Source organism: Chlorocebus sabaeus, chromosome 16 (assembly GCF_047675955.1).
Source record: "Chlorocebus sabaeus isolate Y175 chromosome 16, mChlSab1.0.hap1, whole genome shotgun sequence".
Taxonomy (NCBI): domain Eukaryota; kingdom Metazoa; phylum Chordata; class Mammalia; order Primates; family Cercopithecidae; genus Chlorocebus; species Chlorocebus sabaeus.
The window spans coordinates 48,367,003-48,507,128 of record NC_132919.1 but is presented as its reverse complement, the minus strand read 5'-3'; the positions used below and the strand labels follow the sequence as shown (position 1 = coordinate 48,507,128).

General features: G+C 51.4%; 4 protein-coding genes, 1 non-coding gene and 1 pseudogene across 7 annotated transcripts; 3 read left to right on the top strand and 3 right to left on the bottom strand.

Moving 5' to 3' along the window:
- Positions 1–17,550: 17,550 nt before the first annotated feature.
- LOC119622281 (U6 spliceosomal RNA) lies at positions 17,551–17,654 on the bottom strand. Its single transcript, XR_005238940.1, has one exon. It is a non-coding gene; the product is annotated as a U6 spliceosomal RNA (small nuclear RNA).
- A 3,141-nt stretch (positions 17,655–20,795) lies between these two features.
- On the top strand, positions 20,796–26,581 carry DLX4 (distal-less homeobox 4). The gene is made up of 3 exons (XM_008011549.3): positions 20,796–21,256; positions 24,624–24,820; positions 25,251–26,581. The coding sequence occupies exons 1-3, from the start codon at positions 20,974–20,976 to the stop codon at positions 25,491–25,493; spliced, it is 723 nt and encodes a 240-aa protein (XP_008009740.2). The 5' UTR covers positions 20,796–20,973; the 3' UTR covers positions 25,494–26,581.
- Positions 22,966–24,639, top strand: LOC140708797 (uncharacterized; annotated as a pseudogene).
- A 15,264-nt stretch (positions 26,582–41,845) lies between the features above and the next one.
- On the bottom strand, positions 41,846–47,170 carry DLX3 (distal-less homeobox 3). Its single transcript, XM_008011547.3, has 3 exons — positions 46,545–47,170; positions 45,258–45,448; positions 41,846–43,697 (listed from the first exon to the last, which is right to left on the bottom strand). Exons 1-3 carry the CDS (start codon positions 46,867–46,869, stop codon positions 43,350–43,352), a joined length of 864 nt encoding a protein of 287 aa, XP_008009738.1. The 5' UTR covers positions 46,870–47,170; the 3' UTR covers positions 41,846–43,349.
- A 50,749-nt stretch (positions 47,171–97,919) lies between these two features.
- Positions 97,920–105,831, bottom strand: LOC140708722 (uncharacterized). The gene is made up of 3 exons (XM_073005423.1): positions 105,822–105,831; positions 105,023–105,769; positions 97,920–98,334 (listed from the first exon to the last, which is right to left on the bottom strand). Exons 1-3 carry the CDS (start codon positions 105,829–105,831, stop codon positions 98,093–98,095), a joined length of 999 nt encoding a protein of 332 aa, XP_072861524.1. The 3' UTR covers positions 97,920–98,092.
- ITGA3 (integrin subunit alpha 3) lies at positions 105,459–139,165 on the top strand. Of its 3 annotated transcripts, none has more exons than XM_073004961.1 (26): positions 105,466–106,029; positions 113,587–113,714; positions 114,034–114,113; positions 117,553–117,802; positions 120,065–120,151; positions 120,543–120,750; positions 121,223–121,419; positions 123,173–123,261; positions 123,401–123,537; positions 123,705–123,791; positions 124,718–124,785; positions 124,858–124,994; positions 125,584–125,733; positions 125,838–125,935; positions 126,229–126,454; positions 126,632–126,700; positions 127,296–127,375; positions 127,457–127,534; positions 128,085–128,187; positions 128,337–128,519; positions 128,707–128,829; positions 129,536–129,649; positions 130,568–130,666; positions 136,478–136,603; positions 136,961–137,102; positions 137,841–139,165. In XM_073004961.1, exons 1-25 carry the CDS (start codon positions 105,830–105,832, stop codon positions 137,069–137,071), a joined length of 3,228 nt encoding a protein of 1,075 aa, XP_072861062.1. In that variant the 5' UTR covers positions 105,466–105,829; the 3' UTR covers positions 137,072–137,102; positions 137,841–139,165. The 3 variants fall into 3 exon arrangements, with proteins under 3 accessions (XP_072861063.1, XP_072861062.1, XP_008009735.2); XM_008011544.3 differs by having other exon boundaries at positions 105,473–106,029; positions 126,229–126,376; XM_073004962.1 differs by lacking the exon at positions 123,401–123,537 and having other exon boundaries at positions 105,459–106,029; positions 123,595–123,791.
- The last annotated feature ends 961 nt before the right edge of the window (positions 139,166–140,126 follow it).

Genomic DNA, 140,126 nt, shown 5'->3' with positions numbered 1-140,126 from the left:
CCCTTCCGACTGGGGGCTCTGTGAGGCCAGGATCCTGCCTCTCCCCTCAGACTGGGGGCTCTGTGAGGCCAGGATCCTGCCTCTCCTCTCAGACTGGGGGCTCTGTGAGGCCAGGATCCTGCCTCTCCCCTCAGACTGGGGGTTCTGTGAGGCCAGGATCCTGCCTCTCCCCTCAGACTGGAGGCTCCCTGAGAGCAGGGTCATGTTTCCCCTCAGACGGGAACACAGGAAGGTTGGAGACTATAGCCCAGCCACACCCTGTCTCGGCTCTGAGCGTCTTTCATCCCAGGAGTGCTATGGGGAGGCCAGGAAGGCGCCTGGCACTTGCTGGAGGGCCTCTAGACAAACACCAGCTGGGGGTGGAGGACTCGGGTCAGCACCTCCAGCCACTAGACCGTGACCTCAGCCCGGCCGCCCCAGGCTGCCCTCCGGATCTGACTCAGAACCTTCCTGGGGCTGCTGCTGGGCGTCCATCCCCAGGGTCAGCCCTAGGAGGCCGCCAGATTCCACAGGCCCCACCCAGTTGGAGGCCACTACCCTCAAACCCCACTGGGGTCGCCCGGGCTCCATCAGGATTGAAGGGGAGAGCAGAGGGCAAAGGTCACCTGCCAGGCCCCGCACTCCACCACCCCCATCCCTGCCCACCCTCCTCACAGAGTCCCTGACATAGACACTAGGGACAAGGGGATCCCCAAAAGGCAAACAAGGCAGTTCTTCCATGATAGGAGACCCCCTCAAGGTAGTGGCTAAGTCACCCCCAGAACCTTTCTCATTAGGAGAAAATAAATGAAGGCGACTCCTGTGGAACGTTTCCCAGAGCCTGGGTCTAGGTTTGCAGCGGAGTCTGAGGGCTGGGGGGATGGAGGTCCTGGAGGCACAGGGCGAGAGCTGCCCCTGCCTGATCTCAGGCTGAGCCCACATGCCCTCAGCTAAAGGGAGCTTTAGAAACATAAATCAGGACGTGTCCTCTCCTGCTTCCAACCTGCCAACGGCCTCCTTTCTCGCTCAGGATAACAAGGCCCTAACCCGTCAGGACCCTGTCCACCTCAGCCTCATCTCTGACCTTTCCCCTCGTCCATTCCTTTCCAGGCTACTGATTCTCACACACTCCAGGCTCATCCAGCCTCGGGGCTTCCCCGCCCCGCCCCACCCCAAAGCTGTAGTTTTGCTCTGTCTCCCAGGCTGGAGTGCAGTGGCAAGATCTTGGCTCAGTGCAACCTCCGCCTCCCGGGTTCAAGCAATTCTCCTGCCTCAGCCTCCTGAGTAGCTGGGATTACAGGTGCCCACTACCATGCCTGGCTAATTTTTGTATTTTTAGTAGAGGCAGGATTTCACCATGTTGGCCAGGCTGGTCTCAAACTCCTGACCTCGTGATCCTCCTGCCTCAGCCTCCCAAAGTGCTGGGGTTACAGGAGTGAGCCACCACGCCCGGCCACCTCAGGGCTTTTGTACTGGCCATTTCTTCCACCTAGAATAGTTTTCCCTACACTTTTTCTTATTCTTGTTCTTCAAAACTCGAGAGACTTCTTCTAGAGGCCTTCCTAGATGACCCCATCTGAAACAGTGCCCTGTGTCTCTCCAGATGCCCCTGTCCCTTCCCTCTCTACAACCCTGGCCTCATTCTTCCTCCCAGCACTTGTCACTGATTGAAATGGGCTTGTTTGAATCACTTGGTTACTGTCTGTCTCCCCCACTGGGATGTAAGCTCCATGAGGGTGTGGCTGTATCCTCGTCCTCAGTGCCTGGCACAGGCTGGCGAAGTTGTTGCTCCAGAGACATCTGTTGAATGAACAAGTGCCCTTCGGAGGGACAGAAACACACACAGATACCCCAGGGACTGGTGGGGTGGGTACGAGCAAGGACGGGGAAGCAGTCTTTACAGGGTGCAGGGAAGGGGGCTTTCAGGCCTCAAAGGTACCATGGGCTGAGGGAGGAGGGGGAGGAAGGTGGGGGGGAGGGTGGGAAGGGAGGCTGCCAGGCAGTACCGTCCTTAAATGTCCCCACCCCAGTCTGAAAACACAACTCTGGGTGCTAGTGGGGCCGAGGAAGGAGGCACCACAGGCCCATTCTTGGGCGTCCCCAGTCTGGAAGGGACAGGAAGCAGTGCTTGGAAAGCCCTCGGGGTCAGACCTGTCTACTCAGCTTTAAGCCTGGGTTTCTGAAGCCGGGGGCAGTTCTGCTTGGCCCACTGCGTCAGGCTCGGCGCGTTCCAAACCCAATGCCTCATTCTTCCTGCAGCTTGCTCTGGCTTCTCTGGCTCCGTCAACAAACTCCTGTTCCTCCCAGGCAGGCAGGCCCCAAAGCCTAGAGTCACCTCTGCCTAACCCCCTCACTTACACACTACCCCACAGACCCTTCCCTGTGCAGTGACCGGGGACCAGGCTTCCTGGTCATCCTGGGCCTCTCCTTCGTATAAAGCAGCTGGAAAGGGCAAAGGTCACCTGCCAGGTCTGAGGCAGTTTTACCTCCATCAGTCCAAGACTCCTCCAGTCTCTGAAACAAATTCTACCAAGGGATCAGTGGGGGCGGAGCAGGGAAGAAGGGTCCTGCCAAATTCTGACCCACATCCTCTGTAAGGGAATCTGGGTTGTGTCGGAAGTGGACTCTGGAGTTAGACAGGCTTCAGTTGTCTCACTTTCTACTTACTCTGTGACCTTGGGGAAGTTACTTAACTTCTCTGTTTGTTTCTCTATCTCTAAAACGGAGATAAACAGATATATTTTACCAGGTTGCTTGGAGATTATATGGCAAAACATATAATAAGCACCTAGAAAAATTCTGAAATACAACTGATATTAATAAATGAGAAGCTCATCCCTTCCCTTTCAACCTGTACTCCTCCCCCCGCCCAAGAACCTGCTGTGGCTCCCTGTTTTGTACCATGTCTGATCTAAATTCCTCTGCCTGGCTCTCAAGGATCTCCAGTGTGTGGCCTGGCCTTTTCCATCCAGTCGTCACCCCGAAAACTTCCCACACTCTCTCTTTACTCCTGTGTCCCCATGACCATGGTCATGCCTCTGCCATGCCTTCTGTCCACACTGCCCTTCTTGTCACCTCTGCCTAACCTACTTGCAAACCGAGGCCCCCTTCTCGAGGAAGCCCTCCCCAAGCCACACCTCCCTTGCCCATTCTCTGGCTCCTCTGGGAGCCTGCTACTCACTTTAAGCCTGTGGCAGCTGTGCTGTCCGAGCGGTTGGATATTCCATCGTTACAGATGTTGCCTGCCCATCTAGGCTGGTAGCTGTTTCCAGGTGGGCAAAGAACTCCACCTTGGATCTCCCTAGAACTTGGCACAGTGTTAAATATATAGTGAGTACTCAATGAATACCTGTCTTTTGATTTATTATGAAGCAATAAATAAGGCAAATCAGTAAGTGGCAAGCAGGTGTTGGAAGGGATTCTAGAAGGGGTGAAGGGGTGTTGAGCCTCTCCCTGTGACAGGAACTGGACTCAGCACTTCATGTGTTATCTCCTCATTCTTACCACTGTAGGAGGTAGTATTAACTCCATTTTACAGTTGGGAAGACTGAGGTTCAAAGAGATGCGGTGACTTGCCCAGGGTCACGTGGCTAGAAATTGGCAGGGGCAGGATTTGATCTGAGGCAGGGGGCGGGGTGTGGTCTGGGGAAGGGCATTTCAGAGGGGGAGCAACCTGTTCAAAGGCTCCAAGGGGAAAACCAGGGTGAGTGTGTGGAGGGAGAGATTGGGCAGATGCACTGGAAGGGGTGAGGGGTATGTGCCAGAAGGCACTGGTTTGCCCACTTGAAGAAGAAGGCAGAGGGCTCTGGAACTGCCTCTCTGACAGGCTGAAGGAAAATGCAGCCAGATGCTCCTCCTGGTGAGCTGACTAGAACTTCCGAATTTGCCTATCAGAAAAAGCTGCAGCTAATTTCCTGAGTCCATACCAGGAGCTCAACCTCCTCTCCCCAGGGCCTAGGGACAGCCCTCTGTCCCTAGAAAAGAAAAGATGGCCTCTGCATCCCCTCCCTGCAGAGGCAAGGATGTCAGAGAGGCTGAGAGTGATGTCACCTGGTGGCCTCAGGTTTCTCACCACCCTTCTTCCAAAAAGCAGCTTTTTCGGAACCACTTGTCCAAGTGACTTGCCCCAAGCCTTCATGTCATAGACCCTGCCGCTGTCGCCTCCAGATGCAACCCCTGCAGGGCCTTATCTACACCCAGCTCTCAGTGGGGTGCCAGCCTCAAATTCTTCTGTTGCCCGCACTTGGCACAGAGATCCTCACAGTTCCCCTAGACCCCCGCTGACCAAGCCCTCCACGCAGACAGCCAGGCCCAGCTGGAATAACACGGCTCCCCTCCCTCCTCCCTCCCACGAGTACTGGACTATTTACAACTCACCAGGGCCTTCACGCCCATGAGCTCACTGGAGCCTTCCCCACCCACCCTAGAAACCCAGCAGGGCAAACACCATTAGCTCCATTTTGCAGATTGGGAAACTGAGGCTAGGTGCCCTGCCCAGTGAGTTCCCCAAGGCCCAACCTCCTAACTTCTTAGTTTGAAGCTCTTCTCAATTCCTCCAGGAAGGTGGCCCAAACACCCCAAATTCAAAGTCAGGGAGTTTCAGGCAGACGAAAGGGTAGGATCTGATGAGTAGGATCTGTCACAGGAGCTGGAAGGAGCCTCCCAGGCAGTGAGCCAGGATGGCGGGGGTGGAGGGAAGTTTTTATGGCTTCAGCCACTGGCTGGGTGAGAGCCTGGCAGGGGCTTCTTCAGGGTGGACATGGGGTGGGGGGCAGGAGGGCTGGCAGGCCAGGCAAGCTGGCTGGGAGCACAGTTGGGGTGTCTTGCTCCCCAGGGTACAGTAGGGGAAAGGGGGCAAAGCCCCAGCCTCACAGCTCCCTCCTGAGCAACCAGACATGGGAAACTATAGGCCGGCTGCAGCTGGAGGGACACTAGGTAGATACCAAAGGGGACTTCCATCCACAGACTCTTTGCTTAGGCAGAGTTCCTGCGCACTGTGAACCAGGTCCAGCCCAAGCCCTCCCTTGCCATCTCACACAAGGATTATGCCACTGTGGCCTTCCCATCTCTCCTCACCTCCTATATATCTCCCAAGAAATTGTTCCATCCTGGGTCCTCCCAGTCACCCACACTCCAGGATGTACTCTCCCTCCTAGCCTGCACCAAAGTCCCCGAAGCCCTGCCAGAAGCGCTCTTTAATTCTTCCTCAGGTTCGGACGTGACTCTTTTCAAAGCCTAGGAAAATATAGTTTGAATCCTCTGGATTCTTTGTGTCAGTCTGTGTATGGGGTAGCGGGGGTTAAGGCTAAGAGTCTCTCACGAAGCTAAGAGTCCCTGGGGATGAGGACTGCATCTCCCCTGCGTCAAACTGTGCAAGCCTCCTTCCTCTAGCTGTACCTCCTTCTGCCGGGGCAGGCTCTGCCCATAGGGGGCGCGCAAACAGTGTTGTTAAGCCCAGGCATACTTGCTACTTACTGAACCACCTGCAGGGATATGGATCTGGGACCTGTCAAATGCACCTCCAGAGCCCCAGCCTACATTTCAATTGGCCTTGGCTCAGCCTTACTTTTCAACTGGACTAATGGGAGGGGAGAGCTTTTAGATAAGGACAGAGGCCTGTCTTTTGGCATAGGAGGCTGGAGGCTAGACAGTGACCTCTAAAGAAGTCTCCTTGACCTTCCAAGCTTAGGGTGCATGAGCGGCTTGAGGTGCTCACACAACCCACAGTGGACCCACATATCTTCCTCGCCTCTGTTCTGAACATTCTGGGCTCCTGGGCAGAGGTCCCAACCAAGCAACCCCTATTTCCTTCCCCAAGTCTTTCGGAAAGACTGGTGAGTCAGCTGCGGCCATGAACTCATCCTCGGCAGTAAAAATAGGAAAACAAACAGGCTTCTCCTCCAGGCAGGGGGAGTGGGAAGAGGGAGGGGAACATGGGGTTTTTCCCCTGCTGGGGGAAAAGAGTTGCCATCTTTTGAAGTCCTCCAGAGTGAGGCAGGCGTCCTTATGGCCCCTAGAAACTCAACCACATCAAAGTCACCCAAGGAAGGTGGTTTGAGAGGGATGCTGGGTCACACACGCAGTCACAGTCACACACAGTGACACAACCGAGTCCCTCGGAGGAGCATACAGTGACACACACAGGAGGGTGCGACACCCAGCTACGTACACAACATGCAAAGCCAGTAACCCACCAGGCGGTTGCGTGGATACAGTCACACAGAAGAGAGCCCAGCCAGATTCTCCCAGGCCCACCTGGAGACAGCATTAGAGTCCCATACAGTCACATCCATCCGTGACCGCTGTCTCCACGCAGAACTGCACCCACATCATGCAGAGCAACACACAGCTACACAGACTGCCGCATCCACACTCCCAACTCCCAGCCACTCTCAGAACCAGTTTTTGAGAGTCACACGCACTGCAGAGGCAACGCCCATTTCTATGCACATAGTCACACACACAACCACACAGTCACATGCAGCCACAAGCACATAGCTCCCATACAATGCACAGGGCCACACCCAAGCCACAGAGTCACACACATGCAGTCTCAGTTACAACCCACCACATACACAGTTACACACGTGTCACATGGTCATGGTCACAAACGCGACATCCGCATGATTACTCAATCACCCAAACCCCTTCTGTTCATGGTACCTCTGGGGCTGAAACTCAATGGCAATTGACCCTGGGGTGGGGACAGGGGGATAATATGATTCCCAGCTCCCTGCCCAACTCCCTCTCTCCTCTTGGCTGCACCTCCCTGGACATCCTGCATTCTAGGCATCCACTATTTGGTGTTCTCCAGGCTCTGCTGGGATCCTGCACCCTTTGCCTTGGAGACGGCTGAGTCCAACCCCCATTTTGCATCGTCTGTGTACTCAGTGCACTGTCTGGCTCTGTGTGCCAGGTACTGTGCTAGGTGCTAGTGAATAAGAGATTATTCTAAATCAGACCAAAAATTTTCCACCAGTGTAATGGCTATTTCCAAACACATGCCTGGGTGACCCTCCACAGATCTAGCCCCAAATGCCTACTTGTTTTCACACCCCAGCCTTGGGGTGGTCCCCCACAGGACCAGTACCCCAATCTCATTTTGTTCAGAGGCCAGTTCCAGCAGGCTGAATTGTTCTCATGTGATCGATACAACCTCTAATGGGGGCATGGGGCATAGACTCAGGAAAACATCCCGGTGAACTTGGCCTCCCCTTCTCTGGTGGGTGAGTCTTAAGAGGCCGCTGGGTTGAAAACACTCTGTGCTAGGGTGCGGAGAGTGGGGCTTTCGTCCTGTTCCAGCGTGTCCTTATGGGCCAGTCTTACCCCTCTTCTTCATGTGTTAACACTAGGGGTGCTGGGCCAAATCAGCTTCTCACCATTAGTGCTCATTATTATGCAGGTCTCCAGGCCCACCCAGAGCTTCTTTCTTTCTTTTTGTTTTTTTGAGACGGAGCCTCGGAGCCTCGCTCTGTTACCCAGGCTGGAGTGCAATGGCACGATCTTGGCTCACTGCAACCTCCACCTCCTGGGTTCAAGTAATTCTCCGTCCTCAGCCTCCTAAGTAGCTGGGACTACAGACATGCGCCACCATGCCCAGCTAATTTTTGTATTTTTAGTAGAGACGGGGTTTCACCATGTAGACTGGTCTCGAACTCCTGATCTCGTGATCCGCCCGCCTCAGCCTCGCAAAGTGCTGGTATTGCAGGTGTGAGCCACTGCTCTCTGCTGAGCTTCTTTATTTTAAAAATAAATTTAATGAATATTTTATATATTTGTAAAATAATTTTAATTTTTTTGGTAGAGATGAGGTGTCACTGTGTTGCCCACTCTGGTCTGGAACTCCTGGCTTCAAGCGATCCTCCTGTCTCAGTCTCCCAAAGTGCTGGGATTACAAGTATAAGCTACCACACCCGGCTCACCCAGACCTTCTTGATTCTAGAATTTGACACCCACTAGCTCTGGGCCTCTGAGGTGCTTTCCATCTCTAAGAAGGGCCACGAAACTTTGAGGAGCAGCCCTGCTGGAGGCCCCTCCCAGCCCCGGGCACTTGGCACTCAGGAGCCACTGCCACCCTCCAGGAGGTGCCACGTCATCTTTCTGGTTTAGAGGCTTGGGCTAGTTAAGGGCTTGTGGTTAGAGCAGGTGATGGCCAAATCTGAACTTTTGAGTCCTGTTCTTGGCTGAGGCTAGGCTTCCAGGGCAGGGCGGGGTACTTGGGACTCCTGGTACCTTTTCCAGGGCTAATGATGCCCAGGAACCAGGAGAGTCCCTGATCCCAAGCCCAGGCCTGGAGGGCTTATGTAAGTGGGGTCAGGGTCAAAAATAGGAGAAGTCCATGGGAGAGTCTCAAGTACTGAGGGACTTGAACGACGGCTGTTTATTTTTCACTCAGTTTCCTATGTTGAGTCAATCGGCTTCCTGGTTTCTGTTTAGCTTCTTTCCTGGTACTTATGGAATAGGCTCATATGTCAGAACTGGAGGGTCATTAGTGGGTCCCTAGCCCATTTCTTTTTTTTTTTTTTTTTTTTTTTTTTTGAGACGGAGTTTCACTCTTGTTGCCCAGGCTGGAGTGCAACGGCGCAATCTCAGATCACCACAACCTCCGCCTCCCAGGTGAAGCGATTCTCCTGCCTCAGCCTCTCGAGTAGCTGAGATTACAGGCATGCACCACCACGCCCGGCTAATTTTGTATTTTTAGTAGAGATGGAGTTTCTCCATGTTGGTCAGACTGGTCTCGAACTCCCGACCTCAGGTGATCTGCCCACCACAGCCTCTCAAAGTGCTGGGATTACAGGCGTGAGCCACCGCGTCTAGTCCCCTAGCCCATTTCTTTAGTCTATGACACAGCCCCTCAGCTGCGTGTATCACCCGAAAAGCTGCTTTCTTGGCTGTCCTTGTGCTGGGCACCCTGCTAGTCACAGAGAGTGCCTCATGGTCCTCACAGCAATTTTATGGAGTGAGTGGTATTAACTCCACATTACAGATGAGAAAAACGAGACTCAGAAGTTGTGAGCCACCTATGCCAGGTCCCCCAGCCAGTAAGCAACAGAACTAAATTGAAACCTACTGGGTCCAGGCTCTCAGCCCCCATCTCACAGCGTTCCCTGAGATCCCACAGCAAGCCTCTGCTTGAATACCTTCAGTGACAGGGGCTCACGAACACTTACTGAGGACAGATGATATACACACACATATTGGAGGAAGCAAAGCTCAATGGGAGATGAACTTGCCCCCAGAATGTCTTATTCCAACAGAGGAAACAAGATGTGAAATCACCACTCCATTTAAGGTAGAAGGAATTGGTACCTAAGATAGAAGTGGAGAATGTGCTACTTTTGAAAACTCTAGTTATTAAAAATGTCTTCCTCATATTGAGCATAAATCAATATTGCAGCAGCTTCCATTTGGCCTCAAACATCACACGGAATTAGTCTGAAGCCCTTCACACTTTTGCAGACAAGTCTCATATCCCCACTACTGGCTTTCCATAGGGTCAATTGCCTCACTGCTCTTTCAGTCTTGACTCTTGTCATTGTACTACCCTGCTGCAGAGATTGGGGCTTCGCTCTGACCACTGCCAGCCCCAGCTCCGCACATAGCACAGAGATCCCCTCAGGTCCATGCAACGTCCAGTTTCTGTCCCCTCTCCTCCTTCACCCACCCATTCAGAGAGAGTTGGACTGCTCTGGAAAAACCCAGAGAATCCCAGAGTCAGGAGGCTGGGGTTCCAATCCCAGCTCTGTCACGTACTGGTTGTGCAATGTTGGGTAAGGCCCTGAGCTGCTCTGAGCATTGGTTTCTTCATCTGTGAAATGGGGACAGCAATACTTGCCCCACCTGACTGGGTGGTAAGGATTAGCTGAGATCCTGAGTGTGAAAGTATTCCATATGCCACCGGGAGGACTGATTCTCACAAGTGTCCCTGTGCTTAGAAGCTGAGTGTGTCTTCAGGATTAGCTGGAGAGTAAAGTCTGCCCTGAGCACCTCAGCATGCAAGGCACAGTGCCAGGTGCTCTGAGGATGAGGAGCTAAGGAACTCTGCCCTGCAGGAGTTTTGTGTCCTGGCAGTGACACCTCCCACTGTCACCAAATCCTTGGGGGCAAAAGCTTTTTAATCAAATTGGGTGTGGCACCTCACCCTACCCCCCCAAGTGGATTGAATGGTGGAGATACGCATATCCCTTGTGGGTGAGCCAAAGGAACCAACAAAAGGAAAGGGAGTTAATGTGTGTGAAATGTCTGCTATGCATGGTCACTTAAAGTTATTTACTGAATCTTCACAACCCTGTGAGGCTGGGCTTATTATGATGTCCATTTCACAGATGGGGAAACTGAGACACAGGGAAGTTTTATTTGCCCAAGTCAGTAGGTGATGTAGGTGGAATTAGAATTCAGATCTGGGCCAGATGTACTGGCTCATGTCTGTAGTCCCAGCACTTTTGGAGGCCAAGGCAGGAGGATCACTTGAGCTTAGGAGTTTGAGACCAGACTGGGCAACATTCTGAGACCCCATCTTTACAAAAATTTTTTTAAAAATTGCTGGGCCAGGTGCGGTAGTTCACACCTGTAATCCCAGCATTTTGGGAGGCCGAGGCAAGTGGATCACGAGGTCAGGAGTTCAAGACCAGCCTGGCCAAGATGGTGAAACTACTAAAAATATAAAAATTAGCCGGGAGTGGTGGCAGGAGCCTGTAATCCCAGCTACTCGGGAGGCTGAGGCAGAGACTTGCTTGAACCTGGGAGGCAGAGGTTGCAGTGAGCCAAGATTGCGCCACTGCACTCTAGCCTGGGTGACAAGAGCAAGACTCCATCTCAAAAAAAAAAAAAAATTGCTGGGCATGGTGGCATGCGCCGATAGTCCCAGCTACTTGGGAGGCTGAAGTGGGAGGATTGCTTGAGCTTGGGAGGTTGAGGCAGCAGTGAAGCAGTGAGCTATGACCACACCACTGCATTCCAGCCTGGACGCAGAGCAATACACTCATATCTATCATATCTTTTTTTTTTTTTTTTGAGACGGAATCTCAGTCACCCAGGCTGGAGAGTAGTGGTGCGATCTCAGCTCACTGCAACCTCTGCCTTCCAGATTCAAGTGATTCTCCTGCCTCAGCCTCCTAAGTGGACAAGATTACAGGCATGCACCAGCATGCCCAGCTAATTTTTGTGTTTTAGTAGAGACGAGGTTTCCCTATATTGATCAGGCTGGTCTCAAACTCCTGACCTTAGGTGGTCCACCCGCCTTGGCCTCCCAAAGTGCTGGGACTACAGGTGTGAGCCACTGTGCCTGGCCTGTTTTTTTTTTTTTCCTTAATTTTAATATATACAAATTGCTAAATTTGCTATTGGGTGGGACCAGTCTCCCATGGCACCCTACACAGACTCTGTATCTAGCTGATGTTTTAAAAAGAGAACACTGAAGAAGCCGGAAGTGGGGTGCATGGTCTGTCACCCCACTTGAGAGGTATGGCCTTAGGTCTAGAGAGAAGAGTTCACTTATTTGCTGAAGTCCTTAAGGACTGAGAAGACTAGAGATTTCTTTCTTGTAACTGGATACCTGAGAGTCAACAGTTTCTCCAAACTGAGCCCCAGACTCCAGAGTTAGCTGCCCATTCCCTCAGCCCAGCACCAAACCATAAAGCAGTGCAAAAGGCACTGAGTCAGAGGCCTGGATTGAAAATCCTGCTCTGTATACATGAGTGAGGTTTTCCCTAGCAAGGCACTTTAAGACATGGGCCTCAGTGTCTTCACCTGTAAAATGGGGCAAATAACCACCTACTTCACAAGTTATTATGAGGCCCCACTGTAGTTATAGATGTCCACGTGCTTTGGGGAAGGCCATATATGTTGTAGGGAAAATGTCATATTCCCTAGGCATTTGCCCTGCCTCCTCCTGTCCCCTGCCCCTTGCTGATTTGCCAGGAGGACTCAAAATACCTCACTACTTTGATTTAGAAAGTCCTCAACCCCAGCCCCAAGTCTTTCCTGCTTGCGATCTTCTGGGCTTGAGCTTCATGGTGATTCCAGGAGCGAGTTCCCCAAGTTGGAGGAAGGCAGCTGGGGAGGTGGCATTCCAGGCGGCATGTCAGCAAGTGAGTCAGGGCTGGGGCGGTCCTCCTCCTCCTCCCTGGAGGTGGGAGAGGGCCTGCCTCACTGGCTTCTGGCTCAGGGCCCAAATGAGGTTACTCTTATTTGCATGCATCTGCATACATGTAAATTTCACCTGTGCACACAGGCAGGACTGGGAAGGACATCTGTGCAGGGACAAACTAGTCAGTGTGGCTGGCTGCTTGCGGGAACATCTAACCCAGGATCTTGGTCCGTGGTTCATCCCCACCATCAAATGCCTGAATCTGTAAACCAGGCACCCAGCTCCTCTGGTTGCCCAGGCCAGGAACTTCACAGTCATTTTTGCTTCTACCCTCTCTGGTACAGTTACCTGGCCCAGTAGGGTTTTTCTTTGAGCCACTCTTCTCATGCTTCCCTTCCTTTCCATTACCTTTGCCGCCACCCCCTTGAACCTTCCCTTCTCACTTCATACTTGACCTATTGCAACAGCCTCCTAACTGGGCTCTCTCGACCACCTGACTCTTCCCTCCCCAACCCACCCTGCTACCCAAATGCTCCTGGGAAGCCTCTCCACTCCCATCTGGTCTTCTCCACTGCCTATGGGCCCCATTTGAAGCTCTTGGTTGGCATTTGAGACCCTCCACAGTGTGGATCCTTCTGACTCTCAGTCTCAGTTCTTTCCTCATTTTCTTGCTTTTCAGCCAAGTGGATGCAGGCCTTGCACACACCTTTTCTGTGCCTCAGTCTCCTCATTTGTAAAATGAGGATAAGAATAGGGTTCTCGTGGCCGGGCATGGTGGCTCACGCCTGTGATCCTAGCATTTTGGGAGGCTGAGGCAGGTGGATCACTTGAGATCAGGAGTTCGAGATCAGCCTGGCCAACATGGTGAAGCCCCGTCTCTACTAAAAATACAAAAATTAGCCAGAAATCACTTGAACCTGGGACAGAGGTTGCAGTGAGCCGAGATCGTGCCACTGCACTCCAGCCTGGGCAACAGAGTGACACTCTGCCTCAACAAACAAACAAACAAAACCACCACCAACAACAACAAAAACAAGAGTAGGATTCTTGATTGAGCATAGGAGTTAGAGACCAGTCTGGGCAACATAGCGAGACTTTGTCTCTACGAAAATTTAAAAATTAGCCAGGCATGGCGGCACATGCCTGTAGTCCCAGCTACTTGGGAGGATGAGGCAGGAGGATCACTTGAGCCCATGAGGTTGAAGCTACAGTGAGTCGTGTTCTTGCCACTGCACTCCAGCCTCGGCAACAGAGTGAGACCCTACCAAAAAAAAAAAAGACTCTCTTTACAGGATTGTGTGAAGATTTCTAAGTGACCCGGCACAATGGTTCACACCTGTAATCCCAGCACTTTGGGAGGCCAAGATGGATGAATCACAAGGTCTAGAGATTGAGACCACCCTGGCCGACATGGTGAAACTCCATCTCTACTAAAAATACAAAAATTAGCCGGGTGTGATGGCAGGTGCCTGTAGTCCCAGCTACTTGGGAGGCTGAGGCAGGAGAATCACTTGAACCTGGGAGGCAGAAGTTGTAGTGAGCTGAGATCACTGTGGCACATGCCACCACGCCCGGCTAATTTTTGTATTTTTATTTAGTAGAGACGGGGTTTCACTATGTTGGCCAGGCTGGTCTTGGACTCCTGACCTCGTGATCCACCCGCCTCGGCCTCCCAAAGTGCTGGGATTACAGGCGTGAGCCACTGTGCCTGGCCAGAGTATGTCTTATATTATAGAGAGAGAATGTACCACATAAAATTCTTGTGATGATTCAATAAAATGTAAGGGCTTAGCAAAGTGCCTGGAGCACAGACAACACTTAAGTGTTTGCTAGTATTATCAATATTATGGTGTTACCCAAGGCACAAGGCCTCAGGTCGCCACTGCTCCCCTTCTCCCCTAAAGGCCCTGGGACAGGCTCTGCAATGTTCCTCAGAGGGGTCTCCAAGAATAGAGCCTTCATCTGCTTCCTCTTGTCTACACACCGAGGTCTACTACCCTGCCCTCCCCCACTTTCCTGTGGAAAGCACCAGAGGCAGCAGTGCCCCATTGGGTTGACTGGTGGTTGGGAGTGTGGGACTGAGCTCCCCTTCTTCACTAGTTTTGGGGCTCATGCCAGAATTTGGGCTGCAAAGAGCTGTTTCTCCCCAAGGTCCAACCTGGACAGGTGAGAGTCAGCTCAGAGTCTGGTACGGGTGTGCAGGGGAGGGAGAGGCAAACTGACTTGAGAAGATGGAAAGTCTTTGGGGCTCGGTTCCCCAACCAGCTTGCACTGCCCTCACCCTACAAAGCTAGAGCAAACCCTCCCCACTTCTCTGCCCATTTTCCTTCTCCCTCACCACATCCCCCAGCCTTTTCCAGGCAGCAGTTGGTGAACTTCCAGTGTGGAAGATTTAATGAGGGTGATTGACAGCCGAGGATGGAAGCCAGGCTGGAGGAGGTGCGCGATGCACCACCCCCTCCGTAAACCACTGAGAGTGGGTCCAGGACCCTCCTCTCCGCCAACCACTCCTGCCCCCCTCCATAGCTGAGCAAGGTGAGGGGGAGGTTTGGGGAGAGATGTGGGGCGGGAGGAGTCGGGGTGGGACTGAGTTACCTTTCACCTTACCTCTGTCTACCCTCCCCCTACACCAGGCCTGGGGACCCAGGAGCCCAACACAGGGGTACACAGAGGGAAAGGCTGAGTTTGAGGTTTTTTGTAGTTGTGATTATTTTTCTCACATTGAAGGGAAGGGGTGTGGGTATGTCTGTGCCCCCACGCGGCCACTCCGCTCTCCTCCTCAAGGCAGTATTTCCCTTGTTCTCCCAGGCCCAAACCAGCAGAGGTAAGGCTGTCTCTTCCCAGGCTGAGCTGCCCTGATCAGGATTCAGAGACCAGACCTTTTGTTATGAAAGAAAAGCAGTGTGGACTTCCAAAGGCTCTGGTTCGGCTGGGGTCACTGGTCAAAAAGTTGAACCAATAACCCCACCCTTGTAGACCCTCCATCAACTCCAAGGGTCCAGAGGGCAGGTGTGAGTGTGCGTGTGTGTGGGGGGGGGCGGTTGTGTGTGTATGTGTGGTGGCCGTGTGCTGTGTTTGTTGTGTATGTGTGATGTGGCTGTGTGATTGCCTCTGGAGTATATGCTGAGGCCATTGGGTTGCGGAAGTACCTGTCTGTGCATCTGTGCATCTATGCGTTTGTGATGTGTGTGTGTGCGCGCGTGAGCGCTGTGTTATATTATGTGCGCCTGTGCACGCATTGTCTTCGATGTTGCCGCTAAAGGCACCTTCCAACTCCCACTACTCCCACCTCAGGCTTTCACTCGGCACCAGGCGATGAAGACGTCGGCGAAATGCCAACTTTCCATGCCTCAGTCTGGGAAGGTCTGAAAATCCCGGCGGAGCTGCCTTCGTTGCGGGCCCGGCAAATTCGTTGCAGCGGGGTTGGCCTCAGGGCCTCTCGCCAGATCACTGTTTCCCCAGGGCGCCCTGGCAGGCCAGCCGGCGGTCTGTCAGTCCAGCTCCTGGTGCGGTCACCTCCTTTCGGTCCACCGGGTCCGGGGCTGGGACACCCAAGGGAAAACTTCAGAGCTCTGGGTCACCAAGCCTGGAACTTACGCGTCCCCCAGCCCACGCGTCCCCAATCCCGGGGTGTTTCCTGCTCCCGCACCCAGCGAAGTTCAGCGTCGCGTGGCTCCCCAGCGGCGCAACCTGCTTCCAAGACACCTTCAAAACCGCCCCATCTTTTGTTAACCGCTTTCTCTCTCTCTCTCTCCGTCCCCCACCCCGTGTGTGTGTGTGTGTGTGTGTGTGGCGGGGGAATGTCCAGGTCCAAGAATTGTTCCTAGTTTTGTTTTTAACATGTTTAGTGTGTGCATAAAACATCTCAGCTAATCTCAAGTACAAGATTTTTCCTGAGCAGAGGCTGAAATTTGCAAGTAATGCAAAGACGACTCCGGAGAGCGTCGCGGATGGCGGAGCGGGTGACGGGCGTGGGGAGCCCGACTGCAGTGCTGGGGTCGAAGTGGTGCTGACCCCAAGGCCTCTCCCCTTCTCCTCCCCCGGGAGCTTCTCCAGGGTTATTTGGAAAATGAGGCGGGAACTCCAATCCCTGAGAAAACGCTCAGGGGAGCACGGAGGTGAGCGCAAATGGAAGCACACGGCCGGGCTGGCGGTGGGCTCAGTAACCGATCGGCTGCCCGGCTTGCGCTAGCACTAAATGCTCGATCAGAAAGAGAAAAAGAGGCGCAATCATTCCAAATTTCAGGAAAAGTCAAATCGGAGAGGGAGATGCAGGTCTCTTTAGACTGCCCTTCTCCGGGCCTCGCTGAATGCTGGGGCTCTATCCACAGCGCGCGGGGCCAAGCTCAGGAAGGCTGGAGCGAAGATCTGATTCCTTTCCTCCTGCCGCCAAACCGAATTATTCAGTTTCTCCAACCTGAGTTACTAAGAAAGAAAGCTCCTTCCAAATAAAACTTAAAATCCACTGCGAACGACAACACTATACAAAAAGTTCGTTCTGGGGCCGGAGGGTGGGATGGAGGAGAAAGGGCACGGATAACCCCGGAAGGGCCGCGGAGTGCGGAGGACTTGGTCGCGGTCGAATCTCTGTTTCCCTGGGCAGAGCCGCGCAGGTGCGGCTCTGAGTGCTGGCTCGGGGTTACAGACCTCGGCGTCCGGCTGCAGGGGCAGACATAGACCTCTGCTCCTGGGGCGTACGGTAAGCACCGTATCGAGCCCTGCGACTGTGCCGAGAGCTCTGCGCACTCACCAAGTGTTAGGGGTGCCCGTGATAGACCGCCAGGGAAGGGGCTGGTTCTGAGGAAATTCCCGCTACCAGGAAAGTCGGAACTCGGGGTGATCAAACAAGGAGTGCATCCCACGGCCGTGGGTGCTTACGCTGCGCAAGGAATTATTACCGGAGCGGTTGCGATGGCATTTACCCGGCGACCCGAGAAGAGTAAGCAAACTACCGTCCACCTAGCGGATCAGGTCCAATCCCCGCGCCTCGGCCCAATCCCTAGACCCCCGAGGCGCCGTATGCCCTCCCCCCAACTCTGGACGCCGAAGTCTGCCCCCCACGGCATCGCCAGGGTGCTGGAGTTTTCCGAGCAGGCCGCTTGCGCTAAGCGAGAAGGTCTGTGAGGGAGACTTGGGAGAGCCACTTCTGGCCTTTGTGACGACCCAGGGGCCTGAGGTATTGGTAGTGACAGGAGAGAGTTCTCTTTTTTCTTCCTTCTTTCCATCCCTCCGCCTCCCCTCTTCTTCTTCTTGGTCTTCTTATGGTTTTGGATTTTAGTTTTTGCAATTTGTCGTAAAGCAAATGACAAAGGCTTGGAGTTCTTAGTCCAGCTCAGTTCTTATATCCCTTCTGGGTAAACCAGTCTCAGAGAAGGCAAATGACTGATGCAAACTATCCCAACCAGCAACTTCATGGCTGAACTGGACCAGAACCCAAGCCTCAAGCGTCTCAAGCCAGCCCTCCCTCTTTAAAAATTTTTGGTACAATATGGAATTGCTTCATAAATTTGCCTGTCATCATGGTGCAAAGGCCATGTTAATCGTCTCTGTACTGGTCCAACTTTTTTCCTAAGTAAGCATCCTCTCTCCCATCTGATCCAATACGAGATTACTGCGCTTCCCAGCCCACATCCTCACCATGTCCACCTTTCCTGAGGTTGATGAGATGAGAGTCCTACTGGAGAGGATCCCTCCCTGGGAAGCCTGCTTCTGAGGACACTCCAGGTTATCTCAAGCAGGTGCCCCAGCCCCACACCCTCTGGAATATGGGAGAAGGGAGCCTTGAAGAAACAGGTGATGATGGAAGGAGATGTTTCCTCATTTGTAAAATGGGGATAATAGTACCTGGGGTTCGAGCGTGTGTGTGTGTGTGTGTGTGTGTGTGTGTGTAGATGCACAGGACTTGGATGTTATGAGTGCTTGATAAATTCTAAAGGGCTGCAGAGTATGTCCTGTGGCTGCATAGGGGTGAAGATCCTCTGAGTTCAGAGATGCCCTGAGAGCTTAGAACTTAAGACAAGTATGCACTGGGGACCTCCTGGTTTTGGAGGATGCCCAAAGCCAACTGTGGCAGAGCCCTGCCAGAAAACCCATGCCTTCCCTTCTTTCCTAGGTCTTATAAGAAAGAATTCTATGCATATGGTTCTAAGAGGAAATGTCTTTCCACTCATCCTGTCAATTCCAGCTCAAAAGCACTTCCTTTGGAAAACCCTCCCTCACAGCTAACCCCACCCAAAACACATTATCTTCCTTTGATGCACACCTTTGATGCCATCCCTGAAACCTCTCCTTAGCACTGCTGTAAGGCTGCCTCCATCCCTGTAGAGGAAAATGGTGATGGTAGAATGGAAGGTTTAGAAGGATATATATCCTCACAGGTTCACAGCTCCAGCTCTAAGGAGATGGTGGCATGGCTAGAATTGAGGAAGAAAGGAAGAAAGATAGTCCCACATAGAATAAGCATTTCTCTACTGAGCAAACCCTCCACACCCTGTTGGATGAGAGGGGAGTGGGTTCTCCAGCTGCCCAGAGGAGGAAGCTTCCCTTCAAGAGCCCCTTCTTCCCTGCTCCAAGGCTTCAAGATGAAGAGCTCCAAGCCAGGTGCTAGAGGAGTCTCTCCTTGGAAAAACTCACCTCTGTCTATTCCACTGGGGAGTCTAGTTTGAAATAGACTTGCTCTTCCTCCTTGCAGGATGCCTGATAGTGAGCTCCAACCACCCCTGCACACCCATTTGATTGATTTTGCCTCTTTAAGGAGGCCTGGGCTAAGCTATTCCCCAACCAGTGTTTTCTCCTATTCTTCCAGGCTGCCACCTCCTCCTCCTCCTCCTCCTTCTCCTTCTTTTTCGACATAGAGTCTCACTTGTCAGTCAGGCTGGAGTGAAGTGGCACGATCTTGACTCATGCTGAATTGACCTCCAGGGCTCAAGTGATCCTCCTGCCTCAGTCTCCTGAGTAGCTGGGACTGCAGGCATACACCACCATGACCAGCTTATTTTTGTACTTTTTGTAGAGATAAGTCTCACTGTGTTACCCAGGCTGGTCTCGAACTTCTGAGTTCAACTGATCTGCCTGCCTCGGCCTCCCCAAATGCTGGGATTACCGGCCTGAGCCACCTTGCCTGATCTCCTCTTTTTCTTATCACCATCCTCTTCCATCTCCCAATTCTACGACTGCTACCTTCACTCTGAACCCTAACAAGGAGAGCATGTGTGCGTGTACAAACATGAATATGCCTACCAAGTTGCATAAAGTGGAAACAGGTGTTTGGGTATGCGGGGGAATTTGTGAAGACTGGCGGTTTAGGGATGGAACGGTCTCTCCCCTAACAACATAAGGCATCTTAGATGTGTGTGGACAGGTATCTCTCATAGGGCAGGAACACAAGTATAAATGTTATGTGCTTGGATCTTCTATATTTTCGAGTACGCACACCAGTGATTTGACTTGTATACTCGTGAATCTATGTAAGAGACAAGTACTAGATAGTGGTTTTATTCAGAGATAGTGCTTATTCATCTTTAGGTGTGTAGATGTATGCACATCACAGCCTAAACTGTTTGCAGATCTATAAATGAACCTCTCTTTTTATAGACAAATGCTAGTGTGAACATCAGTGTAGGCACCTCTGTGTTGGTATATGTGAGTATATATGTTGTATTTGAATGGAGTGCCTGTGTAGCTGTGTACACGTGTCAATAAATGCTTGTATACGTGGACACGGGTCCATCAAGGCCATGGATACTAATGTTTAGAAGCAAGTCCTGAACACAGCCTGGAAAATGCACCAGGGAGACTGGCCTGCAGTATTTCCTGTGCCCCCCCAGGAGCCATCCAACTGGACTCATCTCCCACTCCCAGATTTCGTCCGGGTTCAAGCAACACTTCAGCCTCCCGCGGCGCCAGCAAAGGCGGGGTACCACACAGGCTAAAGCCCAGAGGGCGGATCCCTTCTTCAGCTTCGGGGGCCTGCGAGGAGCTGCGGTGTCGCAACCAAACCCGGGCCCCTGCCGGAAGCGGAAGCCAGCACGGGGGGCGGTGGGGTGCAGCAGCGGCGGTCTCGGCGTGCCAGGCCCAGGGCGCCCCGCGGGGGCGTGCGCGCCACACGCGTACGGGGCAGGCTGGGCGCCGGGCGGCACCCTCCCAGCCCCGGCGTCTATTTACCAACAAACTGCCGGCGCTCAGCAGCGGCGCATTCCGACGCGCTGACTAAGCGGCTGGCGCAGGCGGTCTGCACTTGACTCCCCTGCAGGTCCACTGCGGCTGGACCAGAATCGACGTGTAGACCCCGAAATTGGGAGACTGCGAATGCAGATTCCCTGAGTCTCCGCAGCCGCAGGGCCTCTGCCCACCGCGCAGCTCCCTGCCCCTTGGGCATCCAGACTCGCCACCTCTCTAGCATTTCTGCCATTATAACCGAGGTTCCTGGACTGCACCAATCGCCCTGCAACCCCATCACCTCTCGGAGAAGACCTCTAGCTAGACCGGCCTGGAGAGTGCGCACCGCCCCCCTCCTATTTCACACTTCTCTACCGCGGGCTGTCCCGGGAGGCGGGGCGCGGCTCCAAGTCTCGGTGAGGTCACCGCGGGCGGTAGCCAATCCGGGACGTCTAAGAGGGCGGGGCCCCCGTCGGGTCCCGGGAACCGAACCCGAAGGAGAGGAGGGGGCCCCCCTGGATTTAGGGGGGAGGGGAAAGCCATGAGGGGGCACCCCCCGGAACCCCTTTCCCAGGCGCGCGTTCTCCGCTGAAAGAGGCTCAGAGAGACTCTTTCTCTGGGATCTTAAGTGTGGGGGCTGCCGGCTGGGGGGCCAGTCCGGCCCAACGCCGGAGGCTTGGAAAAGAGAGTTGGCAGAGGGAGCGGACTACGTGCCGGGCCATGGCCCTTCTGCCGGGGCCCTGGACACAATGACCTCTTTGCCCTGCCCCCTCCCCGGCCGGGACGCCTCCAAAGCTGTCTTCCCAGATCTCGCCCCCGTCCCGTCGGTAGCGGCTGCCTACCCGCTTGGCCTGTCCCCTACAACCGCAGCCTCCCCCAATTTGTCCTACTCCAGGCCGTATGGCCACCTCCTGTCCTACCCCTACACCGAGCCAGCGAACCCCGGAGACTCCTACCTGCCCTGCCAGCAACCCGCGGCACTCTCTCAGCCCCTCTGCGGCCCCGCAGAGCACCCTCAGGAACGCGAGGCAGGTAAGTTCGGCCGTGGCGGCTCTTCCCACCTCTGGGGTTCGGCTCCTGTGTGCCCCTAAACTTCTCCCTCGCCTGGTTGGACGCAGCTAGCGGGATTCAAACCTTACTTGGATTCCCTGGGAAGTGGTGGTGGTGGGGGGGAGGGTGAAGGGATGGGGCGGGAGACACGGTGGGAGGGGCGGGGGAGAGTTGATCTATGTCTCCTTTCAAAACCGACCTGGTTTCGATTTGCAGTTGTGTAAAGATGGGCGAAAGGGCTCCCTTCCCCCCCCAACCTGGAGCAGCGGGGCTGTGCATACCTACTAGTAACGGAAAACTGAAGCACTCCAGATGTGGGGATGGGGGCCTAGTCCTTTGGTCAGAAATCCCCCCCCCCCGTCCCCCCACCACAACCCATCCTGCACTCCCTTCCTGCCCCATGTCGCCCCTCTCTGGGTTAGTCTCAGAAAGCAGTGATCAAGCCAAACCCTGAAAAACAAATCAAATCCTAGTGAGAGGGCTGTAGACATCGAGGCTTATTCTAGGCTCTGTCCTCTCCCTTCCCTGGCCTTACCTGCTCTCCTCAGACCAGGCCTGACCTTGACTGGAAGCTGGCCTGGCAGAATCTGGAACTAGGACCCCTCCATCCATTGTTCCGAGAAGGTAGCCAAAAGTTGGCCAGAAAGTCCCTCATCTTTCCCTGACTACCTCAGCCTTCCAGCCAAAGGAGAGGCCATCGCTGTCATCTCCACTGTTTGGCTTTGGGGTAGGTTAGGCCACAGATCCCGTTGCCTGGAGCAACTCTGAGCTCCTGAGAAAGTGCTCACTGGAAGGCCTCAATGAAGTGGAGAACCTGGCCCATCTTTGGGATCCTGGGTCTTGCAGCTGAGCTGACATACAATGTGGGTATGGCATTGTCCACAATCCCATCTGCACTGGCTCCAGCTTAGCCTCCAGGACCCTGGACTCTCTGCCTCCATCTAATTGCCCACCCCCTCCCCCTGCAATTGTCTTTGGCAGTCTCTTCCAAGGAGGCATATCCACTAGGTGACTTCACTGGAGTCAGCTCAGGACCAAGACATCTTCCTCCCTTCTCCTGTGGCTCTGACATGCTCACAAACCATCCGAGCCAGAAGTGACCCTAGGATTTGGAAGCTCAACTTTTTTGACGTATAGATGGGCAAAGCATGCGGCCAGGAGCATCGATGTTAGGGATCTTCCTCCAACCCTCCAGAAGTTAACTGCCTTCAGTGACAGAACTGTGGCTGTCTCTGCTGGGCTGCGGGGTATGGTTGGAGCAGGGGCAGTTGCAGGGAGGAGTAGTTCTAGTTTTTACAAATGAATCCCTTTGACTGTCCTTTAGTGTATGCTAATAAGATGTGTTTGTGTTATGCATTTGGGGACTAGGGTGGGAATACCATGACCTTGTCCTCAGGAGAATTGCTCGCCGTAGGGTTGGTGTTGTCAGTCTTGTCTGACACATCCCTTGCCTTCCCTTTGTTTGATCGAAGGACAACAGAGTGGAGAGTTCATTTTCTTTAAGGACTTTCCCCCATCCAACGAAAAACCACACACACCCAGATTTCCTTCGAGTACATTTCTAGCATTTCTCTACTGGAACTAGTGGGTTCGGGTGCTCTGGAGTGGAGGGCGTGTGATCGAGAGCTTGGGGTCCTCCTTTTACTTCCACTCTATGTCCACTCCTGCCTTGGGAAGAGGTTTGGCTCCAAATGAGCGGCGCCACCACCCCGTTGAGTCGTCTGGAGCAGCGGGCCTGGAGAGAGGCCTTGGGGCTCCATGATCGCGACCCGGGCAGATCCAGTCGTGACTTGCTGGAACTGGGGTAGGGAAAGACAGCTGTCAGGGAAGGAACTTGGAGGGGGTCTGCTGGGAGAGATGGGGCGCGGAGGGCTGTGCGAATTCAGCAACCGGGTTGGCCTCAGAGACTCTCTGCGTCGCCGCTCGAATTGCACAGTCCACGCAGCCAGAGAGGCGCGGTGGGCTCTGGGCTGCCAGCCCAGAGCTGCCAGCAGTGGGGTCGAGGCAGCGGAGGCAGGACAGGCGCGGGCGGGAGCGGAAACCCAACGGTTTTTCTGGGAATTGGTTGAGGCAGGGTCGAGGAGGGAGGATCTCAGAAGCCCGCAGCGCCCGAGGCCACGGGTGAGGGATGCGGGGGAGGTGACGGCAGCTGGTGACCGCGGCTGGCCGAGGGCGGGTACACTGACGTGTGGAGGGCGAGCCCGACTAGGGGAAGAAGGTGGGGGGACGCGGGCGGACACAAGCCGCTCTCTCTCGGCTCAGGTCGGCTGGACAGACCTGCAGGGAATGCGGCGAACGCTGCCCTAAGCCCCCGGGCATTGCGGCTGTTTCATCCGCCCTACTCCTCCCATCGCCTGGGACCTCTCCAGCGTCCCCGTAGAGCCGCGCAGGTTAGGGTGGCCGGCTCGAAGAACGGAAACCCCTCGGCCCAGCCCTCCCCTGCCCCTCAACATTCTAGGGCCGGGCTGTCCCACGGCCGAGATTCCTGGAGAGCTAGGAGGGCCAGAGCTGACCAGATCCCCCGCGGCGGCACCGCAGTGCGATCCAGGAGTGGCCCTGCCGGGCTGCGCTGCGCGCTCTCGGAACCCGGGTCACCTTCCCTGCCGCCGGAACCGCTCTGTGTGAGCCGCCCAACGAAGGAAGGGGCTGCCCCACGCAGACCCGGCTTCTGGGGGTCCCTGGAAACCAGCCGGCCACGGTGTGGCGGGGCAGTGATGGTCACTTTTCCTGCGGGATGCGCCTGAGCAGAGGGGCAGCCCGTTACAGTAGGCGAGGCCAGGGCAAACCTGGGGTCTCTATCCGCGCTGTGAGGCTGGGATTCAAGGTCCTTTCAGCCTGGCCTCTAACCCACCCCGCTGGCCGCAGCCGGAGTCTGCCACGCGGACACCATCTCAAGCCTCTGAGCATTGCTCTTGAGTTCCCTCCGCCTGCTGTGTCCTTCCTCTGTCATCTCTAGGCCTCGGCTCAGCCCAGGACCTAGCCTTTCTGCCCCGCCCCACCCCAAGCTGGCGCCACCGCCCGGGGCTGAACTCCGACCTCCCACCGCAGGCGCCGCGGTACCCTGGCTGTGGCCCTCGGCGCTTTCTTCCTAGGGTCACAGAACCCATACGAGTGGGCGCTCCCTGGGAGCAGACCTGCCCCTTGTGTCACCTGGCGCTGTGAACGTGGGGGTTGAATCGCTCCACGCGGAAGGTAGAGGGCAGGGGCCAAGGGGGCGATCCTGGTGGCTGCGCTTTTTGATAATTGCCGCCGACAGCTTGCAGACGAGATGCAAATAAGCCTATGAAACTGCCCATCCTACCCCCTCGCTCCCTCCTCGCCCCCTACACCGTGTTGTGCTGCCCACCAGACTCAGAGAAGCCGCGGCCGTCCCCGGAACCCTCGGAGCGGCGCCCTCAGGCTCCAGCCAAAAAGCTCCGCAAACCGAGGACCATCTACTCCAGCCTGCAGCTGCAGCACCTAAACCAGCGTTTCCAGCACACGCAGTACCTGGCGCTGCCCGAGAGGGCCCAGCTGGCAGCGCAGCTCGGCCTCACCCAGACCCAGGTGGGGCCAGTGTCATCCTTCCCCAGCTTTCACCTTCCCCACACGTGTTCCCTGGGAACTCATCCCCCAGCCCCAGCTGTGAATGACTGATGGCGTGGTGCTGTGGCCCTGTTGTCACAGTTCTCCAGGGAATGTTCATAGCTGGCTGTTAGTAAGCCTTGGGGGGAATGTGTTGAAAGGTGTGCATGTAGGTGCGGGTGGGGTGGAGGGGGTCAGGAAGAGGAGGGTACGGCAGACAGGGAGACATGGATACTAGCTCAGAGGCAGGAACTCAGGAGACTTCTGGGGCCGTGGGGGACTGGAGCAAATGTTCCCAGCCTCTTCTGGTCTCCCAGGACTGCACCTACACCTGGATCCCTTTCCCTTTCTCGAAACTTTTCACACATACCTTCCTCCTGATCTTTCATTCTTTCCCCTTTTCTCCTCAAAGGTAAAGATCTGGTTTCAGAACAAACGCTCCAAGTATAAGAAGCTCCTGAAGCAGAACTCTGGGGGGCAGGAAGGGGACTTCCCTGGGAGGACCTTCTCTGTATCTCCCTGCTCCCCACCCCTCCCCTCCCTCTGGGATCTACCCAAGGCAGGGACTCTGCCCACCGGTGGCTATGGCAACAGCTTTGGAGCCTGGTATCAGCATCACTGCTCAGATGTCCTGGCTTCGCCTCAGATGATGTGAATCTGGGGAAGGGCGGGTCAGACCCCCAGCCCTCCTGCAAAGTCCAGGACCCAGGCAGTCCACCTGCACCCCTTCTGGGCTGGGAGGACACCAGCTCCAGATGGGTTTTCTCTGGAGGACAAGCAGTTAGAGGAGAAAAAGGAATGGGGCAGAGGCTGTACCCCTAACCCAAACATCTAAATCAAGGACCTCAGCCATAGTCATTGTCCCTACCACTACCATGGACTGGACACCTTCCCTCCAGCTGGACAAAGGCTCTGGAGAGAGAGAGCCATTGGCTGGAGTTGAGACTGTCCCCAGGACCCTTGGTCTTGCCACTCCCCCACTCCTTCTTCCCTCTCCCTCTTTCCCCTCCCCCTGCCTTCTTGAAAAGGACTGAATCCCCACTACAGCCTGGGTGCAAAACCAGCAAGAAACATTAAGTATTTTTTTTTTTTCTTTGTGTGCCTTGGGCCTTGCCTAACCCATTTGTGAGCAAAAGCAGAAGTGGACCACCATTAGCTCCCACCCACCCAGCGATTTTTCCCTGGAGGTCAGCCCGTTACCCCCATAACTGATTTACCTACTTACTAACATCCAGGAAGGTAGAAGAGATGCAGAGAAATGTGGAATTTGTGGACCTATGGGTAATTTATGCTCTCCTCCAAAAAAGAACAAAAAACCCTCTTTCCCACCCCCCCACCCCCGTCTCCCCTTTTTGAATAGATATTGGATCCAATTATACATATAATTAAATAGGTATTTATTGAGCAGCTCCCTCCTATTCCCCATCCCTAGTCCCTAATGAACCCACGGGCACACACTTTTGGAAACCTGGTAACACTTGGGGGGAAATGGGGACAAACTAGCTCTCTGGATTAGTACGGGTATAGACACCCCCAAATAGGTGGGTAGGCCTATTGATTCAGCTCCTTGCAGCTGTCTCTGTTCAAAGGAACTGTGCAGATTTAGAACGAATCAGAGCTTGAGCTTCACACCACCAGCTTCCAGAGATTAAAGTTTGTACAAAACTTTGCATTCTGGCTGTGAGATGTGTTTGTTTCCTGACTTCTTATGGGTAGGGCCTGGTCACACATCTCTTCTGGCCCATCTGACTCTTCTACCATGGAATTACAGGCATCAGAGGCACTGGATTCTAGATTTGTCTTGGCCACTAACTAGCTTTGTGATTCTGGCTTTGGAATGTTCTAACAACGTCCACAATTTCATATGCTCCCATGTGAACCCAGGAGATGCTCATGCAGGGTCTGAGTGCTCCTCCCCAGCAGATGCTCTCCTGGCCCAGTTCTAGAGGGAGCCAGGCACCTTACAGTCCCTAGGCCCCACCTTTAGCCCAGGGAGAGGCCCTGTTCACCTTGAGAGAGGGCACACCCACAGATCCGGTCCAGTCCTACCTGGAGAAGTGTGCTGCTTGGGGGCAGGATGGCCTCAGCTCACCTTGGGGAAGGAGGAGGGGCAGGTCTGAGAAGGAAAACACCAAAAGGAACTGGAATTCTCTTCCATCCAACAAACATTTGGAGACCCTGGGCTCTGCTAGATCCTCGGGATACCATGGTGACTGAGGCAAACGAATGACCAGACGCTGGTGTGGTGAGTTCCAGGCAAAGGAAAACACAGATGGAGGCGTGGGTATTGTCAAGGGCCTCCAATTCAGGCTGGGCCAGGGGGCTCAGTGCTGGGCGAGAAGGGCGGGCGGCCTGGGGAGCAGCAGGACCTGACAGACTCCTGGCCACCACACCCCACTGGACCACGTAGCACCACCCCCACTCCCACCAGGATCAGCAGGATAAGGAGTGCCTTGGGAGAGGAGCTGAGGACAAGGGTGGCAGAATAATTCAGGGAATCCAGCCCAGCATGGCCTGAGGGGCTGGGGGAGGGGCCTCCAAATCCAGGCAAAAATCTTCCAAGTTGAGCTTCCCTCTTACTGCCTAGACCTGTTCCCAGACACTGCAAACTGGGTGCCTGCCCCAGTTTGAAAAGCCCTCTCAGACACTTCCAGCCAACCTCTGCAGGCCAGAGAGAAGCCCAAATTGGAGTCATATGTAGGGCAGAGGGGTATGAAACCCCCCAGCTCCTGATGCCTACAGTCAGTTCCTCCTCAGCCCCTATTCCTCACCCTGTTCTGGGTCAGTGACCACCCTTATTCCACAAAACACATCCAGAGGATTCTCTTGGGGATGGCACACAGCACGGGTAGACCAAAGCCAAGATCCAGGAGTGGTGAGGAATGGGAGTGCCAGGAGGACAAATATCTTCCACTTCCTCCAATGCCTTCCCTTGCTCCAAGCCCCAGGCTCCACCGGCTCTCTCACCCCAGCCCCAGTTCTCTCCTCTTGGTCTCCTCTGAGGCCACAGGCCCTCCGGGCAGCTGTTCCCGCCCACTGCAGGTTGCACACTCCTCTTTCCACAGACCCGAGATAAGATCTACCGCCCCATCTAGGAAAGCCTCCAAAGGCGAGATTAATTGGACAGCCCAACACAAGTCACATTGTTAAAACAACAGCCCAGGTTGTAAAGTTAAGTAGCAGAAGGAGTGTAATTACTCTCTCAGCTAGAGGCCAGCTGAGCTGACAGCGTCCCCCTCCCCCGCCCCCTTCCTTCTATCTATCCTTTCAGGGGAAATGGGAATCTCTTTTCCATTCGGGAGCTGGTCCAGTTTCCCTGAGCTCCTGGGTGGTGATGGGCCTGGAGCCCCCGGTGGAGGAGGTGCCCGTTCCCTTGCCTCAGGCCATCAGTGTTGTAGAAGGAGAACCCCATGGTTCCTTTCCCTGGGGGAAACCCACTGGAAAAATTGGATCAGTAAGGGAGGGGGGCCAAGACTGGATGGTTAAGAACAGAGGCTTTAAGCTACAGAGAGTCCCAGCTCTGTCACCTTCTAGCTGTGTGACTTTTGGTGAGTTACTTAACCTCTCTCTGAGCCCTGCTTGTTCCCATCTCCCACCCCCACCCAAGATGTGAATACTAATAGGACTTGCTTTGCAGAGTGATTGTGATGACAAAATGAGATAGTGCTTGTAACATGCTTGACATGGTGCCTGGAACATAGTAAGCACTTAATAAATGGCATTTACAACTGCTGTTATTATCGGGGGATGAGAGGGGAGGGGGTTCAGCGAGGGAGAATTCCTACTGCCATCCATTCACCTCTGCCCCTGGGAGAACTGCCTCCTAGGAGGGCAGAGGAGGAATGAGGCTGGAGAACTCAAAATATCGCTGGTCACCATCATTCGAGAGCTGGATGCGGGCAAGGTCCCAAATGCAGAAGACGCAGCACAGTGCGTCTGAAGTCAGCTGAAACTGGAAGACGGGAAAGTGTGTCCAGAGAATGTCCAGGGTACTACTACGGGAAAGCTGACTCGGGCTTCCCCCCCTTTCTGGGCCACTCACCTTCCCTCTCCCCATATACTATTTTAAGTCATGCCTCCATGTTTTCTCCCAGCAAAATGAGATTTAATTAATTCAATTAGAGCAATTTTGGGAGCGGCTCCTGAAGGCTTTCAATGTGAGATAATTACAAGTAATTTGCTGCTGTGAAGAGGAAAAGGGCACATGGGGTCTGAGGGGAAGGGAGGTAGCCCCCTCCTCACCAAATACACACAGATCTTGAGGGATTCCACACTGCAATCTTAACTGCCCTCCCATTGGCCAAATTACTTGCAGGTGGGAAGAGGGAGAATGTGGTGGTGGTTGAGGGGGAAGACACCCAGTGACAGGCCGCCCCTCCTCCACCCCAAAATCTGAGGTGGGGGTGGGGAGCTGGTTGTTCCCCGACAAAATGTCTGCAAAGCCATAGCAGCTGATTACTCAGCTCCAAACCTCATTTGAGTTTGGATGCCTGGACTTGCTTCTGGGATTGTATCCAGAGAGTGAATGGAATGTTATCCCAGTAGCTGAGGCCTGTGTAGACGGGGGCCTTGGAGATCAAGGACCTCCCCAGAATTTATAAGGGACGTGGGTAGAGAGAGGAAAAGTCTGAGAAGGTGGACAGTGATTTCCTGCTTCCGCCAAGAAGCTGACGGGACTCTCATTTCTCTCCTCCCCTGCTCGAAGTCTGTCTAGTTTCTGCCTGGTGTCTAATCTCAATTCCTCCCATTATAGTGATGGCAAAGCTCCTCTCAATTGAATGTACAAGGCTTCTTCCTTCCAAAAGGCATCCTACAGGTGTTTCCCATCCCCACTGCCCCTGGGATAACCCTTTCCTTCCCAGGCCTCACTTGGCCAGGAGGAGGCAGGAGGGGGACATGATGGAGCTGAGAGGGAACTAGAGGTAGAAGCTGGGAAGCAGGGGGTTAAAACGAGGTGTGGGGATGGGCTTCAGGCCTCTGCAAAGACCTTTTCAAGCCCGCCCATGAAGGAGCTGGCTTTCAAGAGACTAGGGTTCCCCTTGACCTGGGAGCCCCATTCCAGGAGGTGAGTAATGTTTTAATAATGATGGTTGAAAAGAAAAAGTCACCGACCCCAAAGTGTTTCTCTTTCATATCTTCCCCGCTCATTTCAAGGTGGGGTAAAGAGGAAGAGTTCCTTCAGCTCTTGTTTCTCCTCACCTCACCCCACCCCACCTCGTGCCCCTGCCCCTTCTCTGAGCAGCATGGCTGTTGGACCTGGGGAGCCGGGAGAAGTTCTATCAGTGAGTCCTTGGGTGACTGCTGTCTCTCCTTCCAAGATGAAAACACTTTGAGAGCGACAAGTGGCCTCTTCACCATACTTCCGCTTCCCCATTTCCTGGGCTGTGCAGATTGCTTAAAAAGGGGGAATAGGGCCGGGCGGGCGCGGTGGCTCACGCCTGTAATCCCAGCACTTCGGGAGGCCGAGGTGGGCAGATCATGAAGTCAAGAGTTGGAGACCACCCTGGCCAACATGATGAAACCCTGTCTCTACTAAAAATACAAAAATTAGCCAGGCATGGTGGCGGGCAACCTGTAGTCCCAGCTACTCGGGAGGCTAAGGCAGGAGAATCGCTTGAACCCAGGAGGCAGAGGTTACAGTGAGCCAAGATTGCACCACTGTACTGTAGCCTGGCAACAGAGCCAGACTCGGTCTCAAAAAAAAAAAAAAATTTGGTGGTGGGGGTGGAAATAAAAGGCCCTTCTACTCCTAACCTCAGAGTGCAAAGGCCCCAGAGAAGTGCTTGGAGACAAGCAGGTCCAGGGAGCCAGGCACACAGACAGCGCATGTGCACACGTGAACCCACAGAAGATATATGCACACAGGTAGGTGGACACACAAAATGGGGTGCAGGGAGTGGGCAGAGCCACACGTAGACACATGTGTACATGAAGCATTCCCATGGTTGTACATGGACATACACAGAGAGACGCCCTCACAGCTTATATACTCACAGAGAAAAGCACAGCACAGCGAAGCACCGAAAGGGAAATGCCCAGCGACTTGACCATAGGCAGAAACAGACATGCCTGCCCAGAAATATACAGACTAGCTTCCTTGTGTGCAAGCACATGTGTGTAGGCGGGGGGCAGTCTCTTTTTCTCTATCTCTTTCTTCTCCTGCCCCTTCCCTTTCTCTCTCTCCCTTTCCTAGCTCTGCATCTATTTTCTGGGAACATTTCCCTGGTGAGTGGTTGAGGAGAGAGGCTGAATAGCCACAGAAATCTGATAATTTTATTCTGAGTTGATTGTTTGTGTTCCCTGAAGCTTTGCCTACTTCTTTTCCTAAGCTCTAGCAAGAAGAGCTTCTGTCCCCAGCCCTTCCTGGTACAACTCATGGCTCCCAGACATGTCTTGGAGTCCAGCTCTGCCACAGGAACCCAGAGGCTATTTAAGGGGGCTTAAGTGGCCTTTCCCTCAGAAGTCTCCACTGATCCCTCTGCCCCCCTTCCCTGACATTGACTCCCATCCAGGAAAGCAGGAAGGGTCTTGGGATCACAGAGTGGTGAGGAAGGCACAGCTCTGCGAACCAAAGATCTGTACCTGATACTAATTGCTGTGTTACCTTGGGCAAGTTACATACCCTCTCTGCAACTCAGATAATTTCTCTTGCTAAGTTCTGGGTGCAGGGACCAGAGTGGGCTAATGTGTGTCTACCACCACTTTCCACTCTAGTCTGGGGCTTTGTAAGGCAGACCCTGTCTCTACCATTAGACTAAGCTCCCCTGTGCCGCAGATGGGATGCATCCTATAGCTGGCTCTTCCCAGCCCCCCAGTTTGATGATGCTGAGGTACTCAGGCCCACTGGCGCCGTAGGGGGCATGTCTGGCCAGCTCAGGAAGGGGAAAGGAGTCGGCCCCAAGCTTCCTCCAAACATCAAGCTTTCTGATTCAGTGTCTCACAGTGCCAGGCCTTCGGCCTCTCTGGCCCAAAAACGGAGAGATGACTTCATTTCCAGGGGAGGGTGCCACTCTCTGTGGAAGAGATTCCTCTCAGCTCTGTATGAACCATTCCTTTCAGAGTTTAGTTGCTCGGGGTTAAGCCTAAGGAAGATCATTTTGCCGCCACATGAGATTTAACTCAAGCCTGTGGCCCCCACTCTCTCACCCTCTCCACCTCCAGCTGATGTAACATAGAGGCCACATCATGAGGTTGGCGCACACATCTGGATTATCCCACTTCCATCAAGAGGTTCCCTGGGCATCTCCTCCACCTACAAGCCCATGCCATGATTATCTTCTCTGCCCTGGTTTGCACCTTAGCCTGACCCATTCAGACTTGTACTCCTTCTTCAGGCTGGAGGTTGTCAGAGAGAGCTGCATGGGCCTCCCCTCTCGGACTAGGGACTCCAGGGCGCCCTGGCTTCTTTCTCTGCCTGCTCACCCCTCCCTCAACCCTGATGCTCCCACTCTCTTTGGGGTGGAGAGGCTCAGCTCATGGGGTTGGGTAGAGGCCTAAGAGGGGATGGGGCCACATGGCACTTGCCAGGCCATGTCCTTCCCACTGCCCGCCTTGCCTGCCAGAGAGCCACGAGACCACTCCTCTCGGGCTGAACCCAGGAGCTGCCTTCTCTGTCTCTGCAAGCTGGGGCCTGCTGCAAACTCCTCCTCCCAGCCCTGGAGCCGCCGGGAATTCTTTGCTCCAACAGATCCTGGGGGAAGCCAGACTGCAGGAGGCTCCTGACATGCCTCTGCCCAGCTCCTGTCACATTCCCCAAGCCCAGGGGGATCAGCTGGATCCACCAATGCAGGCCTCTTCCACCCCTTGTGACCCAGGTCTTTGCCTTAGCTCCTCAAACCCTCCTACCTGCCTTTCTAAACCTTGAATTCTGTCTTGGGACTCATCTCTGACTTTGGATCCCTCCCATTCCCAGCCCCTTGGCAGCCCTATCCAAGCGATAATTGTTATTCTCCCAACCCCCTTGAAATAAGATTTACCTCCTCCTCCATAGAGCCCTTATAAAGTCTTCAAGGATTTGCACTCTGAGATGCAGGCACTCAATCGAGAGGGCTTTGGGCAAGTCATTTCACATCTCTGGGTCTTTATTTCCTCACCTATGCAGTAGGGCCAATGATCAAATGATGCCTCCAAAGGTCATGGAGACAAGGAGAGTGCACCCCTAGTAATTTGTGAAAAATACCAGGTATGCTAGGAGAGATGGTGGCTTATTCCTTCACCCTGGCTAGACCAATGGTGCTGGAAGTGTCTCTCTTTCCATCCCCCTGACTTCTCTGACCCACCAGTTCACCATATAATGGAGAATAGTCTAGTTCTACCCCCAGGAACACAAAACAATGAAGAGCCAGATTCCTGATTCAAGTCCAATTCGATGGCCTTGGGCAAGTTTCTTAACTTCTCTATACTGCACCTTTCTTACCTGGAAAATGAAGATGAGAGCATGTGCTTCTTAGAGTTTTTGTGGGGACTATAGGAGTTGAAACACAAAAGTCAGCCAGGCACGGTGGCTCATGTCTGTAATCCCAGCACTTTGGGAGGCTGAGGCAGGCAGATCACTTGAGGTCAGGAATTCAAGACCAGCCTGGCCAACATGGTGAAACCCCGTCTCTACTAAAAATACAAAAAAATTGGCCGGGTGTGGTGGCACACGCCTGTAATCCCAGCTACTTGGGGTGCTCAGGCAGGAGAATCGCTTGAACCCGGGAGGCAGAGATTGCAGTGAGCCAAGATCGCGCCACTGCACGCCAGCCTGGGCAACAGAGCGAGACTACATCTCAAAAAAAAAAAAAAAGTCACAATAATACAGTAAGTATTCAGCAAGGATTCATAATTATTAGTATCTCTGACTGACAAGTAAGGAAAACACTCTCTGTCCACAAGGAATCTTGCCCAAGTACCAGTTCCTCTATTGCTCTTCTCTGCTTGAAAGTCCCTGTTCCCAGGTGTCAGGAGAGCCGAGTGGTCTAAGGAAGTCTCTATTCCCACCAAGCATCTTTTTGGGTTGGAACCACCTGTGAGTAAAGCCATGGAGTGGGCTACCTTCCTCAGCCACCCTGTCGTGTGGGTGATGGGCTGGACAGAAGCTGCTTTGTGACTAGTAGAGGAGGTTGTGCAGGAGGCTGGCTAAAGAGTGAGGATGTCTGACTGTGCTCCCTGGTCCCTCTGAACACCTCAGGTGGGAAGGCAACTGAAGAGGGAAGTCCATACAGTGCCTGCCTGAGTCAGAGCTAATGCAGAGGCAGACAAGGCCCCTGACTTCTTCATTCATGAAAGATTGCCCCCTCCTGTAACCCCAGATTTCCTCTGACTACGCCAAAAAGCAGAGATAAAACTATCTCCGGCTGGGTGCGGTGGTTCATGCCTGTAATCCCAACACTTTGGGAGGCCAAGGCGGGTGGATCACTTGAGGTCAGGAGTTCAAGACCAGCCTGGCCAACATGGTGAAACCTCGTCTCTACTAAAAATGCAAAAGTTAGCCAGGTGTGGTGGCGCGTGCCTGTCATCCCAGCTACTTGGGAGGCTGAGGCAGGAGAATCACTTGAACCTGGGAGGCAGAGGTTATGGCAAGCCGAGACTGTGCCACTGCACTCCAGCCTGGGCAACAGAGTGAGACTCTGTCTCAAAAAAAAGAAAAAACAAACAAAAATCTCTTTTTACTGATATTCGATTGTATACTTAGAAAACTCAAGAAACTCCAGGGGAAAAAATTTTCCAGAATTAAGAGAATTTGGGCATAGTGGCTAGATATGAGATAAATATAAGACATCAGTAGCTGTTCTTTAGTAGAGCAATAAATAAGGAAAAATATTCCTTTTAAAATGGAAACGCAAAACAAAATCTTAAGCATATAGATGTGGAGGCCAGATCTTTAACTGATCAGTAACTGAGATACATAAACCCCTGTCATCATCCCTTCTGCTGGTTCTAGGCACATGGTGGTTTCCTGGGTGATCATCCTTCTATCTGAACCATGAGATCAAGAAGCACTTTTCCAGTAGAGGGAGGAATTTTGTAGGTGACCTCCCCTGACAGAGAAGAAAGGGTCAACTTTGGACTCATGGAGGGTACATAGAACTCCCTGGGTCAACTGAGGAGGGACACTGAGGAGTGTCCTACCTGCTCATGGCTGATTTAATCTAAAACTGACAGTACAGGCCGGGCACAGTGGCTCATGCCTGTAATCCCAGCACTTTGGGAGGCCAAGGCGGGCAGATTACTTGAGATCAGGAGTTCAAGACCAGTCTGGCCAATATGGTGAAACCCCATCTCTACTAAAAATACAAAAATTAGCCAGGCGTGGTGGCGGGCACCTGTAATCCCAGCTAATCGGGAAGCTGAGGCAAGAGAATCCCTTGAATCCCAGAGGCGGAGGTTGCAGTGAGCCAAGATGGCACCACTGCACTCTAGCCTGGGTGACAAGAGTGAAACTCCATCTCCAAAAACAAAACAAAACAAAAACCTGACAGTACAGTTTGTTGAGCTTCCATCATTGTGTTAAGCCTTTTATATGTGTTATCTCATTTAATTTCCTCAGCAGCCCTGCAAGAGAGATATGGTTAGCTCCATTACATTGATGAGGGAAAATCAGGCTCAGAGAGGGCAAGTGACTGACCTGAGGTTACACAGTCTCATTGATCTCACCAACAAAATGGGATAATAATGCCACTGACCGGCCGGGCGCGGTGGCTCAAGCCTGTAATCCCAGCACTTTGGGAGGCCGAGACGGGCGGATCACGAGGTCAGGAGATCGAGACCATCCTGGCTAACACGGTGAAACCCCGTCTCTACTAAAAAATACAAAAAAAACTAGCCGGGTGAGATGGCGGGCGCCTGTAGTCCCAGCTACTCGGGAGGCTGAGGCAGGAGAATGGCGTAAACCCGGGAGGCGGAGCTTGCAGTGAGCTGAGATCCGGCCACTGCACTCCAGCCTGGGCGACAGAGCAAGACTCCGTCTCAAAAATAAATAAATAAATAAATAAAAATAAAAAAAAAAATAATGCCACTGACCTTGGCAGGTAGCTGTGAGGAAGAAATGAGACACTGCCAGTGGAAGCTCCTGGCATAGCGCTTAGCACACAGTAGGTTTTCCATTAGCACCGTCCCTGCCCAGATCTTGGGAGGATCTCTCTGCTCTTGGGAGCAACTGTCTTCTGCTTGCCTTCCTTTCCAGCCCCCCTCCTGCTCCCTCTGGCCTTCTGACTTCTTCAGTTGCCCACCCTCCCCTCGCTGAAGGCACATCATCCTCCCCCACTCACCATCAGTGGTTCCTGAGCTCAGGGCAGGCCTGACTGACCTGGGGGGTGGGTGTGGGACAGTGCCACACACATTGCATGACGTGGCCAGGCACCCTCAGTGTGCAGGGAAGGACGCGCTGCTGCCAGGTGCGAGGTGAACTGCCTGGGGTGGGGGACACCCCTCCCCCGCTCCAGCTAATCCTCCAGGGTGTGGAGTCTCTGTTCCCTGCTGACTCAGCAGACACTTCCAATCCTGCTCTGATTTGCCCCAGGAGACAACCCAGGAATTTAGGCCTCGAGGCCCCACCCTCTGTCCCCATCCCCAGGTTTGTCTCCTTCCAGAGTGCCTATCCTGGCTGCCCGACCCCTAAGCCCCTCCTTCTCTGACTCCTCATCTTAGGCAGAGGTAGCCAGGAGACTCCTGGCCCTTCCTTAATGCTTCCTGGGCCTCTGAGCTTCCCAGGACACTCCTGGAGCTTAATAGGCCTGGTCCATACTCTGTCCCACCCCCAAAAAGCCTGCTGGATTCTCCAACCAAATGGGCCAATTGAAGAAAAGCATTCAGGGACATCAGATCATTGGGACCACCTGCTTGTGATCCAGGGGCCTCTCTTGGTTCTGCAAGGGTTTGAGAGCCCACTCAGCAGTGCCTGTCCAGATGTAGCCTGGCGTAGAGAGAGGGACCTGAGCACTAAGAACACTCACCTGCTGTGTGATCTTGGGCAAGTCACACGGCCTCTCTGGGCCTGCTTCCTGATGATTAGATGAGAATGCCTAGTGAGAGTGCGATCACTGTCAACTCCTGCAGTTGCTCAGGAGTAGCAATTGGGTGCTGGGCTTTCCTCTTGTCATCTCATTTAACCCCCATCAGCCTGGGGAGGGGCAGTTATCATGTCCCCCTGACCCTCACAGCCCCTCCCCTGATGCTGAGAGAGGGACTAGGAGAGGGGTCCCAAGATCGATCATTTCATGTCATCATTCATGCATTCTATGTTCACTGAGCATCCTGCTATTCCAGCCTGTGCTAGGCATGAGGTGGGAATGGGGAGTGTCCAGGAGAACATGCCCCAGTCCCTGACTTCATTCCTGATGCCCCCAGTTCAGATTCTTCCCCAGTTCTGCCCCTAGGGACCTTGGTATAAAAAGGCATTTCCAGGTCCTTTGCCTTCCAGCCCAGCAACTCTCCCCAGGGGGAACAAAAATACTCCACGTGGTTCATGCCCATGCTATGAGCTAGGGACAAAGCAATAAGGAAGGCGCCATGCAGGCTCTGCCTCCACAGAGCTAGGATGGAGCCTGCAGAGAGTCACTGAGTTAGTGGTGACAAGCACAGCCCAGTGACAAAAGAGAAAGGCAGGGGCTGGGGACCCATGTTGGAGATGGGGGAAGGCTTCCCAGAGGAAGCGGCCTCAAGGGCTTCTGGTGGAGAGGTTGCTGGGCCCCTTGGAAGAGCTTGAGGCTGCCCTTCCCTGACTTCCTGGCCCTGGCCTTCTCCCGCAATCCCCCAACCTGCTCCCTCTGCCCCAGCCCCACTAGGACCCCATCAACATCATCCTCCTCCCGTCTGGGGCCTCGGAAACTCATGTCCGAAGCACTTTTTGCCTTCGAAGTCTCCAAGTCTCAGGTTGTTGGGTAGTTGGTAAACAGCTTATTAAGTTGATTAACACTGCAATTAAAGCTGGAAAAACAGAGGCCAGGGTGCTGGCTGCTTCCCCTTCTCCTTCCCCCTCCATTCTCTCCTTCCCCTCCAATCCCCTCCAGGCTTAGTTGATGGAACTCAACCAACATAGCCACCTAGAGCCCTCATCTAGGGTCTTGGAAGTCAGGGGCTGGGAGGCTGAGTGTCAGGGGCCTTTGCCAGCTGTCTAGAATCTTCACCACTTTACTCACATTACCCCAGTGGCTCTGCTGGACTAGGTAATAAGCAATAGGGGTGGTGTGGTGCTGAAGGGTGTGGAATATGGAGGCTGAATTGGGTAGGGTCTCTCAGGTTCCCTAGTATCTGGGACCCCCTCAAGGGAAGGATCCTCAGGAAAAGACCATCCTTCTCATCCACTTCCCTAAGCGAGAAAAGCAGAAGCTACCTCCTCACAAAAGAGGCGCAGGAGCTTCCTTACCCCAAGCTCAAGGTGCTGGAGCATCTTCCAGCAAACCTGAGGGTCTGGGAATGGCAACACCCTTACCCTTCTCTTAGCTTGACACCCAGATGGATCTGGGGACCCTCTGGGTCTGCGGTTTCCCTCCCTGCACTGGCCCCAGCTTGATTCATAAGGCAGCTGCGATCAGGCTTCACAAACCTCACTCCTCTTGACCCCATGGAGTCCTGGAGGTGGAATATGTTCCCAGAATCGCCCCCCCATCTTTGCCTATCTTGCTTCCATCTTCTTTCAAGGCTTCCTTCAAATGCCTCCTCCTCTGTGCAGTCTTTCCAGGCTTCCCTCCCACTCACCACCAACTGCCTTGCCCTTTCCTCTGACAGTCCGTCCTGTCCTCCCTGGACTATGTCAGGTGTGCCCAGCTTCAGGCCCCTCCCGAGTGGGTCTGCCTCTGGCCCTGGAGCTCTAGCACAGGGTCTGTGCCTTCCTTTTCCAGGCTTTGGTCATCAGTCAGACCACCTCCTGGAACAGTGCCTGAGATATAGCAGGTGCTGAATAAATAATTGGTTGATTTATTCCTTTTTTGAGTGCACCTACAGATGGGTGGGTCGGCCAATGTAGCAAGTGCAGCCAGTGGGCTGGGTCTGAATTGGGGGTGTGGAGTGATGGATGGGGCAGGAGGCAGGTTGGGGAGCAAGCCCCATCTACCCGGTCACCATTAGCAGCAGCCGCTTCCATTAACTGAGTAGTACTCACCATCTGCTGGGGACCTTGTAAAGTATTTTACTCACATTCTCTCATTTAATCCTCTCAACAACACTGCTGGGTAGGTAGCATTATCCCTATATTACAGATGAGGAAACTGAGGCTTAGAAAGGTTAAGTGACTTGCCCAAGGTCACACAACCAATAAAGTACTGGAGGCAGGATTCAAATCCAGGTCAGCTGACTCCAGCACGCACATTCCTGACTGCAACATTAAGCTTTCCCAGGACCAGCCCTCCCCTCTCCGTTTCTCCTCCCAGGGAAGAACTCAGGGAGGAGGGCTGGCCAGCTGGGATGGGTGGGGCTGCGGTGGCTCCAGCTTTCAGACACTCTGCACTGGGATGCCCAGAGATTCTGAAAAGCCCACTATTAAGAGCACCCATTCTCCAGACCTAGGGTTCAAATTCTAGCATTGGCAAGTAAGACGTTATGTGACCTCAGCAGAGACTCCATTTCTCTTGCCTCCGTTTTCCCACCTGATAAATGGGTACTATGCCACCTACCTCCCAAGCTGTGACAGGTCACATGCAAAGTGCTTGGCACAGAGCAGGAGTTTAGCGAATGCCAGCTGTGTCTAAGTTTTGAAGAACAGTGACCCTCAGGGCAGGCTGGGGTTCCCTAGCCCGCCCTGCTTCTTCCCTGCCTCACAAAGGTTGTCACGAGGCCATGGGTGTAGTCAAGAAGCACCTGGTAGAAGATGGGCTCAGCAGCCTTACCCTGGTACCCTGCCAGGGCCTCCATCCCCAGCCCCTGTGCCTGTGGGGGCCCCCACCAGGGCTGATGAAGAGGGTGACCTGCCTGGCCTAGAGATGAGGAGAGAAGGAAGGGGAGGTCGGGGTGGGGCTGACCCCCGCAGGAGGTCACCTGGGCAGTTAATCCAGCCTGACAGAGCCGGGATGAGCAGGGAGGAATTAGGGAGCTTACAACATCCTTTCATCCCAGAGCCGCCCGCCTGCCCGCCCTGCCTCCCTCCTTCCTTCCTCTCTCTCTGCCCTTTCCTTCTCTCTCCCTCCCTTTGCTGGCAGCCCAGCCCTAATAAAATGCAGTGTCTCCAGCAAGTCTGCCCGGCTGCCGCCTCGTTGCTCCCGCCTGCACGCAGCCCTCAAACCAAACTGCTCAGCTCAGCCCTGCCTGGCAGCTGCCACCTTAACCCTTGCCAGCCCGGCTGGCGTCCGTGGGCTGGAGGTCCTCCTCCCTTCCGCCTCCTGCGGGCATGGGGGAGGGAAAAGCCTACCTTCTGAGAGTGAGGGGACTGGATGAGCGTGGGTCTCCCCAGCTCCGGAGCCCTGCTGGAGGACCCCTCATCTGTGTGGCTGCGAGCATCCAACAAATCCCTTCCGTGAGCTTGAGACCTGCTCCTTCTGCCTCATCCTTAGTCTGCTGTGTGCCTCAAAACAGCCCCAGAGGCCAACAGGGTGGGGATCTGGTTATCGCCATTTGACAGATGGGGTAACTGAGGGCCTTGACACAGAGGTTCCTATTTGAGCTGGGTCACCTTGGTAATGTTTTCTTTTCTTCTTCTTTCTCTCTTTCTTTCCTTCTTTTTTTTTTTTTTTTTTTTCAGGGTCTTGTTCTGTCGCCCAGGCTGGAGTGCAGTGGTGTGATCACTTCTCACTGCAGCCTCCACCTCCCATGCTTAAGCAATCCTCCCACCTCTGCCTCCTGAGTAGCTGGAACTACAGGTGCATGCCACCATACCCGGCTAATTTTTGTGTTTTTTGTAGAGACGGGGTTTCACCTTGTTGCCCAGACTAGTCTCGAGCTCCTAGGCCGAAATGATCTGCCCACCTTGGCCTCTCAAGGTGCTAGGATTATAGGTGTGAGATCCATGCCTGGCCATGCTGCTGATCTTCTGTCTGACTTTTTCCATTACAGGGAGCTGCTCTGCTTCTCTGTGTGCGTGTGTATGTGTGTGTGTGTATGTGTGCGTGTGTATGTGTGCGTGTGTATGTGTGTGTATATGTGTCTGATGCTAGGGTGACTTGAGTGATGTGTGTCTGTGCACCTGTGTGTTGGCAACCCACATCTCTTGGAGTGTTATGGCTTTGGCTTTGTACCTCGTGTGACGCCAACATGTCTCAGGTTTGTGTTTGTGTCTGTGGATGTGTCTGCAGATGACAGGTTTGTCTCAAGTGGGAGCCCATGTGTGTGTGACGATGGGGAGATGTCATTGTGTGTCTCGATGCATGCATGTGAGAGAAAGGTAGCTTCACAAGTGTGTGCATGCATTTACGCTGTCTCCCGTCTGTGCCAAGATGTGTCACTCTCAACACCTCTGTTCATTCTGCCACCTCCAGCTCTCCGTCTCCAAAGCCTTGGAGGTGGGCACCTAGAAGAGGAGGGTGGCGGCAGTGAGAAGGCTCTGAGTCAGGGCCTGAGCCCTCCTTAAGAAGGTAAACACAAACCCCTCCCCCATCACCAAGCCTAGATCACAATGCTAGGTCACTCCCAGCTGAGGGAGCAGTGGTGTCCCCTGACTGAGGCCCCACCCTCACCCCAAGCTGAAAGGGACAGACAGGAGGGTGAGGGGCCAGGAGTGCCTGGGCGTGGAGGCGGGGGGTTACACACATGTGCAAGCATGTCTGCATGTGATCTCCAGATCAAAGAGCAGCCCTGAGGTGACCCGGCGGCGGTGCGGAGGGAGCTGTCTGATTCTGAGCACCCAGCTGCCAAGCAGTGGAGTCAGGGAAGCTGCTGCTGGGAGCCTCCCCAAAGACCTGCCCAGATTGGGGACAGCCATGGTTTTAGGAGCACCTGCCACCAGGGGCCAGGCCCAGCCCAGCACCTTAGCAGTGGTTTCCTGGGGGCCCCGTCTCCCTCAGAGCTCAGAAGTGCCTCCCCACTGGACACCTTCCCCAACTCTCAGACCCTCCCCACAAGAGCTGCCAACAGCCTCCAGTTCAAAGAGCTCAGTGGTTATTTTCGTCTTTTTTATTAACATTATATATAAAGATGAGTCCAGTAAGAAAGCAGAAATGAGAAGGCTGGGAGGGGTGGGAGCTGGCTTTGCTTCTCCCTGCCCCCGCCCGGTGGGACTCTTGGAGACCTGCCATGTCTCTCTTGGCCCCTGCACCTCCCACAAAACCCAAATCCAGCCGGAGCCCACATCTCTCAGCTTGAAACACACAGGGAGATCCGTCCAGGAGGAACATGGCCACATAAATAGGAAACCGCAGCAGGGAGGAGGCTGCTTCTCTCTGTTGCTCTTAAAAAAAATACTTACTATATATTTATATATATAGCTACAGTCTTCTACCTCTCCTTTTTTTTTCGATGTTTTACTGCATCAGGGGTGGAGGAAAGTTAGCTTTGATGGGATGTCTGGGTCAGGGAGGGGCAGTGCCACCAGCCCTCCAGGCAGTTACCCCTTACTCCTAAAGGCACAAGTTCTAACTCTCCCCTCCTCTCCCATGCACCTCACCCGACATTCTCCAGCTCAGAGCCATCTGTTTCCAAGGCCACCGGAAAGGAGGTGTTTGGGGGTTTGTCTTGCCTGGTATGTCTCTTTGGAGATTTGGGGTTTGGCACCAAAACTGCCAACTTACTGGAGGAGTAGAGGAGGTGAGGTGGGGGCAGGGACAGAACAGAGGCACCTTTGCAAGGGGAGACTTGGCCCTATCTGTGAACAATGCCCTTTGTTTTCCTATTTTTCAACAGCTTTTAAAACCAAAGTTGTGCAAAGTCCTGGACGTGGAAGAAATAAGTCCTTAGGAAAAACGTCTGAGACCCAGCCCTCCTCTCAGAACGGAGGAGAGGGGAGAGAGATGGCTCCTTTAGTTCTTTTCTCTAAAGCCACAAATAGTAAAAGATTCCCTCACTTGGGGGGTTTTCTTTGGTTTCACCCTCAAATCTTAAATGAGGGCTAGAAGTGCAGGGCGGGGACCAGTTCAGGTCCCCACCAGGAGTCCTCGTCATGATGTCCACTGTCTTTTCGGCAGAGGGGCCGCTCAAGCAGGGGGAGACCACCAGTGGCTCAGGAGGAACTAGGCCTGGCAAGTTATAAGATCCACAGTGCCAGGTGCCCCAGCACAGGCGGGACCCGCCTCCACACTCTCCCCCATCGCAAGGTCTCCAGTCTGGGAACAGGCACTAAGTTTAAGAAGCTGGAAAATGATGAGCCATTTAACGCCAATCCAGGCTCCTGGAGCAGGTAGGGGAACGGCTGTCCCCACTGGGGTGGAATGCCCCCACATCTGGAGGGGCACCCCAGTGTCTAGGCAGAGGGAGGGAGGTTCAGGGGGCATCCTTGGTCCATGCATATGTCATCTGGAAGCGCTTGGGTCCCTGGAGGAAGGGGCAAGGGAGGGGGAAAGGGAGTTCCTTTTCCCTGTGCTCCTCGATGATTCCTGAGTGGCTAGGACGGAGGCGCCTTCTGCCTGGTCCTGGGGTCCTTTGTCAGGGGTGCAGGTCAGGTGGGTGCTCAGTACACAGCCCCAGGGTTGGGCGGGGGCCCGGGGGAGGCATGGTGCAGGGTGGCTGGCTGAGGCGGCTGCTGCTGTAAGTGGGGTCCACTCAGGTTCTGTGCGTGGTACCAGGAGTTGGTGGGGTCGTCCAGGTAGCTGGGGGAGGCACTGTATGGGAGCGGCGGGGGCAGCTGACTGCGGGCAGGGGCCGGAGTCGAGTGGGAGGAGGTGTCCCAGAGGGCGGGTGACGGTGGTGAGTTGCAGGCCATGGAATCGCTGTTATTGGGACTGTGCTCCAGCGGCACCTCCCCGTTCTTGTAGAGTTTCTTGAACTTGGAACGGCGGTTCTGGAACCAGATTTTCACCTGGGCCAGAGAAGAAAGGGGTAGCTAGTTAGCCTCTCAGAATGCTAAAACAAAGCACCCTAGGAAGAACCCAGCCAAGAAAAAGCAAGGCCAGAACCCAATTTCACGTAAGAATCAGGCAAAAAACAGGCCTCCTGACTCCCAGGACACCGATCGTTTCTTCCCTCTGGGGTAGAATTGTGGCTAGCAACGTTCAGCTGCCTGGGTCCAAATTCTGCTCTGTCACTTATTAAGCGTGACCTTGGGCAAGTTATTTAACCTCTCTGGTTCTTGCCTTCCTCTTGTCTGCAAAATGGGGATGAGAACAGCACTATTACCTGCCTTATAGGGTCACTCTGAGGCTCAAATAAGGTACGACATATAAAAATCTTAGAGTAGCCTGGTATATAGTGAGCACTCAATAAAAAGCCGTTGAGGTGGGAGATGGGCGGTTTGTAGCATTTCATTCACATTAGACACCCATAAGCAGAGGTGCACAGATACACAGAGACAAACACACCCACATACACATCTCCATACCCAGCCACGTTCCCACTCACAGCCTCACACACAGACACCAGACGATAAAAATACACGCAGACACAGATACACCCAGATAAGCACCCCACAACATGAGCACCCACATTCACACAGTCAGGCGTGGAGAAGTCCTCCTGGGCTCAGGTTAGATAATGGGGGTGACCTGGGGACTCAGGAGCAGGTGAGCCATGATTCCCCAAATTTCCCCTGGGGTATCTCCCCCTCCCCCTGCCACTCCCTACCCCATGACTGGTACAAACAATGAATCAGCTCCTCACCAGGTGACCCAGATTCCCGGCGGATGGGGCCCCACGCAGCCACAGCCACAGCCACAACCTAGGCCCGCCTGTCAACACCTGGAGGGAGCCAGGCATCCACTGCTCCTCCCCTGAGCAGTGGCAGGCCGCTGGGGGCTTTAGGGACTGGATGAGGTGGGGGTAGGACACTCACTTTTGAGTCCCCGTCTCCTTTAGATAGGGAATTTGGCCTCTCTGAGTATTCAGGTGCTGAGTAGAAATGTGGTATTTTCACGCAAGCACACATTTCTGAACATGCATTCAGAGCGCACCGTCACACACACGTGCCCCCATCGTTATGCACAGTGACCCTGGCAGGATCACACTCCCTATGTGAGCATCCTCCGGTTCATGCAGACCCACACAGCACGTGTGCAAACACACACTCGCCTATACATGCATACAGTTTACACACATGCCTAGCCTGGAGGGAAAACACGATGTACACTCCTACTAAGTGAGCAGCGCTGCTGGGACACTTGGGAGCTGGGGGTTCTGGAGTAGGGGAAGGAGAGCACCTCTCTCTGGGACAGACGTACACAGTTGCACGGGTTCACAACTATTCTCACTTGTACACGTGCTAACGCAGAACCTTCCGACCGAAGTTGAACCTCGCAGGCCCCCATCCCCTAGGCAAGAGTTCCAGGACCCCGCAGGACCCTTAAATGGACAGCCAGGCTCGGCAGCGCCCGGGGAACTACGGGATCCCGCGCGCCCCCACGGCCCTGGGCAGCCAAACACCAACCTGTGTCTGCGTGAGGCCCAGCTGCGCGGCCAGCTCGGCGCGCTCGGGCAGCGCCAGGTACTGGGCCTTCTGGAAGCGGCGCTGCAGGGCGGCCAGCTGGTAGCTGGAGTAGATCGTACGCGGCTTTCGGACCTTCTTGGGCTTCCCATTCACCATGCGCACCTCTGCTTCCGGCTCCTCCTTCACCGACACTGCGGGAAACGCACCGGGCGGGAAAGGGGGTGGCTCAGCCTCGGCCTGCGACTCCAGCGACCCTCCAGGGCCCCGCGGGACGCCCCTCCCTTCCGCCCACCTACTCGCAGCGGGATTCCCGGCCGTCCGCTCCGCGGTCCGCTCCGCCGCCCGCGGACCTAGAAGGCAGCCGCGGCCACACAGCCGGACCCGGCCACGGCCCACGACGCGGCGCTCCCAGTTCCGCGCCCGGCCTCCGGAGCACTGTCCCCGGCGCCAGCCGCCGTCTGCGCTAGGACCGCCGCGGCTTTGCTCACGACGCCTTCCCGGCTCGCCTCCCAGCCTCGGGGCTCCTCGCCGCCCGTCTGCTGGCTGCCCCCTTCCCAGCCCCATCTCGTCGTTGCATGTTTCTCTCGCCCCTTCCCGCCCACCCCCCGCCCTTTAAAAAACTTTTCATTTTTGAATCGCTTTAGGTTTTCAGAAAAGTCGCAAGGATAGTGCAGACTTACTTTCTTTCCCTGTCCCCCTTCCTCTCCCCTTCCTTCTCTCCTTCCTTTCCTGTTTCTTCTGTCCTTTCTCTCACTGTCTTTCCACACTTCTCTCCTGCTGCTTCACTTTTCCCTTTTTCAGCTTCTCTGCCTCTCAGTTGCTGCTTCCCTCCGCTTTCCCACAACTTCCGTGGGTCCCTCTCATTGCCCCCTCACGTCTCCTAGTCTCCCCATCCCTTATCCAAAGGAGAGCCCCTAGAGTTTCCAGCCCCCGCCGCCTACCCCCAAGCCCTCTGCGACCTGATCGAGAATCGCCTGCTGAAATGCCCACGAAATCACCTCGATTCGGAGATTTCCTGACAACCCACAGCCCTCCCCTTCCTCTCTCAGCTCACCCCGCTCCTCATCCGGGACTGCGGCGCACCGCGCACATCGCGCCCCAAATGCTCGCAGACCCGGGGCTGGAAGGTCGCCTGGTCCCTCTGAGGGTCATCTACGCCAACTTCTCTAACTCCAGGCGGTACTTTTCTTAGAAGTTTTCCTAGATTTTGTCTTCCAGTCCATGCCTTTTCCTCCCTCGGGAACCTTCCAGTGTCTCCCACTGTCCTCGCGACCCCATGGCCCTCACCTGGGTCCTGGGCTGGCAGCGGCTGCTCCCTGTACGCCCCGTATTGCCGGTAGGAGGCTCCGTAGGTATATTCCGACTTGGGCGAGTAAGCACCCGTGCCTGCAAGCCCATTGAGATTGAATTGGTGGTGGTAGGTGTAGGGGTTCACCGTCTGGCCATAGGGTTGGCCCGAGTAGTAATCGTGCTGGGGAGCGCTGTAGTAGCCCAGGTCAGTGACAGAAGACTCGGGCAGGGTAGGCGAGTCCTTGGAGCCCGCATGGCAGCTAAGGGAGCTGGAGATGTCGGTGAGGATGCTGCTGAGCTTGCGATCGAAGGAGCCACTCATCCTGGCGGGCACTGCACCTCCCCAAGGCTGGCCTCCGCGGAGGACAGGAGCGGACCGGAGCGCAGGAGAGGCGGAGGAGACGAGGCAGGGGTGTGTGTCCAGAGGGCGAGGGGAGGACCCGGCCGCGTCTGGGGGAGGGGGAGGCCGAGAGGCGCTTACACCATTGCCTGCCGTCAGGCGGTCGCTGCGCGCCTCTTCTCGCGTCCCAAGCCACAGTCAAATGCTGCCAGCTCCGCCCGGCCAGCCGGTTATAGACTCAATAGTGGAGTCGCCGAGGGAGGCTCCTACTCGCTGATTGGCTGCAAGTCTTGCCTTCCAGGCAAAACACGCTCTTGCTCTCTCGCTCCTGTGCTCTCCTCTCTCTCTCGCTCTCTCTCTCTCCCTACCCCCCTTTCCTTCTCTCCTCCCTCATCTCTTCTCTTTCCCCCAGTCTTTGTTTTTACTCAAAACACACACACACACACACACACACACACACACACACACACACACACCCTCCTGGCTACTCTTGTAGCTCTAGCCCAGATAAGTTCTCTGAAGGAGGGGCGTGGAGGTGGAGGGGAAGGGTTGCTCTGCGGAGCCCCCAGGATCTGTCAGCCTGTTTCTCTGGCTAGGGGATGAGAGATGGGCTTAGGTGAGGTGGGGAAGGAGGGGAGTTTGCCTATTGGGTGTTTGTAGGAGATGGTCTAAGGTGGGATATGGTTGTGTGTGTGTGCACGCGTGTGCACGCACTGTGCAAATGACAGGCACACAAATGTACCCAAAGTGGTGAAGACTCAGGGCCCCTGAAAATGGTTTCTCTTCAAATCAGAAGAAAAGGAAAACACCTTTTAGGTAGAAAAGAATGTTTGAATATACGATATTAATATATTATCTTAATAGCAATGCAGTCATTGCTATTATATTATTGTATTACGTAATTACAAAAATGTAATTTGAAAAATTTTCTTTTTATGGAGGAAGGTGCCCACCAGGCAAAAGTGCCTTGAGCCTATGAAAGACGTAATTTAGCCCTAGGAGGATCCTATTGGAGAAGGGGAAGCAGGCCTGTGTGGATTTAGTGGTTGATGGGAATGTGCAGCCTGTCTGGTGATACCAGAACTATCTCCAAAGCTATGTGTGTGCAGTTTCACAGATGGCCCGGTCTTGCTGAAGGGAGCAAGGGACCTGGGGTCCCGACAAGGTTGGGTGGACACAGGCTGTCTCTGTGACTGTGTGCTTCAATAAGTCTGAGGACAGATTCTGTGTATCATGGGACAGCACTGGGGATGGGACACTTTTGGGGATCGGGTGCATGAGACGAGTGTACCTGGGGTGTGTGATGTGAGGATTTCATGTGTTCCACAGTATCCACAGATGTACATGCGTGCAGGGGTGTGTGTGTGTGTGTGGTGCAGGCTGCGTGAGTGGAGGGCCATCCGAGTGTGAATGTATGGTTTAGGCAGATGTGTCTAGACCTCTCAGTACCGTCCTCATTCCCAGTAGCTGGGAGCTGTACTGCTCCACTGAACTCCTCCCCCACCAGAAAAGCCCTGAAGAATGGCTCCCCTCCATGGGGACCCCCAGATTTTAGTCCTGTCTAGCCCACAAGACTGGGCCCCCTAGGTCATGCTAGCTGTTCCCAACGTCTAGCTCATTCCTCCCTCCCACACCCCATTTTGCTCCTCGCCTTTCTCTGGGGGAGATAATCCAAATCTCAGTTCCCAGCCTGCTCCGCTCGGTACCCCCCACCCCATGTCCACGCGCCCAGCCTCGCCGGGCGAACGCAGTGCTAGCGCGCCACCTCGTGGTTCCTGTGAGCTCTGCAGCTCCCCAGCCCAGCGCCTGGCCGAGCCCCGCCCGGGGAGGGGTCTCCTCCGAAGACCCTGCCCGGCAGAGCAGTGTACAGGGGGCTGTATGCCCCTTTCCAAAGTCAGACTCGCGCAGCAGGCTTCCGGCGGTCCAAAGGGCGTTGAGAGTTGCAGTTGGCAGAAACAGCGCACGGTCCGCGGGCTGAGGGGCAGGGGTGGGTGCCCGCCTGGTCTGGGCCACTCCCGGAGGCCGCCGCGTGGGAAAGGTGGGGGCGGGGGCGGGGGCAGGCCAGGGGAGCGCTATCTGTCTGTCTATCTCCGCGTCCCCCCAGCGCCCAGCGCCCGCCGCTCTGAGCCCGTGGCGGGGCGAGTTGCCACCCGCTCCGGGTGCCCTCTGTTCTGCTGCCAAGAGGGCGCCAAGAAAGCCTGCGGCGTTGGGGGCAGGAAGGGCACTGGGCGGGCCGGCTCCCTCCCAGGATGGGAGCGGGGGTGGCATTGAGGGCCTGCTTTGGAGCTCCCCCCGCCCCGCCCCACAGACTGTGCCCTCTGTTTTCGCTAACTGCAGCTCCCCTAGAGAACAGACAGCATGAGGCGAGCCCTTCTCAGGGGTTCATCCGTTCATTCATTCATCAACCGAGATGGAGAAGTGGCAGGCGACTTAGAGCTGGGAGTCTACCTCCCTCCCTCCCTCCCCAGGCCCTCACAGAAGCCCTGGCTCCTGAGTAAAGAGAATGAGCCCTAGGCTGAATTCTGGAATCCTGGAATCTTGAAAGGGCAGTGGTGGTGGATTATACTAGGATAATTTCTAAGCTCCACTCTGCTCTGAAATTCGAAGAGCTCTCGAAATGGTTCATAGTTCACAGAAACTGCAACAGTAGGAAATTAAATAAGCAATTAAACAACTATTTGCTAATGTGAGGTTAGCACATCTTCCCCCTACCTCCATTGCATGACATACTCCAAGATGCCAGAGTGGGCCCATCCACTTCACCACTACCTCCCAGATACCCAGGACCCATTGTTAAACGAATAAATGAGGCTTCCTAATGCTGAAGAGGGGCTGAATCATCTTAGCACTGCTCCCGTGGACCCCTGGCTGAGGCTCAGGCATGCTGGGCAGAGTGAGGACAGTGGGAAGTATGGGGCAGGCACTGGGCTGCAGGGTAGGGGCAGGCAGGGGTCTCGTCAGGCTGGCAGGACTGGAACCACCAACTGCTAGGCAGGCACCTGTTAGCTTAGGATGGCGAGGTAGCCGGAGGATGCAGTGGGACCAGAGCACCCACCCCACCTTGCCCAGGCCAACAAGACGAGCAGGTGTCAGCCTGGCCGAGTCCTGCCTCTGGTGGAGGGGTGACGCGGGGCAGCCTGTGTCAGGGGCCTCTGGGAGTATGGTAGGAGGGAGAAAGGGCAGTGCTGGCCAATGCCAAGGTCACAGTCCATTACCTACCTGTCTGTAGCACTGAGAAAAGGTACCCTGTTGAAGCAAGCTATTCCCTGGAACCCAGGCATCGTGCCACCTGGGCACTGGCACAGCAGTGGGGCTCAGAGAGAGTCAGGCCTCAGGGAGGAACTTAGGGAGGGACCAGCCCTAGTGGGCTGACCCCGCTTTCTCCATTGCCTTGGGGAGTGGCGCCATCTAGTGGTGATTGTAAGAAAGAGCCTGCTTAGCTCCACCGGGAAGACCCGGAAGTGGGTCACCTGCAGGGGCAGGGCCATCGTGCCCAGAAGGAATTTACTTATTTGAGGAACCCTATTGGCACTAAATATTCACTTTTCATCACCACCTTGTGTTACTCTTTGGCTGCCACCTCTCCCTCTTCCCACCCACCTTTGAACAGCCAGTGGCTCTTTCCCTTGGTTTTCTCATTTGTAAGTAAAAAACTGGATTCTTAGATGGCCTCTGAGGTCCGTCCAAGCTCTGATGCTCCGTGATTGTAAATTCTAGGACTCTTGTCTCTCAAGGGTGAACTCCTCGACCTTTTCACTAACTCCCTTGGAGATACACCCCAAGCTTCCAGCATTTTGCAGCCTGGACTTCCTTCCAGAGTCCTTCATTCATTCAACAGATCTTTGCTGAGTCTCTGCTATGTATCTGGTCCCATGCTAGGTGCTGGGGATATAGTGATGAACAAGACAGACCAGGACCCTCTCGGTGGAGCCCACGTTCCAGCAGGGGGTGCGGACACTTAGCGACAGCTTCGCCATCATGTGATGTGTGCTGTGATGGGACACCACTTGCCGCCATGCCAGCCTCAGGGGGCCTGAACCCTTCAGGGGGCAGGAGGATATCTGAAGTGAGAAGTGAAAGATGTGTGGGACTTGGCTTGGAAAAACAGGGATGAGGGAAAGGAGATAGTTCCGGCCCCTGGAAACTGCCACTTCCCCCTCCTTCCACCCACCTTTGTCCAACCAGTGGCGCTTTCTTTTGGGTTTCTTATACATAAATCAAAAAGTGGATTCTTAGATAGCCTCTACAGTCCATCCAAACTCTGATGCTCCATGATTGTAAATTCTAGGACTCTTTTCTCTCAAGGGTGAAGCATAGCATTTGTAGGGGTGGTTGGGGGGTACCTAAAGGTGAAGCAGGGACCCAGGACTCAGAGCACTTGGAAGCCTGAAGCAGGAGAATGGGCTTTACTTAGAGGCTGCAGGGAACCGCTGGAAGATTTTAACCAGGGGAGGGTCATGATTGGGTTTTCGTTCTAGAAGGATCCCTCTGGCTGCTGTGTGGAGACGAATCAGAAATTATAAGATTGGGGGCGAGGGGCCCAGATATGAGGCTACTGCAGAAGCTCAAGCAAAGGGAATTGAGTCTGGGTTAAGGAAGAGGCAGTGCTGGCTAATGCCAGAGAGAAGAGAAGTGGGTGGAAGTGGAGAGCAGTGGGTAGATTTGAGAGCCGCTGAGGAGATCAGAGGGACAGGGCTGGGGAATGGACTGGATACGAATGGCAGAGAGAAGGGAAGTGGGGGAATGAACCCTGCGCTTCTGACTGGGGTAACTAGGTGGAAAGTTGGGGCCGTTCTCTGAAATAAAGAGAACACCAGAAAGAGGAGATGCTTGATGGGGAAAAGAATGTGTCAGTTTTTTTTTCCAGTGGAGTCTAACATATCTGCAGAAAAGTGCACAAGTCCTAATTAAAGGGTTTGTATGAATCCAACATAGCTGTGCAACCAGCACCCAGGCTGAGCAGCAGGTTAGGAAACAATATCTAAACCTCAGAAGCCCCCTCACCCTCCCTTCCAGGTCCTACTCCCTGAGAGTAAACACTGTCTCCGCTCCTAGTACGACAGATTAGGTTTGCATGTTTTTTACTTTTGTATAAATGGAAGTGTATAGTATATACAGTCAGCCCTCTTCCATATCCATGGGTTCTGCATCCATGGATTCACCCTACCTTGGATCGAAATTATTCAGCAAAATAATTGCATCTGTGCTCGGACACATATAGACTATTTTTTTTCTTGTCATTATTCCATAAATAATATAGCATAACAATTACTTATATAATAGTTACATGTTATTACTTATATAATAGTTACTAGATTATTATAAATAATCTAGAGATAATTGAAAATCTATGGGAAGATGTGCGTAGGTTATCTGCAAATACTACTCCATTTTATATCAGGGACTTGAGCATCCACAGATTTTGGTATCCGAGGAAGGTCTTAGAACCAATCTCCCACGGACAAGGGAAGGCTGTGTTCTTTTCTGTTTGGCTTCTTTTGCTCAGCATTATATTGTGAGATTTATACATGTCGTTGGCTATATTTATGGATTGTTCATTTTCATTGCTGTAATGCGGATATTTTCTCATATGAATATATCATTATTTATTTTTCTGTTCTACTGTTGATGGGCATTTGGGTAGTTTCCAGTTTGGGATTATCATGAGCAGTGCTGCTATGAGCATTCCTGTACATGTCTTTCAGTGCCTGCATCTATGCTGTTGTTGGGTACCTGCGCGTGGAATTGTGTGCCGCCAGGTGGGCACGTTTGGCTTTAGAAGAGGCTGCCAAGCAGTTCTCCAAAGTGGTTGTGCCACCAGCTTAATTGTGATCATGCTGAGTTTGAGTGTCTTTGAGACATCTAGGAAGAGCAGTCCTAGCCGTAGTCAGCAACATAGATCGGAAAAATCAGTAAGGAAGCAGGGATTGGAGACGTAAATTGTGAGTATTCAGCTTCTTGCGATAAGTGGAGCCATTGGCATGGGTGAGATGGTCCAGGAAAGGAAGGAGGGAACATGGGGCAAAGGTCCAGTCAGCAACTGTGAGAGAGGGGTCAGAGGGAGGTGGGAAGCAGTGCAGAGAGGGTGTACCCTGAGTTGGGTGTGGGGAGAACTGGGGGAGGGTTCAAGGAGGAGAGAGCAGTCAGCAAGGTCAAATCTTGCTGTGGATTTGTAGTCAGGGCAGGGTGAGGACTGAGACGCACCCACTGTGCAATGTCTCAAGGGGGAGGTTGATGATATCAGAAGAGCGGGTAAGGGGAGTGGGGAGCTGGAAGTGGTTCACAGCTGGCTGAGGGGCCAGTGGGATGGGCGGCAATGAAGAGAACGCGCACCAGCCACTCTGTCCTGATGGCTGTGAAAGGAGGAGGGAGGCAGAGGGCAGTAGCTAGAGGGTATCTAGCGTATTGGGAGGGTGTGTGTGAGTGTTTGAAATGGGAGCAGCCTGTTTAGATGCCAGTTGTTGCCTCCAGTAGAGAAGGGTTAATCACAAGTGCCATCCCTGAGTAGATGGGAGGCGAAGGATCTGGAACTCCTCCAAAGGGGTTGGCCTTATAGCAGATTATTATCTATTCTGTTGAGTCAAGAGAGAAGATGAACTGATAAGAGCTGGCTTTCATTGAGTACTCACTGTGTGCCAGGCACTGCTCAAAGCCATCTACATATATGAGTTCATTCACTGCTCCTGACCCTATGAGGTGGGCACTCTCATGTCCGTCTTTTGACAGAGGAGGGAACTGAGGCACAGGAAGCTAAGTAAGTAGATTTAGGATTTGAGCCCAGGCAGTCTGACTCTTAACCTCTATGGGGCAGGCATTCAGCTTGCAGGGTTAGCAGTCGGAAGGTAATCTGACGGAGCTGGGCACTGGCCATGTGGGTGGTTTTTATACTACCCTCTGTACTTTTCTGTCCATTTGAAACATCTCAGAGTAAAAAGAATTGTTCTTGGGAGGCCAAGAACATGGCAGAACTGCATCTTTACAAAAATAAAAATACAAAAATTAGCTGGTGTGGTGGCTCATACCTGTAATCCCAGCACTTTGGGAGGCTGAAGTGGGAGGATTGCTTGAGCCCAGGAGTTAGAGACCAGCCTGAGCAACACAGTGAGACCCCATCTCTACAAAAAGGGAAATGAAAAAGATTAGACAGAGGCAGTCCCCAGCTACTCAGGAGGCTGAGGTGGAAGGATGGCTTGAGCCCAGGAGTTTGAGGCTTGCGCCCAGGAGTTTGAGACTACAGTGAGCCATGATCACACCACTGCACTCCAGCCTGGGTGACAGAGTGAGATCCTGTCTCAAAAGAAAAAAAAAAAAAATGTGTGTGTGTGTGTGTGCGCGCGCGCGCACACACACACACACAGAGGGAGAGAGAGAGAGATAGGAAGGGAAGAAATAGATTGCCTTTGTTCACATACAACATGATATCTATTTAGAAAATTCTGGCAAGGTGCGGTGGCTCAAAGCTTGTAATCTCAGCACTTTGGGAGGCAGAGGCAAGATAATTGCTTGAGCCCAGAAGTTCGAGACCAGCCTGGTCAACCTAGTGAGACCCCATCTCTGTGAAAAGTAAAAAAATTAGCTAGGTGTGGTGGCATACACCTGTAGTTTTAGCTACTCAGGAGGCTAAGGTAGGAGGATTAACAAAATATGTACAAGATCTATATGAGTACATAAAACTCTGATGAGACAAATAAAAATCTAAATAAATGGAGAGAGACTCATGGATTCATGGAGAGGAAGATTGTTAAAATGTCGATCCTTTCCAAGTTGATCGATCCATTCAATGCAATCCCAACCAAAATCTCAGAAAGTTCTTTTGTGGATATTGACAGATGGATTCTAAAATGTATAGGTAAAGGCAAAAGACCCCAAATAGCCAACACAATACTGAAGAAGAAGAAAAACAAAGTCTGAGGACTGACACTGCCTGACACAATGTTGGGCCAGGCGCAGTGGCTCACGCTTGGAATCCTAGCACTTTGGGAGGCCAGAATGGGAGCTCAGGAGTTCAAGACCAGTCTGGGCAACAGGGTGAAACCCCATCTCTAACAAATTAAAATAATTTAAAAAAGGCAATGTGGTATTGGTGAAAGAATAGTGAAATGGATCAATGGAATAGAATCAGGAGTCCAGAAGTAGACCTACACAAATACAGTGAATTGATCTTTGACAAAGAAAAAAGAGCCTTTTTTTTTTTTTTTTTTTTTTTTTTCCTGAGACGGAGTCTCACTCTGTTGCCCACGCTGGAATGCAGTAGTGGGATCTCGGCTCACTCCACCTCCCGAGCTCAAGCGATTCTCCTGCCTCAGCGTCCCAAGTAGCTGGGATTGCAGTCATGCACCACCATGCCTGGCTAATTTTTGTATTTTTAGTAGAGATGGGGTTTCACCATATTGGCCAGGCTGGTCTCAAACTCCTAGCCTCAAGAGATCCACCTGCCTTAGCCTCCCAAAGTGCTGGAATTACCAGCCCGAGCCACCATGTTGAGTCTTAATTAATAATAATTATGTATCAGTATTGAGTCATCAGTTGTAACAAATGTATCACACTAATGTAGGATGTTAATAATATGAGATACTGTGTCGGGTGAGGCAAGAGGGTAGATGGAAACTGTACTATCTGTTCAATTTATCTGTGAACCTAAAACTGTTCTAAAAAATAGTCTCTTAACTTTTAAAAAACTGAGGCAAAGAGATTTCAGAAAGATGGAACCTACCCGTTCAGTAGTGGTGTCTTGATGGGACTTTCCATGAGCCATGACATCATGCACCCCAGGCTGTCCTGCCTCCTGCTTATTCCCAAGCCTGTTTCACCAGCCACACACTGAATGCGTGCATCATGGAAATCCTTTCAGTAAATTTATTTTAGCTGTTTATTTATGGGACAGGGTCTCACTGTGTCACCCAGGCTGGAGTACAGTGGTGTAATCATAGCTCACTGCTGCTCGAACCTTCCAGGCTCAAGTAATCTTCCCACCTCAGCCTCCTGAGTAGCTGGGACTACAGGCACGCACCACCACACCCAGCTAATTTGTGTGTGTGTGTGTAGACACAGGGTCCTGCTATGTTGCCCAGGCTGGTCTTGTGCTCCTGTCCTCAAGCAATCTTTCTGCCTTGGCCTCCCGAAGTGCCAGTATTATAGAGGTGAACCACTGTGCCCAGCCCCCTTTGGCTTTTTAAAAGGCACTTGGTAAAGTTAAATATCTGTACATTGAGACTTAATTAACTAATTTTTGAGATTAGCAAAGTAGGAATGGAGGGAATTTGGTGAAATGGTAGAAGCACTTACCAAACACCCACAGAAACACAAAGCTTAATGGGGAAATTTTACATGTGGGCTCTTTAAGATTGAGGAAGAGAAAAGTATCACTATCTCTGCTGCCATTTAACAGTATTAGAACTCATAGATAGGCAAAACTACAAGATAAATAAAAACATAAGTGTATAATTTGAAAGGGAAGAGATAAAACCTTATTATTTGTAGATAAATATAATAATCTTCCAAGAAAACCCAATATAATCAACAACAGATTAGAATTTATATGAGAGTTCAACAAGATTGTCATATACTTTTTTTAAAAATTGTTTTTTAGAGATAAGGTATCTTTTAGGCTGATCTCGAACTCCTGGCCTCAAGGGATCCTCCCGCCTTGACCTCCAAAAGCACTGGGATTACAGGCATGCACCACTGTGCCTGCCCTCAATATGCAAATTTCTGGCCAGGCCCAGTGGCTCAGGCCTCTAATCCCGGCACTTTAAGAGGCAGAGGAGGGCAGATCATCTGAGGTCAGGAGTTCGAGATCGGCCTCACCAACGTGGTGAAACCCCATCTCTACTATAAATACAAAAATTAGACAGGTGTGGTGGCATGCACCTGTAATCCAACCTACTCAGGTGGCTGAGGCTTGAACCTGGGAGACAGAGGTTGCAGTGAGCTGAGATCACGCCACTGCACTCCAGCCTGGGTGACAAGAGTGAACATCCATCTCAAAATAATAATAATAATAATAATAAAGTGCTGAAAGTAAAAATAAAAACAATTCTCAGAAATGAAGGAGAAATAAAGATGATGTAATTAATAACCATCAGACTTGCACTACAAGAAATGCTGAAAGTTTTTCAGGCAGAAGGAAAATGATACCAAAAAAGAAACTGGCATCTACACAAAGATGAGTACCAGAAATAATAAATGTGCAGGCAAATAAAATACATATTTTCTTATTTTAGATTCTCTTTAAAATATAATTGGAGCGCTAGTGGGCTGGGCTGGCCAGGGTTGGGGGAGAGGGCTGAGGCTAAGGCTTCATGCTGAACAGACTTGGTAGCCCTCTTGGCCCCTATCTTGGGGTGGAGAGACCCCAACCCCAGGGAACTCCCACAGTGCCTGCGGTTCACTCAGCTGATATTTATTGAATGTCTATGAGGCCAGGCCCTGGGGATGTATAAAGAACACAAGAAGAGGCCGGGTGCAGTGGCTCACGCCTGTAATCCCAGCACTTTGGGAGGCCGAGGCGGGCGGATCACAAGGTCAGGAGTTCGATACCAGCCCGACCAACATAGTGAAACCCCGTCTCAACTAAAAAAATACAAAAAAATTATCCAGGCGTGGTGGCGCATGCCTGTAATACCAGCTACTCAGGAGGCTGAGGCAGGAGAATCGCTTGAACCTGGAAGGCAGAGGTTGCAGTGAGCCGAGATCATGTCATTACACTCCAGCCTGGGCATTAAGAGTGAAACTACATCTAAAAACCAACCAACCAACAAACAAAAAAACAAGAAGAAATAGAAAACCTAAATAACTCTATGTCTGTCACATTAAATTTGTAATTTAAAACTTTCCCATAAAGGAAAATCTAGGCATAAATGGCTCCATTGGTGAATTCTACCAAACATTCAAAGAAGAAGTGATTCCAAATTTATCTGCTGTTTTGGAAAATAGAAGAGGCTGAAACCTTTCCAGCTAATGTAATGCAAACATGACCTTGATACCAAAACCAGACAAATACATTACAAGAAAGGAAAGCTCCAAACCAACGTCTTCATGAACACAGATGCAAAGTCCTTAAGTCCTTAGCAATAGCCAGGTATGGTGGCATGCCTATAGTCCCAGCTACCCAGGAGCCTGCAGTGGGAAGATCCCTTGAGCCTGGGAGTTCAAATCCAGCTTAGGCAACATAGCAAGTCCCCATCTCTAAAAATTAAAAACAATAAAAATAATAAATGAATAAATAAATTCTTAGCAAAACATTAGCAAATTGAATCCAGAAATATACAAAAAGTAATGCAGCAATATAGAAAAAAGATGGCACACTATTACCATTACATTCCCAGGAATGTAAGATTGATTTTGGCCGGGCGTGGTGGCTCATACGTATAATCCCAGCACTTTGGGAGGCCAAGGCAGGTGGATCGCCTGTGGTCAGAAGTTCGAGACCAGCCTGACCAGCATGGTAAACCTCATCTCTACGAAAAATACAAAAAAATTAGCCAGGCATGGTGGTGGGTGTCTATAATCACAGCTACTCAGGTGGCTGAGGCAGCAGGATTTCTTGAACCTGGGAGGTGGAGGCTGCAGTGAGCCAAGATCGTGCCATTGCACTGGGTAACAAGAGCAAGAGTCCGTCTCAAAAAAAAAATTGATTTTACATTTGAACATCAATCAATATAATTCATCATATTAACAGAATAAAGGAGAAAGTTATATGATAATCTCAATAGATGCAGAAAAAGGGTATGATGAAACTCAACACCCATTCATAATAAAAACTCTAGCAACTGGGAGCAAAAGGAAACTTTCTTAATCTGATAAGAGATATGTTTTAAAAAAGTATAGCTAACAATGTTACATAATCTGTTACGATAATATATAGAATATTATGTAATATATAATAATGTTATATGATAATATAAAACTATAGCTAGCATAATAATGGTAATTGAAAACTTTACCCTTAACATCAGATCTGAGGCAAGAATGTTCACACTGACCATTTCTATTATGCTATGGTTCTAGCGAGTACAATAAGGCAAGAAAAAGAAAGGAAGAAGGAAAATTGTCTTTATTACAAACATCATGATTGGCTGTGTAATCTACAAAAAATCTACTAGAACTAATAAGCAAGTTTATCAGGGTCACAGGACACTTGGTCAAATATTATATATTTCAATAGACTAGCAAAAAAAAAAGGAAATTGAAGATAAAAGAAAATGCTACTTAGAATAAAAACAGCATACACAAGGGAATAAGCTTAAAACATGTATAAACCTTGTCCTCTGAACACTACAAAAAAAAAAAATTCTGAGAGATTAACACCTAAATAAGTGTAGAAAGTAGGACAAATGACTCAATATTGTTCAGATGTCAGTTCCCCCAAAATTGATCTATAGAGGGACTTTGTAAAAATTATTTTGGTTTTGTAGTCAACTTTAAAAAATGATTCTAAAATCTATTTGAAAAAGTAAATATTAATAAATATCTGAGACAATCTTAACAAAGAGTAAAGAGGTAGGACCTAGCAGATATTAAGACATACCATAAGGCATGGTAACAACCATTGGTTTAAGAACAAATAGAGTAATAGCATATAATAAAGAGTTCAGTCACAGACCCAGGGTTTACGGCAAATCAGTGGGGGAGAGGACAGATTGTTTAACAGATACTCAGAGAAAACAAAATTCAGGCTGGCTGTGGTGGCTCATGCCTATAATCCCACCCTTTGGGAGGTTGAGGTGGGCAGATCACTTGAGGCTAGGAGTTCAAGATCAGCCTGGCCAACATGATGAAACCCCATCTCTACTAAAAATGCAAAAATTAGCCATGTGTGGTAGCACACATCTGTAATCCCAGCTACTTGGGTGGCTGAGGCAAGAGAATTGCTTGAACCCAGGAGGTGGAAGTTGCAGTGAGCTGAGATCACACCACTGCACTCCAGCCTGGGCAACAGAGCAAGACTCTGTCTCAAAAATAAAAACAAAGAAGAAAGGAGAAAGGAGAAAGGAGGAGGGAGGAGGGAGGAGGGAGGAGGGAGGAGGGAGAGGGAGAGGGAGGAAAACAAAGTTTAGAGCCCTACCTAATACCATACACAAAGATGGACTCCAGATAAATGAAAGTTCTAAATCTGAAAGGTAAAAAGACCAGGCATGGTGGTTCATGCCTGTAATCCCAGCCCTTTGGGAGACTGAGGTGGGTGGATCACTTGAGATCAGGAGTTCAAGACCAGCCTGGCCTGGTGAAACCCCATTTCTACTAAAAATAAGCTGGGTGTGCTGGTGCACACCTATAATCCTAGCTACTCAGGAAGCTGAGGCGGGAGAATTGCTTGAACCCAGGAGGTAGAGTTTGCAGTGAGCTGAGATCACACCATTGCACTCTAGCCTGGGCAACAAGAACGAAACTACATCTCAGAAAGAAAAAAAAAAAAAAAAAGAAGGGTGAAAGTATAAAATAGAAGAAAATGCAGTGTCCCGTCTTTGTAATCCAGGGTAGGGAGTGTCTTCAATCTCTAAAGATAAAAAATTGAAAAATTTTATGTTAACATAAAGAGTTTCAATTCAAATAAGGATACCATAGACAAAATGAATAAATGTATACAGAATGAGAAAAGAGGTTTACGATATCTAAAATAAACAGGAGAATATGTAGAAAAATTGAGACTGTGTATAAACTCTTGCAATTTAATAAGGAAAAAGATAGCAACCTAATTAAAGGACAAAAGATTCAAACATGCAATTTTCAGGATATTACCTATATACCCCATGTGTATATAGGAAAAGATGCTCAAATTCACTAGTAATCAGAGAAATGTACATTAAAACACCCATGAGGTAGTCCTTTACAACTATAAGATTGGTAACAATTCAAAAACAGATTAGAGTCATGTTGGCTGAAATGTGCATCTGTTTCTGAACTCTCTGACACATACATACCTCATAATCCAGCCGTCTTGCTCCTGGTAGAACCCTCACACAGGAACATGTATGAAAATATTCATTGTATGTTACTCATGGTAGCAGGGAGAACGTCCATTCTTGGAGTGTGGAGAGGTAAAATGTGGTAGACACACTCCATGGAGCACTTCACCACAATAACAAAATACAAAACATAGAAACATGGATAGATTTTAGAAATATAGTTCTGAAGGAGAAATGTAAGAATTATATTGCATTTGAATGAATAAATGAAATATGTACTATGTTTACATAAAATACATGTACATATTTTGCAAGAACGCATAAAAACCAAGAGAATACACACTAATTAAATTATTCAGCAAGTATTCATTGAGTATCTGTCATATGCCAGCCAATGTTCTAGGCTCTTGGCATTCAACAATGAACAAAAAAAGATCCCTGACCTCATGGAGCTTGTAGGTAGTACAGACAAAAAACAATATTCATGATAAAGAAGTCAATTATATATTGCATTAGAAAGTAATAAGAACTCTGGAACAAAAGAAAAAAGTAGGACAGAATGAGGAGGACTGGGTATTGGAAGGGCAGTTGTGAGAGTCTTCATTAACAAGATGGACTGTGAGCAAAGACCTGAAGGAGGTGAGAGAGTGAGTCATGAAGACATGTGAGGGATAGTGTTCCAGGCAAAGGGGAGAATTGGTGCAAAGGGTCTGAGGTGGGAGTGTACCTGATGAGTCTGAAGAACAGCAAGGAGACCAGCGTGGCGAGAGAGAGCAGAAAGAATGAGGCAGTGTGCCAGGAGAGGAGGGTCAGAAAGGCAATGTGGCAGGGGTAGGAGGATCATAAAAGGCCTCAAAGCATATTGTAAGACTGAGTTTTTCTTTGAGATGAATAATTATTGCAGGATTTTGAGCAGAGAAGTGGACATGGTCTGATTTGTATTTTATTTGAATGTGTCACATTGCGGATCTCTGCGTTTATCCTATGTACAGTTCATTGAGCTTCTTGGATGGGTAGATTCATATCTTTCATCAAATTTGGAAAGGTTTTGGCCATTATTTCTTCAAATATTCATGCTTCCCATGCCTCTTCTCTTTCTGGGACTCCCAAAACGTACATGTTGACATGCGTGATTGTGTTCCACAGGTCTCTTAGGCTCCCTCTGTTTGTTGTTTTTTTTTTCCCCCAAGACAGAGTCTCACTCTGTCACCAGGCTGGAGTGCAGTGGCGCAATCTCGGCTCACCACAACCTCCGCCTCCTGGGTTCAAGCGATTCTCCTGTGTTAGCCTCCCAAATAGCTGGGACTATAGGCACATGCCACCATATCCAGCTAAGTTTTGTATTTTCAGTAGAGATGGGGTTTCACTATGTTGGCCAGGATGATCTTAATCTCTTGACCTTGTGATCTGTCTGCCTCAGGCTCCCAAAGTGCTGGGATTACAGGTGTGAGCGACCACACCTGCCTGGCTCCCTCTTTTTTGAATTCTGGTTTCTTTCTGTCCTTCAGGCTGAATAATTCCAGTTGACTATTTTCAGGTTTGGTAATTCTTTTTCTTTCTTTCCTTTTTCTTTTCTTTTTTTTTGAGATGGCGTCTCGCTCTGTTGCCCAGGCTGGAGTGCAGTGGCACGATCTCAGCTTACTGCAACCTCCGCCTCCTGGGTTCAAGCGATTCTCCTGCCTCAGCCTCCTGAGTAGCTGGGATTACAGGCACATGCCACCACACCTGGCTAATTTTTGTATTTTCAGTAGAGACAGGGTGTCACCATATTGGTCAGGCTGGTCTCAAACTCCTGACCTCATGATCCACCTGCCTCGGCCTCCCAAAGTGCTGGGATTACAGGTGTGAGCCACTGCACCTGGCAGTTTTGCTAATTCTTTTTTTTTTTTTTTTTTTTGAGACGGAGTCTTGCTCTGTCGCCCAGGCTGGAGTGCAGTGGCCGGATCTCAGCTCACTGCAAGCTCCGCCTCCCGGGTTCATGCCATTCTCCTGCCTCAGCCTCCCGAGTAGCTGGGACTACAGGCGCCCGCCACCTCGCCCGGCTATTTTTTTTGTAGTTTTATTAGAGACGGGGTTTCACTGTGTTAGCCAGGATGGTCTCGATCTTCTGACCTCGTGATCCGCCCGTCTCGGCCTCCCAAAGTGCTGGGATTACAGGCTTGAGCCACCGCGCCCGGCCTAATTCTTTATTCTGCCTGTTTAAATCTGCTGAGGAACACCTCTTGTAAGTTTTTCATTTCAGCGATTGTACTTTCCAGCTCTAGAACTTCTATTTGGTTTCCTTTTTAAAATATAAATTCTGTCTCTTTATTGATATTCTCTGTTTGTTTAAACATTATTCTCTTGGTTTCCTTTAGCTCTTTGGGTATATTTAAAACAGTTAACTTAAAGTTTTTGTCTAGTAAGTCCAATGTCTGCACTTTTATGGGATGGTTTCTATTGATTTCTTTTTCTCTTTTCTATAAATTGCCTTTCTTATTTCTTCATATGCCTTGTAATTATTTTCTTGAAAACTAGACACACTGAATATCATAAGATGGTAACTCTGAAATCAGATTCTGCACCCCATTTGCTGTTGTTGCTTACTTCAGGCTGCAGTCATCAATTTGTTTATTGACTTTTCCAAACTAGCTTTGTAAATACTACATTTCTTGTCATGTGTGGTCACTGAAGTGTTTTCTGTTATCTCAGTCATCAGCTAATGGCCTGACCTTAAATGCTGCTTTATTTAGCGGTCTCTTTCTTCATTCCATAGTACTTTGGTTACTATAGTTTTTTTTTTTCAATTAGATTCTAGAGATCCAAAAAGTTGATTCCGTTGGTTGCTTCAGTAAATAGACCAATTCTTGGAGCTTCCTACTCTACTATTTTCCATAATGTCATCCCTGCTCTGTTTTTAAAGTTCATTCTGTTCAAGATATATTGTTTTTGTTTGTTTTATTTTGTTTTGTTTTGCTTTGTTGAGACAAGATCTCACTCTGTCACCCAGGATGGAATGCAGTGGCACAATCACAGCTCACTATAGCCTCGACTTTCCAGGCTCAAGAGATCCTCTCACATCAGCCTCTCAAGTAAGTGGGACTACAAGCATGGGCCACCATGTCTGGCTGTTAAAAAAATATTGTTTTCGCCAGGCGCATGCCTGTAATCCCAGCACTTTGGGAGGCCAAGGTGGGCAGATCATGAGGTCAGGAAATCGAGACCATCCTGGCCAACATGGAGAAACCCCGTCTCTACTTAAAATACAAAAATTAGCCAGGCATGATGGTGCACGTCTGTAGTCCCAGCTACTTGGGAGGCTGAGGCAGGAGAATCGCTTGAACCCAGGAGGTGGAGGTTGCAGTGAGCTGAGGTTGTGCCATTGCACTCCAGCCTGATGACAGAGTGAGACTCCGTCTCATAAATAAATAAATAAATAATAATAGTAATAATAAAATTATTATTATTTTTATAGAGACAGAATCTCCCTGTATTTCCCAGGCTGGTCTCAAACTCTTGGACTCAAGCAATTTTCCGTGCCTTGTCCTCCCAAAGTGCTGAGATTACAGGTATGAGCCACCACACCTGGCTCGTGATATATTGTTAAGTGAAGAAAATCAAGGTGTAGATATGTGTGTACAGCATGCTGCTATTTATCTAAAGGTGAGGGGGGTGGATATTGGCTTATAAATAGTGAATGTAAAACCACAAAACTTAAAAAGAACGATTATACACCTATCCCTGATGAGTATAGATGTGAAAAAAATCTTAACAAATTATTAGCAAACAGAATTCAGTATTATATAATTAATTATACACCATGACCAGGTGGGATTTATTCCAGGAATGTAAAGATGGTTCAATGTTTGAAAATTAATCAGTGTAGTCCACCATATTAGCAGGTTAACGAAGAAAAAAAAATCACATGGTCATATAAATTGATGCAGAAAAAGTATTTGACAAACTTTTAACACCCATTCATTATGAAAATTCCCCCAAAACCAGGAGTAGAGGGGAATTTCCTTGACTTGATAAGAATATCTACAGAATATTTATAGGTAACATCATACTTAATGGTAAAAGACGGAATACCTCATCCCTAAGATCACAAACAAGGCAAAGATGTGCACTTCACCACTGCTATTCCTACTTGCAGATGACATGGTTTTCTACAAAGAAAATCCCAAGGAATATACAAAAAAATACCTTCCATGACTAATACGTGAATTTAGCAAGGTCAAAGGATATAAGATCAACATATAAAAATTAATTGTACTTCTATATATGGGCAATGAACATAGAAAAACTCAAGTTAGAAACACAATACTATTTACATTGCTTTAAAAAAGAGAGAAATATTTAGGTGTTAAGCTAACAAAAGATACAGGACGCAGATGTCAACTGGGATATTTCATTTACAATAATGGATTGTCATTATTGCAGTTCTCTAAGGGATGTGACTTAAGCGTACAACTTAAGTGGGTTGTAATCGGGGGCTTTAGCAGTCTGCCTTTGATTTTGCCTATGGATTGAGATAATGCTAGTTTAACTTTTAACACTGTGAATGTCGTGACCATGTTTTCTAGAGTTCAGATAATGAAAATAAGAATTACTATAATACCAGTGCCAATGATTACCATACAATATAATACCAATGACATCACTGACTGTATTATCTTCACAAAAGATGGAAGGACACATACATTGAATTGGGTACGTAAAGAACCAAAACAGAATTCCGCAATATGCAGAGAAGAATCTGGGTTTGGGTACAGTGAAGTTGGGCATATGAAAGCACACATGAAAACTAAATCTCACAAGTCCAGGATAAGACAGGCAAGTACTTCTACATCAATAAAAGGTTTTTTATTTTCCAAAAAGACACCAATCCTTGGCCAGAAGTGATATCTGCTGAATTGGCTTGTTCAGGACAGTTCTCCAGGTGGCCTTGGACAGAATTGATTTTCCCTTCTTTTTTACTTGTAGTTCTCAAGAATAATTGTGTAGAATGTACTGGGAGAGTAATATCCTGAGATAAGGAAGAATTGGCTGGACAGCTCAGGTTCTGTTCCAAGTCCCCCTCAAAACAAGATGACCTTCAATGCTTTGGCTCAGCAAGTACCATATCTCCAGAGTATAAAACCCAGGGCGGGCTGGTTTCCAGGTCCCTCTACTATGGTGCAAGTGAGGCATGCACAGATGAGATTCTAGCCACCATATGGAGCTTTCCTGAGTTTTGGGGGACTGTGTTAGGCAGCTTTTATGCTACTATAAAGGAATACCTGAGATTGGGTAATTTATAAAGAAAAGAGGTTTAATTGGCTCATGGTTCTGCAGTCTGTGTAGGAAGCATGGTGCCAGCATCTGCTTCTGGTGAGGGACTCAGGAAGCTTACAATCATGGTGGAAGGCAAAGGGGGAGCAGATGAATTACATAGTGAGAGCAGGAGCAAGTCTGTGGGGGGCAGGGGAGGTGCCAGGCCCTTTAAACAACCAGATCTTGCATAAACTAACTTGAGTGAGAACTCACTCATTACCATGGGGATGACACAATTCATGAGGGATCCACTCCCATGATTGTATGAAAATGCAATCATCTCTTCCCAAAGTCCCCCAGTCTTAACTTGTTCCAACATCAAGTCCAAAATCCAAAGTCCAAAGTCTCATCTGATACTCAAGCCCAAGTTCCTTCCACCTATAAGCCTGTAAAATCAAAAGCAAGTTATTTACTTCCAAGACACAATGGTGGTACAGGCATTGGGTAAACATTCCCATACCAAAAGGGAGAAATTGGCCAAAAGAAAGGGGTAATAGGCCCCATGGAAGTCTGAAACCTAGAGGGCAGACATTAAATGTTAAAGCTCCAACATAATCCTTGACTTCATGTCCTACATCCTGGTGTGAGGGTGTGGGCTCCTAAAGCCTTGGGCAGCCCTGCCCGTGTGGCTTTGCAGGGTGCAGCCCACATAACTACTCTCATGGGTTGGACTTGAGTGCTTGTAGCTTTTCCAGGCAGAGGGTTCAAGCGCTGGTGAATCTACCATTCTGGGGTCTGCAAGGTGATGGCACCCTTCCCACAGCTCCACTAGGCAGTGCCCTGGTGGGGACTCTGCGGGGCTCCAACCCCAGATTTCCCCTCAGCATTGCCCTAGTAGAGTTTCTCTGAGGGAGCTCTGCCCCTGCAGCAAGCTTCTGTCTGGGCACCCAAGCTTTTCCATACATCCTGGAAATCTAGGTGGAAACTGTCAAGCCTCCCTCATGCTTACATTCTGAGTATCTACAGACTTACCATCATAAGGAAACCACCAAGGTTTATGGCTTGTGCCCTCCAGAGTAGTGGCCCAAGCTGTACTTGGGGCCCTCTTAGCCACAGCTGGAGCTGGAGCAGCCAGAATGTGAGGAGCAGTGGGACCCTGGGTCTGGCCGCTGAAACCATTTTTTCCTCCTAGGCCCTGTGATGGATGGGCTATCTCCAAGGTCTCTGAAATGCTTTCAAGGTCTTTTCCCTGTTGTCTTGGATATTAGCATTTGGCTCCTTTTAGTCATGCTAATCTCTCCAGCTAGTGGTTGCTCCACAGTCTGCTTGTATTCCTCTCCTGAACTTTCCCTTTCTCTGCCACCTGGCCAAGCTGCAATTTTTCCAAACTTTTACACTCTGTTTCCTTTTTAAATATAAGCTCCAACTTTAAGTCATTTCCTTGCTCCCATATATGATCATTGGCTATTATAAGAAGTCATGCCACTTCCTGAATGCTTTACTGCTTAGAAGTTTCTTCCACCAGATTCCCTAGGTCATCACTCTTAAGTTCAAACTGCCACAGATCCCTAGGTCCTGGATAAGATACAGCCAAGTTCTTTGCTAAGGCATAACATGGGTGATCTTTACGCTAGTTCCCAACGACTTCCACATTTCTAAGACCTTGTCAGCCTGGCTTTTGCTGTTCACATGTTTATCAGCATTTGGGTCACAACCACTTAACAAGTCTCTGAGAAGTTCCAAACTTTCCTTCATCTTGCTGTCATCTTCTGAGCTCTCCAAACTCTTCCAACCTCTGCCCATTACCCAGTTCCAAAGCCACTTCCACATTTTCAGATGTCTTTATAGTAACACCCCACTCCTCAGTGCCAATTTTCTGTGTTAGTCCATTTTTGGATTGCTATAAAGAAATACCTGAGGCTGGATAATTTATAAAGAAAAGAGGCTTAATTGGCTCATGATTCTGCATGTACAGGAAGTGTGGTGTCAGCATCTGCTTCTGGTGAGGGCCTCAGGAAACTTACAGTCAGGGCGGAAGGCGAAGAAGGAGCAAGCATGTCCCATGGTGAGAGCAAGAGAGAGTGGAGGGAGGTGCTAAGCTCTTTAAATAATCAAATCTCATGTGAATGACCAGAGTGAGAACTCACTGAACTCATGCAGCCCTTCAAGAGGGATCCACCTCCATGATCCAATTACCTCCCACCAGGCCCCACCTCCAACACTGGGAATCACATTTCACCATGAGATTTAGAGGGGATAAATATCCAAATCATATCAAGGACCAGCTCCAAATGAATTCTGTGCTTCTGCTCTCCCTTGCTGCCTATCTGTGAGTAATAAACCTGCATCAGTAACTTGTGTATGTGAGTGTTCTGTTTCACAGGACTTGGGTCATTGGTAAAAGTCCAGGCCCAAGATGCAATGAGCTGAAGTGGTAACCAGTGCACAGTGGACCTTCTTTGCAGTTTGGGCATGCCACACAAATGAACAGGACTTATCATTTGTTCCCTTGATTACTCTGAGACTGAGTAAAGTTACATTTCCTGATTCCAAGATTGCAACTGAAATATCCTGTAGGAGCAAAAGAGTTCCAATTTTGCCATATCATGCTTTCCACAACACATCAGGCAATCCATCCGATCACAGCAGCAATACCAAAAACGATCCCCTCCACTCTCAGGTACTGTAATTTGAAAAATGGAGTTTTGGCTGGGTGTGGTGCCTCATGCCTGTAATCCCAGCACTTTGGGAGGCTGAGGTGGGAAGATCATAACTTGAGCCCAGGAGTTTGAGACCAGCCTGAGCAACATAGCAGGACCTTGTCTCCACACACAAAAATTAGCCGGGCATGATGGTGTGTTCCTGTAATCCCAGCTACTCGGGAGGCTGAGGCAGGAGAATTGCTTGAACCCAGGAGGCAGAGGTTTCAGTGAGCCGAGATTGAGTCATTGCACTCTAGCCTGGGTGACAGAACAAGACTCTGCCTCAAAAACAAACAAACAAACAAAAATTTAACTGTTCATCTTACTGTCTATGCAGATTTTCTAACAAATTCACAGAAAAACGTAAGACAAGAGATTGTTGATATCTTATCCAAATACAAACCAAACCTGGCCCATCTCATCTTGCGTAGTCAGCCGACAGGGCAAACACAAATTCTAGCAAATATCATTCAGTCTATAAACTTCTTACTAAAAAATAAAAAAGATCCCACCTGCTAAATCCTGCACACCTGTACACAATATCATGAGATGAGGGATGATTTACTGATCTATGATATTGAGGCTTTCATAATGGAAGCTTTTTGTTTTTGGTTTTTTTTTGTTTTTTGTTTTTTTTAAATCTGTTTGCTTTTTGAGACAGTCTCCCTCAGTTCACTGCAACCTCCACCTCCCAGGTTCAAGTGATTCTCCTGCCTCAACCTCCCGAGCAGCTGAGATTACAGGCGCGTGCCACCATGTCTGGGTAATTTTTGTGCTTTTAGTAGAGAAGGGGTTTCATCATGTTGGCCAGGCTGGCCTCAAACTCCTGACCTCAGGTGATCTGCCCACCTCAGCCTCCCAAAGTGCTGCGATTATAGGCGTGAACCACCACACCCAGCCTCATAATGGAAGTTTGAGGTCACTTCTCAGTTTCTCCAAAATGTGCAGAAGCAATTTATTAAAAGTTTTTACTTTATTATTATTATTATTTTTTTGAGATGGAGTCTCGCTTTGTGGCCCAGGCTGGAGTGCAGTGGCAAGATCTCAACTCACTGAAACCTCTGCCTCCTAGGTTCAAGAGATTCTCCTGCCTTGGCCTCCAGAATAACTGGGATTACAGGTGCGTGCCACCACGCTGGGCTAATTTTTGTATTTTTGGTAGAGATGGGGTTTCACCATGTTGGCCAGGCTGGTCTCAAACTCCTGACCTCAGGTGATCCGCCTGCCTTGGCCTCCCAGAGTGCTGGGATTACAGGTGTGAACAACCGTGCCTGGCCAAATTTTTTACTTTATATAAATGCAAGGAGATAGCTTAGACATATGCCTCCAAAATGCTTCTCATGGTTGCTATACATAGCAAAGATGTTAAAATCTTGACCTGCTGTTAAATCACATTCTGAAAGGGTGAGATAAAAGGAATGTTCTTTTCTAATTTGGAAATACATTAAGGATTAAGGATGAGAATGGAGAAAGGGATTACAGTAACATAGAAATATGTTCTTTCTCCAGAACCTTCTGATGATCTGTGAAGAGGCTGTAAGGATGAACTGACTGCATCAGAGATGTTCTATACCATGTGTAGGTTGTGACAGAATATTCATACAGTAAAACAAAGTGACTTATATTTTGGAAATAAGACTGCTTCAGAGTTAAAAAAAAAAAAAATCCACCAGAAAAACAGCCAAATTAAATAGGATTTCGTTAATTTCTTTACTAAAACTATGTTAATTTGAATCCAACTTTGATTTCACAAGTTTGAATTATTTCTGGGCTTTAAAAGCATTTTCCGTTAGAAGAGTTAAACTTATGATGATATCCAAGGTACTTCCAAGCATTTAAAAATGACAGACATTTTAGTCTATAAGATAGATGTATACCTTATGGACATAAGATGCAAAGGGCCTGATTGATAAACACATTGCTGCTCCACCAAAACAAGCTTGTAGACACAAAGTAGATGGGCATTTTTGGTCCAGGCGTGGTGCCTCACGCCTGTAATCCCAGCACTTTGGGAGGCTGAGGCAGGTGGATCACCTGAGGTCAGAAGTTCGAGACCAGACTGGCCAACATGGTGAAACCCCATCTCTACTAAAAATACAAAAATTAGCTGGACATAGTGGTGCATGCCTGTCGTCCTAGCTACTCAGGAGGCTGAGGTAGAAGAATTGCTTGAACCTGGGAGGTAGAGGTTGCAGCGGGCTGAGATCACGCCACTGCACTCCAGCCTGGGCAATAGAGCAAGCCTCCATAAAAAATAAAAACTAAAAATAAATAAAAATAAAGTAGATGGACATTTTTGAAGAGCTATAAACTATTTTCTACAAGCCTAAACACCTGCTGTGGCTAGTTAGTATAAAATTCTAAGTATTCTAGGCTCAAATGTTTTTGTTGTGAGGATATTGAGTTTGATATCATCATATTGGAATGACAACAGGAATCAGTGTAATACAGGCTTGACAACAGCAGAACTGCAGGTCTAACTGGATCTTACCTTTGATTGTCTACAGTTTTCCCACTATCTAAAAGAAATAAAACATGTCCCAAAGGCTGCAGGCAGTTAGGAGGAGTGTTACCAGAATAGAAAACAGGAAGAGTCATATGATCTTACTATGGCATGGGACACAAAGAAACATGTCACTGATCAGGCACACAGTGGTTCACTGTAATCCCAGCACTTCAGGAGGCCAAGGCAGGAGGACTGCTTGAGCCCAGCAGTTCAAGATCAGCCTAGGCAACATAATGAGACCTCATCTCTACTAAAAATCAAAAAAATTAGCTGGGGATTGTGGTCCATGCCGTTAGTCCCAGGTACTTAGATGGCTGAAGTGGGAGGATTGCTTGAGCCTGGGAGGTAGGGGCTGCAGTGAGCCATGATCATGCCACAGCACTCCAGCCTGGGCAACAGAGCAAGACCCTGTCTCAAAACAAAACAAAACATGTCATTGCTGTTTTTAAAAAAATTAAATATGGGTAATATCTGTTTAATTAGTCCTATTATATTTGTGTTCTCCTTTTACAAAATCTTTCATGTATGTATCTTAAGAATACACAGTAGTGGCCAGGCACAGTGGCTCATGCCTGTAATCCCAGCACTTTGGGAGGCCAAGGTGGGGGGATCACGAGGTCAGGAGATCGAGACCAACCTGGCCAACATGGTGAAACCCTGTCTACACTAAAAATACAAATATTAGCTGGGCGTGGTGGCATGCACCTCTAGTCCCAGCTACTCAGGACGCTCAGGCAGGAGAATTGCTTGAACCAGGGAGGCAGAGGTTGCAGTGAGCCGAGATCACGCCCCTAGTGGCACTCCAGCCTGGCGACAGAGCGAGACTCCGTCTCAAAAAAAAAAAAAAAAAAAAAAAAAAAAAAAAAAGCACAGTAGTATAGACTATAGAATTTAAATACCTAATAAAGAGTTATAAAAGAGTTAAAATAAGGCTGTCGCAGTCGCTCACGCCTGTAATCCCAGCACTTTGGGAGGCCAAGGAGGGCAGATCACCTGAGGTCAGGAGTTCAAGACCAGCCTGGCCAACATGGTGAAATCCCATCTCTACAAAAATACAAAAATTAGCCAGACACGATGGCAGGCACCTGTAGTTCTAGCTACTCGGGAGGCTGGGGCAGGAGAATCGCTTGAACCCCAGAGGAGGCGGTTGCGGTGAGCTGAGATCATGCCACTACACTCCAACCTGGGTGACAGAGCAAGACTCCATCTCAAAATAAATAAATAAGTAAATGAACAGAAAGAGACTTTATAAAAATAGTGTTTATTCACACATACCATTTGTTTAATTACCCCACTATTAATTAGTACTAATTGCCTCTTTTAACTTGTCCTATTGTTGTTTTGTTTAAATAACAGCATTTATGGATCAGAAAAGTAAATAATAAAGAATAATGTAGAATTTCAAATAAACACCTATTTTCATATTTTTACATTAAAGTAATAAAATGTGTATATATGACATATAATATTATTATGCTTTTTATGTTTTGTCTGGTATATCTGTGTCCCACCTGGCTCTCTAAAAAGTTGGTCATTAGAGAGTGAGGGGACTCACTGCCTCTGCCAGCCAGCACCAGGGTAGACCTCACTTTGAAGAGCTCAAACAGTGTCACCAGGTCCACACTGTCTCTCTGGGCCCTTGGTTCGCCTCCCAGCCTGTGCTTGTATTATCCTCACCCAGCAAGCCTAGCAATGAAAGTGTTTCTGTCCCAGGCACAGGCTTGAGATAGAGTCTCATTGGGTGCCTTTGAGTCACACGCCTGTCCCCAAACTACTTGCTGTCTCCAAAGGGAGTGGCAGAGCCTGGATCATGTGGGATCATTGCTTTCAGCGTGAGAGGGCAGCTGGAGGGAGGCACCCCCCTCACACCCATTCAGAGAATGGAGAAGCAGTTCTCTACTGGGAAATCAAGGCGCCTTTCTCAGAAGAGGGAAGACAGGCTGTCCATTTCCCCTTCGGCAGGGAGCCAAAGTGCTTTCTGCTAAACCATTTTTGGCCAAATTCCTGGAGCCACACAAACATTCATCCATCTTCACACTTACAGTATTCTATGGAAATGATCTATTGATGTGCTTCGCTTGCTGACTGCACGGTGAGCTCTCAAGGACAGGGATGGCATCTGGCTCCCGCTCTGTCCTCAGCACCCTGTCCTCAGCCAGGCGCTTAACAGGTGCCCCAAGATATCCTTGGGTTCCTCTTCTTGTCTCTGTTCTCAACTCCCAGTTCACACGTTCCTTGCACAGTCTCTACAGATGTGCACAGCCTTCACATCTGTAGCGCAGCACACACCTTTCCTTTGAGTCCAGAGCTGTGAGTCCTGCCATCTTCAGGACTCTAAATTGAATGTCCCACAGGTGGCTCAAACTTCACGCGTGGGAAATTGAACTTGCTGTCTTCACCCTATTCTCCTCCTCCACTGTTCCCTTTGTCAGTGACAGCTCTATTGTTCATTCAACCAACTACACTGTCATCCTTCACAATTGGTCAATGCCCAGGTATCATTGGTCCTGCCTCCTATATACCTTTCAAATCTTCCCTCCACCCCCATCCTCTTCATTCCACTGCCCTGCACTGCCCTGCCCCAGGCCTCAGCCTCTCTCCCTGGATGGCGTGCAGGTATCCTGTGCCAGAATCTCCCCTAGAGCAGCGATACAAGGTTCCAGCCCAAAGCCCCTTGGTGCCTCCCCTTAACTTCACACTCAAGCCCAAACCAGTAGCACAGCAGCCTCCAGCCCCACAGTTCTGCCCAGCTCTGGGGCTCCAGCCCTTCCAGGAGCCGTGCATTTCCCTGGGAGCGCATATGCCTCCCTGTCTGATCCCTTTCTTCAGGTGGCTAACTCCCTTTTGTCCTGGGAGACCAGCCTTACTACCAAGAGGCCCCCCCATGATACACAACCTGGCCCCTCACACTGAGAGCACTGCCTCTGAGCTCCTGCGACCCTCTGTACTTTTCTCTTCCCTGCCTTTTCCCACATTTCATTCATTCATTCACTCCTTCATTCATTTATTCATTCATTCATCTTTTCAGTGGTACATTGGATTGTGTGTCCACTGTTATACCCGACAATAATTTGACTTATGTGGTAAAGCTCCTGTGGTTAGACAGATGACCCCTACCTCCCAGTCTCTCCCTCTGGAGTGTAAGGGCCAAGAGGGCACGGATGACATCCCTTATCTCCGTGACTCCAGCCAAGGTTACTCCGGGTCTGGCACCTAGTAGATGCTATCAATTGTTCAATGAATGGATCAGCAGACCAGCTACAGCAGAGATTAACAAACTTTGTAAAAAGCTAGATAGAAATTATTTTAGACTTTGCAGGCCATGTGATCTCTGTCTGAATAAGAAAGCAGCCATAAACAGTACATAAATACAATTTTGTTTACAAAAGCTCGATTTAACTCGTGGATTGTAGTTTGCTGACCTTTGAGCTATAGGAATGAACTTCCTGCAGCACTTGGGAATAGCTTCTGCCCCCCACCTTCCTCCCTAGTGAGACCTGCTCCTGCTTTCTGTCCCCGTCTCAGCTTAGACCCCATGGCCCTTCCTCCCACTCTCCAATCTTACTTTCTGCCCATCCTCCACCCCCCATTCCCAGAGCACTGTCTTTGTCGTGTCTCCCTTTTCAGACTCAGAGCTCCTTGTGGACAAGAATTTAGCTGCTTTTCCCTGACCTCCTCCAGCGTAGCCACCTGGATTCTCCATCACTCCCACACTCACATGATGACCAGCCCTATGGACAAGGCAATGACAGGCAGATATTTACTATGAATAGCACTTCCTCAGCTGAACAGTTGGAAAGCACATTTTTCTGTATGTTTTCATTCCTTTGTCAGCCCCTGTCTCTTCTGCCTTTCTCTGGGTTCCCTGAGACCTTTCCCCTTGAGATTCAGCCCTTCTGGTTCCTTCCCTGGCTAATGCATGGGGCATCTATGTTCCCAAGGCTTCCTGGGAGCCTTGGTTCCCAGGAAGATGGCGGGCTTGTCAGACTTAGTTGCTGTGATGAACTCTATATATATATATAGAGAGAGAGAGAGAGAGAGAGCCTAGCCCCCATGGCCCTTCCTCCCACCCTCCAATCTTACTTCCTGCCCACCCTCCATATATATATATATATATATATATATACACACACACACACACACACACAGAGAGAGAGAGAGAGAGAGAGAGAATATATACATATATATAGGAAAATAAGGCAGCAAGGCTGAGAGGCAGGAGGAGGAACAGGGTGACCCCGGGATCCCCCTTGGTGGTGGCAGCCCAGGCTTCTGCTGTGTGGGGACCCGTGATGCTGGCCCTGACCATGGCTGCAGTTAGCACAGTTGCCACCAGGTGGCAGGCATGCCCATTTCTAAAGGACGGGCTGCTGGAACTCTGATAACTCGTTGGTTGATGGGTTTGTTTATCCATCCATCATTTATTTATTAAATCGTTTTTGATTCCCCCAAGCATTTTTTTGACTCGTATGTGCCAGCAGGCATTGTGCTAAGTGTGAGGAGGAACCAAAATTGGCCCAGAAGAGGTGGCTGTTGTGGGCACTTCACAGGGCCTCTCCCTGCTCAGCAGCACCGCGGGAGTGCCCGGACCAGAGTGGGCCATGGCGACCAGGTGCCTGAGGGTCAGGCTTGCAGCTGGCGGGGCCTACTGCCTGGATCGGACCCCATGGCAGCCACTCGGGCTGGCGGCCCCTGCCCTCCGTTCTGCAGCGGAGCCAGCAGGCAGTGGGCCCTGAGAGAGGTTTGGCTGGCCTCCCGTGCTGGGCTCAGGCCGCCCGCAGTGGGGCTCAGGTGCAGCCGCACAGTGGTCCCTGGGGCTGAGGTTTTCTCCATCTCTGTTCTTCCTCCAACCAGGCTCAACCTCAAACCACGAGTCCACCCCTCTGCCCCCCTTTCTCCCTTCCCTCTGCTCTGTTCTGCAGCGTTTCTCAGACGTGTACATCTCCAGGGCAGAAAGTGGCAGGACTGGGTCCCGGGGCCTCAGGGTCACCTTCTGCTTTCCTTAAGCCTTGCTGCTGCCCCTCCCCTGCTTCCGGCTGTGGGGCCAGCGTTCAGCCAGAAGCATCCAGTCTTGGCTGTTGGCTCTGTCCCCACATGACGCATAGCCCCACGAGGGCAGGGACCTCAGCTGATTCACTGTTGAAGCCCCAGGACCTTGCACAGTGCCTGCCACAGAGCAAGCCTCAACAAAGGTGGGCTGCATCACTCAAGGAACGGGGCAAAGAGGAGGGCCACAAGCATCTATGGGAGGGCGGGCAGGTGTGGATGGTGCAGGACACATCAGAGCGTGCCCACGCACCCTGAGACTGCCCTGCATTGAATTGGAGGAGCTCCTGGACCCACTGGAGTGAGGGCCATAGGAGCCCCAGTTTGCTACATGGGACTCTAAATCCAGCAGGGGTGGAGTCATTTTTGGGGGCCCCCAGAGGACTTCCTTGGCCAGCAGCTGCAGTACCCAGTCCTCCAGGAGAATGTCAACTGCCACTCTGTATTGCTTCCCTCCTCCCCTTTCCTGCTGCCCCAGCTTCCCTGGCAACTGGGAACACTGCCCCCCACCCCAACTACCAACCCAGGCCCCGTGCCGTCTGACTCACAGCAGCTCAGCAGGAAAGCATCTGGTCATGCCCACAACCCTGGCATCTGGCCCACATGAGTGGCACCCCTCCCCAGGACCTTCCACACAGTTTCTAAATTAGGGTAATGTCATTGAAATCTCTCCCACCCCGCTCCCAAGAAACCCCCCTGTGATGCGTGGGGATGGCACAGCGCCCCGCTGCACGCCGTGCCAGGTGGAGTGGGAGTCCTGATCCTACCGGCTCATCACATTCCGCACATTCCCAGTGGGCAGGGTGGGGGAGGGGCTGGCCAGGCAGGAAGAATGCCGCTTGCCTCTGACATCCTGTGTCTGGGTTTGCTTCATCCCCACCCTCCCCGCCTGGGCTCAGCTCCCCTTCATGTGCCTCCTGGGCCCTCACACCTTGGACCCCCTGTCTAGCTCCTGCCTCTCTGGGCTATCTTCCCTTTTCTGACTTGTCCTTCTTCTCCATTTTCTCCTCCCTCGCTCAGCCCTCTCCTCTCTGTCATCCTGGAGTCTGTGGTGAGAAGTGGGGAGACCAGGCCCGGTTCTACACACAGGGCCGCTCTCCCTGTCCTAGACAGCCAAGCACTCTGGGTTTGGTATGGCCGCAGCTCTGCGCCATCTCCTTGTGCATCCAGGACTTGCCCTCTCTGGCCATGGGCTCCCAGGGTCCCAGTCCTGATCTCTAAGCTCCGCCCAAGGACCTTAGTGGGGATGGAGCAAACCCCGATGGTCTAGGTCCCCATGCTGCCCTGGGGAGATTTCTCCCTAAATCCCCCTTCCAAACGGCGCACGACTAGATTTGAGGGTCATCTGCTCACCTGCCTCCCACCCCACCTGGACCCTGCTCCTCTCTTGCTGGAGGAGGGGCTGCCTACCTACCTTCTTTACACACATCTGTGGGCATTAGGTCCAGTACCTGGACAAAGTTGTCCCGTTCCTGAAATACCCACATGCCCCTCCCTCTGCCCTCCAGTCACCTCCCAGCTTCTGACCACAGTGCGGTGGCCGAAGTGGAGCTGGGCTCCAGGAACCTCGAGTTCCAGTTCTGGCTCTGCCACTTACTTGCTGTGGGACCTAAACTAGTCACCACCCTGCTGTGAGCCTCAGCGCCTGGGGGAATGACAGGAATATACCAGTAGCCTCATGCTCCAGAGCCAAAGGGGACACCCAGCAGCCCCAGACCAGACAGATGTTCTGACCAGGTTTTGATGGAGGACATAGAGGGAGTCGTCAGAGAAGTGTTCCCCTTTTGGAGACAACTCTGTTTTGTTTATTTCTTTTCTTTTTCTTTCTTTTTTTTTAGACTGAATCTTACTCTGTCACCCAGGCTGGAGGTAGTGGCGCAATCTTGGCTCACTGCAACCTCTGTCTCCCAGGTTCAAGCAATTCTCCTGCCTCAGCCTCCCGAGTAGCTGGGATTACAGGCACCTGCCACCATGCCCAGCTAGATTTTTGCATTTTTAGTAGAGACAGGGTTTCACTATGTTGGCTAGGATGGTCTAGAACTCCTGATCTCGTGATCTGCCCGCCTTGGCCTCCCAAAGTGCTGGGATTACAGGCGTGAGCCACCGCCCCTGGCCTGTTTATTTCTATACTTATTTTTGAGAGATGGAGTCTCGCTCTGTCACCCAGGCTGGAATGCAGTGGTGCCATCATAGCTGACTGCAGCCCTGAACTACTGGGCTCAAGTGATCCTCCCACCTCGGCCTCCCAAAGTGTGCTGGGATTACAGGCAGGGTCCAGCTTCTGCTTTGCTTTTTTTTTTGAGATGGAGTGTCGCTCTGTTGCCCAGGTTGGAGTGCAGTGATGCAATCTCGGCTCACTGCAACCTCTGCCTCCCGGTCTTAAGTGATTCTTGTGCCTCAGACTCTGGAGTAGCTGGGACTACAAGTGTACCACGATGCCCGGCTAATTTTCGTATTTTTTGTGGAAACGGGTATTCGCAATGTTGGCCAGGATGGTCTCGAACTCCTGGCCTCAAGTGATTTGCTGTTCTTGGCCTCACAAAGTGTTGGGATTACAGGAGTGAGCCACCATACCTGGCCCTGTTTTGCTTTTTAACTGAGCAAGGAGCAGGCCACTCCCAGGGGTTCCCCAACCTCAAACCAGTGCTCCCTACCCCAGCCCCTCAGACTCTTCTCTTATCAGCAAGGTATATCTGAAAAAGTAGTACTATGAAGAGTATCTGAAATACACACACATACTCCATCAGGTTGAGTGGTGAAACACTCAAAGCTTTCTACTATGATGAGGAGGCAGCTGAGGAGCCCACTCTTACCACTCCATCCAGCACTGCACTACAAGGGAGGCCTCAGGCAGGGGAATAAGGCATTGTAGGAATTGTAAAGGGAGAAAGAGAACTGCCAATATTTAGATGACATAATGGTCCACAGACAAAATCCCTCAAAATATACAGACAAGCTATTAGAATAAATAAATAAATTGAGTAAGCTCACTAGATACAAAAATCAGTATAAAAAATCAAATGTTGCTGGGGTAGGCAAAGATTTCTTTTCTTTTCTTTTCTTTCCCTTTAAATAGAGATGAGGTCTCACTATGTTGCCTGGGCTGGCCTGGGACTCCTGGGCTTAGGCAATCCTCCTGCCTCAGCCTCCTGAATAACAAGATTTCCTAAACAGGACACAGAAAATACTAACCATAAAGAAAAAAACTTGATAAATTTTTCTCCACTGAAATTAGAATTACTAAGTCAGATGTGGTAGCCCACTTCTGTGGTCCCAGTTAGTAGAGAGGCTGAGGCAGGAGGATCCCTTGAGCCTAAGAGTTTGAGTACAGCCTGGGCAACATAGTGAGACCCTATCTCTAAAAGTGAAAAAAAAAAAAAAAAAAAAGGAACCAATCAAATGTTTTTCTACCAATGTACAATTAGGGAAAGGAATTAAAAGGACAACATCGTTTATACACCATAAAAATATCAAATACCTAAAAATAAATCTAACCCAAACAGTGAAAGCTCCCTCACTACACAGAAAGCTTCAAAACATCTTTGATAAATACTTTAAAATATCTAGGCCAGGCGTGGTGGCTCATGCCTGTAATCCTAACACTTTGGGAGGCGGAGGCAGGCAGATCACTTGAGCCCAGGAGTTCAAGACCAGCCTGTGCAACAGAGCGAAACCCCATCTCTACGAAAAATACAAAAATTCATCTGGTGTGGTGGCGTGTGCCTGTAAGAGGCTGAAGTGGGAGGATCACTTGAACTCAGGAGGTAGAGGCTGCAGTGAGCCATGATTGTGCCACTACAGTCCAGCCTGGGTGACAGAGTAAGAACTTGCCTCAAAAAATAAAAAAAAAATTAAAGATAATCTAAATTAATGTTCACGGATTGGAAGCCTCCACCTTGTAAATCCTCCCCAAATCAATCTATAGATTCAATGCAATTCCAATCAAAATCCTAGCAGGAGTGTGTGTGCGTGTGTATGCACACATGTAGAAATCGATACGCTGATTCTAAAATTTGTATGGAAATGGAAAGGACCAAGAATAGCCAAGACATTCTTCAAGAAGAGCACAGCTTTGAGACTTCCAGTAGTAGATATTAAGACAACGTGGTATTAGTGCAAGGACAGAATAGAGAGCCTGAGGGACAGAATAGAGAGCTTTGAAGTGAATCCACCCAGATGTGGTGATCTGATTTCTGACAAAGGTGATACTGCTCAGCTATACTGGGGAAAGGGTAGTCTTTTCAATAAATGGTGCTGGGTAATTTGATATTCATGTGGAATAAAAGGTATACTGACCCCTATGGCACATCATACACAAACATAAAATTCTAGATGGAATATAGATCTAAATATAAAAGGTAAAGCCACTAGAAAAAAACAGAATATCTTCATGACCTTGGGTAGGCAAAGTTTTGTTGTTGTTGTTTGTTTGTTTGTTTGTTTGCTTTTTGAGACAGGTTCTTGCTTTCTCACCCAGGCTGAAGTGCAGTAGTACGATCCTAGCTCGCTGCAGCATCAACCTCCCAGGCTCAAGCAATCCTTCCACCTCCACCTCAGCCTCCTGAGTAGCTGGGACTATAGGCACATGCCACCACGCCAGGCTAATTTTTGTATTTTTTTTTTGTAGAGACTGGATTTCACCACATTGTTCAGGCTGTCTCGAACTCCTGGGCTCAAGCAATCTTCCTGCCTCAGCCTCCTGGGTAACTAAATTTCCTAAACAGGACACAAAAAGTTCTAGCCATAAAGAAAAAAACAACTTGATAAATTATTCTCCATGAAACTAAGAACTTCTAAGCCAGGCACTGTGGTGTGTGCCTATACTCCCAGCGACTCGGGAGATTGAGGCAGGAGGATTACCCGAGGCCCGGAGTTCAAGCTGCAGTGAGCTACGATTGTGCCACAGCACTTCACCCTGGGTGAGAGAGCAAGATCCTATCTTTATAATCAAAATAAAATAAAATTAGAACTTCTGTTGATCAAAAGTCACCATTAAGAAAGTGAAAAGGGGCTGGGCATGGTGGCTGACACTTGTAATCCCAGCACTTTGGGAGGCCAAGCAGGTGGATCACCTGAGGTCAGGAGTTCGAGACCAGCCTGACCAACATGGTGAAACCCCATCTCTACTAAAAATACAAAATTAGCCGGATGTGGTAGCGCATGCCTGTAACCCCAGCTACTTGGGAGGCTGAGGCAAGACCTCCTTGAACCTGGGAGGTGGAGGTTGCAGTTAACTGAGATTGAGCCATTGCACTCCAGCCTGGGCAACAAGAGCAAAACTCTGTCTCAAAAAATAAATAAGTAAATAAAAAGAAAGTGAAAAGGAAAGCTGCAGAGTTGCAGAAGAAATTTGCACCACAAAAGGCTTGTATCCAGAGCATATAAAGAACACTAACAGACCAATAGGAAAGAGACAGATAACTCAATAGAAATGGGCAGGCAACGTGAACAAGCCTGCTACAATAAGGCTTTCCAAATGCCCTGTAATCATATGGAAAGATTCTCAATATCGTAAGTCACTAGGGCAATGCAAAAGCTGCAATGAGCTAAAATGAAAAAGACTGACTTCTGAAGATTGGCAGGGGTGTGCAGCAAATAGGGCTCTTGTACCAGCCGGCAGGAGTGTGGGTTGGCACAACCGCTTTGGAAAACTTTATGATAGTATCAACTAAAGCTGAGCATACACAGCACCTATGACCAGCAATTCCATATCTGGGCATGTATCCAACAGAAAAGTATTCATTGTGCCCCAAAAAACATGCACAAGAATGTTCACCACAGCACTACTGTCAACAGTCCTAAACTGAAAAAATCCAGATGTCCATCAGCAGTAGACTGAATAAATAAATGGTGGTGTATTCATACGAGGGTGTCCAGCAATGCAAAGAAACAAACTGTAACTACAAGAAACAAGATGGGCGAATGTCATAGGCTTAATGTTGAGCAAGAACCGCCAGACACAAAAGAACACATATTCTATGATTCTGCTGATCAAAAGTTCAAAAACCAGCAAAATGCACATATGGTGGTAGAAGTCAAGATGATTACTACCTTCTAGGAAGGAAGAAATTGGGAGGAGATTCAAGAAGGCTTGGGGGATACTGGAAATATTAAATTTCCCAACCTGGGTTCTGGTTACATAGGTGTGTCCATTTGGTGAAAATTCACCCACTTTTCTGTCTATGTGTTACACTTCAATAAAACATTTCCATTAAAATAAAATAAAATGGCGGCCCAGAGAGACTCATGAACTTGCCCAGAGTCATGCAGTTCTTACACAGGAAGTTAAAAGTCTTAAGTTCTTATTCCTTCTTTGCTCTTCACTCTGTAAGGTCCTGGGCAAGTGACCTTCTCTTTCTGGGGTTCACTTTCCCCAACTGTGCGGAATAGAAAACACACACACACACACACACACACACATGTTATTGCAAAAGCTGGCAGGAGAACTAGGAAATACCTTGCTGGGCTCTCTTGGGATGTGAAACAGAGAGAGAGAAAGAGAAAGGATCTAGCTAATAGCCTGGGAGAACTCTGGGTTTCAGAAGACCACTCAGGAGAGAATTCCTGAGGATAGATGTGGAGAGAGAGAGACAGACAGACAGACAGACAGAGATAGAGACAGAGAGAGATTGAAAACCAAAAAAATAAGGTGGTCGGCAACCAGAGGGAGGTGGAAACATGGGCTTGGGAGCTGGATATTCAGTGACGGGTGGAAAAGTAGCCCCTTCCTCCTCCATCACCCCCATCCCTCAGGAATGATCCCCTACCCTTGCTGTCTTGGGTGAAGAGTATTTAGGGAGGAATTAAAGGGAAGGGGGGCTGCATTCCACACCTGGGCTGACACAGTTCAGAGCGAATAGCCCACAGGTGAGAGGCAGAGGGCAGTGGGAGTGCAGCAAGGACAGGTCAGGGAGGCCAGGGTGAGGGCGACACTCACACCACTCGAGTGTGTGCTCCATTTTTTTGAGCCAGACTCTCACTCTGTCACCGAGGTTGGAGTGCAGTGGCGTGATCTCAGCTCACTGCAACCTCCACCTCCCTTGTTCAAGCGATTCTTCTGCCTCAGCCTCCCGAGTAGCTGGGACTACAGCCACCCGCCATCATGCCTGGCTAATTTTTGTGTTGTTAGCAGAGACGAGGTTTCATCATGTTGGCCAGGCTAATCTCAAGCCCCGACCTTAAACTCCTGACCTCAAGTGATCCGTCTGCCTCGGCCTCCCAAAATGCTGGGATTCCCACTGCGCCTAGCCCGGTTGTGTCTTCTAAACGTGGGAGTGGAAGGAGAGCCTGGAGATTTGGAGGACTCAGGTGCCCAGGTGGCGGAGCCTTGGTTTTCACATAAAAGCAGCAGGGGAAATTAGATGTGGTTTAGGGCCAACCCAACCTAGCGAACTTTCTCCAAGCCCCTGCCCACACTCACTCAGGGCTGCAGAAGGTCAGCCCCGCTGGCCAGACATGAACACAGACTCTTGGAGAATGTCGGAGGCCAAAGGCCAAAGTGGCTAGAAAAGGCAATGGCGATTCTCCTCACTGATATCTGGAGGCTTGAAGGAGAGCTCTCCCCACTCCACCCATTCCCCACCCAGACCTGTCCTTGGAGGGAAGGATTCTGACCCCCAAAGAGGCAACGGATTCCACGCAGGTCCCAGTCCCCAAGGAAGAATAATCTGGCCTTGAGCAGCCAGGAACTAGTGGCCTGCTGATTGCAACACATCAAGGAGCAACTGATGCTGAAGGCCAGGGAGGTGACGGGGGAGAAAGGTTTACCCATAATATCATCTGCCTCTCACCGTTTGGAGGCTGCAAAGATTCTGAAGGCTTTGATCAGGCTGGGCCTCACCTCTGACTGAGCTGTCGCCAGCATGACCACAGTCCACTAGCAGGAAAACCACAGGAGGTCGCACTTTAGTGCCTGTACAGCACAAATGTGGCCTGGAGAGGCTTCACCACATACCCAAAGCTGCACAGTTGGAAGGTCATGGGCTGCGGGGAGAAGAGGCCAGCACCCTGGGGGAGCTGGCAGGAATGCTAGGAGCTGCTTTGCTCCTGGTATTGAAGGAGGCTCCAGGCCGGGGGTTGAGCAGTGGTGAACATAGCCCCTAAGAGAGATGGGAGACTGCTTTGATGAAAGCCTCCACATCAAGGCTTATCTCCAAATGCCACCTCCTCCAGCCAGCCTTCTCAGATGTCCTCATCAAAGAGGCTGTCTCCTTCCTCATCCCCATCCCCACCCCCCCAGCACACAGACCATACCGAGTCCTGTCTCCCAGCCTGAGTGGAGCCCTGCCCCGCCTGTCTCCCCGCAGCACTGACTGGCATCTGAGTAGCAGGGGTGGATGGGCTCCACTGGCTGTCCTCCTCAGGGAGCCTCACATGGACTTTGAGCAGGGTGGCTGCTCACCAGCACTTAGCCCAACCAGAGAAGAGCTCCAGGCACCTCTGCCCAGCCCCAAGCTCTCCTTGGGAAAGCTCCATGACAGGTGAGGTCCAGCCCAACCCAAGGCCTCAGAATCTCTGCAGCCTCTAAACGGTGAGAGGCAAATGAGATCGTGTGGGTAAACTTTTCTCCCCGCTCATCTCCCTGGCCCACAGTATTGGCTCCCCAGCCTGCTGCCTCCTAGAAGACTTCCTGAGGGAGGGAAAGAGGGTGGCAGAGATCAGGAGCCAGCGAGAGACAGAGGAACTTCCGGAAGCTGGGAGAGGAAAAGGAAAACTTGGGGCTGGGCAGGGGTGTTTGGCTCTCCCATGATGACCACACTGCCCTCCAAAGCCCTGATGCCAGGGTGGACCTGCCCTCGCTGCCCCGGCTCAGGACTTGCAAAAGGTGTGGAGGGACCAGCCAGTTGCCCCATCCTGGATGGGTAGGAATAGGGGACCCCCCTCTGCCTCCCAGTTCCCACCCTCCCCTGTGGTCCAGTCCCAGCCTGGAAAGTCCTGTCCAGGGGAGGAGAGGTGGTGAGTGAGTGGGGGTCCTGTCCTTTACAACAGCCTTTTGCCCCCAAGGGGCCTAGAGTCTCTCAGGCTGACAGCCCCTCCTGGGCTGGCTGGGAGGCAGAATGAGGGCTCCCCAGGGGGCAGATGAGACAGTGTCCCTCATCGTCCTCAGGGGCTGTGTGGGGCAAGGGAGCAGGTGTTTACTGACTTAGGAGAGGCTTGGTTGAAATCCAGGTTTATCTGCTTAAACCACGTCCAGGGGGAGAGGGAGGCTGTTTGTTCCTATGTTTCCACCCCAAACCTCCCAGGGCAGGGCAGAGAAGGCTGAGGGCCTGGGCTCTTGACACTCTGAGGACGTCAGTCGCTGCTTTACCTGGCCGGGTTTCCTTCCTCCCACCAAACCTCTTTTGAGTGAGTGGCACCTGGATTCCTGTCCCAGCCTGTCTGTGCAGACATGAGAGATGAAGAGAGAGGGGGACAGAGAGACAGAGGGAGACAGGAACAGGAGGAGGAGGTGGGTCATGGAGGCAGGTCCGGTGAAGCAGGGGAGAAGACTCCAAGAGGGACTTGGGCAGGGTCGTGGGAGTGGGGCCCGGCTGCCCAGCTTGGGAGGGGCAACACGGGGCTGATTGTCCGGGGCCGCCGCAGCCTCCCCAAACCCTCCAGTAGTTTGTGTGTGGGATGTGGCTGTGTGCCCTGGGAGGTGGCCGGTGGGCCCAGGGCAGTGTCCCCACTCCTGTCAAGCTCCTTGAGTATTTTTTCCTGTCAGCTCTGCCTCTAGGGACCACTTCCCGCCCAGGATGTAAGGCAGGCAGCAGCTTGTCTGACCCAGCCTGGGCCTGGGGGAGCCCCCATTCTTGGTGGCTGGATAATCTGAACCAGGGAGACAAGAGAGACTGCTCCCCGCCCCTCACTTCTCTACCTCTCCTTGGAGAGCCATAAGCATCTGGGGTGCAGCCAGATTCCTGCCAGGCGGGTGGGCTGGGGGAGGGATTGCAGCAGGCAGCGGGCTACTGTTCTCCTGCACCGCCTCCCAGGCTCTGGCCTCCTCTGGCCGCCCCTCCCTGTGTCCAAGGCCTGCTCGCCTGACTGAGACGTGAGTAATGGACACAGCACAGGGCCTGACCCAAGGGCTTTGGCTGCAGGCCCAGCACTAGGAACACTATAAATATTTGGGGGAATTAATGGTGCTCCTTCTCCCCAGCCAACTCTCTCCTGCAGCCCAGAAGGCTTATGGGAGGAGGCCACGGTGTCCATCCCTCTGCCTCCAAGCTGAGACAGCATCAAGGATATAGGGGTCCAGACTGCTGGGTCCTTGACTGAGTTTGGCCACAGACAGGAGAACCATCTTTGTAAGGCAGCTGCACCATCTCAGCCATCCCCCTGGCCTCCAGGCCGGCCAGCATCTCCTCCAGCCTGGAGACCCCAAGCCTTCTCTCTCAGGCACAGAATCCCCTGTTAATGGATGTTCTTTCTGAAATCCAGCCTCTGCCCTTCCAGGATCCCCTTCCATGGCTCTGGGATGGCAATCAATGGGTCTGCCCTTTGGGTAGTTAACAGTGCTCCTCACCTGCTCTGCTGCACTCCCTCCTAGACAGCTTCTGCCTGCTGTCACCCTGTCCAAGGGCCCAACCCTGGTGGATACCCCTAAACTCCTTGGGGTCCCCTTCCCTGCCTTAGTAGAAGCCTGGAGCGGGCATGGCCTCTCTACCTTTCCTGACATTTCCCCCTCTTCTGTGGCCTCAGATCGAGACAAGGATGTCGTTTGAAAGCAGTCTCTGAACACTTACCATACCAGGCAGCTGGGAATTTTGAGGTCATCTCAGGGCACTCCCTCTCCCCACTCCTAGGGCCCTGAGAGAGGCTGTGGGTGCGGGGCTGTACTAGGCTGGGCTGTGGAGCAGGAAAGCTGGAAGAAGGCAGTTGTATGTGCTTTTCCAATCTTACTCCCTTGTCCAGAACTCAATTTCTAATCTCGTTTCATGAGACTCCTTTGACCTACTTCCTTGGATAATATTGAGCAAGTTATTGAAATCCTCTAAGGCTCAGTTTCTCATCTGTCTAATGGGGAAATGAGGATTTTTTTGAGCATCAGATAAGATATGCATGCAAAGCACTTAGCACAAGGTAGAATATGTAGTAAGTACTCAACAAATGGTGACCAGTATGACTAAGACTTTTAAGACTTAAAGGCCAATTTTCCTTCTCCAAGTTCCCTTAGCTCCAACCTCCAGGTGTGTTTCTCATGGCCTGGGAGAAAGAGAGCTGTTCTGGAAGAAGACACCTTGAAACGGACAAGACACTCTGCTCCAGCCTGACTAGCACTGATCGGGCCAACCTGCTTCACCCACTATTGCCCCCACTGCCAGGATTATCATAGGCCCCCAGATCCGGTGCCTTCCTCCCACACCCACCAGCCTGACCAGGCTGGTGCCTATCCCACTTCCAGGAAGAGGGACATAAACACAGCTGGGGTGGACGAGGGCCCCCAGCATCCTCTCCGGAAGCAATGAAGCAGTCAGGGGCTCCAGGATGCATCAGGGAGAATCTGGGAATTCCTAGGACTCAGGTCAGGGAGTCCAGGGAGAGGAGAAGCTCCCCTTCCTAGAGCTAAAGAGAGAAGTGGCAGGGTAGTCTCCTCTGAACACTGTGTTTGGATCCCTACCACCCCCACCTCCACACCTGGTGGATGTGATGTGGTATCTCATTATGGTTTGAATTGCGTTTCGTTGATGACTAATGATATTGAGCATCTTTTTGTATGTCTATTGGCCATTTGTATATCTTCTTCTTCTTTAGATAAATGTCTATTCAGATCCTTTTTAACCACCTCACTGGCACAAAGCCACTAGGCTGTCCTCCCACTTTCATGTCCCCACCACAGCCTGGCTTCCCTCTAGGTGCTTCCCTCTATCAGGGCCTTTTCCTACTTGAACCTTCAATGGCTCCCCACTGCTTGCAGCCAAAAAGTGTGAAAAGTGGCGGGGTGCAGTGGCTCAAGCCTGTAATCCCAGCACTTTGGGAGGCAGATCACGAGGTCAGGAGACGGAGAACATCCTGGCTAACATGGTGAAACCCCGTCTCTGCTAAAAATACAAAAAAATTAGCCAGGCGTGGTGGCGGGCGCCTGTAGTCCCAGCTACTCAGGAGGCTGAGGTAGGAGAATGGCATGAACCCAGGAGGCGGAGCTTGTGGTGAGCCGAGATTGCGCCACTGCACTCCAGCCTGGGTGACAGAGCCAGACTGTCTCAAAAACAAAACAAAACAAAAAAGTGTGAAAAGCGTTTTGTGAGAGGTTAGAAGAGGTTCTTCTGAAGATGATTCCATGGTTAAACCATGGTCAGAGGTTTGGAAAACCTCTAACCCGCTCCAGGACTTTGCCAATGCATATTAGCATATAAAAGGCTCAGAGAAGTCCCAAAGCAAACAATCCTCTCTTTTTTTCTTGTTTAGAGACAGGGTCTCGCTATGTTGCTAAGAAGACGCTGGATTCAAACTCCTGGGCTCAAGGGATCCTCCTGCCTCAGCCTCCTGAGCAGCTGGGACTACAGACACGGGTCACCACACCTAGCAACAATCCTCTCCTTAACCCAGCATTTCCCAAACTGGTCTGATGATAGATTCACACCCCCTACTTGTATTTATTTTTTACAATTTTATGGAAATATAATTCACATGTCATACAACTCATTCATTTAAAGTGTACAGTTTGGCCAGGCATGGTGGCTCACACCTGTAAGCCTCGCATTTTGAGAGGCCAAGGCAGGAGGATTGCTTGAGACCAGGAGTTGGAGACAAGCCTGGGCAAAATAATGAGATGCCATCTCTACCAAAACCAGGTATTTAATTTTATTTTAAGTTCCGAGGTACATGTGCAGGTTTGTTACACAGGTAAACACGTGCCATGGTGGTTTGCTGCACCCGTCACCTAAGTATTAAGCCCTGCATTAGCTATTTTTCCTGATGCTCTCCCTGCCCTCGCCCTGTCTCCTGCCAAGCCCCAGTGTTTTCTCCCTCCCTGTGTCCATGTGTTCTCATTGTTCATCTCCCGCTTATGAGCAAGAACATGTTTGGTTTCCTGTTCCTGCATTAGTTTGCTGAGGATAATGACTTCCAGCTCCATTCATGTCCCTGCAAAGGACATGATCTCATTCCTTTTTGTGGCTGCATAGTATTCCATGGTGTATATGCACCACATTTTCTTTATCCAGTCTATCACTGATGGGCATTTGGGTTGGTTCCATGTCTGCTATTGTGAATAGTGCTGCAGTGAACATACATGTGCATGTATCTTTATAATATAATGATTTATATTCCTTTGGGTATATACCCAGTAATGGGATTACTAGGTCAAATGGTATTTCTTGTTCTAGGTCTTTGAGGAATCGCCATACTGTCTTCCACAATGGTTGAAGTAATTTACATTCCCACCAACAGTGTAAAAGCATTCCTATCTCTCTGGGGCCTCACCAGCATCTGTTGTTCCTGACTTAATAATTGCCATTCTGACTGGCATGAGATAGTATCTTGCTGTGGTTTTGCTTTGTATTTCTCTAATGCCAGTGGTAAGTTTTGTTTGTTTGTTTGTTTTGTTTTTTTTTCTTGAGACGGAGTTTCGTTCTTGTTGCCCAGGCTGGAGTGCAATGGTGTGATCTCGGCTCACCTCAACCTCTGCCTCCCCGCAACCTCCGCCTCCCAGGTTCAAGTGATTCCCCTGACTCAGCCTCTGGAGTAGCTGGGATTACAGGCATGCACCACCATGCCCAGCTAATTTTGTATTTTTAGTAGAGACGGGGTTTTTCCATGTTGGTCAGGCTGGTCTTGAACTCCCTATCTCAGGTGATCCACCTGCCTCGGCCTCCCAAAGTGCTGGGATTACAGGCATGAACCACGGTGCCCAGCCAATTTAATGGTTTTTAGAATATTCACAGATATGTGCAACTATCATTACAATCAATTTTAGAACATTTTCATTACCCTGAAAAGAAACCCTACATACTTTAGTTATCACCCTCAAATCACCACCCTTCTTTCTCTGCTCTCAACCCTAGGCAACTACTAACCTGCTTTCTGTCTCTGTATTTGCCTGTTCTGAATAGTTTATATAAATGAGGCCATACTATATGTGGCCTTTTGGACCTGGCTTCTCAAACCCAGGATCATGTTTTCAAGATTCATTCATATTGTAGCATGTGTCAATACGCTACAATATGTGTCAGCACTTCATTCCTTACAGCCAAGTAATAGTCCATTGTGTGACTGTGCTACATGCTGTTTACCCATTCACCAGTGGATGGGTACTTAGATTGTTTCCACTTGGGGGCTATTATAAATAATGTTGCTGTGGACATTCATGTACAGGATTTTTGTTTGTTTGTTTTTTGAGATGCAGTCTCACTCTATGACCCAGGCTGGAGTACAGTGGCACAATCTCAGTTCACAGTAACTTTCGCCTCCTGGGTTCCGGGTTCAAGTCATTCTCCTGCCTCAGCCTCCTGAATAGCTGGAATTACAGGTGTGTGCCCAGCTAATTTTTGTACTTTTAGTAGAGATGGGACAGGGCCAGGCTGGTCTCGAACTCCTGATCTCAGGTGATCCGCCTGCCTTGGCCTCCCAAAATGCTGGGATTATAGGTGTGAGCCACCACACCTGGCCCTCAGGTACAGGTTTTTGTGTGAACACACGTTTTCATTTTTCATGTGTATATACCTATGAGTGAAATTGCTGGGTCACATGGCAACTCTATGTTTAACCATTTCAGGAAATGCCAGACTATGTTTTGAATCAATTGCACCATTCTACCTTTCCCCCAGCACCACTGAGGGCTCCAATTTCTCCACATCTTCGCTAACACTTTTTTTTTCTTTTTCTTTTTTTTTCTTTTTTTTTTTTTTTTCTGAGATGGAGTCTCGTTCTGTCACCCAGGCTGGAGTACAGTGGCACGATATTGGCTCACTGCAACCTCGGCTTCCTGGTGTAAGTAATTCTCCTACCTCAGCCTTCCGAGTAGCTGGGACTACAGGCATGAGCCACCACATCTGGCTAATTTTTGTATTTTTAGTGGAGACGAGGTTTTGCCATGTTGGCCAGGCTGGTCTCGAACTACTGGCCCCAGGTGATTCGCCCACCTCAGCCTCCCTAATTGCTGGGATTACAGGCATAAGCCACTGCACCTGGCCATTGCTAACACTTTTTATCTAACTTTTTGCTTCTAGTCATCCTTGTGAGTATGAGGTTGTATCTTACCATGGTTTTGTCTTGCATTTCCCTGATGGCTAATGGTATTGAGCAATTTTTTAGTGTGCTTATCGGCCATTTCTATATCTTCTCTGGAGAAAGGTTAGTCTATTCAGATCCTTTACCCATTTTTAAATTGGGTCGTCTTTTTACTACTGAGTTATAGGAGTTCTTTTTTTTGATAGAGGTCAGTTTATCTATTTTTTTCCTTTGTTGCTTTTACTTTTGGTGTTATATTTAAGAAACCATTGCCAAATCCAAGATCACAAAGATTTACTCCAGTGTTTTCTTCTAAGAATTTTATAGGTTTAGGGCCTAGGGCAGTGGCTCATGCCTGTAATCTCAGCACTTTGGGAGGCCAAGGTGGGCAGATGACCTGAGGTCAGTAGTTCAAGACCTGCCTGGCCAACTTGGGGAAACCCCGTCTCTACTAAAAATACAAATATTAGCTGAGTATGTTGGTGCACGCCTGTAATCCCAGCTATTCAGGAGGCTGAGGCACGAGAATTGCATGAACCTGGGAGATGGAGGTTGTGGTGAGCCGAGATGGTGCCACTGCACTCCAGACTGGGCAACAGAGACAGACTGCATCTCAAAAAGAAAAAAAAAATTTATAGATTTAGCACTTATATTTAGGCTATATTAAAACATAGGCTTCCGTTTTGAGTTAATTTTTGTGTATGGCCTGAGGTAAGGTAACTTCATTCTTTTGCTTGTTGATATCCTCCTAGTATCTTTACAAAACATCCCATAGCATCTTATGGGACCCTGGTGCTCCAGGAAACACTAACTGGAAAATGTTGATGAGGTCCAAGTTTCTTAGTCTGGCACAAGGCATCTCACCATCTGCCCCCAACTTGTCTTTTCCCAATTTCTCCAGGCTGGTCTCTTGCTATTCTCCAGATTTGCACTGGGCTTTCCTGTCTCTGCGCCTTAGTGTGTGCTGTTCTGTAGGTCACCCCCACCCCATGCACACATCTTTGCCTGCAGAAATTCATTCATCCTCCTAGGAAAAATAATAGCTAACATTTATTGAGTGTTCGACATGTACCTGACATTTTTTCTAAGAACATTATTTGTGTTACCTCATTTAATTCTCGCAGTGACTCTATGAAGCACATACTCCTATTGTACCTGTTTTACAGATGAGGAAATCAGTGCTCAAGGTGGTCAGGTAACTTGCCCATGGTTATGCAGTTATCAAGTGATGGGGGAAGAATTTGAACCCAAGCAATCTGACTTGAGAGTCCCTGCTTTTAACAAGTCATTACTCTTCTATCAGTCTTTGCTTATCCCTGCAACCCTGTCCACCACTTTATTTGTACTAAAGTATGTTTACTGAGCTTCACCCTGTATTTCACTGAAATAACAAGTTAGTGAGTGAGTAAAAGAATGAATAGAACTGGATTCTTAGAGTTGGAAGGGACCCAAGTAGTGGTATGCATTCCAGCATAACCACCCGACTTGATGGATGGGGAGGTCTCTGCAACTCTCCAGGGTCACAAGGTAGGGACAGAGGCCACATCAGGACCCAAGTCTCTGCCCCTCCTGCCAGGCAGTGTTGACACCATGCTGGCTGTGCCTCCATGCCGCACATTACTTGAGTATCTCCTTGAGACTCCAATCTGAACTCAGTCCGAGGCAAACAGGACAAGACCCCTGGGACTCTGCCCTGTCTCCCTCCTCCAGGGAAGGGGGGTTAGGCCTGGCAGAGCTGCTCCTGGGCTTCAAGACCCTCCTGGTTCCTCCCCCATGCAGGGCCATCCCTGGGGTCTCAACCTAGCTTTCTCTGTTTCCTTGGAGGGAGCATCGGGAATGAAAGGTGGCAGGCAGCCAGGGGCACAGGGTGGGGCGGGAGGAAGGGCCCCAGGTCCGGTTCATTTCCTGGCACCGTTGTTTGCTGCATGCCCCTGGCTTCTGGTGGCTGTTTCCACCACGCCCACAGCGTTCCTCCCTGGCTGAGTGGGCAGCTGGCCTGGGCTGGAATCTCCCACATCCTCGGCCTCCGTTGTCTCTCTGCTGGGCCCGCTCTCGGAGCCCAGCAGATCTGGGGGAGAATTCTGCTCCTCACGCTGCACATGACGTTGGGCGTGCCACTTTGCCCGTCTGGGCCTTTGTTTCCTCTTCTGGAAAAGGGGAAAACGTGACTGATCTCACAGGCTTGTCATGAAGAATCAAGGATAATATACGTGAAGGGCTGGCACAGTGAGATTCCCAATAAAAACGACTATCCCTTTTTCTCTGCCTACTCTCCCCATTTCCCCCACTCTTCCAGGATGCCCACTTCCGGCTGCCTCCCCATCCCTGTGTTGGAGTCTCAGTCTGAGCCCTAGGTAGAGCCTTTTCTGGAGTCCTCTGTGATGGGAACACCTTCCCCAGGTGCTGGGCCCTCTGCTCGCTCTTGGGTACCCATAGAAACACCCACGCCTCACAGTGATGGGACCTGAGGGGACCGATGGGGACATCGTGAGTGTTTCAATGGACCAGAGGAGGTTCAATTTGACATCATTAATCTCCATCCAAGCAGAACACTGTAGTAGCAGCCATTGGCAGGGTGGAGAAAGAGGGTCTGAGCTGGCTTTCCTAGAGGTCAGAGTTCTTGGTGGAGACACAGCCACTGCCATGCCATGCCACCATGACCGCCATCATCCCAGTAGGAAACAGGCAAACAGGACAAGATCCCTGGGACCCTGCCCTGTCTCCCTCCTCCAGGGAAGGGGCTTGTTTTCTATTTATTTTACTATGTGCTGGGCACTGTGTGAGATTCATTGACTCTCCACAAGGGTTCTATGATTAGGGTGCAATTATTAACTCCATTTTACAGATAGAGAAGCTGAGGCATGGAGCGCTGAAGCAACTTCACCCAAGCTAACAGGTGACCTAATGTGGCGCATGCTCCATCAGAGGGAGAAACAGAGCTATGCTGAACTGGAAAGCATCTGCTGAAACTTGGGAAGCCTGGAAGGTGGTGGATTTCAGTTGGCCTTGAAGGAAGGGGAGCTGTCAACAAGCCAGAGGAAGCTAGAGTGTTGCAGGGAGAGGACAGGGAGAGGGCAAAAAGCTAGAGTGCTCCAGAGCCTGGAGAAAGCGGCAAGCAGATGTTTGGGGCACGAAGACCTGCCTCACAGGCCGGGGTTGTGTGGAGAGTGGAGGACAAGGGCTGAAGGTGAGCAGGGTGGTTTGTCAAGGACCTCAAACTCCAGGCTGGGGAGCTGGGCTTTGGGCTTTGTTCTGTAAGGTATCCAGGGTTGGGTTTTGAGTGGGGTCAGATCAGGCAATAAGATGGCCTCCTGGAGCCAGGTGGCAGTTGGCTTGAAGGGAAGGGAAGGGCGCCGTGTGCTGGGCCCAACGCCAGGTGCTTCCCATCGATGGCTCAGTTAACCCTCCCCATGGCCCTGAGAGTTGGGCATGGCTATTACTACCTCTTTGCAAATAAAGAAACTATGGCTCAGAGATGACCAGAGGCCAGTTAGAGGCTAATGTGCATTGGGGTGGGAAGGACCCCACGGCCTGGGAGTAGGGCCAGGACGCAGGCCATGATTGCACACTGGCAGGGACAGTGGGTATGCAGTGCCATGAGGGCTTCTCAGGGCATCTGCAGGTACAGAAAGAAGGGAGGGATGCTCAGAGAACGAATGAAGTATGGACCCCTGGAGCTATAGCCAGGGTCACAAAGAAGCTAGAGTGAGAAGAGGGCTGGAAGGAAGAGCAGAGCTGAGGAGCTAGAGCCCACGGTGCAGGTGGTGAGAGGACTATAGAAACAGGGGATTAAGGCCAGGCGTGGTGGCTCACGCCCGTTATCCCAGCACTTTGGGAGGCTGTCTCTCCACCAAGAGCAATGGATCAGTTGAGGTCAGCAGTTTGAGACCAGCCTGGCCAACATGGTGAAACCTCATCTCTACTAAAAAAATACAAAAATTAGCTGGGTGTAGTGGTGGACGCCTGTAATCCTAGCTACTTGGGAGGCTGAGGCAGGAGAATCACTTCAACCCAGGATATGGAGGTTGCAGTGAGCCGAGATCACGCCACTGCACTCCAGCCTGGGTGACAGAGCATCTGTCTCAAAAAAAAAAAAAGAGAGAGAGAGAGAGGAGAGATGGAGGGAGGCAGGGAGGGAGGAAGGCAGAAAGAAAGAAGGAAGGAAGGAAGGGAAAAGAAAGAAAGAGAGAAAGAAAGAATTGGGGATTAGGAGGGTTATCTTGGGTGAGCTTCCTGTGGTCTCAGCCTGACCACACAAAGCCAGGCTGGCACAGCCTGGTCAACATCAAAGCCAAGGCCTCAGGGAAAGGCCTCTAAGAATTTTCCTGTGTTCACGGGGTCCCTCTGGGCTTCGGTCCCTTGTCTAGCTCCAACCCTAGCCCAGGGCCTTTGGCAAATTGCCAGCTCTACCTAGCAGGCCCTAGAGGTGCTAGAGATTTCCTGGCTGTCCTTGCTGCTGCCCTCTTCCCATGTCCCCTGCATCCCCCCTGCCACCAGCTCCTCCTCAGCCCCTCCCCTAAATGTCCCTCAAGCCTATCTACATCTCCACAGCCCCTTGCCCTGCAGTAGGATGGCCCCTTGCCCTTCCCATTTTCACCTCTACATTAGCCCCCAGATGGATCTCCTTAACTCCCGATCAGAGGGATCATTGGACCCACAAAGGCTGTCGGCTCATTCTCTTGTGTGAATCCATCAGCTCCCCTCAGTTCCAAGGCCAGCAAGCCAAAGCCTAAACTCGGGCAGGCACCAGTGTTTCCCTGAGCACGTCCCTATGTCCCTCATGTTGCTGTGCTGTGGTTTCTGCCCCATTACCCTGCTCGTGTTGCATCTGGCTCCCCTCCCTTCTCTCTGCCATGTGGTGGGCTGGGCTCTCACTCTGCCTCTGGGTCACACCTGCCAGAGACACTGCCCAGGGCAGTTCTGCCATTGAGGGTGTGGCCCTGACACCCCCCAAGCCCCATCTGACTCCTCCACTCAGAGGGGTCCCTGACATCCATGACAAGGTGGGGAAGGGGTCCTCCACAGGAAGAAGGCCAAGGCCCTGGGGGATTGTTTTCCAAGGATGCGAAAGCCCCTTCATCATTGCCCTCATCCTGCTAACAGCCAGAGAAGCAGGTGCCACGGGCCCGGCTGGAACCCCTGCCCACCCCACCTGCCCCCACTAAATAATTATTTACCCCAGCTCTTCCCCATGCTCTGGCCCTCCTGACCCCTGACCATCTTAATAGTTGCCTGACTCATTTGTACCTCAGGGCCAGAGTCTCTGTGGGCGATGCTGTCACATCCTGCCCCTCCCTGCCTGGGAGCACTAGGGGTACTCTGCCAGGTAGGGCTCCTGCATTTAAACAGGAGCCTTCAGGAGGTAAGGCCCAAACCCATAGGAGGGCTGCCTAATAGTGAGCATGTCTGTGATCCTGGCAGGAAAGGAGAGAGCCATTGCGGGGATAGGGAACTTTTGCTGCCTCCCAGATCAAGCTCCCTAAGGGCGCCTTGCCCTGGACATCAGACCTGGGGTCCCAAGAACAGAGTGTGTGCCTTCCCTCAGTCTGCCCTAGGAGAGCTAACTCCTTAGCTTGGCTGACACTTGCAAGCAGGTTTCAAACCAGCAGTAATTAGTCCCACAGGGGTGAGGTCAGCAGTGAGGGGCTTGTGGGAGCTGTGATGAGGGATGAGGGCTGGGAGGAGGCTTCAGCCTGACTTACTGAGGGCCTCGGTCCATTCAGAGCAGGCAGGGAGGAGGAAGTGAGTCAGTGGGCACAGCGATTCATGCCTCAGAACTCTGACTTTCTTTTTCAACCCACTGAGCCAAGACGTTTGTCCCAACAGGATCCAAGGTGGGGGGAGGGGACGAGAACCAAGGGATATTAAAGAGACAGGGCCAGCCTCTTATTCGCCTGCACTGGGCTCCTGTTTTAGTGCCATAGAGTATGCGGTGATCGAACTCAGCTGGACACACCGTGGTTGAAGACCTGCCATATGATGGAGAAGCTGCCATGGGGGCTGGGAAACACAGGTGTCAACAACTGAGAATAACCACCACCACTTAGGGGGAGAGCGGCTGACTTCTGGGCTCCAGTTCTTTTTCAACAAACCCATGAATTTGGCATCTTTATGTGGAATTTATAGATGAGGAAGCAGGTGAAGGGACTTGTCCAAGGTCACAGTCCCACTGGTCTAATCGTACTGCAAGCCCGAGTGAGAAGTCAGTGCGAGTCCTGGACAACTCAAGAGTGACTAGGGATGGTGGTTGGCATTGGGGTGGGAAAAAGGCTTCACTGAGAAAGTAGAAACTCATGAAAGATTTCGAAGAACAAGTGGAGATTTTCCAACTGAACAAGTGAGGAAAGGGCATTCCAACCAGAGGCACCAGCGCGTGCAAAGGTTGGGTGGCATGGCTGGCCTGGTGCTGTCATGCTGGACCTCTGCTGAATTTCAGTGGGGATGGCACCAGGTTCAAGAGGCCGAAGAAGAGACCCAGAGTCAGTGAACGAGATATAGGGTTTATGGGGAGCTTGCGTGCAGGGACAGTCCAGTAGCAGTGGGCCAGACAGCACCACAACCGCTTGCAAAATGCATGGCATTTATATAGCTTTTTCACTTAGTACCCTGCCCCGGCAACCTCTAGCTGGCAACCCACATTTAACCCAAAACAAAAGACCTCAATCCCCAATCCCCTCCATGGCTCGAATTCCATAAGAGAAGGGCCGGGGGCTTAGATGTTCCTCATAGATAAGAAATGAGTCTCTGGGTTGGCCACTCTGATCCCTTAGCTCCAAATTCTGAATGCAGATTTTTCTTAAGTTATTGTCGTCAGATGCATCTGCCATGCAGGTGTGTTCGTGGAATCCTTCTGGGAGTGGGGACCAGGCACCGAGACAGAAGCTGTGACAGGAGGAGCCCCCTGTTGAGGAAGAAGGGAAGATGCTAAGTACTTCTGGATACATGGAGTCCAAGGAGCCTGCAGCCAGCTGGAAGTGACTGGCAAGAGTTAAACATCAAGGCTGGAGCCTGGCGGGTATCATCAGCATGGAGGAGAATGTTAACGAACAAGGGGTCAACTGTGGAGACATGAGAGATGAGAATCACAAACAGACGCTCAAAGTGGACTGAGGAATCTTGCAAGGGGAAGAGAATTCTAGGAAGGAGAGGGTAGAGAGGAGTTTAAATAAAATACAGATGGAGAGGTCAACAGGTCGCTGCTGCCACCCTAGAAAGGTCAGAGGGAAAGGGGCCAAAGTTGTCCATAGCATTTGCCCATCAGAAGAGACTGGTGCCCGAGGAGAGAAGGAGGCTCCAGTGAGATGGAGGGGGATGAAGGCAGACTGGGGAGGTGGAAAGGGTCACGGTAAACCTAAGGGCAGGATCCCTACTCCAGGAGAGGGTGGACAGGTGACTCCACTCAAAGGATGTGACTTCTAGGCTGTGACCTCCTGGGAGAATAGAGGGTAGCCCAGATGACTGGGGGTGGAGAAACAGCAAAAGTCTGGAGGCAAGAGGAAGACTGGCTCCATCAAGGAACTGCAAGGTGCTCTGTGGCCTGGGTGAAGAATTAGAACAGGTGAAGGGCAGCGGTGGGGAAGGGTGAAAAGATGAGCAGGGCCATCTCAGGGATGGTGTTGTATCCTGAGGGCAGCAGGGAACCATCAGACGTACCAAGTAGGAAAGAGACTGGTAAATTTGTAGGAACCCCACTCTGGCTGCCACGCAGGTGGTAGGGAGAGTTGGAGGCAGGGAGGGCAACAGGAAGCACTGGCAGTCATCCAGGGAGAAAGGACAGAAAGGAGCGGACACACTGGCAAGACAGCAAGAAGGCAGAATCAGGGGGACACAGTGATTGGCTGAGCTGGGTGAAGAGAAGGGGGAGCAGACATTCAAGCTTCCAGTGGGGATGAGTCCCTGGAGCAGAGCACTTGGGTGCCCCACGTGATGGTGCTTAAGGAACTTCCAATCAGGAACTTGGATTCAGGAACTGAATCCACGGGGCCAGAACTTGGGAGGGTGCTGATTTGGGAGTTATCACCATATAGTCTGAGTGATTCAGAGCCAATAAGATGGGCTGGGCATGGTGGCTCACACCTGTAATCCCAGTACTTTGGGAGGCTGAGGAGGAAGTTCGAGACCAGCCTGGCCAACATGGTGAAACTCTGTCTCTACTGAAAATACAAAAACTAGCCAGGCGTGGTTGTCCATGCCTGTAACCGCAGCTACTTGGGAGGCTGAAGCAGAAGAATTGCTTGAAACCGGGCAGCAGAGTTCACAGTAAGCCAAGACTGTGCCACTGCACTTCAGCCTGGGCAACAGAGTGAGACTCCCACTCAAAAAAAAAAAAAAAAAAAAAAAGCCAATAAGATCATTTTTACCTAAATATCAGTAAGGCACAATGGAGAGGATTTCCCACTTTGGTATTTTAGTCTTCATTTCTACCTGAGCAAATAACCATGTTTCATCTAGTGTACGGCAGCAGATACATTCCTGCATCCATTAGTATTGCATTATGAAGAAGGCAATGAAACTCAGTATTGATGAGCCATAAGGATGATGGCCCCGAATAGAGCAGGTCCAGGTTGGCCAGCCACATGGATTGACCCAGCCAGAAGTATGTGCCGTGTCCAAGATGGACACTACCATCATCCATTCACCCAGCTACTACCAAGGGCCTTACTGACCCTGTTTCCAACCACAGGACCAATCACAGCCACTGGTGGAAGGATAAATACAGATACACTTCTCACTCCTGCCCCTAAGGAGCTGACTCTGGAGGAAAGTCCATCATTGTGGAGTCGGAGAACCCTAGGGGTGTTACCAGCCACACTGGGGAGGTGTTCATATCTCCTGCACCTTGGGCATGTCAGTATTTTCAACCATATCCAGGGAGGCATCTATACCTCCTAGGGTTATTAGAAAGTAACATACATAAAAGGCTGCACACATAGTATGTGCTTAATACATATTTGTTCCCTATCTATATTCAAATATACATAAAACATTCAGACATGCAGTCACATAGGCAAACACCTGTGAATTCATAAGAGCATGTTTTGATCATCATACATGTAGGAACCCTCTACCCCCAGTGGAGTGTCTAGGGAGTTAGTGGGTGAAAGTAGATGAAGCCCTGCCCCTGATCTCCCCAGATTTCCCACCTGAGCACAGAACCCTGCTAGTAAAGAGGCTTCTCCACAGGAAATGGCAAGGCCCTTGGGGTCTGGTGACTCAGCCCTGACTCAGCCATGTGGCCTCCTGGGCACCAAAGGGCCACCTTGACTTGAGGTTGAGAATGCTGTAGGCACAGCAGAGTCCTAATCTCCCAGCCAGGAGAGAAAGGGACTCTGGGGGCCAGGGCAGGGCATGTGCAGCAGGGCCAGGCCTTGGGCAGTAGGAAAGGAAGAGAGAGACAGAGAGGGCTGGCAGGCAGGAAGTCCCCGGATGTTTGGGTCCTACTCACCATGCCCTCATAGAGATCACTGCCTATTAATCCCCAAAAAGCCTCCGCGCTTTCCCTCCTTCACTCCCAGCATCCCTCTCGCCCCACACCTGTCCCTGAAGCCCCAGTCAAATCAGTCCCTGGGCCTTTCTTACCCATTCCCTCTCTCTCTCCCTCCCTCGGCCCCTGCTCCTGCTCAACCCACCCCTTGGCCAAATTATTACACCAGCTGCCTTCTCCCACAGCCCAGTATCTCCTGGCAAAGTCAACTTCATGCAGCAGCCAGAATGTTCTGACAGCCCCCTTTCTCCCACAAGCACCACCTCTAACATACAATGCAAAATGGGTTTAGCCTCTTTAAATGTGAGAGCATCCAGAACAGGAGGCCACATCCTGGCCTGTCAATGAATGCTTGAGCCTGGCAGATTCTGAGCCAGGGGAATCGCCTGGACTAGGCCTGCATCTGGGCCACAGGAGAAGGAAATCTGATAAGCCCATTCAAGCTTCAGCACTCCTCCCTCCCTCCCTCTTCAGTAATTTGCATTTTCAATTCAAGTCAGATAGACACCTGAGTCTCAGTCCAATAGCTGAGATTTGGTACACTTTGTTGCACAGATATAAGAAGGCTTGGGACACAATGAATGCAGATTGGGGAATAGTAAGAGATTTCTCTCCAGCCCTTTCATTTCACACATGAGGAAACTGAGGCCTGGAATAGGAAGGTAACTTGCCCAAGGTGAAAAGGCAGAAGAGAGCTTGCACTCAATTGGGGGCACAGCATTGCAATTCCTCATTATTTTTCCAGCAGCTGCCCGTGTGCTTCACATCTCTGTGCTGATCTGCCCCGAGAGGTGAGGGTGTCCATTGGTGTGCTCTGGGGCTCTGGGAGAGTGAGATGAGTGCTGGGAGAGGGCAGGTAGAGGAAGACTTGTGGGAACACAGCAAGTGCTAAATAAACAGAAGCTGCCTTTGTGGAATATTGACATTGTCATTGTTCCAGCTGGGAAAACTTCACCTGAACCAGGACCCAATTCTTCTGCCTTTCTTCTGCAGCTCCTTTCTTTCCCTGTTGTCCAGATACTCCTCCTCCAGGGAGCTTCCTCGACCCTCCAGCAGAACCCACCGTTTGCACGTTGTCAACTACAGAGGCAGATGGATCCCATCCAAGGTTTGGTTTGAATGAAGACTGACGACACCACCCAAACACCAAGAGACTATGAAAAGATTTATTATTTACATAATGGAGGTCTCCAGGGGGAGCAGGGCCGGCCTTTCAAGCAGGTCCCAAATGCCTTGGGAGAGCCAGGAAGGAGACTGGCCTGGGTTTTTATTGTGGTTAAGGAGTAAGCGTTCCCTCAGGAAGGGGCTTGTGAATATTCCCCCCTCAAACACCAAAGGAGGGTGCACCCAGACTTTCTTATCAGCTTGTCCAGGTGTAGGGCACAAAGAGGGAAGGGTGAGGCTTAAAAGCTATCAGCAAACATCAACAAATGAACTTAGACTCCTCATTACACATATTATTCCGGTGCCCTTGTTTCTCTATGTTTCTAGGTGGGTCTCTTCACCATGGGGAAGGGTTGACAGATAAAGAGTTGACATGATAAAGTCAACTGAATGATGAGATGATCCTACAGATGACAGTGCCACTGAAACCAAAGGACCTTGAGATTTCTCTTTCTCCATCACTCCAGCTGAGGTCCTTCTAGTCTCCAAGTCTCCCTCCACCCCCACTCCATCTCCCCACACTGGTCTGACACTCCCCCACATTCTTTGGCTCAGGCCCTCCCCCTACCAGTCGCCCCTGCTCCGCTTCACATTCCCTCTGGACACTCCCCTGGAGTGGAAAAACCATCCCTCATCCCTTTCCGGCTCCCAGTCCCAGGATCGGACATGCTGGTCATTCCTGTTTGGGATGTCCAAAGAGATAAGGCCTGGCATGGGGCCGATCTGTCATCGCAGGACTCTCAAAGCTGTTTCAGGCAGGATCCTCACCCACACGGCGTTTCCACCCTAAGCCCCTGCCCTTCTTGCCCTGGCTGGCTCCTCTTCTCCAGGAACATGGTAGAGGACTCAGGAGCCAGGCAGAAAGCAAAGATCACTGTTCAACTTCCATCCAGGTCAGCTTCCTGTTCCTTGACCCCACATGTCTTCTAATCCCTGGAGGCCCTGGGCCACAAAGCAGACCATGAGAGAGGCTGGGTGGCTCTGGAAGTCACAGGTCAGGAACAAATCCTGTTCTAAGGGACGTCAGAGACAAGTGTCTTCTTCCCAAACACCACAGAGAAAGCTGTTATCGCAGCTGCTTTTGTTTAGGCATGTCTAGCTGTCTGACATCCATCTGCCTGGAGTTTGTCTCTTAAAGACACAGCTGTGGTCAGCGGCTTCCAGTCCTAGCTCTGCCTCCCATAAAATTCAGATCTTGGACAGGCAGGTAACCTCCTGAGGCTCTGTTTTCTCCTAAGTCAAATGAATATGATAATCCCCACCTCACAGGGAGGCCGGGAGGATAAAATGAGCCTGCCTGTGAAATGATTTGCAAACTGTAAAGCTAGGCTGGGACCTTTTCCCAGGCTCTGAATCTAATTTTGTACTCATAAGAATTATGAGTACAAAATAATTTTATTCTTAAAGAGAGCCCCAAATTGCACAAGCTTCAGACCCCACCAAACTTGAATGTGCCCAAAGTAGTGTATAAATATTAATTATTAGCATAAGTAGTTAAGGGCTCCAGGATCAGTTAACACAGGATGAAAATCCTAGTTGTGTGACCTCTGCCAAATTGCCTAACCTCCCTCAGCCTCATTTTTCTCGTTTTAAAACAGAGATAACACTCCAAAGATTGTTGTGAGGATTTAACATTTGTGAAGCATTTAGCATAGTTCCTGCTGCATATGTGCTTAATACATGGTGTTTTTTTCTCATTAAGAATAGATGGAGAAAATAATGCTTGGGGAGGCCAGGCGGGGTGGCTCACCCCTGTAATCTCAGCATTTTGGGAGGCCGGGGGTGGGAGGGGGGTGGATCACAAGGTCAGGAGTTCGAGACCAGCCTGACCAACATGGTAAAACCCCGTCTCTACTAAAAATACAAAAATTAGCCAGGCATGGTGGCAGGCGCCTGTAATCCCAGCTACTCAGGAGGCTGAGGCAGGAGAATCGCTTGAATCCGGGAGGCAGAGGTTGCAGTGAGCGGAGATCGCGCCACTGCACTCCAGCCTGGGAGACAGAGTGAGACTCTATTGTCTCAAAAACAAAAACAAAACAGAAAACAAAAACAAAACAAAACAAAATGCTCCGGGGAAAATGGGTCTCTGAGCTGCAGTAAGAGAAACGTGAGTTAGATCCAAGAAAGTACATAATTACCTCTTTTTTTTTTGAGACGAAGTCTTACTCTGTCGCCCAGGCTGGAGTGCAGTGGCGCGATCTCGGCTCACTGCAACCTGCGCCTCCCGGGTTCAAGCAATTCTCCTGCCCCAGGTAGCTGGGACTACAGGAATCCGCTACCACGCCCGGCTAATTTTTGTAATTTTTTAGTAGAGACAGTGTTTCACCATATTGGCCAGGCTGGTCTCGAACTCCTGATCTCGTGATCCGCCCGCCCCGGCTTCCCTAAGTGTTGGGATTACAGGCGTGAACCATCGCGCCTGGCCAGCGTAACCTCTTGAAGTTCCCTTTCAATTTGATTCCTTGGTGGAGGAGACCTTTAGGCTCCGCCCACCTACCGCCACCTGGCGCTACCCACCAAACACCTGATGGGGGCTGACTTCCAAGCCCAGTCTCCAAACACTCTGTTCAAGCTTGGGTAGGAAGAGGGAGCCTCTGGGATTCTCCGGGCTGGGCCCTGAAGGCAGGAGTGGACGAGAAATGGGTACGGTCTAGGCTCAGCTTCCTGCGACGCAGTGCTTCTGTGAAGGAGGGACTCATTTCTACATTGACAGTCTTATCCCTTGATACCAGAAGTCGCAGGGAAAAAAATGCTTTTTGGTAATTAAAATTAGCGACATTTGGTTGTTACCACTGCTAAATATGTCTGTCTTTGCTGAGGGGCCAATCTCAGCTCGGATCAGGATGAGTGGACAGGAGAAATAAATCTCTGCAAACACAGCGAGGAGCCTGGGTGAGAGGAAGAACTCCCAGGGACCGACAGCCACCTCTTGGGGACTCACAGCGCTGCGGAGGCGAGTCCAGCATTCCAGCCAGCCGCGCGCGGAAGTCTGTTCCCAGATGCGCCAACGCCAGGTCTCTCCAGCGGGCTGGCCTTTTCAGCAGCAGCAGCAGAGGCAGGAAAGCGGCCGGACAAATCCCACCCCCGGCTCCGCCAGTCACATCCATCTTGCTCCCGAGACGACCCTTTCCCAGAGAAGCGAGGGGCGGGAAGGGGAAATCTAAGCCTTTGGGTGTTGCCGACAGGTGTTTGGGGGAGAAGGCGGAGCTGGGGTAGGGAGGATGAGGAGGGAGGGGCGGTGCTGCCCCTTTAAGAGGCGGTGGCCGAGCCGGGACCTTTTTCTCTTTCCCCGGAAGGAAAGCGCAGCTCAGGCTGGGCTCGCAAGGTGGGGAGGTGCGGGACTGGGCGTGGAGAGGCGGGGCGCGCTCCGCAGGACCCCTCCCTCCTGTCCTCCTTGCGGTCGACCGGTGCGCTTGCCAGATCCGCCGCGGAGCCGGGATCGAAGGCAACAGCGCGGCCAAGGGGGCGCGGCCGGGACAAGCTGGGAGCCGGTTGCCCGGGGCAGGGACGGCGGCGACCCGGCCGCTGGGGAGGCGGGAAGATAGACCCACGGATCTTAAGAGGGGATCCGAGAGCGCAGCTGTGAAACTGGCTGAGGCTGGGGGCACGAAACCGATCAGCACTACGGAGCGCAGCGGCCGGCGGGTTCCAGTGTCCTTCGGCGGCGCGGGGAGCAGGTGAACAGGTCCTCACGCCCAGCTCCGCGCTCTCACGCGCTCTCGCCCGGACCCCGCTCCCGCTCGCAGCCATGGGCCCTGGCCCCAGCCGCGCGCCCCGCGCCCCACGCCTGATGCTTTGCGCCTTGATGGTGGCGGCCGGCGGCTGCGTCGTCTCCGCCTTCAACCTGGATACCCGATTCCTGGTAGTGAAGGAGGCCGGGAACCCGGGCAGCCTCTTCGGCTACTCGGTCGCCCTCCATCGGCAGACAGAGCGGCAGCAGCGCTACCTGTAAGTGAAGCTAGAGGCTGTGGGGTGCGAGCGAGAGTGTGCGTGCGGGGGATGCGGGTCCGGAGCGGAGTCGGAGTCCGGGGCAGCTGACCCTTGGGAGCCAGGATTAAGGGGCGGGTACCCAGGCGGCCCACTGGCTGCTGGGGGTTGGCGGGAAGTGGAGGATTGGGTGTGAGGTCGGGCAGTAATCATTGGCAAGTGCTGACGGGGCCAGAACCTGTCTGGACGCCACCCCTCCGCCCTTTAGATCTCTCCTGAGAGCGGAAGTGGGGTCCTGGTGACTGAGTCCTCTCCCATTCTGTGAACTGAGTACCCAGCACTAGCCTCTTCTCTCCAGGGCTGGGAGCTGGGGTAAACTGCAGGATAAACACCCAGCGGACCCCCCTTCCCCTACGCTTGGGGGAAAAATGAGCATATGCATTTAAGCACCTCGCTGGTAGTCTGCGGCCACGCCAGCCACACCCTCTGCAGAGCCAGACTGGATGGCCTTCTCAACCGCTGGCTTGGCGGATGGAGGGTGAGGTGATGGGTGAGTCTGGGCGTTTGGAGCTGTCCATACGCTCCCTCTGACGCCTTGAGGATAGCGGCAGTGGAAGAGAGAGGAGGACTTGTCCCAGCTCTGGCTGCGTCTCCTCCTGCCCACCCCCAAGCAGTGGCACTCTCCCCACAGACATCCTCCCTGCATTCCACGGATTCGTGTTGGATCTTCAACCCTGAGTGTGTTTGTTTTGGTTTGAAGAGGGAAACAGTGTTTTTCTCTTTCTTCTGTTCTCCTTCCCCAACAGCTGCAAGGAGGAGGGGAAGAGCTATGCATAGGGGAGGAAGGAGGAGGAGGTTGCACCCAGCCGCCTGGGTCCCCCTCACTCCACCAGACACACTCATGCCCAGTGGCATGTCCAGGATTCAGAGGTCTCTCTGCTGTGGCCTCAGAGCATGCCGAGGTTGGCGGCTGGGGAGGTGAAGCTGTCCAAAGAGGGATGGTGGTTAGGACAGGTTAAGCAGGTACCATCCACCTCTTTGGGCTGGGTGATCTGCCCCCTCCTAGCCTCTGCCCCCACCTGGCCTCTGACCCCACTGAACAAGAAGATGTAGTCACATTCAGGGTACACTGAAATCTCTCCCTGCTCCGGTTGAGGCCTGCAGAGATTGAGGAAGTTTAGAATGTCCAAAGTCCAAACTCTGCCCCTGCCTTGGTTCTGCCCTCCTGACCTAGCCTGCCTACCTGGACTTAACCTCAACTCCATCTTGCTCTTGCAGAGGCTAGGGCTACCACACCCTTCCCAGCCTGGCCCCAGCAGCTGCCACCTGGCCTTAGCCAACCCTCTATCTTTTGGAGATCCTGAGCCACCAGGAGCACACGTTTCTACATCAGCACTCTTTCTGCCCTAACCAAGAAAAATATTTTCAGACTTTCAATGCCAAATCTGCATGATATAAGATAACATAGGTAAAGAGATCAGACTGGAAAGAAAGAGTCAATAATGATTCCTCAACCCCTCCCCCTTTTGCCTGGTGACCTTGAGCAAGGTCCCCTCCCTGGGCCAGGTTCCCCTCCCTGGGCCATGTTTCCCCCAAAAGGGGTTGGACCTGGATCTAGTGCTCTTTCCCACTGCTGCTAGCCTGTGAGAGTCAACTTGATATGGTAGAGGGAGAAGAGGCTTGGAGGTCCCATGGCCAGTGTCCTGTCTCAGATCTGTTGCCAATACCTGAACCTGAATTTCCTTACGTGTTGGAGAGAGGGGAACAGCATGCCTTCTTTTGGGATGTTACTGGGGCTGTAACGAGATAAAGTGTGTAAAATCCTCTGCACATGTGCCTTTCTCCAAGGAGCATCTGAAGGCTCTTGCGCTGAGGCCAGAACCTGGATGCATCCTCATTACCCAGGAGCCCCGTCCAAGGTGGCTGAGCAAAGGGGTTCTACTTTTCTCTCTGGGAAACTGGAGCTGGCATTCAGCCTGCCAGGAGCCTAGAAGGTTCTAAAGCTAATGAACCTCTGAGGGGGAGGAGTTCTCTCCCTCGAGTATCCTCAGTCTTTCCTAAGGGTGGTTCTGTGTCTTGGCCCTTCTCTTCATCTCACTGAATTCAACCCCTCGGCCATTCAACCCCTCGGCCATTTGGGAGAGCCAGCTGGGCTTAGCTGCAGCCAGCTGTGTAGCCAGATGCAAACAGCTGCCTAAGTGCACAACTCAGAGGAACTAACTAGTAAGATGAGCTGCAGCCTCATATTCTGTTAGCCTGAAAGTCTCTTTGGAAAAGCGGGATCGTTCATGGTCTTGGATAGGCTCTTAAACTGGGTTTCACAGAAGGTTTTCAAGAGATGCAGGGACTCCCTGAAAGTATACCCCAAATCGTAGTATTTGTCCACTGCCCTGTGGGTGGGAGGAGGGGAGAGCACAGCTTTCTTGTTCTCCATTCAGAAGGCCTCAGAAATGGTTAGAAACCCAGGGTGGGACCTTCTTTGCTGCCCCATCACCTTCATCTCTGGACTGGGGTTCCTGGCCCACAACATAGGGGGCTCGCCCTAACCCAGGGCCCAATCTCCTACTCTGTGGAAATGAGGGGTAAGGAGCAGGCAGAGGACCAAGTGCTCTGGGCTTCTTGGCAAAATGCATGAGGGGTTCCTTGGAGGGACAGGGACTGTTCTCTGGGAGGTGGTTACTGACACCATCTCTTCTCCAGCACCTGCTCTGACATTCCTTCCTGGGAATCCAGGCATTCTGGTCTGGTCTGACCCTGTGGGCCTATGGGGATACCGCCGGTCCTTCTCTTTCTTTCACTTTTGCTTGGAAATGAGGGTATCTGGGAAGCCCAGGGCAGGGTGGCTCCTAGAAATGAGGTCATGCCTGAGGTACTCAGGAGCCAGGCTCACCTGCCATGCTGTCCTAACCTCATGTTTCCCTGGGCAGGGTGGGTGCCTGGCAGCCTCCAAGGCTCGTGCCAGCAGAAATGGGCACTGCAGCTGTGGCTGGAGGCAGAAGGCCTGCAGTTGTAGTAGGTTTTACCCAGTGACCAGTCTAGGCCAAGAGGCTTTCAACTGGGCAGGAGTGGGAGAAGCCTGATCTTGTCGAAAAAGAAGCAGCAAAGGGGGCTTGGTCAGAACTAAACAAAGAAGGAAGAGGATCCCCTTTGCAGTAAGAGGGATTGAGGTTAGATGACACTTAGAATGCCCTCGGGAGTCAAATATAGGAAAAGTACTGAAGAGCCAAGGAAAGGGAGAAGAACTGAGAAAAATGGCCTTGTTCTTTTTTTATCTGAGGCTTAGCCAAGGCTCTTTTTCCTGCCCTTTCTCATTCTCTCTCTCCCTCCAGCTTGTTGCTCTGGTTCTAGGGCTGAGTCACCAGTGGGGAGGGGGGCTGGATTGGCAGCAAAGGAAGAGTAGGGAAGGATGGGGAGGGCTGCAGTTTCAGCTCCACGGAGCGGCCTCTGGGGAGATGGCTAATTCGGGCAGCAAGGTTGGCATAGAGCTGGGATCCAGGCATCCCAGAACCACCCCCGCCCCTTCTCTGGGGCTCAGAGGTGGAGCAGGCACCCTCCCCACCTGCCTCCTGGCCTGGGGTGGGAGGGGAACACAGGAGGCTAGGTACCCAAGGAGTGAGGCCTTGCTGTGTTGGCCTGAGTGCTAGATCCTTTGGCCCCCTCTGGAATCCTCCCATGGAGCCACCAAGTGCCTTCCCGAGGTGACAGAATCTGGGAAGGTGAATCTTACAGGCTACTTCTCTGAGCATTACCCCACCCCAGTGCCCCTGGGGGCCTTCTCCTCTTTGGGGTGAGCCAACCTGGTACCTTGAATTCTCCTGGGTACTGTGCCCCGCCCTTCTTTGATTCTTCTGCTTTCTCCTTGGCTGTTCCATTAGCTTTGAACTGCCCCAAGGGGAGTGATAGGGCAGGGGTGAGGAAGGGCTTTTTCGGAACTTGGAGCTCAAGGCTCCACAGAAGCCAAGAGGGGCTGTTTGGCTGGAGCTAACGGGAGGGTGAGGAGGCAGCTGTTGGAAAGCCCTTGAGTAGTCACTTCACCCATCCCACTCCATCTGGGGGGCTGGGGGTCTCTGCTCCCCCAAGTCCAGCCTGACTCCAGGAGAGGGGCAGTCCTATCTCCTGTCTTCCTTGCTCTAAGAGCTCCATCTAGGCATCTCTCTACCTAGTCTCCCTCCTTCTGGCTGCAGCTGAGGGGATCGGCTCAGTACCGCTCTGGAAGGGGTCAGCTTTTGGATTTTGTGATCTGGACCAGACCCAAAAGCAGATGGCCAGCAGAACTGCTCATTTGCATAATTATTTGCATTTCATTTGCATGTCAGTAAGGTCCCTCTCACCTTCAGGATTCTCCAACCCTCACCACACACACCTGGGTATGTGTGGCTGCAGGAAGCTGGAACCACCCTCTGCACACCACCTTCCCCCATCCATGCGCAGGCCTCTGGCTGTAGACCCATTGGATCCTGGGCTGGGAGCCAGAGGGCCTTAAAGGGCCTCTGAGTGGGCCAAGTGGAAGCTAAAAATACTCTGGGGGGGTGAAGGGGGGCTCCCTCTGGAATCTCTGAGGAGGGAGGGGCCTGGGATGTGGGGCTGGGATTAGGGCACCAGCCCTGCCCCACCCTCTATCAGTAGGCATAAGACTGGTTCCAGGCAACAGGCAAGAGGGTATAGGTGGTAAGGGAAAGTATGTCAATCTCATTGACATGCGTGCCCAGCTCTGCCTGCTCAGTACCTCGGGAAGTTCAGAGGAGGGGGTCCCTTAGCCCCTTACTGGCTGAGTTGAGGGGGCTGGGAGGGCATGGAGACCCTTCTGCTCAGCTGCCTCCTGTGTGATAACATGCACAGGGCCGTAGAGTGGCTCTAGCTGCCAGCACTCCTGTCCCCACCCCAGTGATCACCTGGTATCCTCAAGCCATGGAAGTCTTCTTATGTCTGTCCCCTGCTCTCTCTAAACCACCAAAGGAGTCTCTTCTTTTCCCTCTGCTCCAGGTTCCCTAACATGCCAGGGCAGAAATTCCTGGGTCCAGCCAGGCATGGTGGTTCATGCTTATAATCCCAGTACTTTGGGAGGCCAAGGCGGGTGGATTACCTGAGGTCAGGAGTTCGACATCAGCCTGGCCAATATGGCAAAACCCCGTCTCTAGTAAAAATACAAAAATTAGCTGGGTGTGGTGGTGCGTGCCTGTAATCCCAGCTCCTTGGGAGGCTGAGTCAGGAGAATCACTTGAACCCAGGAGGCGGAGGTTGCAGTGAGCGGAGATTGTGCCACTGCACTCCAGCCTGGGTGACAGAGCAAGACCCTGTCTCAAAAAAAGAAAAGAAAAAAAGAAATTCCTGGGTCCCTGGAGGGAGGGCTGGGGTCATGCTAGGGCCAGTCCTGATGCCACAACAAATCAGACCAACAATGCTCATACTAACTATGGCTTCATATCAGAACACCCTTTTGCAGAATAGACCTATTTGTTCCTCCAGCAACCCTGGAGGTCAGCGGGAGAGGGGCTGCCCCCATTTTACAGATGAGGCACTCAGGGCTCAGAGGAGGAAAGGAAATTGCCCCTTCAGGCAGAACAAACCCTAGACCCAGGTCCGTGGGTTCTCAGGCTGAGCTACTCCTTTCCCGCAGGCTGTGGCTCCCTTCTCTCATCTGTCAGGCACGCCAGAGAGCGGACGTCCATGGGTGGTCAGGCAGAGGATTCATCAAGACCTTCCCAGCCCAGACAGAAGTGACTCTCCAGGCCTGGCTGCCACCCTGGCCTCCTGCCAGCTTCCCTGGCCAGGAAGCTTCACCCCTTCTCCCAGGAACACTTCCCCAGGATGAGGTCTGAGCTATAGTCTTAAAGTACAGGCAAGGTCCCACCCCCTTCCCAGCACCCTCAGGCAGTACATTCCTAACTCCCAGTGGGTGGAGACACCCCAGGCCCCAGCATGCCCAGGCCCTGCCCTGCCTACTCCCTGCAGCCCACACTCACAGGTCCCAGGCAGGAGCTATAGGCGTGGCTGTTGCTTGGCACTTCCAGACTGGCAGAAGGCCCAGAGCCCAAGTTCTTAGCTGGGAGCTGTAGAGTGATAGAGTTGCTGGGGCCAAATGGTGGGGCACCTGGGAGGTGTCTCCCACCTGAGAAGGCCAGGGCCATCAGGATTGAGCAGGGAGTGGCTCCTGGCAGAATATTTAGAGGCTGCAGGGAGGTGATGTGGGGAGAAGAAAGTCTGGTAAAACTGAGTTCTCAAACTGGGGTGCACTAGATTCTACCAGATGGTATGTTGTGGGCAGAGGAATCTACCTTTTTAACAAAGATCCCTGGGGTTTCTGATGGCCCAAGGCTTGTCCTCTAAGATGGTATTTCAGGGCCAACCCCTGCCTCTCTCTGCTCTAGCCAGCCCTCTGGTATGGGACGGGTTGCCAGGGTCCTAAGCATCCTTGTAGGAACTTGCTGTCGGCATCCCCAAAGATGGAATCTGGGCAGGCTGGGGGCAAGGCAAGAGCCCTTGCCCACCCCACCTGCTGCCCGCCCACTGGGAACTCTGCTCTGGGGCCACATTGTCCAAAGTATCAGGTACTCATCCCAACCCCTACCTGTGTGTCTGTCTTAAGGTCACTGGAGAAGGATATTGGACATCACCCAGGTCACTTAGGGGCCCAGGTCTCCAAGATCTGAGTCCCCAGATGGCTTCAGGAGGAAAAACCCAGAGCTCTGACAACCCAGCCCCCTAAGTTCTCCCCTCTGACCCCGCAGAATTTGAACTCTCTGCCAGGATTCCTCGTCTTGCTGTCTTCTGCTCAACCTTCATCTCAAAAGCCAAAGCGTTGCTTCCAAAACTGAGATCTGGCCATGTCATGCCCCTGCCTAAAATCCCTCTGCGGTTTCCCCTAAGGCTGTTCCCAGCCTGCCTTTGTGTGCCTCCCCAGAGGCTCCTGGACTCCAGCTATGCTGAGGGCCTTGCAGGTCTCTGAATCACCCTGCTGGCTCTTGCTTCCTGGCCCTGCACATGTGTGCCTTTGCCCACGTGGCCTTCTCCCCTTCTTCACCTGGAGAACCCTGGTCACTGTTCCCAGACTCAGATTAGGTCACCTCTTCTGCTGGCCTCCGTGACTGCCCCCTCAGCCCTGAGCCTGAGCTGCTGTGCTACCTGCTTCCCCCTCCCGGGGCACTTCCTTCCAGTGTCCTTTTTCCTTGCCTGCCTTCCCTTATGCTGGGCACTTCTGGAGGGCAGGAGCTGGGGGTCTCCTGGCACCAACAATCTGTAAATGTATGTTGAATAAATAGTGGCCGGGTGCGGTGGCTCAAGCCTGTAATCCCAGCACTTTGGGAGGCCGAGACGGGTGGATCACGAGGTTAGGAGATCGAGACCATCCTGGCTAACACGGTGAAACCCCGTCTCTACTAAAAAATACAAAAAACTAGCCGGGCGAGGTGGCGGGCGCCTGTAGTCCCAGCTACTCGGGAGGCTGAGGCAGGAGAATGGCATGAACCTGGGTGACAGAACGAGACTCCGTCTCAAAAAAAAAAAAAAAAAAAAAACCAAGTTGTTTGAAGTGGGGCTTGGGGAGTCTGAACCCGGACCCACCTCCCTCCGTATCCCCAGGCTCCTGGCTGGTGCCCCCCGGGAGCTCGCTGTGCCCGATGGCTACACCAACCGGACTGGTGCTGTGTACCTGTGCCCACTCACTGCCCACAAGGACGACTGTGAGCGGATGAACATCACAGTGAAAAGTGAGGGGAAGAGGCTGGGGAGGGGTGCCGGGTCAGAGGTCTGGCAGGGGGTACTGCAGAGAGAATGGCCTAGAGGAGATAGAAGGCCTCACCCAGCTTCTAGTCGCTTCTTGTCCAGCTGGGAAGAGGGTGCTCTAGAGGAGAGTGGGGCTGGATGGGATTGGTGGAGCTTAGAATAATGACGAGCTGGAGAAGGGGAATTGGGAGGGCTGTCCTGTGGGTGGAGGGCCCAAGCAGGACCCACCCCTGCCCTCTGGAGGCTTTGGGCACTGAAGTATGGGTGAGGTTCTCTGGTTCATGATCCTTCTGATGCCCACAGGTGACCCTGGCCATCACATTATTGAGGACATGTGGCTTGGAGTGACTGTGGCCAGCCAGGGCCCTGCAGGCAGAGTCCTGGTAAGTGGATGCTCAGTGTCGGCTCCTCTACCTCTCCCTGGCTCTCTCCTCATCTCCTAGAGCTGGGAGGAAAGAAGAGGGCAGCAGGCGGGTCCACGGCGTGTATGTGCTGGGGCCTGCACACAAGTCCCTTCCTGTGGCTGTGCATCCCTCGCTCCCTGCACTCCTGGGGAGGGAGTGAGTATCCTGTGCTCTCCCAAAGCTAGGCACGGCCTGAGTTCTCTGACTCATCCACTTCCTCCCCATGCCCACACTGGGTGCTCAGCCTTCGTGGGAACAAGCCGAGAGAGCTGAGGGAACTGCGAGGAGGAGAAAGGGCAGAGAGGGCCGCAGGCGGCTCAGCACTGGCTGGCGCTCCTTCCTGGGAGGCTGAGTGCCGGAAGAGGCGCAGCCCTGCTGACCCTGGCTCACCCAGCTCTGGTCTGGGGGCTAATCAAATGTGTCACCTCCTGCCCACATTCTACAATGCCAGCCCCTGAGTTCTCCATTTCTGAGTCCCAGATAGACATTCCCCCCACCGCCCCATTTTTTTCTCTCTCTGTCTGTTTTTGTTGTTGTTATATTCAGAAAGGATTTTATTAGTTCACACACAGAAGAGTTCTGGTTAAGGCTTGCCTTGCTCCTGATGCTAATATGATGCCACAAGGATGTGAGGTATCTCAGGCACTTAACTCTGTGTTCTTCGTGTTGCCTCCATTCTTTGATAGGCAGTCTTTTCATGGTGCATGAATGCAACAGCTTCAGCTTTATCTTCTTTGACCTTCAAGTTCTGTAGTCCTGGTAGATATCTGATTACAACTCATTAGCTCTGACTATTTCAGGTGCTCTTCTCTGAAACAATTACTATGGCCAAGAGAATGCAATACTTATGCTTTCTTCAGACATGAATTATCAGTATCCAGATAGGCACATAAACTCAGTCTTAGAATGTGCTTCTTTGATGTCAGGTTTTTCTCTTGCCTTGATAGTTTCACATGGCTGGGGAAGCCTATCACGGTGGAAGGCAAGGAGGAGCAAGTCCCATCTTATGCTGATGGCAGCAGGCAAAGAGAATGAGGCTCTCTCTCTCTCTTTCTCTCTCTTTTCTTTCTTCTTTCTTTCAAGATAGAAGACTCCTAGCTGTGTGCGGTGGTTCACGCCTGTAATCCCAGCACTTTGGGAGGCTGAGGCTGGTGGATCACGAGGTCAGGAGTTCGAGACCAGCCTGGCCAATATGGCGAAACCCTGTCTCTACTAAAAATATAAAAAATAAACCAGGTGCAGTGGTGCCCACCTGTTCTCCCAGTTACTCAGGAGGCTAAGGCAGGAGAATTGCTTGAACCTAGGAGGTGGAGGTTGCAGTGAGCCAAGATCACACCACTGCACTCCAACCTGGGTGACAGAGCAAGACTCCATCTAAAAAAAAAAAAGAAGAAGAAGACTTCATCTCTCAACCAGGCTGGAGTGTAGTGGTGCCATCTCAGCTCACTGCAGCCTTGACTTCCCAGACTCAAGTGACCCTCCAGCCTTAGCCTCTCAGGCTAATTTTTTAAGTTTTTATAGGGACAGGGTCTGACTGTGTTGCCCAGGCTGGTCTCAAACTCCTGGGCTCAAGTGATCCTCCTGCCTTGGCCTCCCAAAGTGCTGGTGCTAGGATTTCAGGCGTGAGCTACCATACCTGGCCCTATTTTTCTTTTTCTTTCTTTCTTTTTTTTCTTTTATAGATGAGGTCTGGCTCTGTCACCCAGGCTGGAGTGCAGTGGCACGATCATAGCTCACTGTAGCCTTGAACTCCTGAGCTCAAGTGATCCTCCTGCCTCAGCCTCCCAAGTAGCTGGGATTATAGGCAAGAGCAACAATGCCTGGCTTTTTTCTCATTTTAAAAATTGATGTGGCCAGGCTAGGTGGCTCATTCCTTTGGAATGAGGCAGGAGGATCGTTTGAGCCTAGGAGTTTGAGACCAACCTGGGCAACATGGCAAAATTCCGTCTCTACAAAAAATATATAAATTAGCCTGGCATGGTGGTGTGTGCCTGTAGTCCCAGCTAGCTGAGAGGCTGAGGTAGGAGGATCACTTGAACCCTGGAGAAAGAGGTTGGAGTGAGCTGAGACCATGCCACTGCACTCCAGCCTGGGTGACAAAGTCGGACCCTGTCTAAAAAAAATAAAACAAACAAACAACAGAAAAAATTGATGTAATGTTTACATATAGTGAAATGTATAGATTTTAAACTTCAATGAATTTTTACAAATGTATATACCTGTAGAACCAAAAATATATCTTAAAATCACTCCAGAAGGTGCCCTTGTAACCCCTCCTAATCATTTGCCACCCCATAAGCCATCGCTGCTGTGATTTCTGTCACCTTTGAACACTGTTAAAGCTCCAGGTTGGCATCAGTTCACTGAAATGCTTTTTTGAGACCCCTGTTATGGATGGCTGTGGTCTAGGAGTCCATTTAAAGTGATTCTGCACCCTGGATCCTTTAGCAGTTATTTACACCGTTCATTCAACAAATATTTAGTGAGCCCCTACTGTGTTACCAAACACTGTGCTATTCCTAGAAGCTTAGCAGTGACTAAGGCAGGCTCAGGCATCGTGCTGGTGGAGCTCACAGCTAGAAGGGACCACAGAAAGCAAGTAAACAAGAACCAGGGCCTATTTTTGGACTTTGCCTGCCTCCAGGCTGTTTTAAGTCACCCTATTCTGGCCCATCAGTTTGCCCAATAAATATATACTGAGCAGCTAAAGTGCACTCAGAGAAGCTGTGCATAGATTCTCCCCTCTGTGAGGCAGCACAGCATGTGCTTAAGAGCTCAGATTTTGGAAGCAGACAGGCTTGGTTTGAATATTCTCTGCTTCTCTCTAGATATGAGATCTTAGGCAGGTTAACTGAGCTCTCTGTGCCTCAGTTTATCTAAAATGGGGAAAATAATCATTCCTACACCATAGGGTCACTAGCAGGCTTAACACTTAATATGTGAGGAGCTTAGAATTGTGCCTGGCATATAGGAAGCACTCAGGAAGTGTTAGCTGCTGCTATTATTATTACTGTCATTGTAATTATCATTTTAATAATGGTCCTTTCATTAAGAGGATAGGGTCATCTGGAGACAGCAGAGCAGTAAGTTCTTTAATCTCTCTGTCACTACCCCCTTCTAGACCAAGAGCCTGAACCCCACAGTCTCTCATCCTTCCCTGCTTTCCCTTTGCTGAGATCTGTAAGCCACTCTCAAATCCACACTTTACAGCTTTCCAAAAAGTGTTCCTGACCCTCAGAGCAGATTTCTAAATTCTGGAAAGGAGATGCAGGTTTAAGTATCACCGGGAGAAGAAGGAGAAGCCAGGAGATCTCCTTTGACTCCTGTTCAGCAAAGCCAGAGGCTTACAGGGTAAAAGAGACAGCTGACCCGGGTCCCTGTGCCTGACTGAGGCTGCCTGTGTTTGGGGGGTCCCCAGGTCTGTGCCCACCGCTACACCCAGGTGCTATGGTCAGGGTCGGAAGACCAGCGGCGCATGGTGGGCAAGTGCTACGTGCGAGGCAATGACCTAGAGCTGGACCCCAGTGACGACTGGCAGACCTACCACAATGAGATGTGCAACAGCAACACTGACTACCTGGAGACGGGCATGTGCCAGCTGGGCACCAGTGGTGGCTTCACCCAGAACACTGTGTACTTCGGCGCCCCTGGTGCCTACAACTGGAAAGGTGGGGACCATGGGGCCATGGGGGAAGAAAGGAAGAGCAGAGACCACCCACCCCCAGTTAGCCACTGGGACAGCTGACCTAGACCATCCACACTAGAAACATGACCTCGTGCCAATATCAGCAACCACCATGACTTCTACTGTTTTAAAGCACTTACTATGTGCCAGGGGCCTTATACATATTATGTCAATCAATCTTTTTCTTTTCTTTTTTGACATAGGGTCTCACTATGTCACCTAGGCTGGAGTGCAGTGGCACACTCATGGCTCACTGCAGCCTTGACCTTCCCAGGCTCAGGTGATCCTCCTACCTCAGCTTCTTGAGTAGCTATGACCACAGGCATGTGCCACTACTAGGCTAATTTCTGTATTTTTTGTAGAGTTGGGGTTTCACCATGTTGCTCAGGCTAGTCTCGAACTCCTGGGCTTAAGCAATCCACCCTCCTCGGCCTCCCAAAGTGCTGGGGTTATGGGCATGAGCCACCACGCCCAGCCTCAATCATTTTTAAAATACTCTTATGAGGCAAGTATTATTATATCCATTTTACAAAAACAAAAACTAAGACTTACAGAAGTAAATTGCCCAAGGCCAACAAAGTTGTGAAACCTGGATTGGAATACAGGTCCACCTGATTTCAGTTTAACCATTTACAAACTAATTCTAAAAATAAAACATGCTCCTGGTAGAACCACTACATAGTACAGTAGGATTTGGTAAAAATAAAGTGTAAAAGTGTTCTTCCCCCACCCTTCTTTCTATTCCCTAATGTTAACAGTATATTGCGGGTCCTTCTAGATTTATTTTAGAACAATAGGTATTGACAGGTGCAGTGGCTCACGCCTGTAATCTCACCACTTTGGAAAACTGAGGTGGGGATCACTTGAGCCCAGGAGTTCAAGACTAACCTGGGCAACATAGGGAGACCCCATCTCTACAAAAAATTAAAAAATTAGCCAGGCATGGTGACACACGCCTATCGTCCCAGCTACTCAGGAGGCTGAGGTGGGAGGATTGCTTGAGCCTAGGAGGTTGAGGCTGCAGTGAGCTGCGATTGTGCCATTCTCCTCCAGCCTGAACAGCAGAGCAAGACTTTATCTCAAAAAACTAAATAAATAAATATCACTACTTTCTCTCTTTCACTTATCAAAAGTCATGGGCACTTTTTCATGTTGATATATGTAGGACCATCATTTTAGAGGGTGCAGAGTATTTTCTTGTAAAAGACGATGCTTATAAAAGACTACACTACACATGGTCTCACAGGGGGTGTCTGACTGCTTACACTCCCTCCATCTCTTTGCCTCCCTCCATCACACAGGTTGTAGCAATAGTGACCCCTTTTCCCTTACTGAACCTTTGTTGTTGCAGAATCAGCAGGCAGAGGAGCCTTGAATCTCCTCTTGACCAACAGGTAGCCCCAGGCATAGTCACAGCTCTGGGCTCACCAAAGGCTGAGGCCTCTGCCCCCTCTTCTGCTCCTGCCTCCCACCCCCTGGTCATGTCACACCTTGGCGGGGTCACAGATACTTTCCAGCAGCAGCCCTGGGTGCAGGGTCCAGCTAGGCAGCCCAAGTTTGGGGTCAGGACCAGAAAGAGGTAATGGTGTGGAGTCTGACCTCAGTGTCTAGAGAGTGGGGAAAGCCATCTAGCTTCTAATATCCAGGCGCCTGAATGATTAAGTTCTAGCCATGGCTGTAACAACCAGCTCCCCATGGGATTATGAACAGGTCAGCTTCCCTCCCGAGTCTCACTTTTCTCATCTGCAAAACGGGGGTCATAATTTAACCTCAAAGAATTGTTAAAATAGGCCAGGTGCAGTGGCTCACACCTGTAATCCCAGCACTTTGGGAGGCTGAGGCAGACGGATTACTTGAGGCCAGGAGTTCGAGACCAGCCTGACCACTGTCTCTACTAAAAATACAAAAATTAGCCGGGCATGGTGGCACACGCCTGTAATCCCAGCTACTCAGAAGGCTGAGGTAGGAGAATCACTTGAATCTGGGAAGCTGAGGTTGCAGTGAGCCAAGATCACGCCACTGCACTCCAGCCTGGGCAACAAGAGCGAGACTCTGTCTCAAAAAAAAAAAAAAAAGAGGAAAAAGTAATTGTTAAAGAGGATGTGATTTATAAATGGCAAAGTGCTCACCAATAAAAGGGGTTATTATTATCCTTGTTGGGTGGGGGTGGGGGTGGGCTGGACATAGTAGAGGAAACCAGTGGTGACTTATACTCCCTACTCTCCCTCCCTCAATCCCTGTGAAGGAAACAGCTACATGATTCAGCGTAAGGAGTGGGACTTATCTGAGTATAGTTACAAGGACCCAGAGGACCAAGGAAACCTCTATATTGGTGAGTACAGTAGTGGTAGCCCATCGAGTGATAGAGGGGAAGGGGGCTTAGTCCATGGTGGAAAGGTGAGGCCAGAGTGCAGTTGTGACTAATGGCATTTAGTTAAACTAGCACATGCGGATTGACCAGCACCTGTATGCCAGGCCCTGTTCCAAGCGCTCAAGATGCAAAGTTCTTGCCTTTAGGATACTCACAGTCCAGTGTCCAGGCAGAACCAGGGCTGGGATGGGGCATGGCTGCTGGCCATCTGGAGTCTACTTACTTGCCCTACTTGGAATGGTGGGATAGAACATCATGGTGAGGGGCAAAGGAGGGGATAGGGAGATGGGTCCAGAGTAGAAAGAGACAAAGTTGACTGGGACCTTGGTTGAACATCTTCCCTCTATCCCAGGGTACACGGTGCAGGTAGGCAGCGCCATCCTGCACCCCAAAAACATCACCATTGTGACAGGTGCCCCACGGCACCGACATATGGGTGCGGTCTTCTTGCTGAGCCAGGAGGCAGGCGGAGACCTGCGGAGGAGGCAGGTGCTGGAGGGCTCGCAGGTGGGCGCCTATTTTGGCAGCGCCATTGCCCTGGCAGACCTGAACAACGATGGGTGAGAATCTAGGGACATCCTTTGGGGCCAGGGAGAGCAATGGGTGGGGGAAGGCTTACCTAAGCCAGGTCAGGGGAGTGGAGGATTTTCAGTTGTGCAGCTGTCTGCATGTTGTTTGCAGGGGTTTGCAATCAGACTTTATGGGAGTCTGGGCATTTGCACATGGCATTTGTGGGACCCCTGCACTTGCTTTTTTCTGCTTGGGATTTGTATGCTTCAGTGGATGTGGGTTGTTTGGGTTTGATCTGTGCCTACATGGCATCTCCATGACATATGTCTTCTATTTGGGGAGTCATATTGGCATCTCCATGCCCTTCCCATACACATGTCCTTCCCACCCATGACCTGTGGCCAGAAGAGCCATTTGCAGAGCCCTGTGCCCTGGCACAGTCACGCCTGTCAAACAAGAGCTATGCTGCATATTGGAGGCTGACCTCACACTCCCATTTCCCTCTCCTTCTCTCCTGTGCAGGTGGCAGGACCTCCTGGTGGGCGCCCCCTACTACTTTGAGAGGAAAGAGGAGGTAGGGGGTGCCGTCTATGTCTTCATGAACCAGGCGGGAACCTCCTTCCCTGCTCACCCCTCGCTCCTTCTTCATGGCCCCAGTGGCTCTGCCTTCGGCTTATCCATGGCCAGCATTGGTGACATCAACCAGGATGGATTTCAGGGTATAAGCCAGCACCCCTCCCCCAGCACCCCTGCTGACTGAGTACCAGCTGCACACCAGGCTTGACAGGGCCCACAGATGAGACAGGATGGGGCCGGACCTGGGGAGCTCGCAGCAGTACTAGAGAGAGGATGTGCAGGTGTACAGAGGGAGCAACAGAGGCAAGCTCAGTGGGCCTCCTGGAGGAGCTTGCATGCTGCTGTGCAGCCAAGGCTGGGCTGAGAGTGCACAGTAGAGAACTGATGGGACACAACATAGGCATGGAAACTGGCCGGGTGTGCCCAAATCTGCGGGTGTGGAGTGTTCACATCAGAGAGGAGGCTGAAGAGGGAGTGGAGTGGGGTGGGGTGAGAGTGGATGCTTTGAAAGCCAGGCAGAGTATCTTAGGGATTTATATGTGAGAGTGGATGCTTTGAAAGCCAGGCAGAGTATCTTAGGGATTTATATTTGGGTAATGGTAATGGTGGGGTGGTGGGGCATCCAGAGAAAGTTTTAGAGCAGGGATGTGATATAATAACTTTGTACCCTGAAGGATGATTCTGGTAGGGGTATGGGATGAGTGAGTGCAGGGGTGGAGCAAGGCTAGGGGAGTGAAGATCAAGAATGTAATATCTCAGGTGGGGGATGATAAAGAATGGGACAAGGTGGGAGTCCTGGATATAGGGGTCCTCATAAGTGTTCTGCAGGACTTGGGAACCAATCGGACCTGGGGTATCAGGGAGAGGGGCAGACCCAGGGCTGGAGTCAGTGCCATAGGGGCACCTGGCTTATCTGAAAGTCACTTCGCTGATAACCTCAGTTTCCCAGGACATAGCTGAGAATGAAGAGGAAGGCAAAGGAGCCTCTGAAGACCCAAACTAGGTGCCAGAAAGTTCAGTCAACAAAGGCCAAGCGTGCACTGTGGAAGTCATTTGGTTTCGGCCTGGGACCTGCTTCCACTCACTTTACAGGGCTTACTAACAAGCTTGGCTTGCTGATTCCCTAGGCCTTATCCGATGCAAAGCTGCAAACTGGGAAGAGTTCAGTTTAAGAAGATAACCCAACACTTGGGGTTTATTTGTGGAGATAATGATTAGAATGTTAAAAGCCTTGACACTTTCAGTGATGTTCGCTGTAGTGTTATGGTTAAAATCCCAGCCCCTGCTGTGAGATAAGCCTGGGCTCAAATTTTCTCTTCTCTACACTTATTGGTTGTGCAACTCTGGGTTTTTGGAGTGTCTCCTCATCTATAAAGTTGGGGGGGACAATAGTACCCACCCCACAGCACTCTCGTGAAAATTAAATGAATAGCTGGGTGTGGTGGTGTATGCCTGTCCCAGCTACTCAGGAGGCTGAGATGGGAGGATCACTTGAGTCCAGGAGATTGAGGCTGCAGTGAGCTATGACTGTGCCACTGCACTCCAACCTGGGTTACAGAGAGAGATACTGTCTTTAAACACACACATGCATACACACACACACACACACACACACACACACACACACTGAATGCTTGACAACCATTCTGGTAGAGTCACCTCCCATCTCCTGAACCTACTTTTCCACCCATGATAGGAGGACGCTGGGCTTCAGATGGTCCCAGTGTTCATCCTGAGCTGCAGAGCTCTGCTCTGTCCCTGATGCTCTGAGCATTGCCCATCCATCAGTCAGGCCAAAATCAATTCTGTGCTGGGCTCCATGGCCTGGAACACAGAGTTAGGGAGACATGGGGCCTGGAGTACCTGGGTGACCCTGTCTTGCCTTTTCTTCTGCAGATATTGCCGTGGGAGCTCCATTTGAAGGCTTGGGCAAAGTGTACATCTATCACAGTAGCTCTAAGGGGCTCCCCAGACAGCCCCAGCAGGTACAGAGAGACGGGGATGGGTCTGCTGCCCCCACCAGCTGAGATGGGCCTTCCTTGCTTTCCTTCACCGACCCCTTCCCTGTAGCTCCCTGGGCCCTGCTTCCCAGAGCCTGCCCCCACCACTTTCCCCTGCCCCCAGGTAATCCACGGAGAGAAGCTGGGACTGCCTGGCTTGGCCACCTTCGGCTATTCCCTCAGTGGGCAGATGGATGTAGATGAGAACTTCTACCCAGACCTTCTAGTGGGAAGCCTGTCAGACCACATTGTGCTGCTGCGGTGAGCCAGGAGGCCAGTGAATAAGGGTCTTTCTCTTCCTCATCTTTGTCTGCACAGATTCCCATCTCTGTCCATGTTTGCGCCAGCTCCTTGGAAGCCTGGGCCCCAACTCTGGCCTGGGGCAGGCAGGAGGCACTGATATCTGTCTGGCTCTGTTGTCTCTGCAGGGCCCGGCCCGTCATCAACATCGTCCACAAGACCTTGGTGGCCAGGCCTGCTGTGCTGGACCCTGCACTTTGCACGGCCACCTCCTGGTGAGATTGCTCTGCCCACCCATTCCTCATTTATTTATAGGCAGGCCAGGAGGGGCCCCAGCTCCCAAACCCCTCCCCTGGCCTCCTGACATCCCACCTTTAGAAATTTGATTCTTGGGGCCAGCATTTGCCCTCTCTACCCAACCTCATTAAAAAGCAAAATTCCTTACAAGAGACAATGAATGAATTAGGGGGCAGTAGAGTATAGTGGTTCAAGGTAGGAGCTCTGGACGGCCTGGTTCAAACGCCAGCTATGCCAGTGCAGTGGTGGGGATGGGCTCTGGGAAGGGGGATGCATTTAAGTGCATGGATATGAAGGAAAGTCTCCTCAGGCGAATTATTAATCCCTCTTAGGCTCCGATTTCTTGCTTGTAGAACAGAATTGATAACAACTGATTCACAGGGTTGTTGTGATAATTAAATGAGATAATATACAAAAAGTCCTTAGCACAGCACTGTGTATACCCTAAGTGCTGGAAAAAAACGTTAGTTGCTAAGAAAATGACAGTAATGATGGCAATGACCCCAAGGTCTTTATGTGAATGAGGATTTTGGATCAGAAGGCAAAGGCAGACAGAGCAGGGAAATGGGGTGGGTGGTACAAGGAGACCTGGACTGGGGATTGGTAGACCTGGGTTCAAGACTGGGATGGGCCACCTGCTGACTGAGGACTTTCGACAAGTCCTTCTGGGCCCTGGGCCTCAGTTTCCCCATTAGTGACCTCTAACCCTGTTTTCTTTGGCTCTAAGGGGAGTGGAAGGGAAGGGGCCAGGGATACCACAGACCTGCTTTGTGGACTCCCCAGTTTTGTCCCTGCCTCTCTCCAGAAGGGCCTCGGTTTCCTTTTGCCCAGTACAGAGGCGAGAGCTAGGGCCTGGACGTGTGTGTCCCACTGTGACCCGCCCTCCTGTACATCCCTCCAACAGTGTGCAAGTGGAGCTGTGCTTTGCTTACAACCAGAGTGCCGGGAACCCCAACTACAGGCGAAACATCAGTGAGTGCTGGGGTGCAGCATAAAAGGGGTACACTCCCCTGGCCCCTTGCTGACCACCCTGTCTACCTGTAGCCCTGGCCTACACTCTGGAGGCTGACAGGGACCGCCGCCCACCCCGGCTCCGCTTTGCTGGCAGTGAGTCTGCTGTCTTCCACGGCTTCTTCTCCATGCCCGAGATGCGCTGCCAGAAGCTGGAGCTGCTCCTGATGGTGAGGGAGGAGCAAGGGGCAGGATGAGGGCTCCCAGGTCCCTGGAGGAGGTGACCAGTGTCCCCCTAGATCAAGGGTGAGGGACAGGGGTCTCCCCAGAGACAGAGATTGGGGATGTCGGTTTGGAAGGCTATCAGTCTGTAGGAGTACAGTGTACAGCACCCACACATGAGGAGAGATGGGTACCCGTTGGGTGGGGATGGGGCCAAAGGGCTTATTACCTCCAAGAAAAGTGAGGGGTGTGGGAGCTCTTGGCTCAACCCACCTCTGGGAAAAGGGGTCCCTGAGTAGAGAGCAAGCTCAGTCCATCTCTGGGACATCAGGGTGGAAGAGGACAGCTCAATCTGGGGACCCTGTGGATGGGGAGGTGAAGGGACCTTTGAGGAGGAAAAGCCCTGTCTCTCCTCTTGGAGGGTCAGGATGGTAGGAAGTCGCAATTTGGCGACCGGACTAGAGGGAGTTCAGCCTAACTGTCAGGTTTTCAGGGTGGAGGGGGGTCCAGCTCTTCTCTGGGGTTCAGGGTGGTGTGAGGATTCAGCTGGGGCCGGGAGCAGTGCAGGGCCGGGTTCAGCTCACCCTCTCTCCCCAGGACAACCTCCGTGACAAACTCCGGCCCATCATCATCTCCATGAACTACTCTTTACCCTTGCGGATGCCTGATCGCCCCCGCCTGGGCCTGAGGTCCCTGGACGCCTACCCGATCCTCAACCAGGCACAGGCTCTGGAGAACCACACTGAGGTGGATGGGGCTGGGGCCTGGACTGGAAGACCAGGGGCCAGGAGGGCGGCGGGGCGAGAGGGCACTGGGGGTGGTACGACCCTCACACCTCCGGCCACCCCCAGGTCCAGTTCCAGAAGGAGTGTGGGCCTGACAACAAGTGTGAGAGCAACTTGCAGATGCGGGCAGCCTTCGTGTCTGAGCAGCAGCAGAAGCTGAGCAGGTGGCTGTGGGCCGTGGGCCGCGCTAATTGGCCAAGGGTGGGGCGGGGCCTCATTGACTGGCAGGGTGGGGGCGGGGCCTCATAGCACGAGGAGCCTGAGGGACAGGGCTTTAGCGGGAACAGGTGGAATGGTCAGAAACGGGGCTTTCTCCTCTAGGTGCGACTAGAGGGCGGGGCCTGGTTATCCCAAGATGAGCTTTTCTCACCTAGGAGACCCCAGGAGTGGGGCCTAGTTGATCCACGAGGGCCCTGGGGGCGGAGCTCTTGGCTGAGTCCTGGGCTCCTACTCTTAGGCTCCAGTACAGCAGAGACGTCCGGAAACTGCTCCTGAGCATCAACGTGACGAACACCCGGACCTCGGAGCACACCGGAGAGGACGCCCACGAGGCACTGCTCACCCTGGTGGTGCCTCCCGCCCTGCTGCTGTCCTCAGTGCGCCCCGTGAGTGCCCGCCGGCCGGCCCAGAGCCCAAGCAAGGCTCCCTGCGTCTTTGCATCCCCATATGCGTGTCCTGTGCAGGTGTTGTCGTCTGCCACATGCCCCCTCCTCTGGTCTGGGCCTTCTCGGGGAACTTAGGGTCTCTAAGCTTGGAGAACCCGGCTCTCAAGCTCTAGGGCTTCTGACCCTGCACCACGGAGGAGGGAGGACAAGCCCTACTTTGACCTGACCCTGACGTTATTCGCCTTCTTTCCTCAGCCTGGGGCCTGCCAAGCTAATGAGACCATCTTTTGCGAGCTGGGGAACCCCTTCAAACGGAACCAGAGGGTGAGCACTGGCCACATCCTCCCAGTCCTCCTGGGTCCCAGGCTGCTCCTCTGATGAGCTCCTTGTCCTTCTAGCCTCTGCCTGCCTGCTTTCTGGGCTCCCTCGAAGCAGAGAGCCACAGTGCAGGAGGGGAGACCCAGTAGAGGGTGAGAAGGGGCCCAGAAACTAAGACAAACGCGGCTGCTAGGGAGCTGTGCACAAAGCTAGGGCAAGTGGAGGGGAGGAAACCAGTCTGACCAAGCACCAACTGTGTGCCAGCCCCTGAGCCCAAAACTGTGCTTCTTTGATATGATATAATTCTCACAGCCTTCTGAGGAGCAGATGCTCTTTTACAGAAGAGGAAACACACACTTAGAAAGTTTCAGTTACCTGCTCAAGGTTATGTAGCTCAAAAGTAGCAGAGATGTGACCCGCCGGACAAAAAGGGAAAGGGAGACAGAGGCGAGGTGGAGAGGTGGAGGCCCCTCGCCCAGAACAGGAGGAGGAGGAGAAGGCCAGAAAGCCAACTAGAATAGTGTGCAGCCCCTCTTTCCCCATGACGTCACCCCCGCTAGGCCTCAAATGCCACTCTCTGCCTCCCTGACCCTTGTGGTAGATGGAGCTGCTCATCGCCTTTGAGGTCATCGGGGTGACCCTGCACACAAGGGACCTTCAGGTGCAGTTGCAGCTCTCCACGTGAGTGACCTCGAGAAGCCAGTCTGGGTTGGGGCTGAGGTATCCTGGATCACCTTCCTACCCCCTGCATTTCTTCCGAAGGTCAAGTCACCAGGACAACCTGTGGCCCATGACCCTCACTCTGCTGGTGGACTATACACTCCAGACTTCGCTTAGCATGTGGGTACCGCTCTCCACCACCCCCACCCCAGCCTGCTGAGCCTGAGCTAGGGTTCCCGATCCCCAAGGTATCTCCCAAGCTCCTCTGACCCCTCCCTTGGCCCAGCGTCCTCAGGCCTCCACTTCCCCTAGGTCATCCTTTCCTTAACTACAACAATCACTGTCATTATTATTACTATTACTATTACTGTTCCAGCTGTAAAGCAGGCAGAGGTGGAGGAATCAGCAACCCCAGGGCTAAGGTGTTATCCCTGCCATTTTATAAGAGCTCATTGTGCTAAGGATTTTATATACATCATCTCAATGACTTCTCACAGCAGCCCTGTGATACAACAGCTGTGATTAAGTCCATTTTACAGATGAAGAGACTGAGGCTCAGAGAGGATAAATAGCTTGCTTGAGTCCATAAAGCTGGTAAATGCAGAGCTGGGATTTCTATTGAGGTGCCTGATGTTGGAGGGGCTACAGTTAACCAGCTTTGTTGCCCACCACCTCTGCTGGGGCCCTGGTCTCCTGTCCCCTGTGACTCCAGCATCCTTCCTACCCCTAGGGTAAATCACCGGCTACAAAGCTTCTTTGGGGGGACAGTGATGGGCGAGTCTGGCATGAAAACTGTGGAGGATGTAGGAAGCCCCCTCAAGTATGAATTCCAGGTAAGGGGCTCGCCGGGGTCCTGGGCTGGGGACTTCTAGGAAGGATGATTTTTATTTTTTCTGGGGTCTGAAGGTGGGAGGGTTGGGGGTTGGTAAGATGGAGGTGGTTTTCCAGGAGATAATGACTATGACACATCTTTTGCCCACAGGTGGGCCCCATGGGGGAGGGGCTGGTGGGCCTGGGGACCCTGGTCCTAGGTCTGGAATGGCCCTATGAAGTCAGCAATGGCAAGTGGCTGCTGTATCCCACGGAGATCACCATCCATGGCAATGGGTCCTGGCCCTGCCGACCACCTGGAGACCTTGTCAACCCTCTCAACCTCACTCTTTCTGTAAGGACACTATCAGGGATCTTTCATTTGCATCTCATTTGCTTGCTACAGGGCAGAAGGGCCAGTGTCTTCCCCTCCCTCCCCTCATACCTCTTTGGTAACCTGTCTCTCCCGCCCTTTCCCCTCCGGCAACCCTGCTCCCAATTCTTCCTCTGCCCTGCCAGCAGATCTCCTATCTCCTCTCCAGGACCCTGGGGACAGGCTGTCATCCCCACAGCGCAGGCGGCGACAGCTGGATCCAGGGGGAGGCCAGGGTCCCCCACCTGTCACTCTGGCTGCTGCCAAAAAAGCCAAGTCTGAGACTGTGCTGGTGAGTGGCCAGGGCGAGGTTGGAGGGGATTGCACCCACCCCATCACAGGGGGCCTGGGCACCAGGGTCACACAAAGCAAGGGAGACCTCAGTGTGACGAGGTGATGAGGCCCCCGCTCTTGGGAGCTTCCAGACAGAGCAGGGAGCCTCATCTGCCCTCAGAGGGTTCCCCACTCTGATGGGGGAGCATCGAAGACAAGGGACCAAAGGAGGAGACACTGGCTCTGCTCCAAGGAGCCCCAGCCTGTTGGGGGCGATAGAGCTGCTCAGAGCCTTGGTTGGCAGGAGGCAGTGTCAGGCAGGGCATGGTGGGTGGTGCGTGTGCCCTCTGCAGGAAGGGAGAGGAGAGCCGGCCTGGCAAGCCGGTTGAAGCCTAGCTGGGTGGAGAGTGGGAGGGAGGTGGTGTCCCAGAGGCAGGGAGCTGGCTGGGAAGCAGGTATAGGAGGTTAGGCCCCGTTTACACAAGCAGGGGCCAGATTCCATGTTATCCATGTGCCTGGCATTATATGAGCTTGGCCCAAACAGTGTGTCTGAAATGCATAACTGTGAGGTGGCGGGGGGGGATGTGCATGACTGAAAGGATGTCAGACCCCTTTGGGTCACCCAGGGGTGAGACAAAGCCTGGGAGGGGCAGGAGGTAGGAAGTAAGGCACGAAGAATCTGGGGACCCGGACTATGTCACATTTCGTGTTCCCTGCCGCCTCAGACCTGTGCCACAGGGCGTGCCCGCTGTGTATGGCTGGAGTGCCCCATCCCTGATGCCCCCGTTGTCACCAACGTGACTGTGAAGGCACGAGTGTGGAACAGCACCTTCATCGAGGTCAGTGCCTGGGTCTGAAGGTCTCTCCTACCATCCACCCTGGTGGGGAGAACCACAGGGAGAGGGTGAAGCCAGGGTCATAGCAGGGCTGTGTGTGCGTGTGTGTGTGTGTGTTATTTGCGTGTCTCTGCATGGATGTGTACGTGTTTGTCCCCAGCCAAAATGACCTCTCTCGTGTCCATTATTCTGTTATGTATCCATTACTTTCCCACCTCCATGCCTTTCCCCAGGGTGTTCCTTAACCCTGGAATGCTTGTTTCCCCCTCTTTTATCTCTGTGTGTAAACCCCTATTTAGTTTTCAAGGTCCCTGTCAGATGCTTCACCATCAGCGAGGTCTTTTCTGGCTTTTCCAGCTGAAAATGACCTCTCTTCCAACGGCCACCCACCTAACTTTCTCAGAAGCCACACACACCATTTATCACGCTCGACTCTGGGTTGCAGTGCCTCATGTGCCCACTTTCTCATGCCATCTAGACCAAGCTTTTTCTGTATACGACTAGATTAGAAATCTTTTCAACTTGGCGGGCCACAGAGTTTCTGTTGCAACTACTCAGTATTGCCAGTGCACCACACAGACAGACATAGACAAATGAATGGGTGTGGCTGTGCGCCAAAGATACTTCATTTACAACAGCAGGTGCCAGGCCAGATTTAGCCCACGGGCCTGACCTAGACTGTGACCTTCATGGTTTCGGTTGTCCCCAGCATCCAGCACAGGACCTGACGCACAAATGAATGAACAAATAAATGAATGACGTGCATTTGTGTGTGGAGGGGAGGCCTGGCTGACAGATCCTTTGGGGTTCTGTTTAAGGATGCTACCTGGTGGGAGGGTGATGGGGTGGGGATGCTTGGGGTTGGAGGGAGGCTAGAGGAGTGTCAAAAGTTCCTCTTGACCCACCCCACTCCCCATCCAGGATTACAGAGACTTTGACCGAGTCCGGGTAAATGGCTGGGCTACCCTGTTCCTCCGAACCAGTATCCCCACCATCAACATGGAGAACAAGACCACGTGGGTGAGTGCGCGTGTTCACTAGGACAGCAGTCTCCAGCCAGAGCTTGGGAGTACAGGGCATCTTTTAAGAGCACATTGACGCACTTCAGCCATGTGGTTCTCAATCTTGGCAGCACGGTAAGAGTCATCTGGAGGAGTTCTGGTGTCTGGACTGCACCCAGAGCAATTAAACCTGAGTCCCTGGGAGTGGATTCCAGTATTGCTGTGTTTAAAGATCCCCCAAGTGATGCTAATGTGCAGCCAGGGCTGAGAACCACTGCATTAGCTTCTTTGATCTGCACACGTCTCCATGAAGAGTAGGGCTGGGATCGCTTCTCTATTTTATGGCTGAGAGACTGAGGCCTAGAGAGACTTGAGTGGCCTCCCCAAAGTGGCACAGCTTGTTGGGGGCTAGAACGTGGGCCTCCTGATTATCACACCCATTGTCACATCCACTATGGACCTGTGAGCTTCTGGCCATAGGCAATATGTATATATAGAGAGAAAGGCAGGACATCTAGGCAGAACGGAGGGAAGTTCGACCGTGAGAACCTGATCAGTATTGACAGATGATATCATCATCTACATGGCAGAAAAGATAATCAATGAAAAAGCTATTATTTTATTTTATTTTGCTTCAAAGACAGGGTGTCACTCTCTTGCCCCAGCTGGAATGCAGTGGTGTAGCCCTGAGCTCCTGGGCTCAAGAAATCCTCCCACTTCAGCTTCCTGAGTAGCTGAGACTACAGCCATGTGCCACGATGCCCAGCTAATTTTATTTATTTATTTAGAGACAGAGTCTCGCTCTGTGGCCAGGATGGAATGCAGTGTTGTATTCACTGCAAGCTCCACCTCCCTGGTTCATGCCATTCTCCTGCCTTAGCCTCCTGAGGAGTTGGGACTACAGGTACCACCACCATGCCCGGCTAATTTTTGTACTTTTAGTAGAGACGGGGTTTCACCGTGTTAGCCAGGATGGTCTCGATCTCCTGACCTCATGATCAACTCGCCTCAGCCTCCCAAAGTGCTGGGATTACAGGCATGAACCACCGCGCCCGGCCTAATTTTTTATTTTTAGTAGAGATGAGGTCTCACTGTGTTGCCCAGGCTGGTCTTGAACTCCTGGTCTCAAATAGTCCTCCCACCTCAGCCTCCCAAAACACTGGAATTGCACCGGCCCAAAAAGCTATTAGACCCAATAAGAGAATTCAGGAAGTCCAAAAAGTTAAAAACAAGATCAAAATACCCAAACCTCTTAGGTTTCCTATATGCTATAGCAATAACCAATCAAAAGTATGGTTGAAAAGATCCCATTCAAATTCATCAGGAAAGTGATAGAGCATCTAGGAATAAATACAACAAGAAATGTGCAACAAAAACTTGAGTAATGGTTAGAAAAAAGTCAGTATTGTATTATCAAGTTGTCAGATCTTCCCACTCAAATTATTCCAGTCTCAGTAAGATTCAGGAAACTTGAAAAAGAAGTTCCCAAACTTGAATCTGAGTTGCATCTAGAAGAATAAATATAGAATTGCTAATACTTTGTTGTTAAAGGATGTAAGTGAAGATATATGGGAGATACTTACAGGGAGATGAATACAGGGTTGGCTATGTACATTATTGTACATTTCCTAAGATAAATTATTGTAGTATAGAAGAGGTAGAATAAGGGCCAGAAAGATCAGTGGAACAAAATAGAACTTTATGATACAGATGGCATTTTTAATCCATGGAGAAAGGTAGATTATTAAGTAGTGTTGGGAGAACCCATTTGGAAAATAAAGACAAACCTCTACCTCACACCATAAACAAAAATACAGAGTTAGATTAAGTATTTACATGTAGCAATTAAAACCTAATATGCGAGGATACAATCTAGAGAACACTTTAATATAACTTTTAATTATGGAAAGAGTGAGTTATAAACTCAGAAGTCACAGGAAAATTTTGATAAATTAGACTCTGTGAAAATTTAAATCTGTATACAGCAAAAAGATAATAAAGAAACTAAAAGGGGCTGGGCACGGTGGCTCATGCTTGTAATACCAGCACTTTGGAGACTGAGGCAGGCAGATTGCTTGAGCCCAGGAGTTCCACACCAGCCTGGGCAACATGGTGAGACCTTATCTCTACAAATAAAAACAAAAATTAGCTGGGTGTGGTGGTGCGCACCTGTAGTCCCAGCTACTTGGGAGGTTGAGGCAGGAGAATCACTTGAGCTCAGGAGGTTGAGGCTGCAGTGAGCCATGATCATGCCACTGTACTCCAGCCTGGGTGACAGAGTGAGACCTTGCCTCAAAAAAAAGTAAAAAAGAAACTAAATGGGCAAATGATATACTGCTTTTTAAAAATGTTTACAGCATATATGACAAAAAATTGATACGTATTTTTTAATATATAAAGGATATCAATAGGCAGCGTACATAGGGTGAAATACAAATGTTCATCTTGCTCATAAAGAAATATAAATCATAGCAACAAGACTTTTCTTGCCTATCAGATTGGGAAATATTTTTAAAATTAATGCTGGTCGGGCGCTGTGGCTCACACCTGTAATGCCAGCACTTTGGGAGGCCAAGGCGGGTGGATCATTTGAGGTCAGTTCGAGACTAGCCTGGGCAACATGGTGAAACCCCATCTCTATTAAAAATACAAAAATTACTTGGGCGTGGTGGTGCATGCCTGTAATGCTAGCTACTCAGGAGGCTGAGGCAGAAGAATCGCTTGAACCTAGGAGATAAATGTAGTGAGCCAAGATCACTCCACTGCACTCCAGCCTGGGCGACAGAGTGAGACTCTGTCTCAACAACAAGAAAAAAAGAATAATGCTGTCTGATGCTGATGAGGTGGAGGGAAATGCTATTGACTTGGATGATGAATTGGTAGATCTTTTTAGGAGATGAAGTTTTCAATGTCTATTAAAATTTAAAGCGTCCATTTCCTTAGATCCAGCACATGAGAATATATTGTAAGGAGCTAATAGGATGAGTATACAAAGATAAATATATGGGGATATTTTCGAGAATTATTTATAATGGCAGAAAACTGGAAACAATCTAAATGTCTTTCAGTAGGAGATTGGTTCAATAAATTATGGTACATTTCCTTCAATGACTATGCAGTCCTCAGAAGAGATTAGGCTGATCATTATCAATTGACCTGAAAAGATGATGATATTAAGTGAAAAAAACAGGTCGCTGGCTAGGCATGGTGGCTCGTGCCTGTAATCCTAATACTTTGGGAGGCCAAGGTAGGAGGATCGCTTGAGCCTAGGAGTTTGAGGCTATCCTAGGTAACAAAGTGAGACCCATCTCTACAAAAAAAAATCTAGAAATGATCTAGAAGTGGTAGCATGTGGTCCCAGCTACACTGGAGGCTGAGGCAGGAATCGCTTGAGCCCAGGAGGTGGAGTCTCCAGTGAGTCATGTTTGTGTTATTGCACTCCAGCCTGAGCAACACAGTGAGACCGTGTCTTAAAAAGAAAAGAAAGAGGCTGGATGTGGTGGCTCATGCCTGTAATCCCAGCACTTGGGGAGGCTGAGGCGGGAGGATCACCTGAGGTCATGAGTTCAAGACCAGCCTGGCCAACATGGTGAAACCCTGGCTCTACTAAAAATGCTGGGGTGGCGAGCGCCTGTAGTTCCAGCTACTCGGGAGACTGAGGTAGGAGAATTGCTTGAATCCAAGAGATGGAGGTTGCAGTGAGCCAAGATCGCGCCACTGTGCTCCAGCCTGGGCGACAGAGCAAGACTCTATCTAAAAAAAAGAAGAAGAAGGAAGGAAGGGAGGGAGGGAGGGAGGGAGGGAGGTTGCTGAAGAGTGTATGTGGCATGATCCCATTTATGTAGATCATATTATTCCATATTTAAAACTATGCAAAGAGATTCACCAGAGATTACAGAGACAGTAATTTCTAGAGATTAAAATTACTGGGAACCAGCTGGGCATAGTGGCTCATGCCTGTAATCCCAGCACTTTGGGAGGTCGAGGTGGGTGGATCAGTTGAGGTCGGGAGTTCAAGACCAGCCTGGCCAACATGGTGAAACCTGTCTCTAGTAAATATACAAAAATTAGCCAGTTGTGGTGGTGGGCACCTATAATCCCAGTTACTCAGGAGGCTGAGGCAGGAGACTTGCTTGAGCCCAGGAGGCAGAGGTTGCAGTGAGCCGAGATTGTGCCACTGCCTGGGCAACAGAATGGAACTGTGTCTCAAAAATATATATATATTATATATAAGATATATATTATATATTTATAATATAAAAATATATACTATATATTTAATATATATTAATGTTTAATATATATTATTTAATAATATATTGAACATATTTATATTTAATAATATATTAAATATATTTATAATATATCATATATATTGTATATTTATAATATATATATAAGATATATATTATATATCTAATTGGGAACCTTTAGTTTTCTTTATATCATCTGTATTTTTAAAAAAATCATCAAAATAATTTTAAAAGAAGTGAAAATCATGTATAGTCAGAACAAACACAGCTGGGTGCAGTGACTCACACCTGTAATCCCAGCACTTTGAGAGGCCAAGGCAGGTGGATCACCTGAGGTCAGGGATTTGAGACCAGCCTGCTCAATATGGTGAAACCCCATCTCTACTGAAAATACAAAAATTAAATGGGCATGGTGGTGCATGCCTGTAATTCCAGCTACTTGGGAGGCTGCAGCAGGAGAATTGCTTGAAGCTGGGAGGAGGTGGTTGCAGTGAGCCGAGGTTGCGCCACTGCACTCCAGCCTGGGCAACAGAGCAAAACTCCATCTCAAAAACAAACAAACAAAAACAACTCATATACACACACATCCATATTTATCTCCATTGTAGGGGAAGAAAAAGAATGGGACTATCGGCCAGGCACGGTGGCTCACGCCTGTAATCCCAGCACTTTGGGAGGCCGAGGTGGGCGGATCGCCTGAGGTCAGGTGTTCGAGACCAGCCTGACCAACATGGTGAAACCCTGTCTCTACTAAAAGTACAAAATTAGCCGGGCATGGTGGTGCACGCATGTAATCCCAGCTATTCTGGAGGCTGAGGCAGGAGAATCACTTGAACTTGGGAGGCGGAGCTCGTGGTGAGCCGAGATTGCACCTGGGCAACAGAGCGAGACTCTATCAAAAAAAAAAAAAAAAAAAAAAGAATGGGACTATATGCTATGAATTCTTTGTGGGGTTTTTTTGGTGAATATTTATGGAGTGCTTGCTGTGTAGCAGGTGATGCTGTAAGCAGTTTTCATATATCAAACACACTTAATTCTCCCCAGCAACCTATGAGGTAGGTATTATTCCCATTTTACAGATGAACAACAGAGAGGTTAAGTAACTTGCCAAGGTCACACAGCTCGTGAATAGCAAAGCTGGGCTAGAACCCAGGTAGTCTGGCTCCAGCACCCCTGCATTTGGCCGTTCTGCTGTTCTATGAGGTAGGCATTATGATCCCCCTCATCAGATAGCAGAAAGCATGAGATTCAGAGGGGTGCAATTACTTGTCCAAGGTCACACAGCTCGTCAGGGAAGGAGCTGGTACCCAGGCCTAGAGGTGTAGGTCACACACTCAGACTCCAGGCCACCTCCCAGATCTGAGGCTGCTGCTCTGGAGTCAAGTCTGTGCCTGGGAGAAGCAGGAAGGACCACTGGGCCTACCGTCAGTGGGGCAGGCAGAGGTTTTTCCAGTCCCAGGCTGCCCCCTTCTGGCAGCAGGACAAACAGCAGGTGCCTGGGCCCAGCTGGGATAGGAAGGGGGAGGATGGACCTAAGCGGGCCTAAGGAGGTCTGAGTCCTCCTCTCCCCGCTGCAGTTCTCCGTGGACATTGACTCGGAGCTGGTGGAGGAGCTGCCGGCTGAGATCGAGCTGTGGCTGGTGCTGGTGGCCGTGGGTGCGGGGCTGCTGCTTCTGGGGCTGATCATTCTCCTGCTGTGGAAGGTTAGTAGCCCAATCCCCCACTCCTGCTCCCGGACCTTCACCAGCACACTCACCAGTCCTTCCTCCAACCCACATCTCACCATCCCGGTCCTCCCTTCCATCTCACCGCCGCCCTTCCTCCCTGTTCTCTCCACCTTCTCCCACCAGCTTACAGGCTCACCCCTGGCCTGGGTTAGTGGGGGAAGCTGCAAGCTGGAAAAGGGGACCCAGGAGCTCTGGCTTCTGACCACACCACCAAGCTGGGACTGAGCCCCAGCCCCCAGGCTCCCCAGCCCTAAGCCCCAGTCCACGAGTGCTGCTGGTGAGGACAGCCCAGCGCCCCCCTGATGGCCCATCCCCACCTCCTCCCCTCCGCAGTGCGGCTTCTTCAAGCGAGCCCGCACTCGCGCCCTGTATGAAGCTAAGAGGCAGAAGGCGGAGATGAAGAGCCAGCCGTCAGAGACAGAGAGGCTGACCGACGACTACTGAGGGGGCAGCCCCCCATCCCCGGCCCACCTGGGTAACACGGCCTCCGGGCCCCCTTCCCCGAGCCCCACAGCTGGCTGGGCCTCTGACTCTGTCCTATCCGCTCCTCTTCCCTTATGGGCCTGTTCTGACCTCATTCTGTCCCCACCACCACCTCAAAGATCAGGCCACTCTGACTCTCCCTCCAGCCCCCTGGTCTGGCTTTCATCAGCCTCCCCCTGAGCCCCTTGGTGACTTGGGACCCCTTCAGGGAGCCATAAAACCCTCTCTGTGATGACCTTGCTTTCTGGGGATTGGAACAAGGTCAAGGGCAAGGCCAGGCCCCATCTCTAGACCACAGGCATGTCCAGAATAATTCTACACTCGCATTTCCACCCCTAGGGAAGGAGGGGAGCAGTAGAGACCCTCCTCCTGGGAACTAGCCTGTTTCCTCCTGAGCAGCCCTTCCAGGATAACAAATGGACCCACTCCCAACATTGTGATTAGGGTAGACTGCCAGTCTTCCTGGCCATTCTATCCACTGTCTCTGCGGCTGCCCTCCGTCTCCATCTGCCTCTTCCTCTCCTCTCTGCCTTCCTCAACTCCTCCTTCCTCTGGGGCCTGGGGTGGAGAAACTCGTTCTCCGTATCTCAGTGCAGGGAGATGGGATGTGTTTCGGTCAAGAGTTCTGGCTTTGAGGAGTTCTGGGTGGGAGAGGGAGAGGCCTGGCACTCCTTCCTGGCGACTCAAACTCTGGATGCTAATGTTCTTTCTCTTCTCCCTCCAACTCCAGTGTGACTTCTTTAAGAGGACCCGCTATTACCAGATCATGCCCAAGTACCACGCGGTGCGGATCCGGGAGGAGGAGCGCTACCCACCTCCAGGGAGCACCCTACCCACCAAGAAGCACTGGGTGACCAGCTGGCAGACTCGGGACCGATACTACTGACATCCTCCCTGATCCCGCCCCCTCCCCCCTCAGTGTCCCCTTTTTTCCTATTTATCATAAGTTATGCCTCTGACAGTCCACAGGGGCCATCGCCTTTGGCTGGCAGCAGCAGGCTTAGGCACATACACCTCGTCAAGTGCACGCACATACTGTCTGGCCCTGGGGATCTCCCTGCAGGAGGGCCAGCGCTGTGGACCTTACAAGGCCGAGCACACTGCGGTCCTGTGCCCTAGACACGCGTGGGGCCCACTGCTTGTGGACTGTGCTGGCACATCATGGATGGTGCATGGGCTCGCCGTGTCTCAGCGTCTGCCTGCGCCAAAACAAGCCAAAGAGCTTCCGGCCCGAGCCGGGAGGAAAAGGCCCCTGCAATGTGGTGACACTTCCCCCTTTCACACTGGATCCATCTTGAGCCACAGTCACTGGATTGACTTTGCTGTCAAAACTACTGACAGGGAGCAGTCCCCCGAGCCCCGGCTGGTGGGCCCCCACTGCCACCCATGCCAGAGAGCCGGGGGTCCTGCCTAAGGTTGTCCATGGGGGCATGCTCTACCCAACAGCAAAGGAACTAGAAAGAAGGTCCCAGAATGGCTTTCGTTCCTGCCTCTCTGTGAAGCCTCTCTCCTTGGCCACAGACTGAACTCGCAGGGAGTGCAGTCGGAACGAACAAAGACAGGCAAATGGCGAGGTAGCCTGGGCTCACTGTGCTGGGACTGCCCTGGGGGCACGGCGGATCCGCCACAGAGAGGAGGGGACCAATTCTGGGCCAGACAGATGTTGGGAGGATACAGAGGAGATGCCACTTCTGACTCACCACTACCAGCCAGCCTCAGAAGGCCCCAGAGAGACCCTACAAGACCACGGAGGGAGCGACGCTTGAATGTAGAACAGGCAGCTGGCCATGCATTGGGGTCCTAGAGGTGGAGTTCTTAGCTATCCTTGGCTTTCAGAGCCAGCCTGGCTCTGTCCCCTCCCCCATGGGCTGTGTCCTAAGGCCCATTTGAGAAGCTAAGGCTAGTTCCAGAAAACCTTTCCTGACCCCTGCCTGTTGGCAGGCCCACCCCCCAGCCCCTTCCATGGTACTGTAGCAGGGGAGTGCTCTCCCCCTCCTCGTGCCTTCTTTGTACATAGGCTTCTCACGGCGACCAATAAACAGCTCCCAGTTTGTATGCAGCTGCATCTGCTTCCACCCACTCCCCAGCCTTTACCAACCCCGGGTCAATGGATGATGATATCATCCAGCCAACACCTAGGTAGATGAAGCCAGGTCTGGGGACTTGCGGGTTTGAGGGTAAAGATTGATGGAGGTGACCGGGTGCAGTGGCTCACGCCTGTAATCCCAGCACTTTGGGAGGCCAAGTCATGTGGATCACGTGAGGCCAGGAGTTCGAGACCAGCCTGGCCAACATGGCGAAACCCTGTCTCTACTAAAAATACAAAAGTTAGCTGGGTGCAGTGGCACATGCCTATAATCCCAGCTACTTGGGACGCTGAAGTAGGATAATCACTTGAACCCAGGAGGCAGAGGTTGCAGTGAGCCAAGATCGTGCCACTGCACTCCAGCTTGGACAACAGAGCAAGACTCCGTCTCAAAGAAAGGAAAAAAAAGATTGATGGAGGTGATGCCGGCCCCTGCTCTCAGAAATCCTCCCATCTAAGAGTCAGTCATGAGGGGTGAGCCCTGGGGGACCTGGATGGAACCCAGAACGCCTTCTTGGAGGACAGTGCGCTGACCCTGGGGAGGAACAGGCAGGCAGAGGTGGCAATATGCAGGGTCAGGAAGAGGCAAAAGCTACTCAGCTATAGGAAGAGGCAGTCCTGGCAGGCTGTGGAGGGAGGAGAGCCCTCAGTCGGGCTGAATTCAGATAAAGGACTGCTTTTCTGCCTTGGTTTCCCCACAACCACCACCAGGCGCCAAGAAGAGATAGAAGGTAAACCACTGATCCAAGACTGCAGAGACTGAACTGTCACAATGTTCAGCCTCCAGGAGCTGAGAGCTCTGGTCTTTTGGAAGCTCCTTGGGAGTGTTTGAGCACCTGGCTTACACGGCCACAGCATGTGGATCAAGCCTTCACTTTGCTTCCTGCCATGTCCTGGGTTCCCAAAGCAGCTTCCTCCTCTGCCCTCGGT

What these genes read in the sequence shown, in the direction of transcription:
- LOC140708722 (XM_073005423.1), bottom strand. An exon ending in GGACTCGCCTCCGCAGCGCT is followed by an intron (nt 98,335 to 105,022) that starts GTGAGTCCCCAA and finishes CTTCCTCAACAG; the next exon opens with GGGGCTCCTCCTGTCACAGC.
- ITGA3 (XM_073004961.1), top strand. Translation starts at nt 105,830, where the DNA reads ATGGGCCCTGGCCCCAGCCGCGCGCCCCGCGCCCCACGCCTGATGCTT. An exon ending in GAGCGGCAGCAGCGCTACCT is followed by an intron (nt 106,030 to 113,586) that starts GTAAGTGAAGCT and finishes CCGTATCCCCAG; the next exon opens with GCTCCTGGCTGGTGCCCCCC. An exon ending in CCAAGTCTGAGACTGTGCTG is followed by an intron (nt 128,830 to 129,535) that starts GTGAGTGGCCAG and finishes CTGCCGCCTCAG; the next exon opens with ACCTGTGCCACAGGGCGTGC.
- DLX4 (XM_008011549.3), top strand. Translation starts at nt 20,974, where the DNA reads ATGACCTCTTTGCCCTGCCCCCTCCCCGGCCGGGACGCCTCCAAAGCT. An exon ending in CCCTCAGGAACGCGAGGCAG is followed by an intron (nt 21,257 to 24,623) that starts GTAAGTTCGGCC and finishes GCTGCCCACCAG; the next exon opens with ACTCAGAGAAGCCGCGGCCG. An exon ending in TCGGCCTCACCCAGACCCAG is followed by an intron (nt 24,821 to 25,250) that starts GTGGGGCCAGTG and finishes TTCTCCTCAAAG; the next exon opens with GTAAAGATCTGGTTTCAGAA.
- DLX3 (XM_008011547.3), bottom strand. Translation starts at nt 46,869, where the DNA reads ATGAGTGGCTCCTTCGATCGCAAGCTCAGCAGCATCCTCACCGACATC. An exon ending in GCTGCCAGCCCAGGACCCAG is followed by an intron (nt 45,449 to 46,544) that starts GTGAGGGCCATG and finishes CGTTTCCCGCAG; the next exon opens with TGTCGGTGAAGGAGGAGCCG. An exon ending in TGGGCCTCACGCAGACACAG is followed by an intron (nt 43,698 to 45,257) that starts GTTGGTGTTTGG and finishes TCTCTGGCCCAG; the next exon opens with GTGAAAATCTGGTTCCAGAA.